General features: G+C 44.4%; 4 protein-coding genes and 1 long non-coding RNA gene across 8 annotated transcripts; 3 read left to right on the top strand and 2 right to left on the bottom strand.

Annotated features, from left to right (window-relative positions):
• Positions 1-2,526: 2,526 nt before the first annotated feature.
• kirrel3l (kirre like nephrin family adhesion molecule 3, like) lies at positions 2,527-38,514 on the top strand. Of its 2 annotated transcripts, none has more exons than XM_037073794.1 (15): positions 2,527-3,210; positions 25,091-25,246; positions 25,879-26,028; positions 27,956-28,113; positions 29,599-29,749; positions 29,943-30,048; positions 30,487-30,635; positions 30,730-30,857; positions 32,106-32,232; positions 33,034-33,134; positions 33,866-34,064; positions 35,399-35,506; positions 35,727-35,836; positions 36,002-36,091; positions 36,209-38,514. In XM_037073794.1, exons 1-15 carry the CDS (start codon positions 3,171-3,173, stop codon positions 36,698-36,700), a joined length of 2,265 nt encoding a protein of 754 aa, XP_036929689.1. In that variant the 5' UTR covers positions 2,527-3,170; the 3' UTR covers positions 36,701-38,514. The 2 variants fall into 2 exon arrangements, with proteins under 2 accessions (XP_036929689.1, XP_036929688.1); XM_037073793.1 differs by having other exon boundaries at positions 35,399-35,518.
• Positions 29,814-30,296, bottom strand: LOC119005851. Its single transcript, XR_005070600.1, has 2 exons — positions 30,160-30,296; positions 29,814-30,029 (listed from the first exon to the last, which is right to left on the bottom strand). It is a non-coding gene; the product is annotated as an uncharacterized LOC119005851 (long non-coding RNA).
• A 454-nt stretch (positions 38,515-38,968) lies between the features above and the next one.
• zmp:0000001114 (suppressor of tumorigenicity 14 protein homolog) lies at positions 38,969-62,872 on the bottom strand. The gene is made up of 19 exons (XM_037073792.1): positions 62,603-62,872; positions 55,100-55,247; positions 54,266-54,426; positions 53,029-53,099; positions 51,702-51,874; positions 50,906-50,941; positions 50,132-50,360; positions 48,684-48,823; positions 48,454-48,557; positions 47,936-48,045; positions 47,184-47,314; positions 46,578-46,682; positions 44,633-44,740; positions 44,162-44,275; positions 43,488-43,607; positions 42,829-43,009; positions 41,720-41,988; positions 40,972-41,108; positions 38,969-40,885 (listed from the first exon to the last, which is right to left on the bottom strand). The coding sequence occupies exons 1-19, from the start codon at positions 62,627-62,629 to the stop codon at positions 40,724-40,726; spliced, it is 2,526 nt and encodes an 841-aa protein (XP_036929687.1). The 5' UTR covers positions 62,630-62,872; the 3' UTR covers positions 38,969-40,723.
• A 2,846-nt stretch (positions 62,873-65,718) lies between these two features.
• aplp1 (amyloid beta (A4) precursor-like protein 1) lies at positions 65,719-102,180 on the top strand. 2 transcript variants are annotated; one of them, XM_037073795.1, is made up of 17 exons: positions 65,719-66,201; positions 88,359-88,538; positions 89,450-89,579; positions 91,341-91,453; positions 91,983-92,176; positions 92,268-92,575; positions 93,819-93,946; positions 95,301-95,375; positions 95,477-95,635; positions 95,747-95,875; positions 97,236-97,335; positions 97,450-97,617; positions 97,736-97,756; positions 97,853-97,920; positions 98,010-98,075; positions 98,168-98,311; positions 99,165-102,180. In XM_037073795.1, the coding sequence occupies exons 1-17, from the start codon at positions 66,136-66,138 to the stop codon at positions 99,264-99,266; spliced, it is 2,151 nt and encodes a 716-aa protein (XP_036929690.1). In that variant the 5' UTR covers positions 65,719-66,135; the 3' UTR covers positions 99,267-102,180. The 2 variants fall into 2 exon arrangements, with proteins under 2 accessions (XP_036929690.1, XP_036929691.1); XM_037073796.1 differs by having other exon boundaries at positions 65,720-66,201; positions 99,168-102,180.
• A 2,664-nt stretch (positions 102,181-104,844) lies between these two features.
• On the top strand, positions 104,845-120,205 carry zbtb32 (zinc finger and BTB domain containing 32). 2 transcript variants are annotated; one of them, XM_037073836.1, is made up of 5 exons: positions 104,845-105,064; positions 111,655-112,696; positions 113,673-113,782; positions 116,370-116,537; positions 118,614-120,205. In XM_037073836.1, exons 2-5 carry the CDS (start codon positions 111,681-111,683, stop codon positions 118,841-118,843), a joined length of 1,524 nt encoding a protein of 507 aa, XP_036929731.1. In that variant the 5' UTR covers positions 104,845-105,064; positions 111,655-111,680; the 3' UTR covers positions 118,844-120,205. The 2 variants fall into 2 exon arrangements, with proteins under 2 accessions (XP_036929731.1, XP_036929730.1); XM_037073835.1 differs by lacking the exon at positions 104,845-105,064 and adding an exon at positions 108,639-108,729.
• Positions 120,206-121,896: the final 1,691 nt, after the last annotated feature.

Raw genomic sequence — 121,896 nt, 5'->3', positions numbered from 1 at the left:
TGCGAATGTAATTTTTAAGGGGCCCGGCGCGCCGTTTCGCTGCGACTGACATCTCTTTTTTTAATTGACCCCGGGTCAAATAGGGACTGGGATAATATTTTGTTAAATTATTCTCATTTCCCCGCGAATCACATTTCCATATATCTCCACTTCATGCCTTATTTATTACCTCCTTACAATTACCATGCAAACGACGTCTTAACTGTCACCCCTTTCTCCCTCTGAACAGTTTAGTAAATATCAAACCATATTCATTATTAATAAACCCACAGCTGAAAAACCCCCTTTTTATTTATAAATTATTCACACGCTCAAAAGCTTGGGGAGTATGGGCGCCCTCCATTTGATGCCACGGAGGCCAGCATAATTAAGACTATTGGCTCAAAACCGACGCTGGTGCATGGATCATCTGTTTGGCCGCTCATCTATCTGTCCATCTGTGTGAGCCATAGGACATCATGCATTTCAATCACAGCCTCGCGCCTGGTGACAGTCTTTGCACAATGGTTGTTGATTTTATTATCACAGCACAACTGGGTGGAGGCACCCCACTGTTTTACTGCTCACCAGAGCCCCCGCCTTGAGTCAGTCATTGATGGTTTCACATGTGCACACACTACGGCCGACAAACACACACACACACACGCTCACACTCAAAGGGAAAAACAAAACGCAGAATCAATTCGCACTACTCTTTATCTCTCACATTCAAGCTCCACGCGGCCCAGATCGCGCCCTGACATATGTAGGAACAACAAACGTCTATTCCTGCACGCCAACACACACACACACACACATTCAGACACGCTCATTTGCCCATGTGCTCACTCACACTAACCTGGGTTGGCTTCCCAGCTGTGCAAGCTGTTTCTTCCATCAACATGTGTTTACTGGCAGGGGACCCTTATGTTTGCATTACAGGGAGGCAATAAACAGGAAGGCCAGCCCCGGGGTTTGAAAACTACTGTTTGGGTGGGGGGTGGGGGGGACCCTCATGGGGAGTGAGCCCTAATCATTGTGTGCTTCAGCCTTTAATTGAATGCAGCGCGAAATGTCAAAAAAAAAAAAAAAAAAATGGTGGATGATGTTTTCTGGAATCCACACACGCTGAAGTCCTCAGTGTCCAGATTTACACACTTTGATGAATTTTTCACAGTCTTATGGAGCGCTAACCACCTGGTTGAGTTGACAGGGCGCATGTGTGCGTGCCTCTCTCTGTTTATATGTGTGTGTGTGTCTGTGTGAAGGGGGAGGGGGTGTGTTAACATTAAATTAAATCGTCGCTTGCTACAATACACATACAAGTGAAAGACTGATTAACCGGATGACTGCAAGGCCTATTATTTTGGTTAATCAATAGATCCTTGAATAACTAATGAGCAACATCAAAGAGCGAGCCTATAAACAGCCACAGGCGAGTGATAGACTGCACTGTTTTCATCTCTCTATAAAAGCCTTCGCTTTTGTTGAAATATGATAATGACTCTGTTCTCTTCTGTTCATTTCAGCGCCCACTGTACGACAGTGAACAATAGGCTCATTTTAGATCAAACCGCACCTGATAAAAGTATGTTTTTAGTCGACTTCAAAGAAAATAATTAGAAAAAAAAAAAAATCTCAACCAGCTTATGAACTTTTCTCTGGGTAAACTACGCAGGTAGGCTTCCTCGTAGTGATTTGTAAACTAACTGTATTCTGATTCAGACTAAACAACATGAGTTGTTTGGGTAAACAGAAGACAACAAGTCGCAACTGTTGATTTATTCTTTCACGAGTGTCGAGGTTTTCTAGAATCAAGTCATCATTTCACCATTTGGCAAAACATCTGGAGCTGATTCGGCTCTAATGTGACTACTTACACATTCATTTGCCTTAATTAGTTTCCAAATCTGTCGGCTAATGGAGGGAAGCGATTGAACCGGATACCAATTCTCAATAGTCAGAATTGCCTTTTTTGGTCAAAAACTGACCCATGGTTGACCAAAAAAAATAAATAAAATCAATGGTTTGGTTCTCAAAACTTCCCTCAGAGAAAGGGAGAGTTTCTGTGTACCAAGACATAATGAGAAGACTGCTATCACTATATTTAGTTTAGTAATTCATGTGTAAAATATTACTTCTTGTTGAGTCTCAGCATGATTAAATCACAGAGCTGTGGCTGTAAAGAGAAATGAAGAGCTTTCGGGTTAAGGTTCAGATAGAATGAAAATGAATGTTTATATGGAGCTACTTTTGCCTTAAGTGGGGTCACGGTGCAGATTTTTTCTAGATTACAACAGAATGTACATTTTCCTACAAATGAGTAGCGTGAATTGATAGGATTCAAGACTCCATGTGGGCTGCTCCACCCCAAAATGTTAAGGCAGTCATTTAACTCAGAATAAATGTCTTAAACACCCTCCCCGTGACGCGCCATCAGCCAATAGCGGGGCCCCTGGGGGCGGGGGCCGCACCCCCCCGGCAAGCATCTGAGGCAGAGGGGCTCCTCCGACTCAGCTCCTGCCAGATTCGGTGTACCCCCCCTACTAGCACCAGATGACTGTCAGTGCGCATTTCCTATTGGCAAGAGGGAGTGAGAAGTAAACAGAGGAGACCGACGGGAGAAGAGTGTGTGTGTGTGTGAGAGAGAGAGAGAGAGAGAGAGAGCGAGAGAGAAGGAGTGAGTGTGTTAGAACAGAGTGAGAGACTCCAGCGGAGGGGGCGAGAGGCAACTTCACCGGGGTTTATCACTGCGCACTGTCGAGGAGGAGAGATCGCTCTCGAGCTCAACATGCCCAGGCAGGTTCAAAAGTGGACTGTGGACGATCGCAGCGACTGAAACGCCAGATCCAACTGATGGACTGTTAGAGAGCGCGGCGACAGGGGAAAGCTGTGCCGGCGCGACGGGGAGCGGACCCTGGGAAAAAGAAGAAGAGGAAGAAGGAGAACCTGACGCAGTGGGAAAAGTTACCAACTATGGAGGTGCATTGTTAACTGAGAGTTTACAAACTGTGCGGACCTTTCAGAGTCACTCCGTTCAACTGGATGCTATACTAAACGAACCCCAGCGCGCCTGGCTCGTCGGTCCGGTGATATTCCGGTGCCGCGGTGGACCATAACCAGCTCCAGTCGCATAGACGGAGCGAGCGAATCCTTTCCACGCAGCACAATCAGCGGCCAGAGCTTCTAAAATGACGGCGTTGTACCTCGTCTTTTGCCTTATGGTCTCAGGTAAGACACGCTTTTTTTGTTTTGCTTTGTTTTCTTATTCTTGTTTTGCCCTCATCCAGCATGCACGGTGGAGACAGGATGGACCGCGCTCCGTTGCTGGCGCGCTGCGTCAAGCCATCCAGTGCGCCGGTAACAGAGGGGCAACTGAGATGCTGCAGTGCTACAGTTCACTGCTGTTAATTGCCGGTAAATGTTTAATTAGTTTTGTAAGAGTGATTACATCGGGAGGATCTCTACTGTGTGCGAGCCGACCCGGAGCACCGGAGGATTGTGGCACTGCGTAAATCTGAGGGCTCTGTTTTCCGCTCTGGTTCATATCTCGGACGCTGCGAGGGAGACGCTGTCTTGTTTTAGTGGACAGGCACGAGTGTGTGGGTGAACGCAAAGTTTAACTTATCGGATTTTGATTTGATTCGATTTTTTTTTTCCACCCGGGGTGGGGAGTCGTCGCTCCGGACTGCGTCCACTCGCAATACATCCTCCTGGATGAGATGCTTCAACTGAAAAGCGCCGAGGAATGAGACGGAGCCGTGCAGAGCTCCGCATCCCTTTTTTTTTTTTTTTTTTTCTCTCCCCCGTGAAGTTAGTCAGTGGTCCCCAGATTGATTTCCATTAAAACACTAAAGCGAGAGCTCTGGCCTGATGGAACGATGTGGAAATTATGTCTCCTACCGGTCTGAAGTTTTTCTCTTTTGAGCCCTAATCGATCGTGGTCTCTGTGAACGGTGCGTAAACAGATAAAAGGGTGCACGGTCGAGCACAGTCTCTCGGGTATGTGCGTTTGTGATGGAGCGAGAGAGAGAGATGGAGGGAGGGAGGGGGAGAGAGAGAATGAGTGTGAGAGAGAGAGAGGCAGGAGAGGAGAGGGGGAGCGTTTGCTTTTCGGGAGACAGGCGGAGAAATAACGCACCTGTCTGCCGCCCCCCCGCTTCTTGTTTGCAGAAGTGAGTCGACTACAGGAGTTTGTTTATGAATCCTTATGACACAGAATGAATAATCACATACTCAGACTTCCCAGGATCAATGTAAACCAGATTGCGAGAGTGTGTTTCATGGAAAAACAAAAACCCCAAAAAGAAGTCACACATTTGAAAAAGGCATTAGTGTTTAAATCCGATGCACGTCAGGCTGGTGGAGGTAGTTTTCACCTCATCTATCTTCTATCTGTCTGATGGGGGGGTAATCGAATTAGCGTGAGATGTGAAAGAGGACAGAAGATCTCTGGTTTTTTTTTGTTGTTTTTTTTTGTCCCAGTATAAATCTAATCTTTATGAACAGACCGGCTCTCTGAGCAGCTGGTGAAATGTACTTCATTAATTTAGTGCTGTAAAAAAAAAAAAAGAGAGAGAGAGAGAGAGAGGCTCTCAGCAATTAACACAGAGCAACTGTTGACTTATCAGCATTTTTCAGAGTTGATAAACTACTGCATGGCATTAACAATTTGCGGGAAAATAATTACATTTAAATGTAAGAGAATGCTCAACAGTATCACGCTGACTCAGATCATCTCTGGGAGGGGAGGGGGGGCGAAACATGGAATAATCCTTTTAGGCTTCATCTTCTTTTTATTTCTCCACGCTGCGTTTGTAGCTAATCACTCGCAGTTTCAGCAGCTCTCCAGATCACAAATGGCAAAGCGTGCTCGGTGGCCATTTGTTGAGCGCAGACGTCTTCACCTTCGGCCCCCCTGGTTCCGCGTGGTTTTGTCATTATTCAGAGCTCGGGGGAGGGACATGACACCAGCAGACCCCTGCTCCCTGACAGACTAGCAACAGCTGGATGAGAAGGGGCGGTAGCCAGACAGTGGCATATTTTCCCTGACCCTAACCCTAACACACACACACACACACACACACACACACACACACACACACACACACACGGACACACAACTCCTCTCTCTCTCTCTCTCTCTCTCTCTCTCTCTCTCTCTCTCTCTCTCTCTCTGTCCCGCTCTTTCCCTCTCACACACACACTCACAAATAATGAAAATGGTAACAGCTGCCCTAATTAGAACCTAAGAGACCCTAGACCTCATTTATTGTGCCAGTCTTCCACAGCATGAAAAATGTGGCCACAGCACATGGCTCCACTTTGAAATGTGCGTATGGCACATAGCATACATCTGTATGTATGTAGTCTCATACAACACTGATAATTTACTCTCTCGGAAAGTCCCCTGGGCTCCCGGAGGAATTGGATTCCACACTGCATCAGTATTCTGAGTAATCTTCAGTGAGCTCTTCTTTGGAACCTTTTGCTTTGGGTCGCTTACGTCTCATCGGGCCAAGTTCAAAGGCTGTGAGCTGAGATTACAAGTTTTCTCTCCCTTCCTCTTAAGTCGCGTTGCCTGTCATGTCCCACTATAGTGTAACGCCGTGGAAATGTTCCACCTTGCCTCCTCTTCTCACGGCTCCTTTGCCTGGTCGCAGGATGTGTGACTGTGGGACAGGAGGACATGAGAGCGTAACCGCCTAATGGGCCGGAGGCGGCCGGCAGACTTTCACCAAAAGGTTGAAAGCCTGCTCACACACACGCACACACACACACACACACACACACACTTCTACAGGGCACGCACGGACACGACTAAGCCGAGAAAGTGATAAGCCCCGGACAGGCTCCCCCCCCTCCTTCCCACCCCGCCATCCTTCCCTTTCCCATTGGCAGAGATTTGTCTTTTCCTCATGCAGTGCAGATGTGTTTGTGGACGCAAGTGGCAAAGTGGCCCAAGAGGTTGGTTTTGGGGAGCTGTGCATATTTTATGAACCGCCGTTCTGCTGCTCTTTGAATTCTTGCGGAGCAGCTCCGGATGGGGAGGCAGAGTTTAAGATGAAGAGGGTGGAGGGAAGGACGGAGGGAGGGAGAGAGGGAGAGAGGGGAGTCTGGTTACAGGAACGAGACTCGCATGTGTCACCAGTCTCTTGATGATTAAGCTGACAAGTAGCAGGGAAACACTGAGGAAGACCGCTGAGCGTCGTTAACCTTTTCTCCATCTTGTTACACTTGTCTCCCTCTCTGTCACACACACACACACGCACACACAAGCTCACACAAACATACTCATGCTCCCAAATCCCTCCTCCTAGTTTTTTTTTTTTTCCTCCCCCATTTCTCTTCTCTCCCTTCTATCTATTTCATTCCTCGTACGCCTCTGATGCAAAGAGATTGAGGGTAAAGTAGGTAAGTGGCAGAAAGTTTGGCGGCAAGAACCCCGGCCAGCCGATGAGGAGAGTTAGATACGCCGTGCACAGTAGTGCCGACGCAGCACAATCCGAGCACAGCCGAGGCCTGAACAGAAGCGTCTTGCATTATTTAGGAGACATAGTCATGGCAAAGATATAGATGAATTTAGGTCCACTTTGATTTCCTGTTTGCCCGGGCCCCGTGTAATGGTTCTGCTGGCAGGGTGTTATATTGAACACTATCTGGATTTTGCAGATTCTCTGGTGGCCGCAAATCAAATGTAAAGATCCACGCGTTTAGCTACACTTTATATCTTTGTATCCGACGAGCATTTCGTCCCCCCTACCGAAACAACTAAAGTTATTGTTTGAAAGTTGTTGTTGGACGCTTGCCTACAGATTTCCAGGTCATGCACACACACAAACAGACAGTAACGAATGATCGAGATCCTAGACCACGTCCTGCTCTTTTCCTCATCCTGAAGACGTGTCATGCAAACATCCCATTGTCTTTCTGCCCCTCTTTATAAACAGACATCCTCCCCCCCCTCCCTCACGCGCACTTGCTACGTGTATGGAAGGAGGAACTGGAAGGTGAAAGGAAACAATGGCGCTTCATAATGTTGCCTTTCTCTAATCAGCTTTGCCATGCGGGTAAACACAGATAAAGAACTTGGCAGTGTGTCCCGAGGCTTTGTTATCAGCTGTTAGCAACTTAACTGGATGTGTACGCCGGCGCAGCGCGGCACAGGCAGCGCAAGTGGCCAGGTAGCAAACCGTGCGTGGCACTTGGCCTCTCCCAGTATTATTTTTACCCCTTTTGCCGCCCATCCTCCTTTTGTCTTGGCTTTTTCTCCTTGTGTCTGTCTCTGCACATCCTCACCTTGTCTTCCTCTGGGGCAGTCGGGGGATCCGGGGAGGAAATGACAAGGAACGGGACAATGGAGGAGGCCGTGTCAGCTTCCTGCCACCGCCTGGAGACATCTTCCCCACTTGGAGCACTTCAGGCTGTATCATCATGTTTACTCTTTAATAATTCCATACAAACATGGTTAACGTTAAGAAGAAAGAAAGGGAGAAACCGGGATTGTGTATGCATGTCATTAAAACAGCCCCCCAAGGGAAAACTTTCACGTTTGTACAGTAGCAGCTATTTTAAGAAAGACTTGGATTGCATTTATCCCCCCCTTAAAATGTAAGTGTCACTTCAGACTAGAGAGATGTATCACCATTTTCAAAAGACCCCAAGCCCAACATGCAACAGAGAACGAATCACAGACACACCAGACCACACATTCATTTTTATTTTCCAATCAATTCCTGCCCTGCAAGACAAGAATTTCATATCTCCAGCCGAGACACAGAAACCAACAGCAAATTGAAATTTATCTTGTGCGTCGCAGCAATATCTGTTCCTGTGTTATCTCCAGCAGCCGTGTTCCTTAACCTTATATTAAAGATAGCTCTGTTGGAGACGGATTCTGGCAGCTGAGAGGGGGCTCAGGAAAGAGAAAAGTTCAGTTAGGAAATACCGGCAGACATCGTTTATTTAACGCGAGAGGCTGATTTATTTTCACTTCTTCCTCATATGAAATGTAATTGTCAGTGGGACTCACTAAACAGGAGACCTGACGTATCTCTCGGGGAGCGCCGGGGCTTATAGCGCGAGTGCATCATCCGGAAGTGACTCATGAGGAGCCCACAGATGCACGCAACACCCTTAACACACACACACATACACACACACACACACACACACACACACACACACACACACATGCACAGAGGTCAAGGGCACACACTGGGGCAGAGGATGATAAGCTGAGATGAGTGTTTGGCATCTTCAGGGCTGTGTGCCCTTTCTGGAGCGATTAGTCAAAGTCCAACTGTCTAATTAATGATGCTCCGGCTCTCAGGACATGTCATCTCCTTCGCCAACTCAGGCTAAAAACACATTCAAGGAAACCAGAAATTGCCTGCCTGCTGCTCACTTTATTAGCAATGGAAACAGTGTATACCCTTTTGGGAGCAAGTGCTCAAACTCCTTGTTCCTTGAAGTCCAGCCCCCCCCCCACCCTCCCCTCCCTCCCTCTCTCATTCTTCTTTTCATCTCCTCTTCCTGTCAGTTCAAACTGCCTGGAACACCAGGGCTAATACTGTGCTAGTGACTCAACCATTAACCAAAATAGTGGGCTCGCTGTGGTCTCTCTTTCCTCCGCACAATGAAAGCCCAGCTCCGTGTTGTCGTAGGAGGCTGGGGGAAGGGGGTCGGAGAGAGTGTAGCGAAAGTCTTTTATTTCCTTTTTTTTTTTTTTTCCAATTTTGGACAGGGCTGAGAGACTCGCCCCTGGGGGTCTGCGAGAGAAGGGGTGGCCAGTTTGCTATCAACTGAGGGGTGTCAGTCAAAGCTTATCGATCGGGCTTTTTAACTGCGGTTCCCTCCGCGGCAAAACATGTTAATGTTATTGAGCCGTGCGGAGACGTGAGGAACAATGTAGCGGTGTGGGTGGCTGAGGTGGACGGTGGGCGGCTGAGCCGGCGGGAGGGCAAGGTGTGTCTCTCTCTCCCGCCGTCTGTTCGGCCGGAGAAAGCCGATGCAGCGGGCCCAGCGTGAGAACAGAGGGGGGGGAGGGAGAGGGAGAGAGAAAAGGAAGAAAAGGAAGGCAGAGGGGTCAAAGGGATTTACTGCCAGGAGCCTTGCATTTCAGGTAATGGATATGCTTGTATTGGTGTAAACCAAACCTGCTGTTTTTCTTCCAGCGTAGCAGAGGTGAAAAAACAACAAAGGTGTAACTGACTGCAAGTCTGAGGGGGATTAATAGAAAGTTGATATTTCAACACCTCGGGCTAAGCATTAGATCTCAGGTGTACACTTGGACACGCAGGAGGCAGCTGTGTGCGTGCATGCGTGCAGGTGTGTATGGGGGTATGCGCGAGGTCGAGGTAAGGGAGGTGTATCGTGGGAGGCTTTTCTGCCTCTGCCACATTCCTGCGAAAGCTGCAGCAGGGAGGGCACGAACACATGGCTAAGTGCTTCCCAAGCTGGCTGAGGTGAACCTAACACCCCTCCTTGGAGGAAGCAGCCCAACCATTGTTCCAGCACATTGCACCCGTCTGACTGAGGCATCCTAGCGCTGTGCGGATCCCAGGGGGCTGGAGGGAGAACGAAGCAGAGGAGGAGAGGGACTGATTGTTCCCTGCTCAGACTATCCACAGATGGGGCTACGGCACAGGATGCCGGGCTGTTTGCTTTAGAAAGTCCCAGGCGTTTGCTTTGCATTCGCGGTGTATAGAATGCTCTGGGGGATGGCGAGGAGAGGAGAGAGTGCCAGTGGAGACAACAGCAGGAGTAGGGGAGGAAAAAAAAAGAGAGCGAAAGAGAGAGAGAGAGAGAGAGTAGAGCAGAGAGAAAGATAGAAAAAGAGACCTTGCCTAATATGATGTCAGTGTGAATATAGTGTCAGTGCCAAGAAGGGAAGACAGATGATACAGCCATACAATGATAGGGTAGTTGGGCGAGAGCGTGCTCAAGTCCTCCCCTGCTTCCAAACAGAGACGTATAGAGCCGGAGATAATGGAGAAGGGAGGGAGAGTAAAGAGAGTAAGCGAGGAAGGGAAAAAAGGAAGGGATGAGATGCAGGGAGCCCGGGCTGCATCCATCATGTGGTTTGGTGCAGAAGCCATTTGTACCTATTGTTCTCCATAATTTGTTTTCTCGGAGCCTGCGACGGGAGGGGTGAAGGGAAGAGACAAAGCCACGGCAGCCATTTATTTTTGCGCTAATTACATAAGTGAGACAGCATAATTAGATGTATAGCTAAATAGACAATAGGCCGGGAGAGAGATGCTCCGAGGCGGATAGACAGGGAGGTGTGGGTGAATCCAAATAGACGAGAGGCACCGGATGGCCCTCTCTATTTCACATTCAAGAGCGTGAGATGGTGGGGGGGGGGGACACGTTAAAAGAAGAAGTAAAGGGGATGGAGAGGGATAAAGGGAGAGGTAAAAGGGAGAGTAGAGGAGACGGGGCGATAGAAGGGATAAAAGATAAGAGGGAAGGGGAGAAAAGCCCTCTTCACAGACTGCACTTTGAGGTGCGGCCCAATGCTGCAGGAATAGTCACCTCATTTAATACACCTGCTCAGCGGGAGCGGAAAAGGGAGATATGAGGAGAAGTCGTAAAAAGAAAGAGGAGGAAAGGGCAAAAGAGAAGAGAGGGAAGAGGAGACAGATCTCATCTCGGCTCCTTCAGATCAAAGGCAGAGAGTGGCTACAGAAAGCTGTTTGTTGTGGCTTGTTTGGGAGGGTCTGTGTCTGCGTGGGGTCACGGTTTGACCTGGCCTGCCTTTTTCTCCTTTTTTGTTCAGCCGATATTACACTTCAGCACAGTCGCGCGCCAGATCCTGGAGGGTATGACAGCCTACAGGGCCCGGGACACATTTTTTTTTTTGTTTTTTTTTTTCACGAGAGAGAAGCGATGATGAGGCAGCCGGGAAAAGCTGACGAGAGGAGACAGAGAGAGAGAGAGAGAGAGAGAGAGAGAGAGAGAGAAAGAGACGGATGTAGAAAAAGACAGAAGGGGAAGTTTGTGAAAATCGGCGCAGTTCAGAACAAAAAAAAGGAGGGTTTTTTTTTTAAACATCTTTTCAACTGGCTGAAAAAGATGTTCGCTCTAGTCGTGCCGTTGTTGCCGAATGTTCCGCGCGCGCTAATGCAGCTGTGCATCTGCTCAGGTTCACGCGGGGGCGGCGCGTGGGCGTGTTGAGCGCGTCACCAGTCTTTCAGGACTGTGATACAGGGGGGAGATAAATAGGCCCTTAATGAAGCCACTCAATCACAAGCCAGTTAAAACAGCTGACCAGAGATTGAAGGGCAGTCAGGCCTGATTGGAGGCCCATTGAAGCCGGCCGGGGGAAGCTCTTGAGCCGTCACACTTTAGATTAGCCATTCACCGCACTATAGACCTCAGCCTAACTACCCTTCTTTCTCTAAACAGTCCTCTGACACACTATAGTAGCTCGAGTCAACTCCCTGATTGTGCTCGGGAGTTCTTTAAAAGCCAATTTAAACTCAGTCCTTTGTTTAACTCCCCAGGAACTCGAGCTGGGACATATTGTATTGGTTGTGTGTCCGTGTCTGTGTGTGTGTGTGTGTGTGTGTGTGTGTGTGTGTGTGTACTCTTTCATTGGGCTGAGTTTGAAGTTGTTTTTTTGTGGGGCGAGCTGTCTTTAAGCATGTGATGTTTTGTTAAAAAAGGACTGGGTGTATCTCAGAACTGGCACTGACTAGTTTTTTTTTGGGGTGGGGGGGTAGAAAGAGAGGGGTGCATGAGAGAAATCAATGGCCCAATTCAACCTATTACTGCCATGACTGTTGCTGTAATGGTGTGGAAATGGGCAGCGGTCATGTGGATCCCTTCTATACCTCCGGGCTCGGATCACAACTGAAGCTCCGATTCATTTCCTCCCAGCTTTGATTAAAAAAAAAGGGGAAAAAAAGTACTCTGAGGATTTCAAAGAGCCTCACATGATGGTGACGAGGGAAGGGATCGGCCTGTTTTTTTTTTTTTTCTTTTTCGTTAAATCGGATGAGACCTCCATTCTGCCAGGTTCGCCGAAGGACAAACATAACACTGGGCTGCAATTTTCCTCGACAAATAATGACCCCTCCAGCCCTGTCTCCTTCCACCCTTCACCTCTTTGATCCCAGGTAATGTGTTAACAAGCAGCGGGTTCGTGGAATACCCATAACATTACGATGTGTATCCGTGCTGAGGTGTGAGAGCGTGCGCGCATGTGTTTCGCCCGTGTGTGGCTGTTTTCACACCAATTAATGAATTGCTTTATATGCCTGCTGAGGTGACGATGGCCTGTCTCTAGCAGGGCATCGCTTTTTTATTTTTTCTGTGTCTTTCTCGAAGCATGATGGTCAGGGTCCTCTTCCTCTCTCTCTCTCTCTCACGCTAACACATTAATGAAACCAGTCTAATTAGTGCTTGTGGTTCCATACAGGGGACCCCAGCGACCACAACGCCATTGTGAGTCGGCCTAATCAGGGGACCCACTCAAAAGACGGAGGGGCCCCGCTGCACCAGTGAGAAAGTTCACACATACAGGCAGACCTGCTTGGTTTCACACTCAAATTAGCGTTCCGGGTTAATTGGCATAGGAGCACAAAAGAAAAAAAAAGAGAGAGGAGAGAGCGAGTTTTATTTTCAGACATGCGACCACCGAGGTCTCAGATCCCGTTTACCCCTCTCTCTCTCTCTCTCTCTCTCTCTCTCTCTCTCTCTCTCTCTCTCCCTCCCTCTGGTCGTGTTCCTCCCGAGGGCGATGCAGAAAAATGATCTCCGCTCTCCTTCATCCCTCTCTCCCCCCCTTCACTCCAGATAATTCAATCTCTTCAATATCAAATAATCTCTCCCAATTTTTCAGCCTATTTTAACCTTATCGCTCAAACGGCTACCTCTGGGGGACAAGCCTCGTTCCACCTTGTTAAAAAAAAAAAAAGAAAAAGAAAAAGAGAGGAGGATGGGTGGGGGGAGTAGAAAAAAGGAGAGGTGGCCCAGGAAAGAGAGAAAGAGGGATAGCAAATAGCTCTCCGAGGAGTGCTTTAAAAGGCTCTGCTTGCCGCTCTCGTGGGCCATATGTGAAGCAGCGAGCAAATAGATTGGAAGAGAGAAGAAAAGCGAGGAGAGGGAGAGCATGGAGGAAGACAGAGGGAGACGGAGACGGTGTGCAGGAGACAGAGGTGATGTGGGGGTGTGGTGCTTAAGGTCTGGGGCTCTAACTTGTGTCCCACAGCACTTAACATGCCCCCAGCCAGCTCTCCTGGCAGTTAATTAGAATCCAATAAGGTTGCCGCCTGTTGGTCATTGTTCCTCCAGTGTGTTTACCCTTTGCAGTGGCTCCATTCGCTGCTTAATCTGCCGAGAAGCTGAATGTCAATAGGTCAGGCCAAGACTCCAGAGCCCTGAGAGCGAGGGAGAGTCAGAGCAAAGGGGGAAAGAGAGAGGATCACGGGGATGAAGGGAAAGGGGTCATCTCTCTCTCTCTCTCTCTCCCTCTCTCTCTCCTCTCAATATTTTTCTCCGGCGTTCCTTTCTGGTTGTTGTTTTTTCTCCCCCCCGCCACCCCTCCCCTCGCGTCTCCTCTTCTCTTCTTTTCTTCTCACTTCTAATCCGTCCTCTTGATTGTTCTAAGCTGCTTTCAGCCAGCCCCTGGGGGGGTGAGGGGGGGTGGGAGTCTGTTTTAATTAAGATTTAAAAGACGACTCCCTCAAGAAGAGGAGATTTAAGTGCAGGATGGACTCAGCAAAGCAAATGAACGGAGGTAAGGACAGATTGTAAGGGGGGGGGATCAGCAAATATCAGAAATCGGTAAAAGGAAGAAAGTTAAAAAGCCATTACTTCACACACGCAGATCGCGTCGCAGACACCCACACATTCACACAGCGCGCAGCCAGACTCCGAGGCGTTCGAGTGGCTAAGCCAAATGGGATTTTTTTTTTTTTTTTTCATTTGTAATCAAGCGGCACAATCTATATAGATCGAGCTCAACTTCCTGTGATTCATACCGTATCCTGCGAGGGTGATATGGGATCAGCGGTAGCCAGCAGGCAAGCTGAGGGAGTTATCTCCACATTCTGTCTAATGATCGATCATCTCACTAGATGGGCTTAAGAGCATGTAACGCTCCACCTGTTTATCAGAGCCCCGGACTGGAGGCCACTCGGTAGATGTGACCTGCAGAGAAAGTCTTGTTTTGCAAACAGACAAATGAAGGAAACACGAGCGATGTGTTCAAGTTTAAAGCAGCGCCTTAACATAAAATGGCCTACATCTATATGTCAGTATTTTGAAATCTCCTCCAAAACACTTTCTAAATGCTGGGACTGGGTGACCAAATCAAATATCAAAATAATTTTGACCAAATATCGCAGTGTTGCAACGATATTATCGGGATGACTGACAAATCATCACCACACTTAGAGACAAAGTGAATAAAGGCAAATGATCAAACAAGTAGAACAGTCCGGTAAGTTAGTCAGTTTACTGTCAGTGTTGTAAAGAGTACCCAAAAGTCATACTTGAGCTGAAGTAAAGTTATCCTGTTATAATGTTTCTTTCTAAGTAAATGCAACTCATACAAGTGGAACTTGAGTAAAAGTCTTAAAGTTTCTGATACAAAATGTACTTAAGTATTAAAAGTACAAGTAAAAGAATAAATTCAACATATATTCACATGTATGTATCAACTGTAGACTTGACGTTGACTTGCCATATCGTTCTCAGCGACAGATCAAATCAATGAATTTAGATTTGTTTTGCTTTGGTGCAGTCTGCAAAAAAAAAAAAAAATGAAATGGAGTTAAAAGTACAATATTTGCCTCCGAATGTAGTGGAGGTGGAAGTGTAAAGTAGCAGAAAACTGAAATGCTCAAGTAAACTGCAAGCACTGTTCACTGAATATTCCAATATAGCGGTATATTCCAATATAACGGCATCAGAAATCGACCAGCCCCAGTCTGAAGTTTGCTCCTGTCGTCTTTGTGCTCTGACCAGACACGAGGACTGAACTCATTTCCCTGTGTGATGTGGCTCTATTCGGGTGGCAGTGTCACCACAGTGGAAGCGCGAGACGTCCCTGTTAGACACTTAATTAACAGTCTTATCGCACCGGGACAAAAGAAAGATTCCTCTGTAGAAGTCTGGCCATCAAAGATACACGTGCTGTTTACTCCCACCGTGCAAACATTGTGTTACAGACAAGTGTGTGTCCATTTGCAAGTGTGTGTGTGTGTGTGTGTGTGCCGGCCTGAGAAAAAGGCGTGTGCTCCGTGTTTGGTAAAACAGTCACATAGCACACATCTGCCCCGACTGTGAACCGCACATTCTTCATCCAGAGTGTAAAAAAAAAAAACTCCTAAAGAAAACACACCCCGAAAAACAGACCGCACAATGAGGTGTTTAAGTTCATCAAGCCGCACGGCCACGCGGTGCAGCCGGTAAGGTGTTAAAGGCCAGGCAGGGGTCAAGAGCCCAACCCACGGCATTCTCTGCCACGATGCATCCCAACACACAGCCACCATATGTCCAGGGTCTCACAGTCAATGAGCCGACCTACCCAGCATGACAAAGACCCATTCACACCCACTTGACTCTGAGGAAATCTGCAATGCCACGCTATGATTAGGAGAGAATGCAGCACTAGTCCAGCCAGTGGCCGTTAGAAAAAAAAATAAAATAAATAACAATGGACCAGAAGACGCAGAGACGTAAAAAAAAAAAAAAAAAAAAGAAAAAAAAAAGGAGTGTAGGGGAAAGGAATACGCAGACAAAGAACTTTACAAAGCACTTTGAGCGGATAAACGTAAGCATGATCTTGCCCTCAGCTCGCTGCAGCTCCATCGCTTGCCTCCATCAAAGCCCCTTGAGATTCCCCCGGCACACTCTGCCTCTGTCACTCACAACTCCGTTAATAAGGCCAGCAGTAAACGCCAGGAAAGATATGCGGGGATGAAAGATCCGTCTCTCATGTTCCTCGCTTTGAGGATGCGTTTCCGGGTGTCGAAGGGAGGTGTTGTGGGGGGGGGATGCATCTTTACAGAGTAATGCCGCATTTTAATAGAAACAATAAACCCATCCGCTTATAAAATAACATTTTGTGTCCCATATCCTGTTGTGTAGCAGCTCTGGGGACTTTCGGCGGAGTTGGGGGAAAAAAGAAAAAAAGAAAGAATGAAAGAAACCGCCCCCCCCAACACACACACACACACACACACACACACACACACTTCCACCAGCACTAAGCTAAAGGTATAGAAGGGAGCAAAAGAATAAAAGTGTGGGGGAGCTCCTGGGGGAGGGATATATCACACATATATTCTTTCACCGCAGCGATTAATATCCGGGAAAAAAAGGTCAAACTTGACTTGAAACGGTCCAGTATATCACAGTTACATTGCGAGCCTGCATTTCATACATCAATCCCTGCTGTGATGTCTCATCAGCCTGGTCACACAGGAGAGACCCACACTGCACATTATCAAAGATTGATGGGGTGTCCTAGTTAAAGACAGGGGGAGGAGAGATGACTGGTTGAGAAGGGAACTTCGGCGTTACTCTTTCCCTCGCAAGAGCTGTTGACTGTGGGTCGCTTGGCCTTTCGCAGCCCCAATGCAAATACCATCGACTGTACTTTGCAAATGTTCTGCCAGGCTTCACTTTCAAGCGACCTGCAAGCCCTGACCCCGGGACGAGGCAGTCTGAGGTCAATTCCCTCGCACAGGGCTTCGGGAAGCTCACGATCAGGGCTGAGCCCGCCGTCCCCGCCCATCAACCCATCAACCCATCCTCTTCCTCGTCTTCCCCTGGAACGGAAGACAAAACAAACTGACAGAACAAACAGGCAGATTATCCTAAATCCTTTTTTTTCTCCAGCACACAACCTAACCATCTCTTATATCCACTGTTCACCGTCATCCTGCCCGCTTTCTTGTTCAGAGTGCTTGCTTAATAATTAATTGATTAATTAGCTCGCTCATTAATCATTTATTCATTAATCATGGCCTGATTTTTCTTGAGGAAGCGGCGCAATCTGAAAAAACCCCTGACTTCACATTTCACTCTAATTATGCTCCTTTACTAATCAACGCTTAAGAAATGGAGTTTCAGGAAATTAGTTTTCCCCTTCCCTTCTTTTTCTCAACACAAAGCAGGATGTATTGAGGTCGGCAGGTAACGTCCCCCCCCCCCCACCCACCCTCCCTTTTCTTGTGTTCTGGAAGCTCTTAGTCATCAGTAATTTTAAAGGAATGATTCAAGTTACAGGCAATCTTGATGAACGGAATAAAAAATGTGATGTTAAATTAAAAACTCGCCTTCTTTTCTCCACCTCCAAATGAAAAGGGAGCGGGAATTCCGGTCACAGACTAACCACAGACAGTGATTAATAAAATGGCAATTTGAAGGCCGTTTTGTAAGAACAGAGCGGCGGCAGCATTGTGAATCACACACTTATTGTTTCCACTGGATCCATGGCTCTCCTGGGAGAGGAGGTAATTTGTTTAACCACCAGGAGTTATGTTCTCCGGACAGAGAGATGGGGCGATAGGATAGTTCTGAAATACCGTCCGTAATGCGGCGCGAACATTGGAAAGAAAGTGAAGAGACGCATTTTAAACAGGTTTAATTAGGAGTGTTTGTGTGCCTTTGTGTTCCTGTTGGATGCAGAGTTCACAACACAGCTCAGCTGCTTTCTCTGAAGGGGCTCTTGTCAGCTGCTGACAAAAAAGAATTATGCATCAAATTAAAGAGAGCTCCAGTGAAATGGAGGCAAGTCGGGCATTAACCTCTAAGCTTTAAAAAGCACACATATTAAGCAACACTAATGAGACTCTCATTGAGCGAGCTCTGTTTTATATTCACACGCGCACACAAAAGCGCAGCTCCGACTTCAGTGTGCCATCGCTGCCTCTGAATGAGGTTGTATCTCTTATTCATCTCACCAGCAGCAAACACTGCAGAAGTGAAACAATGGTGTAGATGGCCCTCTTACTCTAATGAGATGCATGCATTTACAACATTACCACCCTCATTAAAAAATAATAATAATAAAGGGGAAAAAAAATATTAATTATGAAACGCACTACTTCCTATCGTTAAGAGCCAAGGGGGTCTCCACCGGGCTCAATTAGGAAGAGTAGGCCGCAAATCCCTAGACTAAATTAATTGACACTCCAGGGCATTAGGCCCAGAGTCCCAGTACAGAATCTATGTAGAGAATTCCTTTGTTTTCATTTCCACCGCCTTTTAGAAAAAGCAAGAGATGGAGGCAATTTCAACATGATCTCTTCATTGTTTTATGGATTTTGAATCTATTATTTATTTATATATTTATCTGTGTCGTTTACTTGTCACGACTGCGGCGGGGAATGAGAACGTTTTTTGTTTTTTTTTCTTTTAGAACCCGGCTCCCGTCCCATCTTTGAGAAGCCTTTTCTGTCACATGTTGCGTACCATCGCTGTTTTATCCACAGCGTCAGCTGTTGTGCACACACTAAACCAGGGCTTTTGCAAACAGCACAAGAAGTTAATGATTTAAAAGCACGGTAAATTATACTGAAAGCACTTCCATCCAAACACTGGTGGAAGAGAGAGTTGGGGGGGGGCGGTCGGAGTCGGTGAGGTAAACTGGGATACAGACAGAAAAAGCGACAGAGAAAGATAGGGAGTGAAGTGGTGGCGGGGGGGCGGAAGAGGGCTGAAACTGTGACACAGATCCAGCCAGCAGCTGTCTTGCAGTGGAAACACCAGGGGGTAAGCAGGAATGACACGAAATGACAAGACTAGCTCAATCAACATCTTGTCAACACTGCTGGCTGATGGGTACAGACAATTTCATACCGCCACCACTGGCTCCCTCCCCTTTTCTTCCCTTTTTTATATGGCTTTTTATTTCCTGTCCTCCTGCCAGCCAGCAAGCCAGCAAGCCAGCCAGTCACTTGCTATCTGTCTGCGCGGAGTCAGCTCTCAGCTCTTTGGCTCTCGGCTTCAGAGTGGGGGAGCTGTTTTTAAAAGCTGCGCTAGAATTATACTCGGAGGAGATGCTTCTGCCCACTGGAAACCCTAAAGATATGGGGCTGTGACAGTGAGTGTGCATCTGTGTGTGAGGGGACAGTATAAGAATGGGTGTATTTATGGCACATTGCACGGGCACTGCAGCACCATTCACACACACTCTCGCACACACACGCCGACTATTGTCACATCAGCACTCCTGGTGCCCCCTCCTCCTGTTCTCCCTCCCTTCGTCCCCCTCCTCGTATGCATACCACTTTATTACTCTATCCGCTGCATCTGCTGTAGCAGGTACCCAGGGAGAAACTCTGCCACTGCTCTCCCATGTGATCAGCCTCGCTGCTGCCCTGATGTGTGCAGTGCCCTATTCCGACAGAGAAAAAAAAAAAAAACCTTGTGGTGACAGCCTCGGAGACAGACTGATTACAGCGTTCCATCAATCCCCTCTCAGGCCCGGCTCCTTTGCAATCGGAAGCTGACAGGAGCCCACTTTTTCCATTTTTACCTTTCCTCAGTTTTTTTTCCGGTCGTTCTAACATCTAGTGGCTCTTTTCTTTCTTTTTTTTTTTTTTTTTTTTTCTTCTCCCGTTGTTCCCTGTGCCCTGCTTTCTTGAGTGTTGTGTTGACAAGCTGACACAAACCCCTGTGATTTTCACACCGGGGATGCAGAGAGCGAGAGAAAAGGGACAGGGGGATATGGGAGAGAGCAGAGATGGGAGAGAGAAAGTGCAAGGGAGAGAGAGGCTGGCAAGAGATGACAGCTGACACGGAGTCTGGGAAAGTGGAGTGATGGCAGAAAGAGCCATGGAGGAAGCAAATCAACAATTAGTAACACCTTATATAACTCTCCGAGGGGGCCTGCTAGGCATTGATTTCAGGGATCATGGCTCACTGACTGTAGACGTATGAGTGATAAACAGAGGAATGAGAGGATGGATTGTAGAGGGATGCAGGAATGAGAGGGAATGCCCTGGGTGGCAGGGGTATCAGCCGAGCAGCGGGGGGGGGTTGCGGGGGATGAGCGGGTCCACTTTCTAAAAAGGGTCTCGGTCTGAGCCAAGAGTTCCACAATGGAATAAAGGCTGAAAGGGGAGGCTAGGAGGATTAAACTCCAGCAAAACAGCTCTTAAAAAGCTGTTAGACTGCAATTTGGGCACAAAAAAAAAAAAAAAAAAAACGCAGAATGGGAGAAAAGATAGCGAGAGCGGGCGGGTGGGAGTGCAGCTGGAATTGCAATGTGGGAGAAAGAGAGAGAAGGGCCGGGACGCATTTAGGTGAGCGAGCGAGAGGAGGCCATCTGCAGCGGCACAAGCTAGAGCCGTTTCCACGGTCCAAGTCCAAGAAAAACAGAGGTGATCACACACGAAGAGCATGTGTTGGTGCCACGCTGCCACAAGTCGGTGGGTGGTATCTGTCTGGATCCCGTCCCCCCCCCGAAGCCCTCAGAAGTTCTGTAGGAGTCGTGGTAATGAGCTTAGTAGCCAGATCAAACATGAGATGGGTGCAGCGTCCCCTTTGGGACGTACTCCTTGGTTCAGCTACCTCAGCACTACTGTCTCCACTTTGTATATAGACACACACACGGGCACACACACGCACACACAGGAAGGGGGAAGACAAAAGAGCCTGACTCAAAACAAAGGGATAATAATTCCATACAGAGAGAAATGGAGCTTGCATTTTCCAGCCCGATTTAGAAGCCTTATCTAGACAAGGCACAATGGATGGCATTTGGGGAGAGGGGTTGTTTATTCCAAGCTTGACACTTTTTGCCAATTGCCTTGTTTTGTGCAGCATTTTCTTTTTTTTTTTCATCTTTTTTTTTCCCCTCCTCATTTTCTCCTCTCTGGCTCTTATTGTGGAAAACTCACACCAGCTGGGTGCAGGATTCTGCCTCCACTGCCACTGGGGCAAAAAAATAAATAAATAAAAAAAATAAAAATATGCAAGTAGCTATTGGGTGCTATGTTTTTTTTTTATTTTTTATAACATTCTGAATTATTACTGCACAGAGCAAATTGTCCAGTCAAGTTGAGAGCACTTATATTTATAGACCCCACAGGACTGGATGTTGCACTCTCTGCTCTGGACGGGAATGAGGACATGGAATAAAATCAGGACTAAAATAGGGACTCTCTGCGAACGCGGCTCAGAGCCTCTCAGAGTGAATGAACATATGTAGTCGAGTGTCATTGTAAAAACACGGGGAAATGGACAGAGTGCATCGCCTGAGCTGTTGCGAACAAGAGAGTCTGATGTTATTGTATGTTTTATCTGAAGGAGCTGACTTTTTGAACGTGGGGGTTAAACTGAGCTACAGCCTCAAATAGTCTTTGGGGGTTTTTTTTGTTTTTTTTGGGGGGCAGATTACCAAAATGGCATAACAGATTATGACAGTGGCGACTTGGTAGCAAATGCACTGCACAGTGCGCGTTAGATCCACATTTTATCTAAAGGTCATCTGCAGTGCCGTTATCTTTCTCAGTCTTTAGCATCATGGCTGGCGCTTACACATCCGCTGTACACACACACATACAAGCACACACACACACACACGCACACACACACACACAGTGACTGGTTCAATCTAATTCTATCAAGGCAGATGTCCAGCGGTGGACGGATCACTGCTGACATCTGTCCATCTCATCCTGATCCTCCCTGATGTGAGTGTATCCCCATCAGTTCAGATGAAGGAGAGAGAGTGCAGGCAGCGGCGGGGTCGACGCAGAAGCCCTTTAATAGCTCGTGTCCAAGTCGGAGAGAGAGGCTGTTTTGCACTTAACTCCGACCATGTGACAGAAACAGCAAAGTCACTGTGTCGAAGTAACTGCTAAATGTGCCCTCCGGTGCCTGACAAGTTGCTTTGCCTATTAACACTGCCCCACCCACCGCACTCATTCACACACTCACATCCGCACACGCAGACATAAACGTCCATGGCATATTTTTAGACAACACACACACACACACACACACACACACACCGAGCTCACACAGGCGGGCAGAAACACACATACACACACACACACACACACTCACAAACTTAGCCCTATGTGCATCCAGCGGCGTGAAATGATATTCCATTTTGAGAAATCCGGATTTAAATGTATCAGGCCAAATGTGTTTTGACCTTGTTACTGGGGGATGGAAAAGCAAAACGCTCACACGCACGCACACACACACATGCACAATGCACACACGCTCCTACACACACAGCAAAGGTAAGAAATAGAGTAAATGTTGCATTTTTTTGGTGGCGAAGACTTGTCAAATCTAAATTTGAACTGCCTTTAAAGTAACATTTAGCGCACCACGTGCGGTACGACTAATCTGTACATATACACCTGCGTAACGTTCGACGCTGCACGGTGAATAAACCAACATCTTCTGCAGAGATGTTGGGATTTCAAGGGGATTCCAATCTTTCTTTACCTAATTTGATTCAATCGCAGCCAAAAAAGAAAAAACCCAAGCGCCTCATTTTTTTGGAGTGAAGCTGCTGTACGGTTGGCGTTGTGGCGTCTTGTGCGCACATGTACACGCCGCCGCTGCGCGAGAAGAACAAGCTCCTTCACACCCACGGCCTCCTATACTTCTACTGACTGCATCTCCTCCACTGTTTCTTTGTCTGGTTCTGTTCCTCCCTCCCTCTCTCCCCATCAGAAATGTATTCATGTAATTAAGCTGCTAATACACCGTCAAAGAATTGTCTAATTCAGCAAGGAGGAATTAAAGGAATCTGGCATGAGTCATTAGCCAGTCGAGATGTTCTGTTGAGCATTTTCAATAAGGGATCTGGAGAGCAATGAATCACTCATATGGCGTGAAGACATTCGCCACAGCACATACTCTGTGCTCTATATTTGTACGCCGTGGCGTTAATTGCCATATGTGAGCATGAGAAATCGTACGTGGGTGAGGTGAAGAGAAACAATTCAGCGCATGTAATCCATCCGAACAATCAACCAATGCGCTGAATTGTTGCCCCATTGTAAACATTTTGATACTCTGGGCGAGATACTTAAAAATGTTTGTACCGTGTGCGCGTACAAAGACGGAAAATCCCCATCTCCCTCTGCAAGGGGAGGCATATGAAAACGCTCAGCAGCTCATAAAGGCAGAATGCTTGGGACAGGCGGGCAGCATTTTTTGGAAGGTATGATGGGAAAATGCCAGCCCTCGCTAAACGCCTAATAGCCTGAGCTGGGAGACGTTTCACTTCTCATTGACGCTCTTAAATTGGCCTCTTTTGATCCACAGTGCGTGACACACATACAGCCTACCTGTGTGCATCCACAGCTCGATGGGCTTTTCAAACGCATTGGCGAAATGATGCACGGGGAGACATTATTGGCTGAGCAAACATGCATTGTTCTCTGATCTTTCTTCCCTGTTGAACTATCTATTAACTATGTGCTTTGGCCCAGATGAAGAGAGAATGGGTGCATTTGAAAATGGCTTTTTTTTTTTTCTTTAGAGAGGCGAGTCGTTGAGAAAAACCCACAACAGCCTGAGCCGTGGAGAGCTCACGTTCTTGATGAACTCACTGTTTGGCGGCTTTAATTGTGCTGTTGGGAGACGGTGGCAGGAGGGCGCAAAAAAAAAAAAAGGGGGGGAGAGAGGGGAGGCGAGGGGCAAGGGTTCAGTCCACGGTGTACCCCGAGATGAAGTGGATAATTGAGTGCGGAATAAACACTGCCAACAAGCTCTGAAGCCCCCCCCCTCTCAAAAAAGAAAAGAAAAACTGCGGAGAATGGAGCGAGAGAAAGAGGGGGAAGAGACGGGCAAAGAGAAAAGGGGTGAGAGAGAGAGAGAGAGAGAGGGAGAGAGAAAATCCCAGCTACCCTCTGGGGGGAAAAGCTGCTATTGAAAAGCTATTAAACTTGCATTTAGCAGGATTGATTGGAAATGAAGAGGCCTATTAAAAGAGAGGGACAAGGGGACAATAGCGCGTCTCTGGCCGCCGTATGTTGCCCTCCTTTCAGCAGCTTTCTTCGCTGGGAGGGGGGGGCAACCCTGTCTGTTTAAGCGCTCCCACCAAGAGAAGCAGTTTGTGGGGGTGGGGGGGGGGGGCTTAGCACTGCCTGAATAGAACCCTCTTTATCTTCCTCTGTCCCCCTTCCCTTCCATTCTCCACTGAGCAACAAAGAAAGAGAGAAGAAGAATGAGGGAAGGCTTTTTTTTTTTTTTTTTAAAGTCCTCTTCCCCGACTCACACAGACACCCCACTTAGATAACCAACCAACTGCCTCTCCCTCGCCTCCTACCTTCCCCTACGGATTAGTTACCTCTGGAGTGTTGCCATCTTCCCCTGCCAGTAGGGTTTGTAATACTCAATCTTTAGCATAGTGGCACAAACAGTTGGAACGGCGGATCCACATTCACGCTGTGCTCCTGCATGCGTGTGAAGGCAGGCCAGCCAATCCGGTGAGACTGTTTGCCGTACTTAAACACAGCAGCGGAACGGCGGCAGGTGTCTCTGCTGACTTTCAGCAGGCTCAAACGGATGGGTCCCCCGGGAACTTTAATGGAGTTTAGATTGTTTAACATCCATTTTTACAAAAAAAAAGAAGAAAAAAAAGCCCTCTGAAAGAGTGGCAGATTTTTCTTCCCAGAAGTGTGTGTTTGCTTCATGTCAGCGAGCACATAACCATATGGCCTTGGGAAAGAGTTAAATAAGTTATGAGGCGCAGCTGACTCTTCCTCTTAGAACGCACATTTATAGAAGGGAAAAAATAATATTTTCACACATGTCAGCCTTGTCTCAGCAAGTGCCGCGAAAACAAGAGAGTTAGCAGACCAGTTCATGGGAGTCTGTTCTCTTTCACACTTAACTTTTTACACCCCTTACAGTGCAGGTTTAGCTTTCCTCGTGCTGCCTCTCTGCTGGCTCCGCAGAAACCAACTGCCATTTCAGTCTGCTCGCAGTATTCAGCATTCCTATATATATATATATATATATATATATATATATATATATATATATATATATATATATATATATATAATTTTTTTTTGCTATTTTGTGAATTTCAGTCAGAAGTGTCCATCTACCATCATGAAAACCCTAAGAGATGTTATATTCATGCCCTGCTTTCTGTCTTGTCTTCCAGCCGCCACCCAAGCAGCCTACTTCTCCCAGCAGCCTCAGGACCAGGTGGTTGTAGCTGGTCAGTCAGTGACGCTACCCTGCGTCATCGTGGGTTACCGGGGAATGGTACAATGGACCAAAGATGGCCTTGCGCTGGGTGGAGAGAGAGACCTTCCAGGTATTGTCTCTCGCCTCTTCTTTTCTACCTGTCTTCTGTTCTCTGCTGCTTCCCGGGTGTTTATTGCTCTCCCTGGCTCAGTCCGTCTTGCTGCGATCAATGCCAGGTCTCATTAGAAGCCGAGTCTCTCTCTGTCAAACGTTGGAGTTTTACGCAAATGAATGTTTAGAGAACAGTGTGCCGCAGACAGGTCGGCTACCGCTGCACATGGCGAACTTTAATTTGTTGCTTAGCATTTTAAGGGTCTTGTAGGAAGGTAGATAATCAATTGGCTTTTGTCACACGTTGACATTTAAATGTGTGGCGGACTAGAGAGAAGGTGGAAATGCTTCCTCTTGACCTTCGCCACCCCATCTTTATTATGTCTGTGTTTAAAGGACAGACTCCTCACACAGCAGCCCGCTCACGTGTTGCATTTTCCAGCCCTCACGCTGCTCTGCTAACGCAACAGCTCAATTCCTGGCCCAGTGAGGTGCTGCTTGCTTTCATTTGTGTCTTACAGAGCCTTGCCACGTTTCTCTCCCCTTTTGTTCGAGGCACAAGTCTGTTCATTTTATAGTCCTTTCATTATGTGTTTGTTGTTGGTTGGTTTGTTTGTCTCTGACTCTATTCTCTGTGCTGGCTTCACGCAGGCTGGACGCGCTATTCCTTAATGGGCGACCCGCTATCAGGCGAGCACAGCTTGCTGATCGATTCGGCAGAGTTGGCGGATGACGCGGTGTATGAGTGTCAGGCTACACAGGCGGCACTGCGCTCCCACCGTGCCAAGCTCACTGTACTAGGTAAGATACACAGCTCTACGCATGATCCTCACAGCCAGCCTCCGTGCCAAGGCCTGCCGGCTGGCAGCGCTTGGGAACAATCAGGGGGAGTGTCTTCACCACAAAACACTGAAGACAAATAACACATGTGCAGCACACAAAAGATAATCGCTCAAGTTATCATAGACACAAATAAAAAAACACATCAAAACACTCAAAGACCACTCAAAGATTACCCCATTGTAAATTGCTGGTAAAGGATCATGTCAGGAAAAGTATCATTCAGACGAGGCAAGGCTGAGCCAAGAGATCAAGCTAGGGGGAAAAAAAAAAAAAGGAAGCCCCTCTCCTTCAGTTGCGGTAATCAAGACTGTGGACGTCTTGGATAATGTGATTGCTGCAGTCACAAATGACTTGCGTAGCCGCTTGAAAGTCAGGGTCTGCACAGTTAGCACATTTTACAGTGAGCCACAACATTTGTCAACCGCAAGGCGGTTTTTACATTAACATGATGTGAGTGATCTACTTCTTCACACAGACGTTCAGAGGTGGAGGGGGGGTGAGGAGGAGGAGGAGGAGGAGGAGGAGGAGGAGGGCTGGGTCTTGGGGGAATCGGAATCGGCAAAGCACTGCTGTCATCTGGTGGCATGCGAGGGAATATCACTCATTAATTAGTCCTGTCAATTGTCCACACACCTTCGGCTAGTATTGTTCGGGAACTCACAGGGAACGGTGATGCGAACACGATGCTGCAGCTTTCTGCCACAACACAAAACGTTCACTCCAGAGCCTGTTGTCCTTGAATCTGTCCGTCGCCAGTCAGGTGTGCATCCTGAGTTCACTGAGGCAGGGAGGCAAGCAGCACAGAGAACGTTGCCATGGAAAGGCAAGCAGGCTGAGATCACAAGCATAAGAACGTTTCTACTAAATGAGGCAGATTCACAGGAGCTCACCTGTGCCCACCAGCCCACCTTTCTGCACGTCGCTTGTCAAGGCAGCACAAAGCAAGCGTGGTCATCACAGGCCCACACACAGCCATAAAGATGCCCATGTGGAGGCAGCAGAGAAAGTTGGTGAAACTGCCTTCCTACATTAAATGCACTCTGAAGGACCCAGGCGGGGGGTTCATGAACATTATGTGCATTTCATAAACATATAAATGAAATCAGGTGCGTCGCTCAGGAGCGCACAGTTTATGTGTGGACATAAGGAGTGGAAGAGGAAAGAGAGGAGGGGGCTCTTTCTGTGTGCGGGTGTGCACATGGATCTGTGTGTGTGTGTGTGTGTGTAAATCAATGTGGCCAGATGAGACCAAAGCAATCCTGCACAGTCAAAGGAGTCAACGGCGGGAGTGCAGTCAGGGGAATCGGCATGGAAATTAAAATCACCTAGCACTCGGATTCCATTAGTGTCCGTGCCGCGGCAGCGGAAGGACCTCTGACAATTCAGATACACACAGTGAAATTGGTTCGGTGGAGGGAGCGAGAAAGGCCAGCACAAACCCCATGTTTACGCCTTCTCTTATTGGTTGGGGAGATAGACGCCTTCATCAGGGGTGGCACGCTTGGCTTGCCAGTGGTGCGTGCGAAACCATGCAAATAAATGAACAAATAAGCAATTCTGTTGAAACATCACTCTGCAACAGTAAGAGCAAATAGAGTAATAATGCTAGTCCCAAGAAAGGAAATAAATAAGGTTGAGTCTGTTTTTATTTTTTCTAAATGACAACAGTTCTTGGTCTTTCCTCCTGTCTGAAACTGCATCTTGTTAAACAGACACATGGCCATAAGGCGTATCTCCTAATGTTTGCCTCTTTTGCTTGCGCGATACATTGATGCTGAGCGAAGAGCAACAACAAGCTCGGCACCAGTGCGCTTCTTTGTGCTGGCCGGGAGCTGGAATGAGCCTTTCGTGTTGTTTTGAGCGGTATGTTTGTTCTGGTTTACAGTTCCCCCGTCAGACCCCGTGGTGGAGGGCGGCCCCGTTGTACGTCTTAAGGCCCACACACGACACAACCTCACCTGCAGAGCCTCGGGAGCCAAGCCTGCTGCCGAGATCACCTGGTACAGAGACGGCGAGGTCATGGAGTCCGCGGTTTATTCCAAGGTACAGTAAGAAGAGATCCATGACGAACACTATCATTCAATCACCGACACCCACGCGATATTACAAAACATGACAGCGGGCGGAGAATAAATGCAGAGCTATTCAAAACAGAGATGTTTTCTCTGAGGGTATAATATCCCTCTTTTCTTCCAGTTTGTCTCTTTATTTTTCTCATCTTTCTTCCGTGGTCTGGCAGCTTTTTTTCCCTCACTATTGCCACCCTTCTCTCGCTCACTCTCTGCAGTCCCCCTCCCATTTTCACCCAAGCCTGACCCCCCCCTCCCAACCACCCCACCTCCTCTTCCACTGCCCAACCCCCCCCCCCCACCCACCCACCACCACCCCTCGCTCACTAACCCCCTCCACTCCCCCTTTTGCTCGCTAATGCAGCGACACTACAGCATAACTGGAGCATGCCAAAGCTCAGACAGGCATGAGTGTTTCATACAGTAGAGTTTCTGCAGAGAAGAAATCACCCACAACAATGCAGAAACACAATGGGGATGCGCCGGAGCGTAAGCTAGCCACGGCTGGGAAAGTGTCACATTTTTCATGCTCCCTGACCACGCTAAACGACGCTAAACGCCACATTTAAGGAGGCGAGAGCCTGCAGTGAGAAGGGAGGGCGGAGGATTGGAGGAGGGAGGGGGGAGAGGAGAGGAGAGGAGAGGAATACAGGGGGAGAGAGGAATATAGAGTTATCTGGTGAGATAGCTTTGTGAAAAACAGAGAGAATTTTCCAACATTAAGAAGTGAGACGGGGGGGAGGAGAAAGCTTTGTCCGAGCGAGGGGTGGTGACAGGGAGTGATGTGATTTGATCCAGCATAAAAATGCTTTTTGTGTCTCTGGCCGAGGAGGTGAAAGCCTCCGTCCATTGATTTGGCTGCCCAGGGAAAAGGCTTGGCTCGCCCTTGCTCTTTTTCCAAAGATGTGTGACACTTCTTCCTCACTGTCACCACCCAAAAAAAAAAAAAAAAGAAAAAAAGAAACGACACACAGGCACCTTGGCCATCACAGTTTTTTTTCCCCACCAGTGTGTCAGTGTGTGTGTGAGGGAGAAAGTGAGAGAGCTGTGAGCCATATCCTGAGAATCTACACCTTTCCTCACTTAGGCGTATTGATTTCTGTGAGCAGTAAATAGATTTAAAAGATGATGACAAACAAGGAGCGCTGACGGGGAACACTCTCAGAAATGTGGGAACAGCACAATATCCCCCCGCTGCATCATAAAATATATGATTTAACTGCCATGCCAAAGAACGGGATGGCAATTTTAATGCCTCACACATGAAAAAATAAGACCTGCAGTGTCATAGAGATATTCTATGAGTGGTGCGAGCACAAATAACAAGTGACTCGCTTGTGCAACATTGAGCTGATGTTCAGCTCCACTCAGTTGTGATGGAGTCTGTTAAAAAGTTTGTAAACCGCTGCTCAGGACTTTGGGCTGCAATCTAACCGCTGCACTACACCTTGTTGTGCAGACACTGATGGAGGATGGGAAGAGGGAGGCGGCTGTCAGTATGCTTCCAATCACCCCAGAGGACAGCGACACCGGGCGCACCTACACCTGCAGGGTTCTTAACCCAGCTGCCCCTGCTGGTCGCCAGACATCGGTCACCATCAACGTCCAGCGTGAGTGTCCCGGCATCGGCCTCCCCTCAGAGACCGCCAAAATAAAGCACGCCACGCTCAGTAATCTGTCAAAAGACATTTAATCCTGTTGCACCGTTAAAAGGTGGCCGGTGCCAATAAGATTAGTAAATCTGATGAAGAGCCAAGTCATACAGTCGTGTCAGTAACACAAAGGTTTTTTTTCCTTTCACAGACCCTCCCTCGGTGACTCTGTCAGTCCAGCCTCAGACTGTGACGGAGGGAGCAAAGGTTCTCTTCATCTGCTCTGCTTCGGCCAATCCTGAAATCACCGGATACAGGTATCCACCCTTCGCTTTAAATCGTTTGAAATCCTCGAAAGGGTTTGGATTCGGGGGTGGGAAAGACCTTGAGTTATATAAATGCTCTTTATTTTATCATAGTTTCCTTACTTTATGTCAGCATATATCACATTGGGTTTGATGTTTAAGAAGATGTGGGAACCCTGGATCTCAGGTTCTGCCTCTGATCCCAGCAGTCTGAGATGATGACAGTGCAATCGCATGAACTATTTCGCGACATTATATGGGGTGAAAGAGGCAGCGCAAGCATGCAGCAGTGTTTCGTAGATTCATTGGGTTAAATGGGCTGCTTGATTGGCAGCGTTTGATTGTGATTGGCACAAGCTGCGAATCAGCTAATAGCCACTTTGATACGCATGGCCGACTACCTTCCCTGAACTAATGCGACCGCATAATGTGATTATTCATCCATCCCAGGTGGTCGAAAGGAGGAGTCCCCATCTCCGAGGCAAACGGGGACAGCCTTGAGGTGACGGTGGACTACTCTTACTTCACAGACCCCGTCTCCTGCGAGGTGTCCAACTCTGTGGGCAGCACCAATGTCAGCACGCTGGTCGATGTCCAATGTGAGTTTAACTTTGTGGCTGAGCTGTGTGTTTTGAGGTTTTAAAAGCCGCCTTTTATTGATTGTGACTGGCCGTCCGCGTTGCTTCGCCCTAGTTGGCCCCAGACTGCTGTCGGAGCCCAAGCCAATGACGGTGGACATCGGGATGGATGCAGCCTTTACTTGCGCGTGGACTGGAAACCCTCCTCTAACCCTGGCCTGGACGAAGCACGGCTCCAGTGTGGTAAGGCAGCAAACACTAGTCATAGCTTTATCCTGGTGCTATGGTGAAGTTTCAACACCACCCCTCAACACTACCCCTCCAGAGAGAGGTATTCACACATGGCCTTCAGGCATGAATCTCTCCCCCCCCCCCCCCCACACACACTTTCTTTTTCAGGCTGAATCTTCAACACCTCCTCTCTCTACGCTCCCCGAGGGCCAAAGCCTCTGGCAAAAAACTGTCCGTCCGCTGACAGATTCATGCAGCATCGTTACTGTACATGACATGCTGTCATAATTCTAACTCAATCAATCGCTCCATCAATCAGTCAGTCAGCCAGTGAGCAAAGGTGTGGTTGAAACTAACAACATTACCGCGCGTCCTGCAACTTTCAGAGCAGCGCCTGCTTCTTAGACATTAAAAAGGCCCGGCTGCACTTGAGTATCCATTTCCTCAAAGTCAATTTCGTAGGTGGAACAAATGGGACATTTCCACCTTCACTTTACATCATCCCGGTAAAAATCTTTTCGGCGCACGCACACCATCAGCAGGGACATCCCATAGGAGCCTCTCTCCTGGCGACTAATATAATTTCTGAGGCGATGCAGGAGAAAACACCCTCGGTAAAGAATGCCGCAGGAGTGGCGTAAGCGATGCTGTCATCTCAAAGAGTGAGCGCTTTCAGCCCCTCTGAGGGAGGCATTTTTCTAATCCACCCACTGCTACTGTCCCTCACACAGCCAGGAGTAATGGATTAATTGGGTTACTCCATGAGTGTGTTGAAATAAAAAAAAAAAAAAAAAAATTGGAGAGAGTGAGAGGGTGGAGAGGGGGGGAGGACGGAGTGGGGGTAAATGGATTAATCACAGCTTGATGGAATGACAGGATCAATGAGCTAAGGGCTGAGTGAGTGTAGCAGCTCCAAAGGCTAGGGCCCACTCACACCACAGTACGCTCTGATCTGTCCCCACTGTTTAATTACAACAATCTCCCCAGCAGCACGGTCACTCAGCGGTGGCTGGAGTGCTTTAATGCTGTGATTAAAGCTCTTCACAATGAAATTAAACTCAAACCACCAGCATTTGTTACAATGGTCAGCCCACCTCTGCGCTGCCTCCACAACGAGCGGGCCACTGATAAAGGTCCCAGTCTCCTTTTGTCTGTCTTTTTTTTTTTTTTTTTCCCTTCCCTACATCGCCTCGCTCGTTCTTTCTTGCTCATTCTCTTTCTGACACGCTGCTCACTTGTTCCCTCTGGATTTCTCACTAGGTGCTCAGTAATGGTAACACCTTGCAGCTGAAGGCTGTTACCCAGGAGGATGCTGGAACATACACCTGCAAGGCCATCGTGCCCCGGATTGGAGTCGCAGAACGAGATGTCACTCTCACTATAAATGGTGAGTGGCTTTTTTTTTTTTTTTTTCCTTCCAGAGTATAGATATAGATAGGGGAAGCCTCTCCTCTTCCGATGAGCCACCATGGGACCTTATTTCGGAAAAAATATGTACAGTAGTTTATGGCAGGAGACAATTATTTTTTTATCCCATTTTTACTGTGCCCTGAATTATACATGTGACATTTGTCAAGTATAGGCCTGTGAAAATATGTAATTAGAGATACCCAACAGCATACATGGCCACCGATAGTTTTGCTCGTGTCCAGGACAAGATGATCTCCAAAGCATCCAAAGTTATCTTTGGGGTTAGATGGGCCTTGTGGGCCAACTGACCAGGTGTCCCCCCAACCTGTCGACAGCTCTGGTTGTGGAGCCAGCCCTGCATGCTAGACAGCTTCCAGAGGCGACTAACTCCACTTTTGCATCTGTCAACATGACCAAATTTGACCCAACTCTAACCCCCTTGCTAAGGTATTGGCCATGTTGGTGTTGGTCATGTTTATTGCACAAGACAGATGTAGTTCACTGAGCGGTTTCACACAAAACGTAGCCTTGCGTAGGCAGACCAACGCGGGAGAATGGTTTGAATGAGTCTCTTGCTATTTATAACCATGAAACCCAAAGGGGAGGGACTTCTTCTCTCTGTACAGGGTTGCTTGTTGTGTTTTGAGTCATCTGTTGAATGACTAGCATACAAATGTACATCTGATTCTTTGTTTCTGGTCAGTATCTCAAACTACCCTTCTTCTTTTTTCCTATTATCCGCTCTGCTCTCTCCGTCCTCCTTTCTTCTTCACACCAGGCCCTCCTATCATCACAGCGGATGCCACGCAGCATGCTGTCAAGCACTCCAAGGGCAAGCTGGAGTGCCGGGTGGGAAGCAGCCCCCCGCCTGATAAGATTGTAAGTGAGCCTCTTATTTGTGCTGTGTGTCATTCACTTACATTTGAGAGCTTCCATACTCCGTGTTCCTCCTATAGCCACACCCACATGAGAGGGATCACTCAGCGTAGTTTTATCCCTGACCTCACCTTCACACCTTTGCTCCCGCGCATCTCCACCTCGCACTCTAACAAACACGCGCCCGCGCGCACACACACACACGCACATATTCACAACTCTAATTGCACAGACGTTGACTAGAGAGAAAGTGGAGTTGTGGGGAGCTGTGGGAGACCGGCTTCCTGCAGGTTTCAGCCAAACCGCATTCAATTAGCGGCCCAAGAGGCATCACTCGGCTGACCCTGTTGAACTGCCGAAGGTACGCTGGGCTGAGAGAGGATAATTAGGGTGTGAGGAGGAGTGAGAGACAGGTGCCCTGCTGGCCCTGTGCTACAGACAGCAGAGAGGAGCCTTATTTCATAGTGCAGCTACCTAACCCTCCTTAGGCTTCACCTGCAGGGCAGACGTGGGAGGCAGCTTAAACATGAGCCTGTGCGCTGTGTCAGCCACGGAGCACCTCAGAGGTCGGCGGAGAGAAAGCAGAACAGAGAGAGAAACTGGTGTTCAGTCAGTGGCAGGCAGGGATCTAAGGATAAACAGCTGCATAGGCCCCTGCTATGTTCACCGGTGGGGAATTCTTCATAGAAAAGCGACTTACTCCCTGGTGTCCATTCTCTTGCTCCTCTCCGCAGGTGTGGACCTTTGGAGACATGAGCCTGTCCTCCGGTACCTCTGGTCGTTACTCCGTGCAGACGGTAACCAGTGACCACGGGGTCCTCTCTTCTCTGGTGCTGTCCGAGACTCTGGCACAGGATTTCCAGCTGCGCTACAACTGCACTGCCTGGAACCGCTTCGGCACAGGCACAGCCCTGGTCACGCTGAAGGAGCAAGGTACACACTAAGGATGTTGAGTCGATTAGTGACTAAACGTGGCTACCTCCCACTAGTTGGAACCAGGAGTAAAACTTAAAATCACATCGGACAAAATTTGCACTGAAAATAGATTCTGAGATTAGCATGCTAACTAGCTAGCCCTTACTTGCATTATTTTGGAGTACCATTTTGTATGGAATAGAGGGCAATAGTGAGTCACTGTAGCTTTCTGGTCTGCCCAAATATCAACAACATCTGGGTGCTTTTTCTGATGACGACTGCTGAGTGATGCCAAACCCACTCTGCTGATATGCTGCCCCCTTTTTGTCTGGAGTGTAACTTCAACAGGTGGCCAATTATTACATGCTGCACCTTTAACAACACTGGTTAACTGCTGCATCTAGGATCCGATCTACACAATAATTGTAGATCAGATTTAGCTCAGTTCATGGATGGTTTTCTTACTTTTAGACTTGTGGACTAGTCTGGTATCAAACTTCAGTCTAAACTTCAGGTAAATTAGCCATTCGTACGATCCCTCGCACATGCTGACAGGAGTGATAATCCCCCACCAGACCCCGCTGCAGATGTTACAGTGATACTCTCAATCCTAGCTGTGAAAGGGGGCCAGATAAGGTGAAAGCGCTGCCCCTGTCTTGTGCTTATCTTAATTATACTCCCCTAATCGATATGATTTAATCAGCAGATGGTTCCTTTAATGAATACGTTTGCCCAATAACATAGATATTGATTGGGGGACAAAAGTCAATTAGAGGAAGTCACATGTGTTTGCGGTTGGGCTCGCGTTCTCCATCACCGTCTCGGGGCCGAGTCCAGGCTGGAGCCCCTTTCAGCAATCTCAGAATTAGGCAGTAGCACTACCACGCTGATGCCAGTGGAAGCTTTTGTTGCAGCAGACACCAAAAATAAGGTCCTCTCCGGTAATTTACATCAACGTAGCAGAGTGGGGTCTCCAGAGAAATGGGCAGCGGTATCTCCTGGAATCTCTAATTAGATTACTGTCTGTTGCTTCATTGCATGTCAGGCCTTGTTACCCTTCTCTCAGAGAGATTAGAGACAATAGCCAGGCTGTGGGTTTGCCGGATTGCCCGCACGAGTATACGCGGGCTGCGAGCAGGCCGGGGCTTACTGCAGATGAATTTATATAGGCGCTGACGTGTGTGGGATTAGCAAGACAAACGAATGGATCGCTTTCTTTCTTTGCTCTGATCTGAATATTCTCGACACTGACACTTGCGCTCCTCCATCTCTCATTTCATCCCTCTCCTTCCCTTGACAACCTTCTCCCCCCCCCGTGCCACGCTTCCCTTCCATTACTCTTCTTGTTCCAGAAGCCCTGCCTATGTTGATAATTGTCGGCGGAGCAGTAGGCGGAGGCTGTGTCCTGCTCATCTGTGTCATCACCCTGGTCTCCCTGTGCTGCAGGCACACAGGCAAAGGTGAGCTCAACGGTCAGTATGGGCGAGAGGGTCAACAGCCAATTCTCCACATCAAACAGATCCAAGTCTTTTTTTTCTTTTTTCATTTGCGAGCAGTAAAATTGAGCAGCTCCTGTTCGATTTTCGTGCCGTTTCACCCCGCGTTTGAATAGAACTTTTGATGTAAATGTTATGTCTTGTAAATGTCAAGTAAAGCTCCTCTTATCCTCAATTCCCACAGGCAAAAGGTGCACTCGTCTTTCCAAGAGCGACATCAGAGTTCAGATCGTTCACAGCGATCACAACGCTACACGTGGCAACGACGATGAGGAGGATGTCAAAGAGCCCATGGTACATTTCTTTTTTCGCCACCTCTGCGTGCCAGAAATCTCTATTGATGGTTATGCAGTAGTCACATTAATGCCGTAACGCGATACTCCAATTTTGTTTTGTTCTCGTTCAAGTGAGGTCGTGTTCGTCCTAGTAATTCTTCAAAAATGCTTGGTCTTCCCTCAGGCTCCGAACAGCAGCGAGTCTCCAGGGACATCCCGCACAGAACATAGCGACCTCCTGGAAGAGGAGGAGGATGAGAGATCGGACATCAAGGTAAAACTGAAAATACTCGCAGGAACGCGCTCAAAATAACAAGAGTGTATTATTTTCATCTATTACTCTGAACTTTTAAAAGCTCATGGTGTATTTTTTTTTCTCTCCCGCTCAAAGGATCCCACCAATGGATACTACAACGTCCGTGGCCACGAGGACCGCCACATCCGCAGCAGTGGATTCTCCGAATACGTCCCCAACACTCGGCCAGTCTACACGCCATCGCAGCTGCCCTCCCCCAGCCCCATGTATGGTCAGCACGGCACCCAGCCTCGTGTCTATGACTTCTCCCACCGATACGCAACCACCACAGCGGGCAGAACCGCGTACGAACAGCAGCAAGCTGCCCAGCAGCAGCCCGCCCAGTCGGCCAGCATTTATCCCACTGATCCCATCTACAGTGGCTCCGCTTACCTGCCCGCTACCTACGGCCGCGCCTTCACCAGTTACGTCAAGCCCGCTTCCTACGAGAAGGTGGACGCGTATGACCAATCAGACCAGGCCAGCAAGGTGTCGAGCTCGTCTCGTTTCTCTTATGCCTCCTCACAAGTGTCCTCCCAGCAGTCTGACTACGGCCGGCCCTCACAGCGTATGCAGACGCACGTTTGATTGGACAAACAAGTTGGGGAAAAGCAGAGTATAGGAGCAGTGAGTAGATAACCATTGTCAGCTCCACATACGTGGCTGGACTAACATGAACAGAGACTTTCTTTACTCGGACGGTCCTCCAAGGATGTGTCCGGACAGCGTTCGGAGGGAGTCGCGTGATTTAGGTTATGGGATAACCGACCTTTATTTGTTGTGATGGTTTGAGGGATCTGCAACGATGTGAACTGTGGAGCTCCCGAGCTGGAGAACTCAGCAGATTGTGATGTTCAAGTCAGACTTCTGATTACAGTGTGATACCTCACCAGGTTATCTCTACATGATGACCACCCAAAACCTGTGGAGATATTCTGTCGGTGCAAGAGCCAACTAGAAAACGAATCAAATGCATCTCCTGTATTTGGGTGGCCAAAATGACTGGGGTAGCTGTTTACCTGCCTTCCAGAGTTTACTTAGTGTCAACGCTAAATGTCAAACACGACCTCTAAAATATTTCAAAAGACAAGCTAAGGCATATTTGAGGAAAAAAAAAAAACAGATATGATCAACCAACAACAATCGTTGTCTGTCATTTGGTGTTTTGTTGGCATGCGAAAGGAATTCTAAGCACATCTGTGTCTCTATCATCAACAAACGACTGAGCTATCCACAGAGACAGACAAACTATTCTGCACAACAGGCTAGCTCTACTGACCAACAAGTGCTCCAGGCACTGTACTGTATGAAGAGTCTAATCAGCGGCGGAATACTTCTGGCCTGAGCTGTATTCCTGGAGCTTCTTCTGATAATAACCCTAACATGTTGGACTTACTGGTGGATAAAAAGAAGGAGATACGATGAGAATGTGTATTTTAGCCTTCATGGTAATGGGGGACTCTTTGTTAACTGTGTGTTGTACCAAGATGGACAAGGTAAAGGCCATGAAAACCCAAAGATGGTGATAATTTTACGAGGGGGGGCGGGGAACGGGGGGCTGAATACTTCTGTCCAACCCCTGCTACTGTTTTCTGATTGTAAAATCAAGAGTAGGCTATTACCAGAACAATCAAAAGCGGTGATTTGGAACGGTGGCAATCTTGAACTTAAAAATAAACTTGAATGCAAGCGTTGTCAATTTTTTCGGCAGGCTCAGGCGGGGGAAAGTCCTAACACGGACCACACACACACACTCAAGTTTTACAACTCAATCAAATTGTCTCAATATGTTTACAAGAAACAGTACTACCCTGAAACACTAAGTATCTGTACAAATGGCTGAGCCCATACTTTCTCTCTGTTGCATGCAAATGATGTGTCTAGTGAAATCTTCAGCGTTTATCTTCATGTCCATTTCATGTTCGAGACATTGGTTTCTTCACTCGGCCCCGGTTGCGTTCCAACTCCTGGATGTTTCAGTATGGACGCCTGTACTGCCATTTGTCTATGAAGCTGTTCCCAGGCAGCCTGACAAGAGAACAAAAGTCACTCAAAGTGAGGAGGCAAACATCATCGCTTGTCTTTATTTTTATATTTTATATAAGCCTTAATGTACAGCGTGTAAGCTGCTCTATTGTAAAGTATCTTTATATACATATGTATCTATCTTGGTTGATTTAATTGGGTCCACAGATTTTTCTTGTCTATACTCGTTTGTTCATCAATCATTGAATGCAGTTACTATGCTTTTTTTTTTTTTTTTTGGAACACGACTAATTGCCATTTGTTTGTTCATTCTTTTAATAATGTATTAAGAATTTTATTTGCTAAAAATGAGCTACCGTTGCTTGTACCTTTGTACACATATTTATATTTAAATAAAACCATTTCCGATAAACAACTGGCTGGTGTGAATCTTGAGTTCTCAGCCTGGCGAGGGGGGGGGCGGCAATAAACAAAGCGTTCCATGTACCAACAATGATGAATACATAAATTAGCAGCGCTGTCTATGTTGATTTTTCTATTCCCCCAGTGGTGCGCTGCTTTTAATGAAGACAGATGAGATGGTGGAACCCCTACTGTACGTGCATCCACCTCCCGAAGTCGACATGCCCATCTCGTAGGGTAATAGGATAGAGCTGTGACAAAGGTAGGTATTATTTGACGAAATGAGTTCGTCTTGTCACCTCTGTTCCCCAGGTAGGCATGCTGCTCACGACGGGGAGGAGAATACATGCTCATTACTATTCTACTGCGAGAAGGGACAAGGTCTCACAAGACACGCAGTTATTATGCACGACATAACACAAAACGAGACCTCATCAAAAGGCGAATAATGCAGGCGACGCAGTCAGGTACTGAGGAATCAGATGTTTATTGTCGCGACACGTATAAAAACATAGACAAAAACACACACAGAGAAAGGTTATGAGGTTCGTGTACACTGCTCATTAAAATATCTACCATTTAAAAGTTGTGGCCTCCACTTGCATTGTTAATTTCACCTCAAAGACATCAATAACCTCAGGTCAGCTGAGCACATCCTCAAAAGTTTTCTTCTTGAATTTTTTCCCCTTCAACAAATAATACTTAAGCAAATCTTTGGCTCGCTTATCCGGGATACATTCTCTCAAGGATAAGTCAGAGAAAAAAAAAGTGGGGGGGGGGGGGTGAAGTTAAAGAAACCATCCAGTCGAATTTTAGATGTGGTCGTAACCAAAAGATAGGGAAACTCTTATGGGGATCAGAACTCATTGCATCGCTCTGACAACTTGTGAAAAAAAAAAAAGAAAAAAATCCCATTGGCTCACGTTGGCTCTCAGGTGAGTGTGACTGAGGACCCCTAACACCCTGAGCTTTACTTAGAAACCCGTGCAAAAGCCAGCTGGAAATAATCCTCATCCTCTGCTACGAATTTCACACTTTGGCAAATCATCCGCAGAGCAGGCCAGACCAATAAGCATCTGTAAATATGTAAGAGAAATACTGATCTAGGAGCCCCGTTCAGATCAACATCAACTTAAAACAAGCTGAGCACCACTCCAGTCTCACATCAACATTCCTCAGGGATCATGATGGTGGTTCTTTTTTTTTTTTTTTTCCTTTTTATTTTTTTTGCTCGTTTCAGCCCACTGACTACAAATCTGGTATACTTAACATTACTGCTGGCCATTTTCCAAAGCAAACCGTGGGCTTTTAGAGACTGATTAATTCATTTTCTACCTTCCAGGCAGCTTCTGCTTTTCATTCATTTTAGTGGGATATGAAAATGCCCCTGCATAGATAGGAAAGGTCTTTTCCCTCTCTTTCTTTTGTTCCTGGTCTTCTAAACTTGTGTTATCCTCACATGGTAATGCAGATTGTCTCTGCGAGTTGACGTTTACACTCAACTGATAAGAACTGAGACTAATGGCAGCCTGGCAGATAGGTAGATACAATCCTTTAATTAATTTAAGAACCTGGAAGCTTTGGAAGCTGGTCAGCAGTAATCTATGAGTGTTTTGTAGCAAATGTACTAAAAATAGTGTTACTTTAATAAAACCTCAAATTTATAGCTTTCTACAGCATGAGCCCGCTGGCAAAGTGCAACATTCACTGCAGCCCAAGAGGATGAAGGCATCTCACTTATTTAGACTTAAAAACACATCTACCTTTTAATTGCATATGGAAAACACTTGTAAAACTGTAAAATGTAGAAGGGAAGACGATCCCCAGAAATATGCACTGATCACAGAATACGCATTATTTCATTTTGCGTACTCAAGGGAAACATGACATCATTGACGGTGGCAACACATGCTGAGCTGATTCACACATTAAAAAGTATTCAAAATATGACTTGGTGTGTGTGTGTGTGTGTGTGTGTGTGTGTGTGTGTGTGTGTGAGAGAGGAGTGGCAATAGGTGTGTGGGGGGTTGGCAACCAAATAAAGTGCTACAAGTCATTCATGGGAGTAGCCAGGTCCATGCAGCGGTCTCCTCAATCTGCTGCTAAATAACTAAATCTTTGAGAGACTTGTCCCAAGTCGGACTCAAATGTTCCGTCTCCATTATTTTTGGCATGTTGACGTCGTTCCCGAGTCTTCATCCCTTCCCATTCCTTGCAGCGTCGTCAAACCCCGGTCTCCTTCCTGATCCACTCCCTCAGCTTGGTGACCCTGCTGTAGACACCGGGCTTGTTCCGACGAGCGCAGCCCTCGCCCCAGCTCACGATGCCGGCCTGGAACCACTTCCCACTCTCCTCGAAGCACACCAGGGGACCTCCGGAGTCTCCCTGGCGAGGACAGCAAGGGGAGAAAGGTTATTACATCGGGTTCAGATGTGAGAGATGCGGCTCGAGAACGTGTCGCGCGGTCTCACCTGGCAGGCGTCAACTCCTCCGGCCAGGAATCCGCTGCAGAGCATCCTGGAGGTGACTTGGCCCTCCGTCACCACGTTGCACACCGTGTCGTTGATGATTTTTACCGATGCCTTTTGCAGCACCTGCGACTTCTGACCTGCAAGAGCCGGACAAAGGGGTCAGCGCTCCGTCACGTGACCCCTGTGTTCGTCACCAACATCAAAAGGTGTTAATGGGCTGGATTAGTGTTAGCTAATGAAGGTTTAAGAGGCTTCCCAGGAGAGCCGACGTCTGCCTTGATATATGGATATAGAAGAAGGCTTAATGGAATAGAGCAGATTAGAAAAAGATGAGAGAAAAGGGAGGGAGGGCTGAGCGGAAGAGAAGTATGTCATGATGGGAGAGATAAAGAAATGGGTGGGACATTAAAGGAAAGGGAGAAGACAGGACGGAATGAGAGAGATGAAGGGGAGAAGAAGGAAGCAGGCAGGGAAAAGAAGATGAAGGACGGAGATGAATAGCTAATTGTGAGCGGGATGGGGGAGGAGTGGGACGTCTTAATTTTGATGTGAGCTGGATATGCAAAAAGGAACAACACAATCGGAGAGTGGGTCATCGTTAATTGAGGAATAGCGGCAAAATTATTCAAAGAGTATAATAATCAGCGAGAGTGAGAAACAACAACAGATAAAAAAAAAAGAAAGAAAGAAAAAAAAAAAAAAAAAAAGACCACAGCTCCACACAAAATCACCAATTCCTGCATAATACCTCCTTCTCGGAGAGCGCCCCAGCCTGTGACCCAGCAGGACATGCCCGCAGGGAAGATGTGGGAGTGAGAGGGTAGGCAGATGGGTTGGATGGTGTTGGTGAACTCCAGCGGCTCATCGAGCTCCAGCAGTGCAATGTCATAGTCAAAGGTCATCTGACTGTAATCCGGGTGGGAGATGATCCTCTTCAACGGGCGCTGCTGTACACCATCCCGCTTGTACTGGTCCTGCATGCCACTGTAGGTCAGCCAGTTGGATGCAACGTGGTTGCTGTGGTAGCGTGTATAGCATCACAGAGCACAGGTTATGTTTCTGTACCCGCAGGAACAGATCAGGAGACGAGCTAATACAACCAACACCACCCCGCAATGTATACTATATATGTATAGTTACTACATCTACTCAGAACACCTCTCTGACCTTCTTGACACAAACAGACTGCTGTAAGCAGAGGTTGCATTTGACACAACATGTAATGTTCTGCATTCAATTCTCATGATGTTGTTGCCACCCCCCCTTATAAAAACCTGCAAAATAACATCCTATCATCATCATACCAGTCATGGTGGTGTATGACTGTAAAGAAAACACTTGGAGTGGCTTTTTTTTTTTTAAGTATACTGGAGAGTGCTTACAAATTAAATAACGGCACTGATGTGTACAGCAAACATCAACACCAACTGTGAGTCTGCGAGAAGGAACACATTCCCCGCTCAATAACAAAGGAGGGTGGCTCGGGTCGAACAGCATGGTTAGTGCTCCACCTACAGGGCACTCTGATGACTGCAGCTCCATTCTTTCATGGATGAGATGTAAATTTTTTAGCCCCCCCAAGGTTTTTCTGAATTAACTGCATCATCAGGGGCTAATTTTCAGACTTTTGCAATTTGTATATAAATGGCCCTCTGTTGTGCACAGTTCTACTTCTTTTCCAGCAGAATGCGTATTATGAATATTGCATAATGAGATCCAGTAAAATGTTAAATAATGTGAGGAATAATAAAAAATTAAGGGACACAATAACACTAAAATAGATGAGAGCAGGTGTGTTTCACGTCCTGCCCCATACACGTGTGTGTGAGTGCTGTGGGTGTCTGAGCTGTGACTCACTCCGGGTTGCTCGTGACGAAGCAGTGGGAAGCCGAAAGGAGCCACTTGTTAGATATGATCGAGGCACCACAAACGTGCCCTAAGGTCAAGAGGTGAAGGCTGACCTGCCAGGGCCACTCCCCCAGCTCGGCGTTCTGTCCTCCCACGATGCGGTTCAGCTTATAGGGCCTGGTCCCGCAGTCTGGCATTTTACAGAAAGTATAATGTAAGGGGGGGAACAGCGTCGGTTGGTTGAATGCATGACTACGAAGTGAGACTGAATCAGAAAAGCAGATTAAGTTGACTTGAAGCCATCATGACAACGGCCTTGGCTGCGAAATGCAACCACGAGTCTTTGGAATCCTAATAAGGCACAGTGGCATATTAGCCGATCAAAAAAGAAAAAAAGAGAAAGACAAAACACAGACACACCCCGAGGCTTAAATGGAGGAAAAAACTAAAACTTCAGAGATGACAAGAGATGCTTTCAAAGAAGAATGAAATAAATAAAGCAGTCAAGGCCTGAGGCGCTTTTCTAACAGACAGCCCAGCTCGCGGCTCAACCAGCTCTTCTATAATCTATTTGAATGACACTGAAGAGATTAGATCCACTTTCAGCTGTTTCAAAACATTTGAAAAGCCCAGTCTTGTATGGAGGGGGGGAGGAAAACATTTCTCACCACAGCTGGCCTCGTCCGATTGATCGGAGCAGTCGTTGACGCGGTCGCATTCGGCGTTCACCTTGTTGACGCAGTCGCCGTTCTTGCACTTGAAGCTGTAGTCAGAGCAGATACCCGGAGCTACGGTGGGGGTGGAGACAGGTCCCAAAATCAAAACACATAGCATATTTCAATCACAGCGGCGCTAAGTTTAACCAGTAAAATACTGTGCAATCAGCGACACTTCAAAGTGAGACTTGAATGCACAATACGTAGTGATTGAGGAGTAGATTGCATTGATTGGGGGTATTGATTGGGGTTGAGGTCTAATATCGCTCTTTAACCACACAAGTGAAAATCAAAAGGAAATGCAAGAGTGCCCTCTGTGTGTGTGTGCGAATGTGCATGTGTGCATGTGTGTGTGTATGTGTGACCAAGTAACTGAGTGAAAGGGAAATTGATAAAGAGTGAAGCAGAGGGAGGAAATGAGACAAAGAGCTAAAATAATGTGGAGAGTGAAAAATACCTTGCATTAAGAATACAGCATCTAATGTAAAACCCTAAAACACTCCTCAGCTGTGGATGAAGCTTAATTGCTTAATGGTTTGCGCAACATGCTTCTAAATCACTCTGGTGAGGGTTTTTTTTTTTAAATGCATGCCTGGCTGGGAAGAGAATAAAGTGCTGCCACTTACAGGTTTTACAAGAGGCCTCGTCGCTTCCATCTTTGCAGTCCGTCTTCGTGTCACACACAACATCCTGAGGCATACAAGCCCCATCACCGCAGCGCCACTCATTCTCATCACAACCTGGAGGGGATGACACATGGCGATGATGGGGAAATTATCACAAGGTAATGATGAAAACTTGGATAAGGAGATGACAGGAGAAGTGTCAGAGGGACATTAGCAATGCAGCCATGGTGGACATTAGCATCCGTCTCCTTTTTTTTCCTTGCGTGTACTACACGTGATTAAGTGTCTGCTGAGCAAATTGGGCTAGGCTTCAAACAAACTCCATTACTGATTAAATGATGGCTGCGCACGGCCAAGCAGTCGGTGACCGGAACATTAGCAGTGATGTGTCTTTAATGTTAGCACAATTAGCATAGCATTAGATGGGGTCTGTGTCCCCTAATGAGCGCTTTATGAGACGGGAAAACTTACTGCACGTCTTCTCGTCGCTCCCGTCTCCGCAGTCATTGACGCGGTCGCACACCCAGAGTTTCGGCTTGCACAGACCATTCGCGCATGCAAACTGGTCCTTCTCGCACTCTGGGGTGACACAAACGGCATGGATTAGACAAAACAACAGAGGGAGGTGTTCAAATGATGTTCAGTGATTTGGAAAGAAGTTGCAGCCTTAAAGAAGTAGTTAGACTTTTTGGGAGATTTGCTTATTTGCTTTTTTGCAAAGGGTAAGATGACTAAATTGATGCCACTCTCATGTTTGTAGGATATGCTTGTAGCTCCAGCAAACAGCCAGCTAGCTTAGCACAAAGACTGAAAACAGCTAGCGTTGCTGTGTCTGAGGCAGGATTCAAATAACGAGGGGGATTGGGGAGGTGACAAATTTTTATATCCTTCTCACCTGTTAACTTAACATCTGTATTTTCCATTAATAACTCCTGGAAGAATCTTTTGATATAAATTCAGACCACTCTAAACTGAACCACACTTTTTTTCTTAACCTTAGCTAAAAGGAAGAGTAGAATGTATGAACGCCTGCTGAGCTCATGTAATACACTGAATTAGATCATGTCAGGTGTCTATCGATCAATGTATGAAGGCAATGTTTTCCTGGCTGATAGTGAGCACTTAATTTTTAATGCTGGCAAAATAGCTAACTGTGCTATTCTAATTATCTCTGATAAGTATATTTGTTCATATTTTGGTCCAAAGCCTCGTTCTGATTGGCTTGCCCTGGGTAGGCTGCTCGAATGCTGGGATTATACTTGGGTTGTACTTCTGTGTTGTGCGTTGCAAGTTGTACAAGTGCAGAAAATCTGACAATTCATTATCATTTCACCTGAAAGGATGATGGATAGTGAATTTCTCAAGTAAAACAACACATTTGATAACCCACTAGCTAATGTTAGACAACAGCTAACATTAGTATTCCACCACTTCCTAGCTTACATTACTGTTTGTTTACACCTTTTCACTTTCTGGCTTAAATAAATGATCATAGAATGAATACAGACATTACTTATTGTATTGTGTAACACTATCAAACAGTAATGATAGCTAGGAAGGGGTTGAATGCTAACGTTAGTCAATGTTTTACCTTGAATCATGGCCTGTTGTCCCCACAGATTTTCACTATCCATCATCCCTTCAGCTGCTGTCAATCGGGAAATGGTAAAATGATAACAATTCAGATTCAGATAACAGTCAGATTCCCCATGTTTACAGGAATCTAAGGGTCCCACCCTGAGAGTGATGTCAGAGGCAAATGGCCGCCATGTGAGTATGGCCTATCGGGGTGTCTGTTCTTTCTGCTCTCTCTCTACTTTTGTTTAAACTCTATTTTCATTGTAGAATTTGTGCTCTGGTCTGAAGGTAGCAAAATCTGTCTTCCAACAACTCTAGAACTTAATAAGTAACACATAGTATCTATTTCACTCCATTCGTACAAGAAATAGTAAAAATGTCAAGTTGTGGCTTTATGGGGGGGTTGTGTGCGAGACTGTTTCTTGGCCGTGGGCAGTCAGTAACTTTCTGGAGCGTGGCAACCTTATGATGAAGATAAGACTCCAGGAAATGACTGCTCCCAGCCAAGAAGGACTCACGTACATCACCCCCCATAAAAACCACAACTCTTCTTTTTTTACTCTTCATGGTTTGTTACCTTCGAGCCAGGATAGCCTGAATCCCCCCCACTCCACCCCTGTTTCCAGTCTTAATACTAAGCTAACTGGCTTCTGGCTGTAGCCTTGTATTTAACGGGCAGTTATGAGAGTGGTATCGATCTTCGCATCCACCTCTTGGCAAGAAGGAAGGATGTTTGCCAAAATGTCAAACGAGAGGAGCAGAGTGGAGCATATAGGAGGCGGGATAAAAAAAAACCAAAAATAAAAATGGTGTAGTTGGGCTCCTGGGGGGAACTTACGGCACTTCATCTCGTCGCTCATGTCCCCGCAGTCGTTCCAGCCATCACACTTCAGCTCTTTGTTGATGCAGATGCCACTGGAACAGGCAAACTTGTCGGGACATGCTGTTCACCAAACCAGAGGAAAGAGAGAGGGAGCAGAGAGACAGAGAAAAAAAAAAAAAGACATATACAGCGATGACAAATTGAGCGAGAGGGAGTGACAGTGTATGTTCGTGACATCCATCATGTTGCCAATGCTTGTCCCTGCTGATCAGAGCAATTATAAATCCATTTCGGTCAAACTGGGAGACAACATAAAGAGCGGAGAGTATTGAAAGTGGAGTGTGCCTGACTGACAGTGGCAAATAAAATGGACCCAATAAACAAGCTCTCTGGTGATTAGTCTAGCTCTTGAGTTTTACTGCCACAGTTTCTAAGCCTCTATCACTAAACAGCTCTCTTTGACTGTCAGTCAGCCGCCGTCTCGTAGTCTCTCAGACTGCAGTTACTCCCGGTGTCTTGCTCTGTAATGGCAGGCTATGAGTGTCACTGTCACGTCGCCACATTTCAGCCATCCCGCCAAATGTTGTGCAAATGTGGTAGCGAGAGTGACTGTCGACTCACGGTTTTCAGGATCGTAGGCGCTGTACTCTGCGCTGAAGCCTTTGTCCGTGTAGGACTCGTCGGAGTGGAAGGTCACCTCCATGGTATTGGCGGTGCTGGTCAGAGCCAAGGTGGACATTTCTCCACAATATCTGGAACCCGAGGAAAATTCTGAATTATAACAAACTTCAGCAGGTTTTATTTTAGACGCTCGAATGGTAATGACGACAGTGTGCTGTGTCTGAAAGGTCCAGTGAGAAGAATTTAGTGGCAAATTGCGTGAGGTTGCATGTTATGCACTGGGGCCATGTCTATAGGGGTACAGGTAATTTTATACACAGGAAGTCAAGCTTTTCCAGTTTCGTGTGCCACTGAGCAGCCTTCACATGAACAAACAGGTCGCTATTCCCAGTGTTGAACCCAGATTTTAATTGTTCAATCATGTGGGCTAAAAAAAAAACGGCTCATTGGAAGGTAACAAAAACACAAAGTAATAGGTGATTATACACTGGTGAAAACATAATGATGACTATTATGGTCCATTTCTACCCTAAAACACTTCTAAATCACCTAAAATACACTGGAAAATCATCTAAAAAGGGAAACAAATGTTGAAAGGTTCTGAAATTGAGAGAACCTTAATTGTATGTTAAGTGCACAGGAAAACTGTAAAAAGATACAAAGGGTCAAAGTCTAAATGTAAAAGTGAGTAAATGGTTGATGTTTGGTGATGGATGTCTAGGGTACCATTTAAATTCAAACTCAAGTCTTACTTGGTGCCCATAACCTCCACGTAGTCTTTGTGACACACACGGATGTCCACCCCGGGCTCCTTCATGCGGAACATGTTGAACTTCAGCCGCACCTTCTTCCCAGCAGCGACCTGCAGCACAGAGGAAGAGGTGATTGGTTCATAACAACCTTGTTTGCCATGCGTGTCACTCCTCCACCTACACACAAAGACATGCATCTGTATCCCATGTAAATGCAGGCGGACAAGCTGTAACACGCCTAAACAGGCTGTGCGTACACACACACACACACACACAAACAAACATGCACACACAACAGCATACACACCAGCAAACAAAACCAACACACAAAACACTGCAGCTCAGCTAGAGCTGCGGCAGCAACAGCAGTCTGACAGATGAAGATAGAAGAGGTACTGAACAGCTTGGCTTCTATAGTGCTGCCTCAGCATTCCTCTCATGGCAGGCTGAGGAGGAGGAGGAAGTGTGCAGAGGGGTTTCAGGTAGGGGGGGCAGTGAGGGGAAGCAGTGTTGCAAACCTTGATGGTCCACTTGCAGTCGACGGCAGGAGGGTAAAAGCTGGGGTGGAGAGGGGAGGTGAGGGCTCCATTGCTTTCAGAGAGGATGCCACCACAGGTTGTAGCTGAAAAAAGGATTGTCATTTGTCTTTTGAGTACAATCAGAGATAAACAAATCTGTGCGAGCCGTTGTAGAGCATAGTACAGTATGCAGAATGGATGATGTTATGGGTCGTGAAATGTTTCATTACCTTTAGACTTGGGAAGAGACCTATACTCTGCTTCAAATCCAGGCCTCTGGACATCAGTGTCAGTAATCAGGTTAAGCAGCATGATGTTACCAGACGACACCACCTCCAGAGGGTTGGAGGGCGGCCTCTGACCACACTTCCTGTGAGAGAGACAGTCAGCAAATCATGTAAAATCTCCCCCCCCCAAACAAAAAATCTGCAGCCATGAGGCACGAGATGAATGTCTCCTGGATTAACTGAATGAAGTTTTGCCTTTTTACTATAGGATGTGCAACACTTGGGGAGCTCAAATAAAGCTGTAATTCTTTCTAGTCAAAAGCACTAAAACATCAATTCAGCAAACAAGTTTAAAATGCTTCAAGAAAAAAATAATTTGAAAAGAAATCAATAGATAAGCAGAGAGAGATAGAGAAAGAGATAAAATAAGGAGAGATGTGCCAGCGCTAGATAGAAATTGCCTAGGCGGACTTTCAAAGTCAAACATTAGGTACATTAGCAAAAAGTTTCAGCACTGCTGGCGGCAGAGTAACAGAGGTGTGAATGACGCTGCAAGAGCAGCAATACATCTACCTCCAGTAGAATAACGTCATTATAGAGTATTATATTATGGCTCTCATAAACCCCATGTCACCTTGGATAAAGCTGATCGCTCAATAGCTTTATAAAAAAATTTATGCATCACTTGGTAACGCATATTTGTTTGGCAATGGTTTCTGAGTTTGAAATTGCCTGCAGCTACAACTGATGTTGCACTGAGGAGCCTGTAGTTTCAGAATCAGAGCCCTCCCCCGTAGAAAAAGTGCAATTACGCACAGTGGTGTAGCAGGATTCTGGTTGGCACCCATCACAGATTTGAAAGGAGAGGTCTTTTTGAGCCAACTCAATCTCACTGAGGTCTCAAAAGTTAACAATAAAATGGGACATGCAGCGCTAAAGGCTTCAGGGCCAGAAAAAAAAAAAAAAAAGAGAGAGAGAGAAAGTTGTAATCACAAATCCAGTGAAAGGAATGGAGTGGAAAATGTTTTCCACCCACATCAAAAACAGCTTTTAGTCCTAAATCCCTCTGCAACATTTCACTCAAATACAAAGTGATTCCTAGTGCCTGTCCTCTGGGAATCATGTACAGCTGTGTTTCCCCTCTCTCTGATCGTAAAAGCTAAATAAATGAGACAAATGTTGGTTGAGCCCTGTCAAACAAACCCTGCGAGCCAAGGTTCAAGGCAAAATGAGAATGTGATTTCTGTCACAATTCCTACTTTAGGAGCAGAAATGAGTCAATTTACAGGTTTCCTTTGAAATAAAATACTTTTCTAGGGGGAAGCATTAGTGTGGGGAATCCTGAAAGTAAATAATATCCATCCAAACAGACTTACATTTAAAAATGCATCAATATGACCTTGCGCAAGGTTTTCCAAACCCTCCAGACATTCACATCTCTTTCGACTTACTCTGTGATGGCTTGAGAATCATCCGGACTCAGAGAGTCATAGATGGCGACAAAGTCATCTGAGCAGTCATCCTCGATGTGGAAGAAGGGGAACTTGACGGATATAACATTGCTCTCTTCAGCTCGGATTTGCCACTGACACCGAGACCTGGGAGGGTAGCCTGTGGGGTAACCTGGTGACGAAAATCTCTTTGCCGTTCCTTCAGCCTCAAGACGGAAGAAACACTCGTCTGGAAATAGAAAGATTGGTTATATCATGGGAATGTGAGCATGGGAATGTAACCTGGCAACAGTATTTTAGCCTGTAAATTAAAATCAGATCATCATCATCATATTCTGTAGCCTCTGCTCGTTTTCTAAAAACAAAACATTGACAGTGATGATTCTATCCGCCTTGGTAAACATTTTTGAAATTGCGCAAAGCAATGACTTTGCGTTAATAATGACACATGTATGTCCCCCCCATCCTTTACGATAGAGATGTATAAGCACAGATTAATGTAAGGATAGCACAGCTACTATGGTAATTTAATGTCATGTAATGTAGTCTAATCATCCCGAGGTTATAAATCACTAGAGAGTGTCAAAGGAAAGTGTCAGGTGCAGTGAGGGACTCGCTCCGGCCTGATACGGGGCTCTCAATCTCTGACTAGAGCAGCACGTGTACAGTAGTGGCCGGGCCAGCCATTCGTTACAGACTGGCAGGAGGGGTGAGCATCTAGCCAGCTGGAAAATTACAACTGCGAGTGATTGAAATGGGACACGCTGTACTCACTGGCTGTGGGGTTCCTGGCCATGCGAGGATCTGTGACTGGAGACAGAGAGACAGGAGAGAGAGGGAAAGATAGAGAGAGAGAGAGAGAGAGAGAGAGAGAGAGATTGGCAGAGACACAAGAGGAAAAGGTAAGAATGGGCCGCTAAGGTTCGGGGCCTGATAGAATGTGATGCATGAGCCTAAAATATTTGGGCTGCACATTTTCTGTTCCATTTCCCTGCGGTTAGAGGAACTGGTGATGGCGTGTAGCTCTTTCTGCTCCATCTCACCTTGCCCTACAGCAGCAGCCCCATACATCTCTGTCTAACTATCTGGGACAGCAACATCAAATCATACCCACAGAAATCATTTTAAAGTGGACCAAAAACCACTGAGTCACAGGGCCGGCGCTTTGGCTGGTGGCCAGGATGTGGACAAATGCAACGTGAATGCTGAGAGGACAGAAGGAAGAAAAATGGCTGTCTCAAGCCAGGCCAGGGCCCAGCTAATAACATTAGAGGATCCAAACAGCATAAAATGTGCAATCTCAGATGCAGCACAAGCAGAGAGGTCTGGCTTATCTGTTATCATCTTATCAGCACGACTCAGAGCGAGCTGCTATTACACAAATAGAAAACATACAAAATACCAGCGCTGATAGGAGATGACAACAAGCTTTTTCAGATCTGTATTCATGGTGCTTTATCTTCACCGATTGTTAAATGTCATAATCTGGAGCCAGCTGCAGCAAACCCCTATTTGTCCTTATCTCTCCGCCTCCTGGTGTGACCCCCAACCTGACCCTGGAGGTACCTACCCGCGGCAGTGATTTCACTGATTTGGACATCCTGGCGGCTCGCCATTGCACGCATCGACTTAATGCCGTCCTCTAGCGTCTCCAGCACCCGCTCCTCTGAGAACTCCGGCACCATCGACAGGTCTTCCACTGGCACGTCAAACTGGGACCAGTAGTAGGCTATCACGCCCTCACTGGTGCACGCAGAAACGAGACAGCGATGGAGAAGATGAAGAGACCATTCTTTGGCAAGCTTCAGTACTCAAGCAACATGTAAAATGTATATCATAAACCTTACTTAAAGGGTAACGTCACCATTTCTACACATTAAAGTGTGTTTACAGGTCTGTGGGAGTAGTGGGTAATGTAGGCACCAGGTTGCGACACTGTTGGACTTTTCAAAGCTTGGCATTACCCACAATGCCACCCTAGCCACTGAGTGACATCACTGGAGGCCTTTTTTATCAGATTACATGCCACTTCCTAAGTCCACTAATGCCAACATAAACTAACGACCAGCTTCTAGCACAACCCAGAAAGTTCCACGGAGCCCCTTTTAAATATGAAACACAAACCTGAAATTAATGTTCCCTATCAGTCTTTCACTGTTGTGTTTTTGGATTAATATCACTGATGTATTAATGAGCATATTTGATTTTTACCACTGTAGGTGTTTAAGGTTGAGCTCATTTAACTACCTCGCGTGCTGTTGAGTGGTTTATTCTAAAGCAACGCATCGCACTCTAGTGGGTCATCAAGAGAACCATGTCTCTCTAAACTCTATCCAGCTTTGTGACAATTCACTTTCTAGCCAAGCCAAGCGTGTTTTTTTAGCTCAAGAAGTTGGAGAATTCTCATAAAAAAGGGGCATTTTGTTCCTCAGTTCATCAGATAAACTAAAATTTTAAAAATCACTAGATTTAGAGTCACTGTCACAGTACAATGTTTGGCTCAGAGATGTAGAAGTACAAGAAAATGTCGATACAAGACAGATTTGTATTTAGGTACAGTTCTTGAGTAACTGTACTTAGTTACATCCCACCACTGTAAGTTACAAAAGTTAAATCTAACAGTAGCTCCATGTTCTGTCCAAGTTCGCCCCCACACAGGCAGTGAACTGCTGTGTTTTACTGCTGCTGTTAGCACAGAACTTCACACACATAACTCAGAGCGGTCAAAAGTCAACAGATCACATCTAACTTTGATTTTGCTCGTTCTAAGAAATGCAACACAGTTGAAACTCTGAATCCACAGAGGTCAGTGCAACAAAACTTTCCTCATGCAACATTTAGTTTTCACAGTCTGTTCAGTGGCATAAAAAAAAAATTAGAGGCGCTCTCGATGGTACCTGAACGCCGTGACCACTGACTTGGTGTAGTACTTTGCCAGGAAGGGATCTCTCTTTAGGTTTTCCCCCAGCTGTGAAGAGAAAATGAATTTTTTAAGCGAAAAAGAACAGGAACAAGATTTCTGCTTGTCTGCCTAGAGACACAGAAGTGCAAATGAGCATGTTAACACAAGAACGGTCTTCCATGAAAAGCACACTACAGCAGGATTCTCAATTAACAGTCTTGCCTTCAGCTGCAGGGGGCTGCGAATTACGTCAGATGAGGCCGCTGTCACGCTTGACGTCATACATGCAAGTCAGCGCTCATATCTTATGCATGTGCAGTGTTACCCAACTTGAGAGCGACAGCTGTTGTGTAAAGGTTAACACCAACAATGGATGTAGGATGTATAAAGCAGAAAATGACATGGTGGGTGCAGGTAAGTGGTCGGTTATCCTAAAATAAAACATAAAGAGCGGCTTGCAAATGGCTGAGTCGGCAATGGCAAATACGAACTCATTGGCATTTTACTTAACCCATCTAGCAGACATGGAGGAAGGTTAAAAAAAAAAAAAAAAAAACTAGACTCCACAGACAGGTGGTGCTGGAGTGGCAACCGCTTAGTCAAGAAGCCTCCGTCTCCAGCCCCGTTGACTGCACTCCACCCGTCAGGTAAACACTAATCTAGATCAAACCCTTTTCCTCGAAAGTGGTCCTTTTTGTCATATGCAAGTGCCGACAGAGTGCATCGTGTAATCTCACCCCACCAAATCATCCAGTCGTCTAATATTCCAGTCGACCACTTCCACCCTCGTCCCCCACCCAACGCCCTCACTCCTGTAGCTTTTCACTGAGAAAGCGTGTGCTCCAAGAGGTCTGAGCGGGGCTTTTTTGTGCCATCAACGCGCTGTTAAGTGGTGCTACAAACATATCTCCACTGTATCCAATCATAAGAGATGTGCTGTTGAGGGAATTACTAAGGGAATTGTACAGCATTTTATTCTGCCCACGCTAATGTGCCTTCAGCAGTTTCTGTTCATTGGGAGGGGCTTTTTTTTCTTTTTTCTTTTTTTTTTAATATAATAAGAAGCGTTTCAACGATGCCAAACAACATCCATAGCTAATCTTTAGTGAAAGAAGGGACTGGAGTGTAATACTCTGCTCAAAAAAGCTCACACTTCACAATGTAGATGAGAGAAAAGGAGAAAAAAAAAAAAAGGAAGGGGAAAAATCATCTTCTTTGGGTCTCAAACTCACAGTTGCCTCCAGTTTGGTTGCCAGATCTGTGAACTCACGGCTGTCCGTGTCCTCCAGCTTCTGGTCGTACTGCTCGCCGACCAACTTCATATGCCCGCTGAAGACGACTGCTGACGGCCTTTCCTGCTTACTGAGGGTGCTTTTTGAATCGGCATCTTTAACTAGGAGGAGAGAGGCAGATGAGAGTTTAGTGTTTGATCAACAAAATGATATAAGATGGCTGCCTTTGATGAAAGAGGAGACTCAGGGTTCTGAACAGGCCTTGAAGCGCTATTTTAAAAAGTTGTACGGTGTGATCTCTTCCCGAGAAGACAGTTTGGTTCTCAGAGCAATTAAAACAGCCAGTTGAATCAAGAGGCTGTTTATCAAGACTTCAGAGGCCTTTTTATCAGACGCATGTGTAAATGACAAGGAAGCTGTGGCGTGGACTCTGTGACATTTTTCTCCTTTGCATTATTAAAAAGGAGAAAGTCAGAGCTGTCAAATAGGCCAACACTAATGGGAAATTACAAAGTCCAAACAAGCCACTCTTACACTCTTCTATCAAAGAGTTGTGCCTCAACAGCAAGTGGAAATGATCCACTTTATAGTTTCTGACGCCCCGCCTGTCTTGGCAGTTACTGACGTCGGGAATGTAAATACACACAATTTTTCATTTAATTCTGTCAAGAGGAAGCCTAATTTATGTACAGAAACATCCGGAGCATGTCCAGCATCTCCTGATGTTCTTCGACTTTAATTTATCCAAAACATCTAAAAAATAAAAAAATAAAATAAAAGCAGGCTTCTCTACTCTGCGTCATATTGTAGAGGAAAGCTTTCAGCTCTACTCACAGACAAACAGCCAAATGAGGAACGCTGCGACGGCTGCGAGGATGAGAAGCGCCACGAGAACCCCGATCACGGCGCCGACCTTCCGCTTTGATGACGTCTTCTCTTTGCTGGTTAGGAAGTCGATCCGCTCGTGGCGGCCGTTGCGGCCCTGATGCAGAAAAAGAGCACAACATAGTTATGACGTGGTTTATATTGGTGGAAACAGAATAGAAAGCGTCATTGTGCTGGGGCCCTACTCCTGACCAGTGCAGGATCGGAAGACACAATTATAAATATCAAGATACTTTTAGAGTCACAGCTATAGCTGAATATTAGTTATATAGGAATTGTAGAATAAAGCTAGTTAATATTTAGCTTGATTTACTACGAACAACAGGGAGATGCGTGTTCCTTCAGTGTGTATTCATTAAGATGAACACCAATTACAGAAGAAAATACTGGAATTTAAAATAGATTACCAAATTATCCTGCAAGGATTAGGTCATTAACAACAGTTTCTGACCGAACGGGTGACATTTTCTCCTCAGCTCAGGCAGAATGAGGGGGATAATGAAGGGTTGTTAGAAGAGTTGCGACTAACGATTATTTTCATTAGTCTGCTTATTATTTTCATGATAAATCATTTAGTATATTTTTTTTAAAAATGTGAAAATGCTCATCACAGCTCCCCAGAGAATAAAATGACATCTTCAAATTGTTATTTTGTCCAACCAGAACCCAAAGACGCTTTATTTAGTATCATAAATGACACAGGAAATGAGCAAATCTTTGCATTCAAGAAGCTGCAACCAGCTAAGGTTGAATGATTGAAATGATTCATCTTCCTTTGTGTGATTAATCAATTAACCGACTAATCATTGCAGCTTCACATGCAAAAGAGATGTCTCCATAGATGTACATAGGAGATTTTCCATAACTGCAATCTAAGAAAACAACACTGTAAACATCCTGATGACGTAAAAAGAAATTAGAAATGTGCCGCCTCAGAATCTAACCAATGTATAGACACTATTAAAACATTTGTGAGCAAACATCTTCATGGCGTGACACGCTGCCACGAGGAGGCACGGTGTAATCTAGGAAATGGCTGCAATCGAGGCACAGATTCTGTTGTTCACGCCTCACTTCTCAGTATCCAGGTGCACAATAAGCTGCCATCCCATGACACATAAACGAGACAGAGAGAGACAAACAAAAAGCGATGTGAAACGCCTCAAAACTGCTGGCAAGTTCAAACAGGTGACGGCTGCATCTCTGCAGAACTGGCGAAACCGGTTTGGTACGTGTGTCAGAGCTCCCACACTCAAACCTCCATGTGCACATACATGCATTAAGAAATTGCATGATATGTGAGGGATAGAGATTATGGGCACAGTGCTTTAGGCTGTGTGTGTGTGTGTGTGTGTGTGTGTGTCTGTCGATACTCTATGTGTGTCTGTTGTTGAGCTCTCTCAAGTGGGCGGACTGAGACAAAAGGTTTCAGGCCGGTTAGTAATCAACACACAATGAATTCAGTGCCTGTAGCCCGTGAGTGAAGAAGCCCGAGTGCCATTAGGGATGGAGAATCACTTTGGTATTAAATCAATTTGTCAGATGTGCTGCCCCTTAAGATGGGGGCTCAATTACATGAGTCTAGATGATAACTCATGGCAATTAAGGCCTATTCTTACCCAGCTCGGGCTTCCACACATGCTTTCTAATTGGAATCTCTAACAGCAATCATGGGCCAGAACGAGGGGAATCATTAGAGATGGGGTCAGCAAGTGCTCCAGGGTCTCCGTCACCCTGATCACAGCCTAATAAAACCATTACACGCTCTTCATCATATCCCATTCTTCACTCCTAGAAAGAAATACTATCCCATTTTTTAACTATGTGTAGCTTTTTTTTATCATAAATACCAGCTCAGTGTGCTGTGCCGTTATTAAACGGGAGGTAGTGCGGGCGCGCTTTCAACACTTGAAAATGCCACAACATGATGATTCATGCCAAGTGGAAAGAAGTGTAAATATTCGCCAAGAAAACAATCTGCGTTGCACATAGAGTTCATAGAGAGTGAGGGATGAATTCTGTAGACTGCTGCTTGCAACACAGTATTCCGAACTACTCTAACCAGTCTGACAAGTGGGAGACAAGTCGACACTGCTGTGAGGTGTGGTTTAAGAGAAAAAAAAAAAAGAAAAGCAGATTACCCTCCAGCAGAGCCGCCGCTATGTAATTTTAAAAATGGGTTATTAACACTAATCAAATTCCATCAATTCAGATCTATCAGTGCATAAAGCACAACATGAAGGTATTAATGTAATGTCCCATGCTTCACTGGACCTTTAAGCCACACGAGTGTCATTGGTGAAAATGATGCCTTTAAAAATCTGTTTGGGATCTTTTGGCTTCCAGAGATTGGGAACTTTTTCTCTAGGTTGTTTGTTTACGTGTTTTTAAAAACTCTGCTTTAGCTGTTATGGAGAATGCTGCGACGCTGTTTTGTTTAGTCTCTCTATCACAAAATTTTCATTTTTGGGTTATCCTTGTTTGGGTTAGTCATACTTGAGTGCTTATCCTTATTTGGCAAATGTGTTATTGTATGTTCCAAACATTATTTGAGTTTATACTGCCGTTGAAGTATACTTTGTACAGCAGACTATGCTAAGACTATGTCACTATGTTTCTATGTCTATCATTCTGTTTGAAAATGTTTGAATACCATTTTATTGTTCTAGTTGAGCAGAAAGGCTTGGAACTAAAAGTCGCTAATCAGATGCTGACAAATGAGCAGATGTGTGGATTGATACAAGTTTTTGATGGGTATGATATGAGTAGACACCTTTAGTGTGAATAGAGCGTCAACTCGGTAAAGGAAACAAATGCTCATTCTAGTTTCCCTGTCTCCTTGACTCAGGAGTTCATTGGGTTTTCACATTAAGGTTGAATATAACTCAGCGGTTCAAAGTCAAAACGATATACTCGGCAGACTAAGAGGCTGAAGAATTTTGAGCAGCCACACCACCATTGTCTCTCCAATCCCTGTTATACCGCACACATTTTGTACCGCTTAAAGAAGAATATCGATTGATGTCATGGACGCTGCTAAGACATTCAACAGCAGCTCGAACAATTACAAAATGTTCAAGGAGAACGAGTGCTGTACTATCTTTAATCCAGTTAGTTCCAGTGTGTTGGTCAGGGCTGCACCTGCTCGAGTAGTTCTTCAACATACTTTGAACATTCTCCAGTAGCGGAGCAGTAAACACGCGAGGCTGTCTGAGCTTTAGAGAGCGCCCCGCCTATTTAACACTGCACCCCTGTAACACTGTCAGACTCACGACGGACCAGAGAAAACATCTCCTTTATTTCAGACTTCTTCATCTTCTTTCTCAAAGCCTGGCACCTACATTACCCAGAATGCAACTCAGTCAGTATGCTAGCAGCAGCTATTGCAGCCTCGCGACGCTAGCCTCAAGCAGAGATGAAGCAAGAGGTCTGGGACACCGACATCTTTCGAAAACCCGACTTTTCCAGTTTTGTTTGACTTCAAACTTCCAGTCAACTGACGCCGCCTCGAGCGACACCACTCGAGGCGGTTTGTCAGATTTCGTGCACCTCCCTCCAGAGCAACAGAAGGCTTTATACAACTTTTTTCGCAGACACAGAAGTACTCCCCAGGTCCTGTAAACAGACTTTGATGTGGAATGTCTGCGGAGTTGCCCTTTAACAAAGCTCTCGCGTGTTCTCCCTGCACATTTCCAACGTTGACCCGTCCTGTCGGCACAAACCACGCCGGTCAAACACCACAGCCAATCAAAGCAATTTAGGCTTCAGCGCCCTCATATTTACTTTTAGTGAGCAAACACCTACACACATCTCTTACCTGACAGTAGCCCTGAGCAGACATTTAGCAGTTAGTCAGCAGCAGGCGGCTGTGTGTAAAAGCAGCGCTACAGCCTTGTGGCATACCACCGCCTCGCTGATAAATGGCAAACAAAAGCTGTGCGAAGCCAAACACAACCGAACATAGTTAGACATTATTAAAGATTGAACCTGTCCGCCGGTTCGCCAGCTGTTCTTTTCAGTGCACCATTCAGTTAGGTCAAGATGTGTGACACCAACATCACATTCACTTCACTCCAGCTGCTCACTTTCAGCGTGGCTGCCCTCAGAATGTGGCTCGGAAACGCGGCAGAAAAGCAGCACGGCCTTGCACCAAGAATCATTTACTCAACTCGGCTGAGTCACCACAAAAACAGGCAACAAAGACTATATTAATCAGAGTATTCCCATCTCATCCAGTATCTATGACCAACCTCATTGTCTGTGAGTGATCAAATATTAACAAAAGGAAGAAACTGTTCATTTACCAACTGCGACACAATCTCTGCCAACACTCAGGACCCAAGGGGCGGAGGTGTGGCATGACAAATCTGGTGCTTAATCTCGATTTGTATTAAAAGTGTGCTTCATTTGGTAAGTGGTTTGAGAGTTATTAACTTACATTTAAATGTTGGGGATTTTTTTTTTGCGTCTTTTTCTCCCCCAGAGTTTAACGTAATAATATATCCACCCACATCCTGTTAGGTCAGGTACTTCATTGTCTGTCTACCACAGAAAGAAAAAAAAATAATCTAAAAAGGGAAGTTAACTTTTGTAGCATATTAAATAGAAATAGAGAGCGCCTTAGTGCCGCTGCAAATCCAGATTTTTATACTTTCAGCTCTCAGCCCATCTTAGTGACGATGTACAGTACAGATATGATATTTTGAACCTGAAACACTTGTAATGTATATCTACCATGTCAGTTTTATGAAATATAGGCATACTATTAGAGCTTCTACGATAGTCGTTAGTGGATTAATTAATCCTGGTCCCGGCTTCTTAAACGTAAAAGGATTTGCTGCTCATCTGTCATTTACGGTTTTGGATCTTTGGCTGGACATAAGAAGCAATTTTGAGGACATCATTTCAGGCTCAGGGAAAACTGTAATGAGCATTTTTCACAGCTTTTTCTTTGGGCCATTTTCCAGACTAAACAATTTATCTAAAAAAATGATCAGCAGATTCATCAATAATGAAAATAATAGACAGTTACAGCACTACACACTACATGCCAAGACCCACTGGACAATATATTCACGTGCCTGCATGCATATATGTCTTTACCACCTGCAACACTTTCACCAGATCTTAATTCATGCCAGTATGCCAGCTCTTCATTTCCCAGCCAAAATCTCAAACTGCTTGCCTCGCTGGTTTGCGCGTCTGTATTTGTTTTTTTTAGGAGCACTGGGGGTCCAGTCAGGGCGATGCCAGGCAATTCAGTTGTGTCAAATACCTCAAGCTGTGGGCATCCCCTCACCTCTGACACTTTGATAACAGTCTGTATCGACGTCACATTACATTACGAAAGAAAGGGTTTATTTTGCCCGAATCCTGTTACTGTTTGCTCACATTCTTAGCTCACGTACACACTCCGGTGCAGTGCAGTGTGTATTTCCCCGGGGGGGGGGGTTAGGACTGTTTTCATGAAGCTGTCAAATAAAGGTGGAAGAGAGCTGGTGGATTTCAGCAGCACTGACCGAAAGTCTTGTAACCATTAATGAGTCTCTTTGCAAGAGTGAAGTTCAACCTTTGGCCGCCTGACACTATTTTCTGCCCACATCCTCTGCTGGTGTTTCACTCGTCTCAAACAAGACGGAATTATGTGGTAACAAGAAGTATGATGGGTATTTACATAATGTATGCATGCTCCAGGAGAATTTGACCTATAGGTTAGGAAACATAAGCTTTCGAGAGCTTTTGCATCCTATTATCATTTAAAAACACAAGTCTGCTTAAATATGAAAAGACAAAAAGCACTGTTTTATTGTGCTTTTAAAGCAGAGAAGAGGCTGCCGTGGTTCATCTAAAATAATGTAAATCACAATGTTGACTTGTTAATGGCCTTCAAAGAACAAACAATTGTTATTCAGTCAGTCATGATTCAATGCATTTCCAAAACATATGCCAGCAGATGTTGTTGAGACACACAATAACTACAGCCAGTGGGATTTAAAGGGTAACTCCACCAATTTTACATGTCGGAATGCATTAACAGGTCTTGAGGAGCGCTACTGCATACATGAAAAGGTAGTGTAAAGCCTTCTGTGGCTCCAAATATGCAGGTAATATGATAAATATCCTCCAGTGATGTTACTCTGTGGATTCGTTGCATTGTGGGTAATGTATGAGCCAAGTTTTGAAAAGCAGGCAGCTGGTTCTAAATTGCACTCCTGTCACACTGTTGGACAGATGATCCCCTTTTTAATTCCATGTTCTTCTTTTTCAAAACCTGGCTCCAACATTACCCACAATGCAATTTAGCCGCTGGAGGCAATTTACTAGATTACATGCAGCTTAATCTGGAGCCACAAAGGGCTTTATACTATGTTTTGTGTTTTACATATGCAGTAGTACTTCCCAAGACCTGTAAACATACTTTAATGTACAAAATTGGTGGCGCCGCCCTTTAAACGAGGCACCACTGTAGCAGCTACACAAGCAGATCCTCAGAAACTAATCAGTTTGAGCGTGACTCAGTCGACTGAAGGTACCTCAGTTTGAGAAACTTTTCACTTAATATTTCAGAATTAACCAAAGTAAATGTCACTTTAATTTTAAAATTCAAAAAGCGAAATGTAAACACAACCAGTCATGTAAATACCAACTATTATTAGTGACACACTCCGTCTGCCTGAGGTTTTCAAGGCCTCTGTGCTTCCTTCCTTTGCACCGGAGAACAAGGATCATCTCATCAGTATCTAACCAGGTCACAGGCTGTGAGATGATGAGCAGCAGGCTGTGAAAACAGCCCACACAGATTTAAGATTTTTTTTTTCTCTGTGTGTGAATAAATCCAACTTGAAACTGACAGTTATCTTTTAAAAAGATATACGTCAATGTGAAGTCAGCAAATGGCACCAGAGTCTGATGATGTCTTTGGACTGCCTTTGTGACTGAGAGAAATTAGTTTGTTTTGTGACGATTGAGGCATGTAAAATTTGGAAATACAGGGTGAAAATAAACATTGTGCAGCGTGGAAACATTGAATCAGCCCCATTTAAGACAAACACCTCGCGTTCCAGTGTATGAAATCCATCATTGACTGAAATATCCATTTCCTCTCTGATGGCAGTGGGTGCAAACAAACACTGTGTCAGCATGAAAACTCATTTTACCACTAATGGTCCTAGATTGATATTCCATTCAAACATGTTAATATGAGTGTCAGGGCGAGATGAGGGAGGGAGGCCCAGACACACACGCTGATGATCTGATACAGAAACCCTGTCAGAGGTCGAAGGTATGAACGTTTGAAGTGTGTGTTCGTGTAAGGCCTGCCCGTGTAAACACGCCGAACTCGTAAAGAACACAGGCTGTCAGCTGATCCAGGCCCGAAGCCAACACACTTTGAATATGCAGTAAGCAAAACAACACACAATGTTAACAGAAGTGACATTTGCCCAAACTTACGTCGTATTCATATCTGGCAGAATGCATCCTCCAAAACGCTCCAAAGGAAGTCCAAAGGACAGGTCCGTTTTACTTGTGTACTCTTCCTGTCGCAAATTTAAAAAAAAATAAAAATAAAAATAAAAATAAAATAAAATCCTGAATGTTCAGAGACAGTTGCTTAAAAAAAAAAAAAAAAAAGTATTTCAGAAGTCGTCAAAAGTTCAGTCCAAGTGTCTGTTGCTCTTCCTGGAGAGGCCGAAACACACCCGAGACGACCTCTTCCTCACACACCTTTGCTTTAAGCCACGCCCCAAATACCTGCCGAGGCTGAAGTGAAGGGTTCAGTGTGCAAAGGCCCGCCTTTCCTCTTCATCAGATCCTCCTCTTTACCCGCCGTCTTTCAGTGACGTGTCAGACCACGACCACTAGCTGCCCCCCTGACAGGTGGGAGGCTCGGGGTGATCGTTTCATTCAGCCACCTGCCGCAGCTCAGTCAGCTGAAGGGCTCTGGGAGGAAGTTGTGTTTATTTTTACACCATGTGTTCCCCCTGCTGACGGTTTGTGGATGTTGCTGCCAATAAAAAAAAAAAAAAAAAATGAAAAAAATCAAAACACACTTCCTATTCATGTCATGCGTTGTGTTTGAGAGGGTGGCATTTAGGCAGCGTTTAAGGGAAGTGTTTGAGATAAAACCTATTTTTACTTGTGTAAAGAAATGTATATTTGAATTGTAAATATGTCCAAAATAAAGACTACACAGTAGATTACTTTCTGAAAACAACACATCTTAATCAACTCAAGGGTTTTACATCACAAAGTAATGAAGTGAATCTCCTGATGCTTTATAACACATTTACAGAGACGCTTTGCAGAGTTATGGCATCTCATATTAGTATTGATTGATTGAGTTGTATTCACTTGTTTCTGAGTGCTCTTATAAAGGCATATATAGTCATATTATGTTCACTGTCAGATTCATCATTTTATTTTGGGTTACCACTAGAATAGGTTTACATGCTTTACTTACAAAAAAGAAAAAAAAAACATATACTCATTCCATCCAGTGCTGCAGCGCTGACGTAAGACAATACCCAGTCTGCTCTGATTGGTCAGCTCACGCAAACCTGAGCTAGCACCACGCAAAACAACAGAGCAGCTGTGGTACATTACATCGTATGTGCCAAACTAGCCGCTGGGCAAACATTATGCAAATGTGAAGGAGAAGAAAAACATGATATGATATGACATAATAGGCCTCCACAAAATGAGTCAGCACTATTTGATACATCATAAAGGTTGTTTTGAATAACGGGCTGCTCCGTCAAAATGCAGAACAAGATTTTATATATTTACATATTTACATATTATCCTGTTATTTACTCTTGAAACAACGCTTGTGAGATTTTTTTCCCACATGTTTCTATTTATTTTCCTTTTCTCTTACTTATTGATGTTTCTTGATGTTTTAGTCTTCAGTTTTATTCAATTTCTTTACTTTGGTTAAATGTCACTGTTGTGTTTACACATTCCTGGAAAAGGAGAACAAGTGTTGCTATTTTTCACTGACTATAAATGTATTTGTTTACTTGCTGTCCCAGTGGTTTTCAAAATGTTTTGGCTTGGGAGATCCAGCTTCCATCCTCTTGGAGCTCCTCATCACAGATTTTAGATTTCTTCATGTGGACATGAGTTGTGAGCACTTTAACTCAAATCTTAGAACTTTCCTTCTGTGACTGTTTAATTTGAAAGATTTTAAATAAGTCTGAAGTAACACAGGAAGGGAACAAAATGGAGAGAAAGATTTCAAAAAGGAATAAAAGAATAAATGCACATAAAAGTAATAAAGTCTCCTCTAACAACCCTGCAACTCCTACCTTCATAAATGTTTCAGTGTTGATTGAACTTTTCACACTTTTTCTCTCTGCTCTGCTCCCATGTGAGTTTACCATTTGTACACAAGTACACAGATCTAGTGCCCATCTTAAAAAGCAACAACTAAGTCACTCGGGATGAGTTCCATTTTTGTATTATCTTTTATTATTCATTAAGAAAATAAAGAATAAAAACAAGATGAAAACAAGAAATGCAGACGTGCATCCAGCCAATAGCCCACTACCCCACCCAGCTGGCCTCTTTTGGCCCCCTATAGGCAATGCAGATGTATTTGATCAGCACCTTTTGAATGCAAGGCAACTAAAAGTGCTTTAACATTTACAAGACAAACAATAACAATGAGGAACAGATGATTAAAACAATAATACCAAAACTAGACGGCATAAGCAATGACAGCAAGCAAGCGGCCAAAATGACACAGAACAAAAACAATAAAGCAAGGCACACAGAGTAGAGGCAATAAAACTAACAAATGAACGTGATTTAGGGGAAAATTAATTAAGAGCACTGTAAATCAGCTCGCGCTTTAGCTTGGACCTAAAGTAGACAGCAGAGTCTCCGGCCCCAGCTCAGCTGGCTAACAGCAGCTTCACCGTGTTTGGTTTGGACTCTGGGAACAGCCAGTAATCCAGAACCAGCCGGCCCGAGAGGTCCGGAGGGTTTGCACTGAGTCAGGAGATCTGACAAGTCTTTTGGACATGCCCCGTTCTTTGATTTATGGACGAGCAAGCACATTCTGATGGTGATTCTGTGAGAATGTGGTAGCCAATGCAGTGATCCGAGAACTAGAGTAATGTGCTGAGTTATTTTTTGGTTTTTGTTTTTTTTTGTTTTTTTCTGGTCCTGGTTATCAACCTGGCAGCAGCCCTCTGGATCAGCTGAGGCTGTCTCCGATTGCTGATTCGGACGGACGTGTAAACGCAGTGATCCATCATCGGTCATCTGTCTCGCACTGAAGAATCCACCTCTCAGGATCATCTGACAGCCAGCAGTTAAACTTTCAGACATTTGAGCACTAATAACTTCTGGATTGTTCCACTGGTGTGAAAGAATGGGTGTACTTTCTAGAATACAGCTCTATATAACAAAAACATTCATCAAAAGAGGGCATTTTATACATCTTTAACAGTGTGATTCTCTGTGGTGGAGCCCCAGGTTTCCCTTCCATCCCCTAGACGACAAACACTACACACAGTCGTTCAACTTTGGGGACCATTCCTATTTTTAAAGGGGCCATGTGTTATTTTCTCTGGACCCTCCCTTCAAACTGTCGCAGGAAAACTCAACAAGCGAGCCCCGCCGTGCACTCTCAGCGCGCCGCCACCAGAGGTCTCTCCTCACCAGGCCACGGCGAGCGCACGCCGTGAGCAAAGTCTGTGATGAACACCCGCAGAAACAGGGCTTGGTTCTGTCAGACTTCATCCACCATAAAATCCCAGGCTGCCATTGGAGAGCCCGTCGGCAAAGAGCGAGCCAGGACGCAGACGCAGGAGATATCGCAGGAAGGCTCCGACGGACGCAGTGTCCATCACCTCAGCTGATGTAACCAGACAGAGAGCGTTGGAGGAGTCAACTCATTTTTTTTTTTTTAAAAAAACAACAGCAACTTCGACACGCAACACACTCAAAAGAAGAGGGAGACAAAAGGAGGCGAGAAAATGGGACATACCGCAATACCTATATTGATGGCTGTGTTGTCCTGCTGCGTGTGGGAAAACGTCGAGGTAAGAGCGACGCGATCCGGATCATCCGGAGCGATGGCGCATTGTGATTTATTTATCTTTCCCTGTGTTTCCTCGCGAATATCGGGACGAAACGCTGTGGGTTTTTTTTTTTTTTTTTTTTTTTTAATCTAGTTTGACTTCGTGACGACATTATCACACACACACACAGTCGCCTCTATCTCAATATCTGCTGACACGCATCCCCCCCCCCCCCCCTTTTTTTTTTTTTTTTAATCTGGGCCAGGTTTTCATTTGCTAAAACGCATCCTGGAGCACCGTCCCGTGTCAACAAGAGTGATGACACACCGCGTCCGCACACTTGAAAACGCAGCGATGAGGGGAGAGAGAGGGGATTTTGAAAATGCAAATGCGGCGATGGTCAGATGGACGCTCACGAAAACAAGAGAGGGAGAGAGAGAGACAGAGAGGGAGAGAGAGAGAGAGAGAGAGAGAGAGAGAGAGAGAGAAAGAGAGGCTCCGGTGGAGATGTGGTCTCGGCTCGCTGCGTCAAGTCTGGGCCTGGAAAAAAGAGAGAGAGAGAGAGAGAGAGAGAGAGAGAGAGAGAGAGAGCGAGAGAGAGAAGGTTCTGCAGGCCCCTTCTGCTCTCGCATCAAATCCCCATCTCGTTGCATCCCATCTGGCCTTGTCAGAGAGGGAAGTCAGCTTCCATCCATCCTTTTTCTTTTTTTGTTTTTCTTTTAGAGGAGTGGTGCAGCTCTTAAGCAGGGGATGGGGGGGGGGGGGGAATCCATGCATATTCAATGTGGCACATTTGGTCTCCATGAAGGACCACTGTACAGATTATGAAATAACCAGACAGACTCACTGCCATTGTCAGATCTCACACACAGAGAGAGTCTATTTCGAAAAACGCCGAGGCCTTGGAGACGCTCGTGATGAGGAAGCTGGTTCGCCCAGGAGGGCACGACTTTGATCTATCATTGGACGAGCGGCGCAGCGAGCATGATACAGAGTGTTCTAATGAGAGGTACGGGGGTCACCTCTCATTGGCATGTGTCTCCATCAATAGGTGAGAGAGGAGACAGCGGGAGCCCCCCCCCCCCTTTCTCACAGAGAGCGACGGATCAATGGGCCACCAGCTGCTCTCCACCTTCCAGCCTCCAGCAGCTGACTCGCAGTTTGATGGACTCGACCTTTAGTTCTCGATTCCTTTTTTTAGTCATCCATCATCTGTGATAGAACCGAGGCAGGTCGGAGCGGAGCGGAGTGGTGGTGGTGGAGGTGGAGGTGGAGGTGCGTGTGAATGAGGAAGAGGAGGAGGAGGAGGTGGGGGATGGGGGGGATGAGTCATGATGTCCCAGGTGGAGCCGTGGCTCAGGTCAAACGTCCTTTCGCGTCTCCACCTGGAAAAGCGGTGAGGGACTCTGGTAGGGTATCTGCGCTCTAGGGTGCCCCCCCCCCCTTCTCTCCCGGAGCTCCTAAGGGGATTTGGGAGATGCTTATTTATTAGCCATCTTCCACACAGCGAGTCTCGAGCAGTCACATAAAGCCTCCTCCTTTCATTGTGAAATAATTTTCACTTCTCTAAGAGCCTTAGCGGGATTACTGCTGTGCTGAGGAGCGGGCTTTAGCTCCACACAAGCAGACCTGCCCGTGAAGGTTTAGGTTGAAGATTACGCCGTTCAGAGGGTTGGCTGGCTGGATTACACTGTGGTATTAGTCTTAATAAAACTGTCAGCTTCCCTTAATTTACCCAACATCCATTCAGCCAAGATGTGCGAGTTGGACGAATTTGTTTTGATCCCATCCCCCCCCCCCCCCTTTTGTGGCAGAATATTGAAATTTGTTAGTGCATCGGACTGTAATCAGAGTCGTAAATTTAATATCCGAACACTATTCGTGGATTAGCGAGGCCTCAGTGGTTTCTCTTTATGTCTTGGTTTTTGTTTTTTTGGGGGGGTGAAATACAAAGTCAGCATCATCCCGTGTGTGTTGCTGCGATTGGACGGACACATTGATGCCAGGTTGTCACGTATGTCAGGCAGAGTAAACAGCTGCCCAGGTGTCTTGTTGTACACTTACAACAACAGGTCTGACACTCGTGGACTAAAACTATGATTCTTCATATACTGTGAGATTTGTCTGCTGTTGAAGATTTTGACGCACAGTTTAGACTGAATCGGCGATCCAGTGAACATATTTGTCCCTTGTAGGTCAGCCACAGACATTCCCAACTGGTGATTTTATGCATTAATATTTTGTTAACTGCTCTACTTGGAAAAAAAAAAAATGAGGAAACCGTTTACCTCAAAATAACCAAGTAAATCAGTATAAATAACAACTAAGTTGTTAGAACTTTTTAGCATGTACAACTCACATGTTATAGTCTCTAAGTCCAGACTTCTGAAGTGGAGTCAACTTTTAAAATGAACAGTGTGCTGAACTAATCTGTTTTCTTACATCATGGACCGTAAGGTACTGTAGGTCAGGGCGTCTCTGCAGCACTTCAGTATTTCATTGTAATGTTGTTTTGTCACAGGTTTGACCTTTTATAAGAAGAATGTGCAACTGCTTCCAGTGTCGCGCTTGCACTGAGCAGTTTTGACCATTTTGTGACTAAATGTGCAACCTTACACAACATACTTGTACAATAGTAGTGCTGTCACGCAACAGGATCAATACAATACCTTTAGATATACATTTTCGATTACATGGGGTGAAAGTGAAAGGACAATTAGGGCATAAGAGTTTTTTAATTGTATGAAGCCATTAAGACCTCGGGCAGCTGAGCTGAGGTGCATTCTAAAACCTACAGCATTGTTTGAGAACACCTCCTCAAACCTGAGGGGGTTTTCTGAAAGACCTGTTGGCGTTCACTAAAACCTTTATTTCCCAGCCTCCAATTGGACATGATTGCCCTTTGCTGTAATATTAATTCCCAAATGACAACACATCAGTACATCGATGTTTATTAACACTGCGGTAGATATTCTAATGAAGGCTGTCAAGTTTCTCTATCATTTATTTTGATTGTTAATATTTGACCACTGTTTTCTCGATTTGTTGTTCATAAAGCGTCAGGACGTTGCAGATAAATGCAGAATTTCCTACAGCTGAAGTTGACTACTTTAACTTTCAAGTTTACTAACAAGAAAAAATAGTAAGAACACTACCATATATTCACATTGTAGAAAGAACAACCAGTGAAAATACTTCAATGACTGTTTGGTTATCAAAATGTTACTGTTCAGTTCTCTTTCAATCAACTAACTGCTCAACCAACCAACTGTTACGAGTAATAAGAGCATATATATTGAATTATAGAGGGTTTTTTGATCTGTGTTGTGTAGCCATGATGATGATGATCATGATGTACAGTTGTTTATTATTTTCAGCGCATGAGCAGCACAATCTCACATCACCCTGTGGTGTATTGCCGTGCTCTGTAAGGTCACAGAGATATCTGAATACTGACTCACATGAAGCCAGGCTACAGCCGTAAGCTCTGTGTTTGCCCTAACAAAACCCGTGGGAAAATCTGATACTAGGAGAGCAACCACATGATTATTGTGGGTAGTGTGCAGCCATATTTGATAAAAGGATGACGAGGGACAACAGGTATACTCAGCTTCAGTCAGCCAGGTCTGTATTTATAAAGACAAATGACTGCAGCAATGACTGAGCCCTGTATTCCCCCCCCCAAAAAAAAAAAGCTGCAGGAGAACAGAAGCGGCACACCCAGAAACCAACGTTCTCTATCCACAGGTTTCAGGAAGTGCTGGATGTCTGGGCAGGCACGAAGCATGAAGGGAGGAACCGGGTAGGGAGAGCATGGGGGAGGGAGGGAGGGAGGGAGGGAGGGAGGGAGGAGAGAGTAGAAAGCACATTTTAGTACGGCTGAAGATTAAATGAAAATGGTGAGTCACAAAGTCGCTGCGTAACCCCCACCCGCCTCCTCCGCCGCCCCACCCCTCCACCTCCTCCTCCTCCACCTCCTCCACCACCACCACCACTGACAGCAATTTCAGGCCTCATGCTGGAACACAGCCATACAGATCCATGCACCTCCCACCCCCATCTGCCTTTCGGTGCAGTAAAACACAAGAGGATTTGCTTAAAAAAAAAAAACAAGAAAAAAAAGATAAGGACAACCAGATCTCTCTCTCTCTCTCTCTCTCTCTTTCTCTCTCTCTCTCACACACACACACACACACACACAAACACACAAACACAAACACGTGCATGTACGCATACACTGCCCCACACTCACTTAATTAATTTTAGAGCCGAGAGATAATCGGGTTCTCTAATGGATTCCTGTGTGCTCGCTATTCTCTGCTATATCCGTGTGCCAGTGGGCATAAAACGCACCGTTTTATTGTATCACATGTTTCCCCCCCGTTCTCTGTATCTCGCTTCCTTTCCAGGGTTTTCAAGTGCAGCACACACACACACACACACACAAACACACAGGACGTGGATTAAATCCTGCAGAGTCATTGTGAAATGAGAGCTGTACCGGGGGGGGCAGTGCTGTAAACGCACCTGAGCGATCGAGCTAGAGGTGACAAGCTAATAAGTGATAATCATGCACCCTTTCGGCCATTCTGCACCCCCCGTGCCCCGCGTTGTTGTGTGTTTCGCTGGGGTTATTGAGTCGGGTTTCATTTCCTCTCTCCGCCGCTGGTCGTGTTTGAGTGTCTGGAGTGGAAATGAAGAGAGTATACATTTGTGTTTGTGTCTCCAGCGGGCATGGCGTCCGTCCAGATCTGTTGAAAATGAATCTACATTAATTGCACATTTGGGCGGCGGCGTCCTCCCCCATAGGTTCAGGGAATGCTCTGTCAAAACGCTGGTTTAGGATGCTTCAATCTTGTCTTCTGGCCTTGCTGAAACTGTTTAAATGATGCGTCCCAGCTGGAAGGAAGAGTAATTCCCACATCGGAGTTTAATAATGTGTGCTTGCGAGGCTCATCACTTCATGTCCTCTCTATAGCCCGTCACGCATACCCCCAGTGCGCTACATCTGATGAGTTCATTTCTTCGACTTCCCAGGTGGCTGCTTATAAGGAGTGACGTTCATCATTTAGTGAATTTCACCTTTCATCATGCGCTCGCTCGAATGTCAGACACAACGTGTATATAGGTTCATGGAGCGCTTGCAGACAAAATGTGATTGCTTGCACCCGCTTGTAAAAAAAAAAAGGCCCAGGGAGGACTGTGTGGCACGCGTCTCCAGTGTGTGTTTGCACGTGTCACGAGCGTGTCCGGCGTCACCTAGAGGGGCTCTCGTGGTACCAGCATAGTCGTCCTGATCGCATCCAGCTGTGGGTTCCTCTCCAGAGTCTTGCAGGCCAGAGATATCAGTAAGCCTAATGGGCTGGATATCTGCGGGGAAAAGTTGAAGCATGATGTTTGGTCCTGCTGCAGCTGGTGGGAGGATTCAGAGGAGCCCCCCTCTTGGAAAAAAAAAAAAAAAAAAAAAACGTCTGCAGTGTGGTGATAACACTTGTCGTCCATGTTCGGGAGGGGAAAGAGAGAGAAAACAGATTGCTAGTGGAGGGAGAGAGAGAGAGAGAGAGAGAGAGCGGGGGATTGCCCTGGCGCGGCGGACAGTTCGAGAACAGGCGAAGGAGGAGGAGAGAGAGAGTGTAAGTGATGTAGAGCATGTAGGATGTTATGTGGGTTGCAGGGTGGAGTGCATGCTAATGGAGGGACCCAGCCCTGTTGCCACTCAGCCCGAGCAGCTAGGAGAGCGCAGAGATCCATCTCTGTCGCGTACACGTATTTACAGGTGGCCTGGAGATGAGACGAGGGAAAGGGGGCGAGCAGAGGCAAAGAGAAGCCCCGTGGCCAGAGCGGAGCGCTGACTTGTATGAAAGCGGGACTGCAAAATCTAATTTCCTTAACGGCCTTGGCTGCAGGGGTTTTTTTTGTTTTTTTTTTTGAGAGTGCGGGGTTGTCGGGTCCGCTGAGACTGATCAGGCCCGCATTAACATTCTGCTGAAGAACACAGGGAGCCATAATGGAGAGAAACGGATGTTGTTTTTGGCACCTCGCAGCTCTGTCAGGGGGACTAAAAGCTTATCTCTAACACTTTAATCTAAAGGTGCAGCAGTAAGGGTGGACGGATGGAAGTCACTCACAAACGCACAATTAGGTCACATGCTTATGTTTGTAGATAACTCAGAAGTCCACACACACACACACACACACACACGTGCGCAGGCGCACAGCGCAGACTTGCTGCTTTATAAAGATGGCACGCTGCAGAGGTTGCATCAATTATTGAAGGCCGTGGAAAGGTCTGGGCTCTCACTTGTCGACAGGGCTTTGGCACTTGTCACGCACCCCTCTCAACGCTCCGCCGCCAGTCCTCTCTCTCTTCATGCTACCTGGTTTTTATGGTAGCCCCCAACTCCTCCCTCCCCGCCCCTCCAGGTCCACTCCACAGCCTCCCTCTTCAGAGCACAAAAGAAAATCCCCACGCCCGTCTCCTCCTCGCCTCGGCCTCCTTCGTCCCTCCTCTCTGTCTCGGCCCCATCCTCCTCTGCCCCCCCCCCCCGCCTCATCCCAGAGGCACTCATTACCCCTCCCCTGCCCGCTCTCCCAGACGCCACTCTTCCATCTGCTTCTGCTGCTTTCGGTGGCCAGTGACATCTTTTCACTTTCCATGCAATTGTACCTGAATAATTCATGCTCTAAACTCAACCTTCATTGTGTTATTTTTTTTTATGGACTTTTTCTCCGAAGCAAATGAAACATAGCAGACATAAACACGTGGGTCAAGGTTAAAAAAAGCTACTTCTTGAGTTTGTGCGAGGACGGCGTGAGCAAAGACAATAGGAAATAATCTGTTTATCTGATTATTAATCGTCATTACAAATACAGGGTGTCAGTAGCTAGAGGTCACATAGTGAGAAGAAATAACCATTCATAGAAACAAAAAAATAGACTACATCTATAAAACATTTTACGATCTCATGAGGCTCGTGTTGTGTAATTTGTCTGCTGGTTGTAGCCATTTTATCTTAATGGATGCCATCAAATGATCTTTCAGTGATTTCCTACATTTCCCAGAATGCTTTTTGACAATCCCCAGACAGATGGTGGGATCCTGCTGCATTCAGCTGTTTGTGTGCGTGGCAAAGCTATTTGACATTGAGCAAGTGCTCTTTTTAAAACATTTAATACATTGTTTGGCATGTTGGCATGACAAGGAAAAGCAGCAAGTCCTGCGATGCTCTTGTTAAAAGAATACTGAAATTGATGAATCGATTATTAAAATAGTAGGCAATTAATTCTCTCCCAAGCATTTCAGGATAGTATGTTGTATACTGAATGTGCAGTTGCAGCAGAGGAGCCTCCAACATACTGTGTCCTCCCTTCCCCTGAGACATCATGTTCCCACAGCATCTGACTTGATGCTCTGTATTCAGCAACCCCAGCATAAAGGCTGCAAAGGCTGTATGCTATTGAGCCAGCTTCCATTTCATACAGTGTACGTTGTTGGTGTGCCCACTGTAAACAACCAGGTTGGTGGAACGAACAGCTATAGATAACAAATGAACTCAGGCACACTGCGACCACTGTTAATCACCAACAGTAAGATTCAGCGGGTGACGGCGAGAAACAAATAGCGCTTCATTCTTTTCTCATCTTAGGCTCACTGTGCTCACCAAGACCGGGCTGTGCTGGTTAACAGCCAATACACAACCAAGCTCGGCTGACAAATGGGGTACTTCGCGTGAGTCCAGCGGTGGCTTGGAAAAGGAGCATAATAAGAGCACAAAGCATAAATGGAGGTCCCAGGCCCCGGTGAGGGGGTCTTTTGCACAGATTGTCTCAATGATTAAACCATTTTCCCTTCAGTTGGACAGTCTGTGGAGACTTTATGGCCTGAGGAAATGAGATAACGCTAATATTTAATCTACTGAGTGATTCTGCAGCACAGACTGGCAGCCTGCACAGCCAGCACACATTATCTCAGCAGAGTGGCCCGGTCTAGAATAACACTGAGACGGCTAAAGCAAGACAGGACATGTTAGCCTGACCCGATTGCAGTTATTATTTTCTCTCTCTGGGTTGGCGGAAGTGTAAGTGCGTTTTCTAGCGTTGCCGGAAATGCAAAGGGATTGCGTTGAATCTGATGCATACAGACACAGGGGCTTCTGGATGCAAAGGAGTTATCAGTTATCAGAAATAACTTAAGATTGTTCAAACAAAATGTTGCTGTGCCTTTAAGATCCGCTTAGTCTCACCACCTTGTTACCCGAGTTAGCGCGAGGTGAGGTTATTTATCATGTACTCCTCGACCAACAAACAGATTACTCCGATTTGTACACATCCCCCTTTTGTAACCGTGCTTATGAGAGCACTTGAAGGAAGTGTTGGAATGACTGTTGAAGTAGATTTATAGCAAAACGGAAAGATAATCAGTTGTGTTGTAACATGCAGGCTGTTTGGCCCTGAAGCAGACGACTCAGTGGGACATGTGACGAATCGTTAAGTCAGCCACTGATTCACCACACTGAGATTTACCAAGGGCGGCTTGTGAGCAGGAGTGGGATCATTAAAAAGAAACAACATAATACTGTCGCTTACAGTGTGGTAATCGATTATATTAACTGTGAATATATATATATATATTTTGTTAATACTAATTATGTTTGATGTATTTTTGCTGTTACTAGCAACCATTTTCCCTTTTTTTGCAAGTAATTTAGCAGTTGTTTGACGAGTGGAATAATCTAGAAGAGATAAATGTATGTCACATTTTCTCAGACCCTGAACACTTTCAATTGTGCGACCATTTAAATCTGTGTAATCATACTTTTGTCGGTCATGTCTGTCCGTCCTGGGAGAGGGATTCTTCTCTGTGGCTCTTCCTCAGGCTTCTTCCACCTCTTCCCCTTTGTTCCTGGGGAGTTTTAACTTACTCAAATCAAGGCTCTTCTTACAGACTGTAAAGCCCACTGAGGCAATAAGATTGTAGGCTTTTAGGCTTCATGAATAAAATCGACGTGACTTGACCAGCAGTGCAAGCTAAAGATATTTGATTCTTAAGAAACATAGTAAAAAAACAACAAGCATTTTTTTGCAGGCATTCTGTTTTTTTTATTTTGCCATTGCTCTTCATATTCAGATAATTATTATATGTAATTGTTGTAAAATGTCTTCAGTATAATGAGGGACATGTTTAAGTGATTGTCCAACTCAGCAGGGCCCGATAAAGCATCAGTGATTTAGCAAACTTTGAGATTTTTGGCTATTTGGCTTTCATAACATGTCTTCTTTCAGACTAGTGAAAAGAAAACGTCCAAAATACACATTTAAGTGTTTATTTTATTTGTGCAAATTGGCACATATTTAATGGGAGCGATCAGCAGAGAAGTTTCATGGAGATGAGTTTCTATTTCAGTTATTTTCAGTGGGCTTTTCTTGCCCTTTTCACCTGTAGTGTCTTGCATCCAACAGGCTGTGCGGAGGAAAGCTAACCAACCATTAAGCCGGCGATCGGCAACTTGCCGGGGACAGAAAGTCGAACGAACATGTGGGGACGCTTTCATGTGAGAGAGAGAGAGAGAGAGAGAGAGAGAGAGAGACTGAGTGACACGCTTGAAATTCTGTGGGGAACCAGTTGCTACGGAAACAGGGAAGGTAGCTGGCTCCTGTGGGTGGTGTTACCATGGCAACCACCCCTCGGTGGCCAAGTGATGCTGAGAGGGAGATCGTGGAGGAGAGGGCCTTTAAAGGAAAAAAAAATGTGTATTTACGGGTTGGATGGGAGGAAGTGAGGCGGATGAAGAGGACGGCGAGCGAGCGGAAGCTGATGTTAAATGTGAGAGCGCGACGCCAGCTGTGCGGCGCACTGTCTCAGGCAGTCTCCTGTCTCCTCCAGTGTGTCCGTGGCCAAACTTCAGGTTTTTGTGTTTGCTCTGTATGAGCGGCAGGCTGGCCCCAGTGGTCCTCCCAGCGTTAGCTGTTTATCCCGCCGTTCATTAACGCAGCACCTCATTAACATGAACAGTAGGCCAAAGATGCTGTGCAGGGCACGGTGAGGAACCTGGGAAGAGGTCGTCCCCACAATATGTCTTTGCAGCTTGTTGGGCTGAAACTGTCCATGCTGGGCACTTTTATCAGCGGTGGTGTACACTCTGACCTCTCACTGGGAGTTAAAGAGCAGCCTGCTCACACTGCGGTGACGCCACATGGCTCTGAATTAAACATGTTGTGAAGTTAACTGTCATATACCTCCCCTTACACACTCAGTGTGGTGTGTAATGTAGCTGGTACAGATCCGCCACTAATAAAAACATCAATTATTGCTTTCAGCTTTCTGGTTACGCCCCCGCCTCAACAAAAATATAATAATAGTAATAATGCACAACCGCACAGCACTCAGCCCCTGCCTCATATTCTCCCAACATATGCATATATAACCTCAAAAGCCTCATTTCCATAAGATGCATCTGCTAGACAAGCTCCCAGGAGGGCTGGCACAATGTGATCAGAATTGTATATGTGCATAAATAAGAGACAGGAGGAAAGAGATATATGAATCTTTTAACCCGCATCCCCCTCCACTGCTTGATTCATCGCTCGGCCGCTGCACGTGCGTATTCAGTTCAGCGAGGTTTTATTTATCTTGTGTCAGTCACAAAAAAACAAGACAGCAGAAACAAGACAGAGGACGTCATTAGTTTATCAGTTGTCTATTTACATATTTGTGCTATTAAAGCGCAGAAAGCACCAGAGATCATACGTCATGTGGATGAAGTGCATCCCTGCCCCCAAAGGGCTCGTCATTTCCCGTCGAGAATATTAATTTGACAGATGATTTTAAAATTTTACATTGTTTTCAGTTTCGAGCGGTTCGGGATGCTGTTTGCTTCAACAAAAGCACTGCAGACAAATCCGTTGAGGATTCCCGTACCAACTCTCTGCAATATTCAAAAAGTGCACAAAGTGACAGGAAAGCGAAAACCAGAGCTGGGGAGGAGAACGATGACACGGGGATCCAAAAGAGAAAAGACTTCAGGGCAGATCGACTGGCGAAGACAAAGGCAGCGCGAGGGTCTGGAGAGGCAGCAGCGGCCCAGGGTGTGAGATGTGAAGGAAGCGAGAGGAAGTGTCAGATCTTATTGACGCCGTCTGCCTGCTGTTTGTTGGCGGAGACCATAGAGAGACGGTCTGTCCTTAACTGGATCAATTATTACAGTCTTTTAACCTATACATGCTCTCATTTAGGCCTTGAGATTGCCTTTATCTATTTACAACATGCTCAAGGACATCACGTTGTTGCCTTGAGACTTCAAGTCTCGGCTCGGCTCGTCTCTCCCACTGTAATACAAAGCCATCACCTGTGTACGTGTCTGAAATTGAAAAATCTTGTTACTTCCTAATCTCCCTAACCTGCAGGATTCAGGATTCGTTCTCAGGGTGCATTGACAGTTTTTAAAGCTCAATTTGGACAAGGATTGCTTTATTCATAACACACACATAGAGTACTGCCCGTAACTTATTGTGGTCTCAGAGTGATTATGATTTAATTGCGCATTTTCATTTCATTTCACTGAAATAAGCCGTGCAACTCATTATACCCAAGAGGTTTTGACCTATGTGGGAGGAAAAGGCAACAGCAGCCTGCAGAAAATGATCCTTAGTAGTGACGGTGCACAAAAAACACACTAGCTGATAGAAATTTGAACCTTGGAGTGGCAGATACGACACCAGCCGTTTTGGATGTATTAACCATACAAATACAGACTTGGAGAGCTTGTTTGCGTCGTGTCAATCACAATCTGCCTGCAGAAAATCCCCGATTCAGTGGCAATTGTGTTGACATTAGGATGTTTCAGACGGACCTGCGGTACTCAAATCTCCGCTAAGCTTTTGATTCCTTCAATCCCCAGAGGTGGCTCTTCAGCCTGAAATCATATCTGCAGGCGCCCAGAGTTTGGCATTAAGATGTTGGCATTCCCATGTTGTGTTGCTTAACAGTCAAGGAGGTTGAGCAGTGTTGCATAACAGGATGAATTCATCAACAGCGCGACCAGAGAGACCAAAAATCACCTCGGTTTGAACACAGAAGAAGAAACTGAAACGAGCAGCAGTCTGATGTTTTCAGACTGTGTGTTTTTCCGGCTGGTTTTGTGAAACGTTATTACGCAGCTGTTTGTTTCCCACACGTCTGCAGGAGGCGGCGGCGAGGAGCGGAGTGGATTGTGAAAATGACCAACCGCGCTTTGTGTTTTTGTCTTTTCTTGACAGAGAACGTCATCGTGGTGCGTGAGTCAGATGAAGCATTTGTTGAAATGGGGGTGGAACAGAGAGGCAATGTTCAGCCTACTCTGTGCAGCTCAAGTATCACAATCACTCGTCTCATTCCGAATATTGCCTAATACTGCCTTTCCATTGAACTGGGAACACTACGTTGAAATCTGTTTTACGTCCGTGGGAGTTTCCTGTTTTGTTCTCGTGATTGTGTTGGACAGGTTTTTTTTTTTTACCACGGATGCTGCTGAAAGGCAGGATGTTTAAAGAAAGAAGAACAACAAAGAAAAGCTGACAGGAAACATGGCTGTAACAATATTGCCAGCACACTGGAAGTTAAAAATTCAGGTGTGTGCATTATTGAGTGTAATACAAAGAGAGAAGCAGGGTATGTGTGAACATGATATTGATAAGGAGTCATGGGAGAGGTGGAGACTCTCTTCCTGTCGCTTCTGTTGAGTCTAGGCCTGCAACTTATTGCTTACATTCTCGATTAATCTGCCTTAGTTTCTTAATCAGTTGATTAAGCCTATAAAATGCTGAATGAGGAAAAAGTACATCTTCAAATTGCTTCTTTCAGCCAACCTTCAGTATAAATCCCAGAGCCTTTTCATTTATTATCATAAATGACAAAGAAAAACAACAAATAATCACATATCAGAAGCTGGAAGAGGCAAATATTTGACGTTTTTTGCTTGAAAAATGACTGAAATGATTATCGGTTTTCAAAATAGCTGGCGATTCATTTTCTCTTCGAATGACTACTTGATTAATCTGCTAAGCGTGGCAGCTCTGCTTGAGTCTCATGGTGCTATCCTAAATTAGGGAAATCTGTTTGCAGCTAAGGTTATGCGATCCCGGGAGGAGCCGGTGACCTTTCAGGAAGAGAGAAATCACTCGATTTCCTATTCCCCGTCAGCTTCTTTTCAGAAGAGGCTAAAACCTTAAGAAAGGATATGCCACTCTGGTCTTCTACACACAGACCCCGGTTGGCACAGCTCTGACTGATGCTCCGAAATTACCACAATCGTGAAATGGTTGGCACGGTCGCCCTCCAGATCTATGGAGTCTCTCGCAGTGATGCCATCTGACATGCTCTGTATTTTAAGCTATACTTGAAATCAAATCAAATATTGGGAGCTGGTTTTGGCTGCTGTTGCAGACCTAGATGAACCCTGGTGATTATGGGGCCATCTGCTCCCAGTGTGCCCAGCTGGAGGCTGGACCGCTGTAATCTGGACTGATGAGAGAGCCCGACTTAGAGAAGGTCGTGACGTTTGCAAATGCACAGCCAAAAGCCTCTGCCATGATGGCTGTCGAGCTCGTATTGAAACGAGGCATCGGGTTTAATATTCAATAAGTAACCCTATATGTGGTTTACAGTAGGAAGCTATGGAACAATACATTAAACACAATGCAGCATTTTCCGCTCTGCCCATCAGTCCCTGCTCAATCGAAAATTAATGGCTTCAATTAGCTGCTAGTCAGAGATGTATAATAATGAGTGTCAGCGTGCAGCGCTAACCTGCTCTATCCTCCTTTTGTCCCCTCTGCATCACGAGAGCCTGGCAGACTAATGTTGCTACTCTCTAATAAGTACATGCCACACCAGGAAGAGGCCTGATGGAGCCTATGAATAATTAACCGACATGATTACAATGATGAATGCCCCCGAATCTATCTGGCCATTTAGCACTGGCCTAGGGAGGGAGGCCAAACAGCAGAGTGTCGGGTATTGTGTGAAAGCTGTTAGGGAGGAAGAGGGAGACAACAACGCGAGGGATATCGAGGATGGGGTGGCTGGCTCGGGGTGGATGGAGCTCAGCCTTGAGAGAAGGTGGAGGGAGGGGCCCCCGAGAGCAGGAAAGACTCCCACCATTCAGCCATCTGTGCTGCAGAGAGGCACAAAGACAGGAACGCCTGTGTGTGTGTGTGTGTGTTTGTGTTTCGAACATGCATGGATTGTGCATCGGCGAGACCTATTTGTACGTGGGTGTGTTCTCTACATGAGTGATGGAAATTTGCCACTCCGCAATGTTAGAGCGGTCCTACTTAACCATGCAGGCTTTTCACACCAGACGTGACAAAGCTTGTTGTTTGCACAGGATAGCGCTAGCTGCAGATAGCTTTATTGCATGAATCACCAACGTAACCTCATAGGAATTCTTGGGTGTTTAATGACTTGATGTCTGTAAACTCTTGCAACCCTTGTGGTATTGTGGGATAGCCACCATACATTGTCCTAGAATAGAAAATAGAAATTCAAGATCATTTCATGCCACTGATATAATGATAGAATAACTGCATAATCGTGTAGGTGTATCGTGTCACTGAGCACTGAATTCTTAAAGGAGCAATATGTGAGAAATATTCAAAACAAATTGGTGGAAGCATATCCAGAATGTGCTGCTGCTAACTGTAGCTATCATTAGCTTGATATCTTTCTTAGCCATGCATCTGCCAGTCCAGGCTGGGAGCACGTATTATCAGGCATGCGTTTGTGTCCTAGCACAGGAGTCGGGGGCTAGCTGGTTAGCAGGCCAACATTTGGTAGATATGTCTGCAACAGGATTCACAGACGTCGTGATTTCTTCATATTATGTCAACAATGTTGGTTAATATTTAATGTTTTCAAACAAAAATGATCACATATTGCACCTTTTAATATTGAAAGCCCAACTGGTTTTTAAAATGTTAAACACACATGTAAACAGACAATGGAAAAACATGTTTGAGGTCATGTACATGCTCAGGGTTGAAGGTATCTATATTATCCCAAAAGGGAAATTTGTTGGACAGCCAACAGTAATCACATTACAATCCCGCAACGATAACTAAAACACAAAAAGAAAAAAAAAACAACAATAAATACAGAGAAAACATAATCATTAAATCGTATCACAACATATTAAGAAGGACATTTAAAAGGCCAATGGCAGCACGGACAAATGAGTTCTCAAGTCTATTGGTCCAGCATCTTGGCCAAATGTATCTGTGGCCAGATGGAAGCCGTTGGACAGTGGGTGGCTGAGATCAGCCAAGGCTGACTTGGCCTTCTTCAAAGTCCTCACCTTTTACCCTGCAGTCTTTATCTGTTTTCGAGGGTAAGTGATCTGCACCACCAGAAAAGAGAGAATATGAGTATGGATGTGATGAAACAAGGATGATAGATTTTCATAAGCATACCGTCGACATTACAACTCCGAGCCTTAGTGAATAAACATACGCTGATGTTCTTTCTCGTACGCAGCGTCAACAGGAACCTCGAGCCTGCTCGCTTGTCATCAGTTACTTTGGCAAGATATTTGTACTGTTGCCCAAACAGCCTGCTCTACAGACTGAACATGAATCATGAGCGATGTATCCTAAAGATGGTGACATAAGATATGTGTGATGAACTGATTATTTTATGTCGCATGCTAACTTGTCCATACACCATGCAGAAGAAAGGAAATGTGCCTGCTGCAATTTAATAATTCCTATTATCTGGCATATGTTATTTAAAATGTCGTCAAGCCTCAGTATGATAGACAAAATTGGGATAAATCATGAAATTTTACAAGTTGTTTTGTGTTTGTGATGTATGGTTCAATCAGATCGTCACTACATTGGTCTACTTTGGTTAGATGGGATATCCCACATCCCTGTTGCTAAGAGGGTATTAGCTCCACAGGGATCTGTTGTCTCGAGTTGATCATCAGGTGTCAAGCAAGCTGTATATAATAAACCTCTGACCAGACAGCCTGTGTTTACGTTGTAGGCAGTGTATTTGCAAGTTTAAAGGTGCAATATGTAAGTAAGTTTCAGAAAATTAACTATATTATACTAGGTATCTACAGAAGTTAGCATGCTAGCCTGCTAGCCCTGGCCTATCATTGCATATCCAGCGCCTGTGTTAGTAGTGTGAACAGTAACACTCCCCAAGTGCTCCAAGCTCCCTGTCCAGTCTGCTAGCTAGACAGTTAAAAGCTAACTGAGCAAACTAGCTAATGCCAGCTACAGAATTTGACAGGTGGGCATCTGCTACATACATCTCCTACATATTGCACCTATAAGTTTATTTATAGAGCGCAGCAACATATGTACCAAAGGGCATCATACAACATATTCGCAGATATACCTATAAATACAAACGCATACATACACAACTATAGAATAGTTTCCATGGAGAAATATGAAATGCTAAAAAAACAAACAAAAAAAAAAAAAACTGCAATCAAAAGCCCCTGTGTGACTGTTCATACATAACATGACATGTTGCTCCCTGCAGCATCTAATGCGTTTTATGGCCTGGCTCTCCACTGTTCGCTCTGGCAGCTACTTGTAAAAGGTAACAAATGATGGGTGGGCTCCGCCTCTTCTGCTCTGGCTTGCCTGCCAGGACCGGGAGATTGCATCATTACAGAGGATGAAGTCATCCTGCAACATAAGGGTGGAACAGGTGCTAAAAATTTAATTAGGACAGGGCTGAAGCTGCCGGTTGAACATGTAAATGTACTGCCCCTGCCCAAACTCAGCCCGACTGACAGAAGTATTTATGCAGCAAGATCATATCTGTTGCCGGCACTTATTTCGAGTGCTCCACTCTGCAGCATAATTTCCTCTACCAGACGGATATCTGTGAAAATATAATTAACCATCATTATATCTGCATCAGCTGTTCCACAACTTCTGCTCCAGTGCACATTGTGCTCTTGTCTCTGTGGGATCACTTAGTTTCCTCGTGGTGCTCTCTGTAATGGTGACTCTGGAGGTGCGCGCGTGATCGCGGAGAGACGCAGCACAGTCCGCATGCAGCGGATACGGAGAACTTAGCAGTGCAAAGAAAAACGGGATGTCAGGGGAGCAAACGGAGGCAAAGAACCTGGTGAAGAAGGCAGAAAGCCAATCGATGCTTAATATCACCAGGTCGTTATTAATGATGCAGCGCTCTCTGCAGTGGGCAGCTGCCAGGCTTCTGGGCTGTCTGCCTGTTCAGCCTCATCAGCACTAGGACATGATATGTGGGACTCAGGATGGTTGAGCGGCACCAGCTTACTCCCCCTCCCCCCTTCCCCCCTCCCTGCCCCCTCAGTGTACTGTACAGAGATGCTTCAGTACACTACGGCATTTCCTCTCTGAGGCATTGGTGGACGGCAGATCTGCAGCCTCTTTCCTTTACTGGAGAAGAAGCATAATTGTTGACAGATTGTGAAGTCTTACTGTGAAGCCAACTGGACCAGTGATGGGCCTCAGCTCCTGATGGAGACTGGGAATGTTCAGAGAGACTTTCACCTCCGTGCTCACACCGCAGCAGTTTTTTTTTTGTTTGTTTTTTTTTTAAACACTCTGGACAACAAGTCCAATTGGCGTCAAACTGGAAAATTGCGCAACACAGAGACACTGAAAAGCTTTGACCACATGTTTTTTAGTCCGAGGAGAGGCACAGCTATAAATTGTATGAACAAAACATGGGCAAAACAGCTTAATCAAGGCATAAGAATGCGTCTCATTCACTGTAGCAGAAGCTATTCTTAGCTGTCAATGAGAGCCTAATTTTTCCCCACAGAGGACTATTGTCTATTTAATCTGTATCTAGCGAATACAGCCATGTGTTTATGAAAGACGTCAGAGCATTGGGAACGGAGCATGTTTTACCATTGAATTTTTTCCTTTTGTAAACATGACCTGTCGTGGAATGATAATTCTATACTTACAGGTAAAAAGGTTTACCGTGTTCAGCCTTTTTATTTATGTGTGTTGTATTGGGCGCGAATCATAGACCTTACATTACAATACGCTGCTCGTGATAACGATAATATCACGATACAGCAGTTCTGTGATAATCCGCACATCGCAGGACAGTCATCTTATGATACGCGAGAAAGGGCAAAATGCAGTAATTATGTATTTTTTTCACTGCACCGTGGTGTCAGTTTCACAGGATTTGACTGGAAATGGGATGAAACAATGTAAAGAAGACTGACTGTTCCTTGTCCATGTTCTTGTGTGCCATCATTCCAATATTAAATCAGCCATAAACTGCACTAAATTCTTTTTTATCATGTGTAAATTAAGTTTACAGAGGTTTACACCAAAAGGAGTTAAGAAGTAGGAACTATGACTAAAATATTTGGAACCGGTGTATCAGTAATTGCATCACATATAGCTGCATCGATAATTTGTCCCAACCACGGTGTATTAGCGTCCACTTAACATGAGTTTTGGACAGGCAGAAGCTTTTGGCCTGAGGTGCGTCGTGGTGGCCTCGAGGTGAAGTTTAGGTGTGTGCCGACATGTCTTGTTATTGTAAACAACTCCAAGCCCAGCAAACACATTATCCTCTCTGCTCTGTTTTCCTCGCTCTTGTGCCCTCTGCAGACCTTCTTTCCTTTAATTGACTGCTGTTATCAGGTAGATTCTGCTCCTGGTCAACCGACCAATTTGATTAGCAGCTTGGCAGATCCTCTCCACCGTCCTGTTGCACAGACAGCCGCACGCGGCGCATAAATATTTGCTGTGCAGCAGTCGTGTCCTTGCTGGGCTTGAAGTCGGATGTTGAAGCTGATTTGACAGAAATAGCACTGACATGTGATCTGGGGCCTAAGAATAATAGGCATAATGCAATTGGCTCTTCATCGTAAAAGCTATATATTTTAGTGTAATACGGTTACTTATGTTGTGATTGAACATGATCGAATAAACGAAGCAAAAGGAGGCGGTGCGTTCTTGCAACAAGTACAGTCAACAGCGACATTCACTTGACTGAAATCCAGCTTCTATTGTCATGCCTGAGTTCAAGCACGGTCTTGCCAGATGTTTCCCAACTCCTGAGTATTGCATCCACTGACTTGCCAAGTCGGTTTATATTTTTTTTATGAAAAACAGGTCGACATAACGCACTTTGTAAATAAACACCACAGAATGCGTTTCTATCCATCAACCGATGCTTCCTAAAAAGGATTCTCACCATTTTTGGGGTAAGAATGAAAAGGACTGACGCATGCTGGCAACCGTTTCTGTTATTGCTGTGAGCGTACAATGAAACGCCTACAAAGACACAGAGTGGCATCCACACACCAGAGCAGCGTGGATCCTTCTGACGTCAGCCTCTGACGAATGTTCATATGAAGTCCATGTGAGGAATCACACTCCAAACTGGGTCAAAATCATGCAGGTGTCGTGCTGCCGTGAAGGAGCAAACCAACCCGACTGCACATCGTAAAAACTGTATTTCTCTGTAAGGGGTTATCACTGAGGCGAGATCTAATCTGGTCCCAGATCAGCTTGGCCTTGCTGTGCTGGAGGTCAGGGCCTCAGGCTCCTGATGGACTACTATTGATTGGGGGGAACGTGGCGATACAGTTGCAGTCGCTCAGCATTGATTTTCTGCAAGTGCAGTAGTGGAGAGCAGGCAGAAAGAGAGAGCCGGACCAGGGGGAGCTGCCAGGTTATCTTCTCAAATATCCGGAAGTTTTTTTTTTTTTCTTCCTTCTTTTTTTTTTTTCTTCATGGCACTGACCTTCCCCGAGTCAAAGAGATATATCTATTTAGACATTAGCTCAGCAGCCGCACTAGACAGACTGTTTCAGCAGCTTCAGCAGGGTTTCCTTGTGCTTATCCAACAACACACTTAACCAATAAAAAGCTCAGGTTCAGCACGGTCAATAACTAACACGGACATTCAGTTCAGGAGCGGAACATTTCTTACTTATTGCGATATGACTCAAGAGTAGGGGTTATTTTTCCACTAATAAAATCGTGATGATGTGACATTTGTTGGAATCTGTAAAGAAAACAAACATGTTTTCTTACATCCGGAGAACAACCTCTGTAGTCTAAGCAGTCTTTACAGCACTACAGTTTCTTTAGTGTAATGCTGTTTTATCACACATTTTACCCCCCAGCAGCCTCAGCAAATTGGATAATGCACTTTGCATTTTGATAATATTTTTGATTCATTGTGCAACCCCACTTACCACAGATTGTAAATCAATGGTAAATCAAAGCATAATGGAGTTATTTTTGGTCATCATCATTCTATTTTTGAAAACGTTTTCCATACCTGCTGAGCAGCCATGGCCTCTATTTATCTGCCGGGTCGATCATTAACTTGCAGGGACTTGAAACTTTGCCTGAGATGAGTTATACATCATGGCAGAGATGTCAGCAAGTGATGACAGCAGAAACTTGCTGCAAAACAGCAACGTGTTGGAGAGCAACTTTGTTAGGAAAGAAAAACGCCAGAGAGAAACAGTGAGAAGATAGGCACCTCAAGGAAGGGGGGTAAAAAATAAATTTTGAAACATTTACGAAAGAAACTGTGTTAAAAGGAGACTTTTTTCATGTATATCAGAAAAGTACACATGAGAAGTTTGACTGCAGCTCATGTCTCCAAGAGTTCACTGCGAGGATCACCTCTCTAAAGCTGCTGTTTTAAGCCTCTGCTAGCTGATATTCAGACATTATTGATATGATCTGGAAAACGCTGCCGCCTATGAAGGCATAAAAACGCATTCATAAATCTTAAAAACACAGCTCTGCTTTGGGGAATGGTCAGCAGTAATGAAAAGTACGTGCGTAATTTGTAAGAAATCTGCTAGGACACGCAGAAACACAAACTCCTCTTAACATAATTATAATGCACAGACTGCTCGGGGCTTATTATATTTATTGTACGTTTACTCAAAGGGGTTTTATATATTTATTTTATTCAGTATGAATTTTAATTAGGGACTTCAAACACTCCAGCTCTGGTCGGCCGAAGCAGGGCTTCCCTTTGATCAGGCGTCACTCTCTCAGTTTTTTTTTTCTTCTCCTCCGTTCCTTCCCTTTGGGCAACTTCCGCCTAATTGGCTCAGCGTGGCTCGTCTTGTCTGTCGTCAGTGGGTCCGTCTCTCTGGCTGTCAGCGCAGATGAAAGGATAGGAGCCATACGTAGGTGGCTCCGGGGGTTCGGGGGTGCCTTTTTGATGAGTTTTGGGGCTGGCCGGTGCACATCACTGCACGTTCTGTACCATGAATGTTGCTGTCGCGTGACGCTCTCAGATGCTCATCTTTTCGCTCGAACAAAGCGAGTCTGCCGGAGTAAACAAGTCGCTGTTGCACCAGGGATGACTCAGACATCCAGTGGAACATGGAATACTTTGGCACTTGGTCACGTTGTTTTTGTTTGTCTGAAAAAAAAATCTGTGGATGAAGTCCTCCTCTGTGCTGTTTATAGAGCTTTCTAACCCCCCTCCTTTATTCCTCCCTGGGCTCTCTCTCTCTGTGTGTGTCTCTCTCTCTCTCTCTGCCTCTGTGCTGTGTGTTAATGTAGTGAAGTGGCCCATCGGTCAATGAGCTTGTATTAACACCTGACTCCGAGCCCTAGCTGCTGTTTGTTCCTCTGTTGTGGGGTCCCCTGGGCCCTCCCCAAGGCAGAGGCAACATATCCCGAGATCAATAACAACATCCTAGAAGGCCGCTGGAGTGGGGGAAGAGGGGGCCAGTCTTTTTTACATACTCTTGCATATCTTTCCTGTTCACCTTTCTCCTCATCCACCATCGGTCCTTTCAGTTGTCAGCCGTCAGTGCTGTCAGCCTGCACGGAGCATAGGCCGCCAGTCGATAAGTCAGCCTTTTCATCGGCTCTTCTCCGGGTTATTTCAACCGCCGATATTCTCTCAAGGCTCACAGTTGGCACTCGAATCTCCTGTGCATTAGCTTCCTCTTCCCTTCCTCGACAGTCTTCTGTTTTCAATCTTTCTCGAACTCTCAGCCCACCGCCCTGCCTTGCGCTCTCGGTCTGATGTCAGAGAGTACATTTAGGAATTACCTCTGGTCTACCTGCCCCTGGTTCGGCTTCAAACGCAAAATGATGTCCCAGTGTGTTTGTATCAACTCCTCCTCACCGCTCATGTCTCTCTCTCTCTTTCTCTCTCTCTCTCTCTCTCCCCCTAGGCCCTGTCCATGACCGAGGTGAACGGGCCCGGCCCCCAGGTGGCGGAGCCTCAGATCGCCATGTTCTGCGGCCGTCAGCTCCTGCACATGAACCTACAGACGGGCCAGTGGGAGCCGGATCCCCAGGGCCGCCAGGGCTGCTTCAAAGAACCCAGCGAAATCCTGTCCTACTGTCAGGAGGTAGGGTCCCGAGCCTAACAGACAGATGATGAACACTAGTCTGGATCTATTAAAATTAAGAATTAAGCTTAATGACAATGCAGTCCAGAGCTAATTTAATGAAGTATGATACTCTTGTCTTTAATCTGGTTTGTCCAACACCTGTCCTATATGCATCTATATATTTAACCATATATAGTGACGCGATGGAGGCCTGCTGGAATATCGCCATATTTCATTTGTGCCTCCATCCACTTTTCCTCCTCGTTGTTACCTGATATGTGTACTTGATAACATTTACTGTAAGGTAATCAATGGTACACATACTCTCCACACACTCCTCCTTCAGGAATAATCATGTGAAGTAAAAGGCAACCAAGCGCCATCTGGAGGTCAAACTAGACACAGAGAGCAGCGGCAGCAGCAGCAGCCATGAGCCATGAACAGACTGTAATGCGATTAGCTGACAGTAGTATGTCTGTTATACAAAAGCCTTCTTTTTTTTTTTGCTTTGACATTTGTGAAGAAAGCCCTTCAGTGTGAATTCAGACGCTACATTTCGGTCCACATTATGTGTTTGTGCTTGAAATTGCCGGCCAAGATTTTCAATTCAAGTAATCAGATGGGAAAGTAGAAACATTAAAAGACAAGAATGTTCATTGAAATGAAAGAATGAACCTTCAGTTCGCCGTGTCAAATGTCTGACACGGCTCTGTGTAAGTAGCTGGAGAATATGCTGCATGACTCTTTCCCCTCGTTAGTCTTCTCCAGACTGACTGTGCTCTTCCCCGACCCTAACCCATCCTCCGACCCCCTCTCCGACCAATCGTCCCCCGTCTGCCGCTCCTCTCGTCTCCAATCCCCTTCTGTTCTGCCCATCCATCTTCCTGTTTCTGTGTCCCTGTCGTCTCTGCATGTACCCGTACGTCCAGATGTACCCAGCACTTCCGATCTCACACATAGAGGAGTCGAAAAGACCCGTCACCATCCACGCCTGGTGCAAGAAAGGCTGGGGCCGCTGCCAGACACACCCCTTCATAGTGCTGCCCTACCGCTGTCTAGGTAAGAAAAACACACCATGACCATGAGGTCAGTTACACCACCAAGAACACACAGGTTTATATTTCTGGTGTCCCTTCATGTTGTAGTTTCTAGATTTACTGTATACTCCATCGAGTGGAGGGGAATGTGGGGAGAGAGACAGTGGGATGAAGTGCACCCTAAATGTCTTGCGTTCTCGCTGAGAATAATATGAAAAGATTAATACGATCCTATTGTCTAATTTCTGTTAAATACTGTCTGTTAAACATGAAGCTTCAGCTAGCAGCCAGTTAGCTTAGCTTAACACAATGAGCAACTGCAGAACAGGAGGAAAGTTTCCTAAAATGGTGACAAAATCTATCTACCAGCATCTCTGCAACTCAGTGATTAAAACGAATAAAAAACAAAACTGTCAAATAGTCTGTTTTATTTTCCAGTATTTGGACAAGTAAACATTTTAAACAGTGACATAAACCATGATTCTGTCTTAGAACAGAAAACACATTAATATGTCTTAACAAAAGCATAAGCTAACAAGATCTTCATATTGATTGCATACTTTTATTTACTTATTTTTTTGTTCAAGCAATATATTTTTAAGGCATAGAAAACTTACCAGAGATTTAAAATGTAAGGTGTGTAATGTTCAAAGTAGTACAGCATAGTAAAACTGAAGTCTATTGATAATGAACTGCAAAGTGTCCTCTCTTAGTAAATATATTAAAGTATAACTGTGCACGCCATTACCACATTTATTCATGATGTGTCACTTGTATATCTGCCAGACATTCACAACACATTTGCATGTGCTTGTAATACAAATAAGTGAACTAATCAAGTACGTATATTAGTACATACACAGCAACATACAGCACTTAATTCCAAGTGTACAAAGTATACGTTAAGCTGTTCCACTTTAGCACATAAAAGCACTCAAAAATACATTTCAGACTGTGCTTTTCTACTTTTTAATTACAGCCATAATAGACTCGGTGCAAAAAGAGTTGATCAAAAATAGCAATTTTAACTTAACTCGTGATTAACATAGTTGAAGTGTACTGATGATTAGTCTAGATTTAATGTGCAAAACTCTTTTTGCAGCTTTCTACTTGTGTCGCTGTTAAACCTGCAGACGGGCTCGGATACAAATGCGGGATGTGCAGTCTAACAGGCTCAGGGCAGCGTGAACGCCTCTGCAGCGTTACAGAGAGGCCATGTCTGCTGTAGGCCACTAGGGGGGCAGATAGGCTAACAGTGAATGAATGAATGAATGAGTAATGAGCAGTGACTCACCTTTTGAGTCATGGAGCATTATTATTTTGCACGCCGCTGAAGAAGAACTGGCTCGAGCTTGTTGGATTTCTACTGTACTGTCTGTTGTGTGGGTGTATGAGTTGCGAAAGAACAGTGTGTAATAACAGCAGTGTATGAAGAACAGGTCTGGAATGATTACTACATGTACTGTTTTATTTGCGTACTATAAAGCCTCCTTTCCATTTCATGTATGGTTTCTTGTGTATTTCGATGTCCTTGACAGTAGCTGCAGTTTGTCTGCACAAAGTGCTCGCACATTACACATTTATGTTTTCCGTCAGTCTTAATACATGCAGCCCACCCGCATTCCAACCCCTCTAGTTTCATGTGTTTTATGTACGGTGCAGCTTTTATTCTCTTTTCTTCCTTATTAAAAGCACATTCACATTTAATCTCAAGGTTCAAACGCAGCACTGAGTTCACAAGTTTGACTCTCAAAATGACGCCTCTTGTTCCGTCCTGCTGCAGAGGGCGAGTACGTGAGCGAGGCCCTGCTGGTGCCCGACCGATGCCGTTTCCTCCACCAGGAGCAGATGGATGCTTGTGAGAGCTACGTGTACTGGCACAACATTGCTAAGGAGGTAAGAAGGGCAGATACATGGCGTAGGTACAATTTTCAGACCTTTTAATATTGTTTAATGAAGCCCAGCGATTAAGGAAACACAGGCTTACAGGCACGGAAAAGCAGAAGGTTGATTTTTTTTTTCCCTCTTTTATGGAACTTTCCGCTGATACACTTTGTAAATGTTTAACTTATCATGCGCCCAATAAACTTTCCGATGTGAATTTCAAACCGCTTTTGTTGCCAGGACTAACAGAAAATACCAGGTTGGGTCGGACAGGTCTGCACACTGGTGCTCTGTGCGCACATCACACTTTCTCAGTACCTAAGGTGTTACTTCCATAATAAAAAGGTGTTGAAAGTTCAAGCTAAAGTTCATCACTCCTTCATATCAGCAGTCACTCATTATTCAAAAAGTCAAGTGGAAGCTCTCAAGTTATATTTAGAATTTACAGTATTTTGTGCAAATTTTTACACAAGAATATTAAATTGCAACCTGATTAGCAATGTGTTTTTAAACTTTGCGGCTCTGATTACCTCCCTCGCAGGAATGTGCTGCGGAAAATCTGGAGCTCCACAGCTATGGGATGCTGTTGCCATGTGGAGACCATTTCCGAGGTGTCGAGTATGTGTGCTGCCCGGGCAGGGGGGGCTCCAGCGGGAAAGGCGAGACGGAGGAGAGAGACGTCCCCGCCGGCCCTCAGACGCTCTCATCGCAGACCAGTGGAAAACTTAATTCTGTGTAAGATGCTTCAGCTTGGCCAGACGTTGGAGGACAGTACGTTGCATGCTACGTAGACATCAGAGCAATGACCTTTACCGCTTTTCCACAGAACCAAAGTGACGGCCCCCACGCCAAGCCCCTCCCCTGACACCGACTTGGAAGAGGCCGACATGGAGGAGGAGGATGACGAGGTGGTGGAGGAAGAGGACGAGGAGGAGGAGGAAGAAGAGGAGGAAGTTGATGAGGAGGAGGCGGAAGAAGAGGAGGAAGAGGAGGCCATAGCTGTGAAAGATCCAGATGAGTACGAGTACCCGATTGACTCAGGTCCCTACCAGACGTCAGACTACCTGGACTCCCTCTACTACCCGAAGAGCCACAAGCCCACCACCTCTACACCTCTGATCAAGGGAGACAGCTGTGAGTGTCCTTCTATGATGTGAAATAAGTGCCTTCACACTTAATGTTCGCACCCGCCCATGCACCTTGTATATGCATTCGTCTGACATGATGTCAGAAGTGCCTATTCCTATATGGGGGCTGTATCTTGTGTTCACAGTAACCTCCAGGCCTCAGCAGAGTTTATTCTGGTGTGCACACAAAAACAGAACAGTCGACCACTTTACTTAATTTAACTAAGAACAAAACCATGATGGTAAACCATGAGGGAGCTCTCTGTCTGCGGGATCATTAGTAGGTTAGGAGAGTGATGACCAGTATTTGGAACAGATAGAAATCCATCCATCCACTGTCTGTAACCACTTTATCCCTTTTATGGGGTCGCGGTGTCAAATCTCAGTGTCAAAATTTAGAATAACCAGTGATGGAATGTAACTAACTACAGTTTACTTGAGTATTTCACTATCGTACAGTTCGGAGGAACTTAAGATAATTGAGTTAATCCATTCTGCTGTTTCCACTCCTCTACATTTATTTGATATATTTAGTTTCTAGCAGCGATGGATTGTAACTAAGGACATATACTCAAGTACTATGCTTAATTACAGTTTGGAGGCATTTGTACTTTACTTGAGTATTTTTTTTTCAAGATTTTCTGATACTTTGTACTTCCACTCCACTACATTTTGGGGTTATGAATAGTCAAAAATCATACTTGTTACTCGACTGCATTTACTTCATAACTTTAGTTACTAGTTACTTTGCTGATTACATGCTTCTTCAGAGACAGGGTGGCACATTTTCAAGTTAATTCATTTCATTGGCATTAGGATAAAACAAACCTAGGTACTGATAATCATACACATGTAAACATGCTTGTACTTTTAATAGAGTACATTTATAATCAGATACTTTAGGACCTTTACTCAAGTAGTATTCGTGTGTAATGTAATCGATAGTAATGATTAAATGTGTGTGTTACACAAAATGATGTTCTTTTCTCTGGTAGTTCATCAAGAATTATCATCACTTTCCACCTAAATTCTCTCCAGAACGAAGCAGATGCAGTTGTCCATGGTCCTTTTTAAAATTTTCTTCACATTCCCCCAGTCGATGTGTAAAAAGACCTTCCGTCTGTCTTCCTATTTCCTCCATGCACACCCTGAGACACACTTTGACCAGGGCTGTACATTTAATTAGGGTATAATTGCTCTCTGGCTCCTGCGACGGTAATAACCTCTGTTTTCTGTCTCTTCCCATCCAGTGACTACGCCTCGGCCCACAGATGGCGTCGATGTTTATTTTGAGAAGCCGGTGGATGACACCGAGCATGCCAACTTCCTGCGTGCCAAAACGGACCTGGAGGAGCGCAGAATGAAGAGCATCAATGAGGTGACTTTCACAGGGTTCAGAACAGGCTAATAGTTTTTTGGCTGTCGGGTCGGACAGTTGTTTCATTAATGCGGGATGAGGCTCCTGAGTCTAATTCTCAGAACAACAGGGGCGCCGGCCTCTGCATGTTTTACCTGCATTCAGGGAAGCAGGAATCAGATAGAAATTTCACACTTGCCCTGAAAGAAGTGAACTGACACACCTCAAATGGTGTCAGTATGATTGTTTATATTCACACATATAATTAACCCGCGCCATAATTCAAACAGAATATAATTTCAGTGCTTATTTCAAGGGCTTTAAGTTATTTCTAATAATCTAGCAGTGTACTTTGCAGTGGTTGTGGAGGCCATGTTTCATACATGAGTTTATCACACATCACATCTGTCTCTTACTCTGTGTGTTTGTATCTTTGTTCACAATCTGAAAAAACAGCTTCTGTAAAAGAAAAAACAGCCCCTCTCTGAGCTTCGGCTGTGGTTTCACACACCACAATTACTGTGTTTTCATCACTGCCATCAAACCTTCTTGCTCAACAGTTTCGATGGTCACCATGTTGTTACAGATTCACAGTCACGATATGTTTAATGTTCTTTCAAAACTAGCCAGACAATGTCTTGGGCTTTCTTTTTATACCATACATTGCTCATAACTGCTTTTTTATTATTATTATTTTTTATTATTTTATTATTATTATTTTATTATTATTTATATCTGTGCTGTCGTCACTGTGATGTGGCCCTTCGACCAACAGAGACCCCAGAGAGTCGCTTCACGAAGCGTTCTTTGCATTTCAGTTCATTTCATTTCATGCTTATTTGAATTGCACAACAATCATCTAGCGCACCGTATCACAGTGTTAACAGCTACTGCTAATGTCCACAGCCTATCCTTTAAAGGGCCTTTAAAGTCTCAACATGCAATCTCTATTTTTATTGTTCACATTTTGTACAGATATAGCATGTTGATTATGAGATTCAGAAGTGACGAAGAGCAGATTGTGGTCCCTTCAGACGGCGCCAGGCAATTGTTGATCTGAGCTGAGTGGGACCGTATCAAACGTTTCATCTAGCTTTCAGCATAACAGCAAATAACTGAAATATACTAAAATGTCAAACCTTTGTTTGAAGTCAAACGTCCCAGTTTTTAAAAGCCAAACAATGTAGGAATTTTGGATGACAGCGCACCAGTTGATATGTAAAAACAAATATACACATATTCTATAGTTTTAAGAAATTGCACAGTCATATCATGTTGATGCCTCTGTCAGTGTGCAGTTCAGACAGGTTGCACAGGTGGACCCTGTTTTATATCGTGTAGGATAAACTGTAATCATGTCTCTTTATTTCCTTAGATCATGAAGGAATGGGCAGAGGCAGACAACCAGTCAAAGAATCTGCCAAGGTCAGAGCGACAGGCCCTGAATGAGGTAAGCAGACGTTTGTCAGCCTTGGCTTTAATTCTGTAGTTTGCATTCTCCCGCGGCGATGTTGCACCATCTTCACTCGTCCCTCGTCTCTCCACGTCCAGCACTTCCAATCCGTGCTGCAGACGCTGGAGGAGCAGGTTGCAGGAGAGAGGCAGAGGCTGGTGGAGACCCATCTCGCCAGAGTGGAGGCCATTCTCAACAACAACCGCCGCCTGGCCCTGGAGAACTACCTGACTGCAGTGCAGTCCGATCCCCCTCAGGTAAGTCCATCACGGAGCGCAGAGGAGAGGGGGGGGAAGCGACATAAAAAGGAAGTTCAAACGTCTTTTATCTCACCGACTCCGGCCTCTCTCTTTAACTTCCTCTTCCAGCCGGAGCGCGTGCTGCAGGCTCTGAAGCGGTACATGGCCGCAGAGCAGAAGGACCGCAGACACACACTCAGGCATTACCAGCACATCGTGGCTGTCGACCCGCAGAAGGCTGAGCAGATGAAATTCCAGGTGTGTGAGATTTCTGCTACTCGAAATGCTTTCCGCGCACGCCTGTGCTTTTGATACGCGAGGGCTCCTTTTTCTGCTGACCGAGAAACGTACGGAACATTGTGTGCTGAAGAGCTGGGACTGAACTCACAGAGGTGAAGCAGCTCCCAATCTTCTTTTCATTACACAGAGATCAAAGCCGGGCTCTGCAGACTTCAAAAGCTGCCTTTCGACACATGAATCCATGAAAAATATCTATCTGGACTTTCATTTTTCATTCATTTAAGGAACCAATTCACCGCTTCTCTTCTCGCGACCAAGACCACTTCAACACACACTCTGTTCGACATTGTTTGAACTGCAAAAAAGACCAGAACTCAAGACGTTATGATTGGATAGTTGAGTTGATATGCCCAATATAAGGTCAAATATGGATTTAATACAGGATATTTATTATACGAAGATATTGGATACATCTTATTTTTGTCATGTATGAGGCCCAAATGTGACCTGATTCTCCGAACATGAGGTCTTTGATTCTCGTGATCGGAGAGTGTCATTATGGATACCGTCATACTCGGGTCACATCTTGGAATAATCAGACAATAATAACCTGGATTCTTGAGGTTTTTCTTCGGTCAATCTTTATCACAGCCCAATATCACAATACATACGTTAAAACAGAATATTTGTCACATACAATATATGCATTGTAAACAGTAATGAGCAGTGTGAGCAAATTATAGAAAAATGTGGAGAAGTAAGGCAACAGATAGATGAAAACACAATTATATAGTGTTGTTAAAAACATCCAAAAGTCACACATTGGTTAAAAAAAAAGTATATAAAGTTATCTGGTAATAAATGTATTGGGTTAGGGTTAGGGTTAGGGTTAGGGTTAGAGTATCAAGAGTCAACAAGTGAATTAAACGCATCTTTACATGAATGTATATACTGTATTCTATCATTGGTCAGGCTGACTATCAGATCTGACGATAAGAATTTTTCTGATTGTTGGAGTGAGTGTTGTTTTCATCCAAACGCCAATAAAATGCATGACTTCGACTCCAATGCAGGAAGAAACTAGTAACTAAAGTTATCAAATAAATGTCGTAGCATAAAAAAAAGTGCAATATTATCCTCTAAAATGTAGTGGAAGTAAAGGGTAGCAGAAAATAGAAAAACACAGTGCATATACGTAACCATGTGCACATAGAGTGAGTATAACTTGGGTAACGGTAGTTTTTTAGGGCAGACTATGTGCGCTTGAAGGCTGATGTGTTTTGCGAAGATGACTCCAGTGAAGAAGGCCTTCAGATGTTTTATTTACTGTGTTTTTTGGAGCCTGGCGTGGCTAGAAATGGATGTTTGTGATTTGCAGGTGTACACACATCTCCATGTAATCGAGGAGAGGATGAACCAGAGTCTCGCACTGCTTTACAAGGATCCTTCCCTGGCCGAAGAGCTGCACAGTGATATCCGTAAGCTCAGCTGCTGTCACTCATCGTATTATCAGCTGTCAAATCCGCAGACCGCTCATGCTGACCTCTTTTTTTATTATTATTATTATTATTTATTTTGTTTGTCACCTGCAGAGGAGCTTGTCAAGGCAGAGAGGGGAGACATCAGCGAGCTCATGACCACCTCCTTCTCTGAGACCCGCACCACTGAGGAGCTCCTGCCGGCAGAGAGCGAGGAGGAAAAGGATGATGAAGAGGAAGAGGAGCGAGCCTTCCAGAACAGGCCTTATCCTCCCCGCATTGGTATACATCCACATCCTACTCAAACACACACACGCACACACATTCAGCATCCATAAGCCTGTCCTGATTGTGTAAGTGGCTGCTGTTAATGACACTTTTCCCTCTTTTTTGCCAAAAGAGCTGCAGTCTAATAAGAAAGGTGAGCTGCCGTTTTCATGTTTACGATGATTTCAGAGTTTTGTTTTGCCTGTTTTTGCCCGCAGCTTCATGTTTAATTCCGTGTCTCCATCTTTAGTGCCCGCAGTTGATGAATATGATTATACTACATCTGAGAGAGGCCCAACTTATGAATACGAGGAAAAGGTAAAATGACGATCGTGTAATAAGGCTGGTCATACTTCAGACCCTGTGTCCCTCTAGTTCCCTGTCACACTCTCCGTCCGTTCTCATAGATCAACACCTCCGTGGAGCTCAAGCAGGTCGTCAACAAGCTTCCTGAGATCGAGAGAGATGAGCTGGTAAGAAATTCTTTCAAATTCAGATGGCCTGTTTCATTGTGCCCCAAAGTGTCCACCCCGTCTAGCGTCTCACCGCACAATTCTGTCCACAGCAACCTGATGCACTGGAGACGTTTAACCGCGGCGCCATGGTGGGGCTGCTGGTGGTGGCTGTGGCCATCGCCATGGTGATGGTAATCAGCCTGCTGCTGGTGCGCAGGAAGCCGTACGGCACTATCAGCCATGGAATCGTAGAGGTACGACCCCACACGGGCCTTTTGTTTTAGCCAGTCTTGTCTTAAAGGACCACAGCAGTGGTATTGCACTTCATTGTTTAACTAAGAAACAGCATTCTGTGTATATGTGCAAGATTTAGTTGTTGTTTAGTTGTCATTTTTTTTATGTACTCACATACATTAAAAAAGGGCTCTCCCTCCCAACCCAAAGCAGTTTAATAGAAAAAGAAAAAAAGAGATGCATGTAAAAAAAAAAAAAAGATGTGCACTTTGTATGTGCTAAATATGTAAAAATAAATAAATAAATAAACAACAGCTAATTAGTTAGCGGAGGTTTAGCATAAAGACTGGGAATATAGGGAAAACGGCTAGCCTGACTCTGTCCCAAGGCTAAAAACATATATCCAGCTAGCAGCATCAGGAGCAAGCAAACAAGATATAAGATTAGAGGTTAGTTAGCTTGAATGGTGCTGGGAGGCAGATTTTGTTACCTGTAGACCAAACCATGCCAGCTGTTCGCACATGTCTCAAGTCTTTATGCTAAGCTAAGCTAACAGTCTGCTGGGCCCTGATACAACAAAAACATCAGAATGTAGTCTATCTTTTCTTCTAACTTCAAGCTGACATATGGCCATGAATGTTTTCCTGCCTTTCATGCTTGTTTGATCTTGTTTCAAGCATTATTTATCCCTGATTATTGGATCGACAGACCGCCCCAAACAGAAAAAATTCTCTAGTTACGTGTCTAACTCGCCTCCTAAGGAAACCCTATACCCTCAACAAAGTCATGATTGGATGGGCGGTTATGACGGCGCTGTCCTTGCACGTGAACCCTGTCTTTAGTGTGTAATAATCCAAGCTCTTTGTCTCGCAGCAGGTCGACCCCATGCTGACACCAGAGGAACGACAGCTCAACAAAATGCAGAACCACGGCTATGAAAACCCCACCTACAAATTCTTTGAACAGATGAACTGAGGTACCGGGGCTGCCAACAAGTCATGCCTGACCACTTGTTTTGTCCCCCCCCTCCCCACACTCTTCCTAACAGTGGTGTCCCAGCTACACTCCCTATGACGGATTTAAGATGTGTTGCAAACATAAAGTAACTGAATAAGTACAGGGTGCGTCCCAAACCCATTGTAAATGACCGACGACAACCCATTCATCATTACCAGAATGTGAATATTGAGATATGATTACGAGCTCACATCACCTATTGTAACCTAATACTCCTCCTCTGGGTTTAGAGTCCGAGCATTGTTCTTTCCATTAGCGTTGCCACAGCGTTTCATGATCCTGAGGAAAAAAAACCTTCACGTCATAGACAGGAGAACCATCCCAGTGGCATGACTTGACCTACCGCCCCCCACTAGAAAGCTGAACGGTGCATAACGCTTTATAGGATTTATTTTTCAGTAGTAGTCTCTTTGTTCAAAATTGTACCACAGTTAGATATAATGTATCTGTGTAGATGAGTGCGAGTGACAGCCTAGTTATGGTGTAACAATTCTCAATTTTAAAACCCACTCAGTGATGAAAGGACAATTGAGCTAACTGTCGAAAGCTAAACACTTACCTCCAGGAGCTACGGTAACATTGGGCAATACCTCTAATATTACAGCACGGACATTAAGTGAGGATGCGGAGGTGTTTACGTTGAATGCGTGAGACTTTAATTTAACACACGGAAGGCCAAAAAGACCACACTAGTTGATACAGAACTACTGTAAAGAAAAGAAAATCATGTTTTTGACTTCTGAGGATCAAATTATTTGGCGAAAGCATACCAAATATTCCACTGAGCTAATTTAGTCGGTGAATGAGTTTATTTCTGTTTGAACTGCTACCTGAAGAACTGTAAAAAAAATTTAAAAAACAAAAAAAAAAACAGAATAATCAGAAGTCCGTTCCTTTTTAATGAAAGCATGACAACTTGGTGTATGATGCTGCTGTACTTCTTTGTGTTGTTCTCGTCATTGCTTTTGAAAAAGTCGGAAATGTCACCGTTCAAACTGGACACTGTAAATAACGTAAGAAATACATGCTACTACTAGATGTAGACATTTCTATGATTAATTTGCATTGATGTAAACGGAATAATACATAAAAATAGTACGTTGTGCTGTTACGAGAGGGAGAAACATTTTTCCTAACATGGCTGATTGAAAACGGACTGTTGTAAAAACCAGCACAAGACAACGACACAGTAAACTTCTTTCTGAATGTATTTAAGGTAGACGTTGAGATTCCATCTTCTTTTCAGTAGAAACCCCATCATTCCCCTAGTAGACCAAGTAGTGACGTGTTCGACACATCCGACAAGGCACACTACACGCCTGATGCCCCTCTCATCACTTCCTGTAGCAGCCTGTTCATTTTCACAGTTGGCAGGTGTGTGTCAGAGTGGAGGAACTTAAAGCGTATTATACTTTACAGAGGAGGCCGCAGCTATAGTTATGTTAAGTATCGGTGCGTGTGTATTAAAAACAGACCACACTTGGGCATGATAATAGTAAAAAAAAAACATGCTGTATGTCTTTAAATCTGCCAGTTTGACAAATTTGAACTCAACAACGTTGAATGTTAGCACTCTATGCTATATTTAAGTTACTCTCTTCATAAAAAGCCTGTCACCGAATGACTCATTGTAGTTTGTCATATTTATGATCAACCTAATGGCCCCGTACAAGTAGTTAAAAAAAGGGGATTGCCCCTTTTTTTCTGGCTGTTAACTGTCAGGGTTGATTTCCATTACTTAATTGTATCAGGCCATCTCGGTTGCGGAAGGTCACATAGTGGGATGTTGCTTTTTAATCATGGGTCTTTACCTATATGCTATAGTATAGATAAGTCATACCAAAATCAGTTCATATTTTATTTATTTCTTTACTGGTGGAAGTTTTCCCCTAAAAACCTGCAAAATGTCCATTCAGAGAAAAAAGGTCCTTGTTTATAATTTCTTTTTCTTTCTTTTTTTTGTTCGACTATCTGAATTACGATTTAAAGATTAATCTTCAGTTTCTCTCGTTAGGCAGGTTAATTGCAGGTTGCGGTTGAGTTATGACGGGCGAAGAGAAGTCATAGCCCTTGTATAATTTGTACAGCTACGTTAGTGAATGAAAAACGTTGTATGTTCACAGTTTAAGTCAGTTGATCTTGTAATGATACTACTGAAACAATAGATGAGAATAAGCTTGCCTGTGTTTTCCCAAACCACTGAAGGTTTCCTACCAGCATTTAGCAGACTTAGAATGGTGTATACTGTAGTTACTCCAATCACATTTGTACGTACGTCCTCCGTCAAATTCTAGACTTCTTTGTTGGTCTGTCCCCCTTACTTCCCAACGAAAAATATAAACAATGTTATTGAGATTTTAATTGCTGCATTATTGCCTTTTACAATGCTGTGTTTTGGATGTAATTATTCTGTATTTTTTATTTATATGTAATAATCAGTTGGATCAAGGGTCATGCTTTTCACCTGTAATGTAATTTTAGAGGCTTGTGTGAGACAAACATTGACAAGTTTATTACTGAAATGTGAAACAGAGGTAGACACGAGGCCTCTCTGCCTAATTGACAAGGAGTGGCACTAAGCACAAGTAGAACCAAATGACTCGATTTGTGTATTTGTGAGACACTGATTCTGTCTGCCTGATTTTCAATTATACCGCATTGATTCTAGGGATGTCGATAGCGTCATCGAGAGAGCTGTTCTTCATTTTCATTCAGACCTTTGACCAAAGACATGCTCCACAAATAAGCAGACAGATATTTCAATTTGGCTACAATGTTCTCTGTTGTGTAACTGTACTTGCGAAGCAATCTGAGAAATTAAAACTGGTCAAGCTAATTAATAGTGTAATAAAAATGAATGACCCATAAAACACTCTGTCTTTGCTTTCTTGAACCACTTCTACACATGCAGATTTTCACTCCCTGAGACACCATGCTGACATCACTGGGAAACATAATTCAGTCATCTCACATGCAGAAAGCTGAAGATTGACCATGATGTATTCTGTGTAATGAGCCCTATGATGTCAAAGCCACAGAGGGGAAAAAAACTTCTGCCTTACTCACACTGGAAAATTAGTTGTTTTAACCTTTTCCTGCATCCACACAGTTGCATTTCTTTGGAAAAAGAAACCTAAAGTATACTCAGAAAAAAACAGTAGTTTTTTGCTAGATTACAACATAATTGACAGTTGGGTTCCTCAAGTCAGATGCCACATAAGTTTACCGACTCGAGCCGTGAAAAAAAAAAAAAAAAAACATGCTCATCCTGGTGTCAAACATTGACGTAATATATAGTTGATAGTAAAACTTTCTACAAGATAAAAATCTTAACCAACATTTACATACAGTGTCAGATAAGGTTTCCTCTCAGTTCTCAGTATGGAGTTTCAGTGACTCCTTCACCCACAGTGCGTGTGATGCCAAAATATGCAGGTTACTTCCTTTGTCAGGAAAAGCAACATGCGATTCAAATCACCTCATTAACCTCAAAGAAACTGAAGACGCACAGTACACAGCTCAATGAATTACAGGATACGGCCACCAATTTTGCACATCAAAGTGTGTTCACAGGTCTTGGGGAGTATTCCTGCATATGCAAAAAACTCAGTATAAAGCCTTTTGTGGCTCCAGGGGAAGCTGCATTCAATCTGATAAATTTTGCCTCTAGTGATGTAACTCAGTGGATAAGCTGCATTGTGGGAAATGTAGGCACAAGGCTTTGAAAAGAAAGAACAATAAAGGTGATATCGCTGCTTCAGCAGTTCAGCGGTGTTGTAGGAGTGTGATGCCAGACCCGTGGACTGTTTCTGGAAGTTCACTGAAATAGCTGCATAGTTGCATCTATTAGGTCTGTTAGGCACTGATGGAGAGAAAACCGACCACCACCAGAGACAGTGCAGCACTCCTAATTACCCATGATGATCTCTGAATCATTGTAACATTGTTCGTAACTGATTAATGTTTACCTTTCAACTTGTAGGGCGATGAGTAATGATTGTATCAACTAAACAAATGACTGCTCTAATCAAATCCTGTATTTGATGTTGTGATGAGCACTGATAATTATTATTCATCAGACCCTCTCTAAAACAAACTGATAAAAACATCTTGACATGGTTCCCAAGCATCAATTCACAATCATTTGCGTGGGCAGGCTTCACACTTCCTTCACCCACAAATTACAAAGAAGTGTCGAGCCCCAGCCCCTCACTCTGCACAGGTTTACTTCCAAACCACAACCCTAACGGGTAGTCCTAACCCAGATTACTGTGAAAAGGCTCTGTGGCTGTACAGTGACAGTTTGTCATTGATGCCTCCAGCGCGCATCAGTCATTTTGTTAGCGGTTCCTCTGAAGTCGACTGCTCACATATCGCCACTGTGGTAACGTAAGACGACTCATATTAACCCAGACTTCTATCACTTCGCAATCTGAGTGTGCATTTTGTTTAGTTCGGTAACACTTTGATTCATTCAACAAAACAACAATATGAAACCCCTTAGTATGCAGGAATTAAACTCCCTCGTAGGTGGATCAAAGGTCTCATCACATGTGTGTGCTTGCCTAAAGAATTAAAAGATCATTGCGAACATCATTCGAGATGTGTGGGCGCTGAAGGTCACACTAATGTAGAATGTGCATTGACGAGCACACACCTCAAATACCCCACACAGTTAGACACCTCAGTGAGTCAGCACTGATGCTGGGTAGGGTGTCGGAGGGTGTTTGCAAAACTGACAATCAGGGGGATAGCAGGTGGTGAGGAGTGTGTTGTGGGGGGACTGACAGTCTTGATATTACTGGAAGGTGAAGCCCTGTGCATCACATTGGGTTGTCTCCTTCCCATGTAGCATACGATGACATTTAAGTGCTGGTATAATGTTAAGTTCTCTGAGAAGAACAGATGACATCAGACTGTCCAGTGGTGTGAGCAATAATTGACGATAACTGTTTGCACAGACGAAGTAGCCCTAAATGTCAGTTTCAACCTCAGCACGTACCCGCCCGCACACACCACACACACAGATCATGGATGGTCAGCTGTACATTAAAAGACGTTTGTATAGCTCGTGGGAAAAGAAACTGACACGTTCACCAAAGATCACTTTAAGCGAAGAATGTCACTGTTGCCTCCCTGCTAATGCAGCAAAATGACCAACCTTTGATCATAGCAATTACATGGGAAACCACATTGTGTTTAACACTATATTAATGTCCTATGACTATATAGGTGTCAAACAGTGGTGGAAAATCTACTGACAACTTTTACCTTGTAAAAGTAGCAATACCACAGTGTGAAAACAAAAGTCCTCCATTTAAACTCTTAGTAAAACACAAAAAAGTTTAAGCACAACAAAGTGCTAAAAGAATACTCACTGATGTGTGTATCACTTTAAAAGTTGGGGTTAAGTTGATAAGTTATATACTGCTGGTTAGTTTGAAGGTAAAACTTGGAAAATAGTCTATTGTTGAGTCTTATTCTTTATTTGTAACACTTTGGGTTTCCAGTCTTGTAAGTTAGCCCAGTTAGCCATGCAGTTTCCTGACCCTGCACGGACTGGATAGGGAGTTGTTCAGACGGCTAGCACAGGAGCTCTGTACCAGAACAAGTGAGCCTGGCAGGCATGATGCTACAGACGTGGACACTTCGTGACCATCATGATGTGAAGAGGAAGTGAGGAGAAGCAGGATGGGAAAACTTGGATGGTGGGATAATATCATGCTGCCATGTTCCAGGTTGCAAGTTACATAAAGGTAAATATTCCAAAAAAAATGTCATTTTACAGATCTCCAGTTGATCAGCAACTGCAAATATGATAGATTATGGAAATCTAGACGCACATTCACCCATATTTCAAGGTAAAACAACATATTTCATAACTCATTAGCTGATGTTAGCATTCAACAAATTCCTATTTAACAGTACTGTTTGATTGCATGTGTTTTTACAGGTTGCAGGTTTAGACAAATGTCTCCAAGATGTGTTGATATTTCTGAATTAATTTTTCCTTTCCTAATGGCATCATATCAAAAGAGTATTGTATAAAACTGTCATTTTAGCTGGAATATGGTTGAATGCTAACATTAGCTGTTGTCTATAATGGAAGTTAATTAGTAATCAAACCTGTTGTTTGACCTCGAAATATGGTCGGACGTCTATCCATTGTCTTTACAGTTGCTTATCAGTCAGGCAGCTGTGAAATTATAATGATTTGTAGCCAAATAGACATAAAGCAGTGCTTCAAATCACAATGTTTTGCTAAACCTCACGAAGCATTTTAGTGCCTGGCCAAACCAGACAACAAGTGTACAACAAAGGTCTGGTAGGTGTGTCACTGTTATGCTGGAACCATCATGTTGTTTTGGGAACCCGACTCGTATAATTTTGGGAGATGTTGATAATCGACCTATTCAGTCGTTAAGATATGAGATGTGTTTGTCGTACCAATAATTTTTCACATACAGTCCCTCCAGAGAACTGCTGGTAAATTATCCAGTGACCCAAATAGACATAATTTAAATAACCAAACCACATCTGACTGCTGTATACAATACAGAGTTATTATTTATTGTTTAACTTGAGTCTAATATCAAAGACAAGGTTAATATTCAATTTAATTGACAGTTTAAATCAAATGGGGAATTCAAAAGCATCAACTGAAATAAATCAATAATAAATAAAAAATGTATTTTAACAATGAAATATGACATTTTTCAGCAGAAACACTACCCTATCTTCCGTCTGCTGTGCCCCAATTCATGCCAGATGTGACTTCAAAGGGCTTTTGCCATGTGATATGAGATGGGCTTAAACTCTCTCGTATTAATCAGATTTCATTGCATCAGAAAACACTGCCATCTGCTCTCTGACTGCAATTTACCAGCAACAATCTATTCCAGCTGTTGAAAAGGAAAGTGCAGAGAGTAGTTTTGGCGAACTCTGCTTGTTGTTTAGTTTTTCTTTCAGTTTTAAACATTGTTTTTTCTCTCGACACTCACAGCTTGTATAATGTGCTGAACACTATCTCTCTTTATAGGCTCTTCCCATGTTTTGTTTGATTGTTTTTCCCTATCCTATGGGGTTTGTACACTGCCTTTCCCCCTCGTTGTTTCATAGTCGCAGAAGAACTTGACAACAACCTGCATTACACAGACTCTGGGTAACATTTGCAAAGCTTGCACACACAGCAAAAATAAAACTGACTTGGAGTTGTGTGTCTGGCAACATGATGAATATTAGTCCAACATTCAATCTCCTTTCTGCTCCGTTTTGGTCTCCACCAACTCCTGGGATGAATATCTGGCTCTATAGCTGCCAAACACTCCTTCATGTTCATGTACTTATTAATTTTACCTGTCAGCTGGATTAAACACTTCTAAGTTCTACTTTTTTGTATCAGTATTTACATATTATATCAAACCATGTTTTATGAATAACATTTTTGAGAATTGCATATTACAAACAATATTTTTCCTTGAGAGTAAACATAGATTTTTCTGGTGCACAGGGGTTAAGTTGTCCACCAATAAACCGACCTGAGAGACATGGTTCATTTCCTGGTGGTGGTGCTTCAGACCTGACTTGAACATACTGTAGTGAACCACAGTTCAGTTGTAGGGCTGGCAGTACACAGCAAATTATGCATTTATAAGAACGGGGAAATATAGCAAATAAAGATAGAATGTAATAGCATGAACAAAAAACAACAACAAAAAAAAACCCAGAGACCAGGATGTTTGTCAATTTAAAAGATAATTTTTCAACTTCAGAAAGTTGCAATTTGCCATAAAGCACTTAAATATGCCACTATGAAACTACATAACAAGAAAGACGCACAGTCAACAGATTGTGATTTTCAGGTGATGGCAATGTCATTGTTAGGGACGTATTTTGAGAAAACTGACTGGTTCCAAACAAAAATTGTCTTTAAAATTGATAAACATCATTTCTGTGATTCATGGTGTAATTCAATAAGCATCAGAAATGTATTTGTCACTCACCATTGTCTTTTGTACACTTAGTACACTGTACCTATTTTTTTCAAAATTAGGTGGAAGAGACGAGAGTTCGGCTCTCTATCGGCGTATGGTGCAATAGAGCATTTGACATAAGAGAAGTGAGGAAACAGGTGAACTGTGGCAGGTTTATTCAACTTTAAACCTGTATTAGTTTTGACATACACTGTAAAATCAGGCAAAGTGGGACGAGTAGACTAACAGTAATAAGTTGTTAAAACTGTTTAGCTCATACGACTTAGATATAACTGTGAGGTAATCGGTTTCCGGACTATTTTAGAGTCGACTTTTAAAATTCACAGTGTATTCATGTAATTTGCTGTTTGTTTGATGCAAAAACTGTACAACATTAAACATGCTAAAGTTCACCTGTTTCCGCCCCCGCCCCCCCCAGAAAACTGTGAACATAAGGCAGAGTTTCAGAGTGCATCAGTAGTTCTACAGCTAGTTTAAAAATATGTAGTTCTCACTGCTTGATAATGAATCATCGAGTGGCTGGAAAAAGCTTTCACGGCAGACAAAGGAATCACAATGTACTCAACCATCGGGGTCGGCTAAACTGACCAGCGCTCTACAGTTGGCCTATTTTTTTTTTTTTTTTCTTTTTACGTCTTTTCACACTGAGGTCTGACATATCGAAAGGGCGAAGCAGATATTTCTATTTCAAGGGAGCGGGTTTCAGTGAAGCCCAGCCCTACATATCGGTACCACCATCCTTTTGTTTGTATGCTTCCTGTCACAGATCAGTCTTTGAGGTGGTTTTTGTTTCAGCACGGAACAGCCTATTAATGTAGTGACCAGTAAGTGATGCTGGAGGGGAGGAAATCATGTACAAGTACACAGCATCAGTGTGGCACGCATACATCCCTCTAACCACTGTCCCCGTTTCTCTCCCTCTCTTTCTCAATCACACACACAAACACACCCACACAAGTACTGTATGCACAAATACTTCATTTGGTCAAAGTGAACCTCTCTTGGTTTCAGAAAATGCGTTTCTGTGTATATGTATTTTCTGTTTAGCATGTGATTTTTAATGCAACATACAATCTTAGTTACCTGCACTGCGCGTTCAACAGTAGGAGGCTGTTAAATAGCATCAAACAGCCTCAATGCTTTAAGCAAAAAAATAAATAAACAAAACAAAAATACTGAAACAATAACTGCTCTCCGTGAAGTAGAAAAGTCACTATTTTATCACAAAAAACAAAACTTTTAGAACCATAATCAATGGACCAATGAGGGCTGAGCTGCAGAGGAGGGACTGTGAAGACAAAAGAGGAAACCACCGTGTCCCTCACCAAAACCTGTACCCAGACAGACATGTCACTTCACAAGACACCTCACAGTCATGACGCGAGGTAGCTCATCATTCTCCAGGGAGAATATTCAGTGAACACCAGGTAAGTGTCTCGCTCACACAGCCTGCTGCTTCTTAAGTTTCCGAGACTTGAAACCACGAACAGATACCCTTTACATTGCTCATCTTTGGTCTTTTTAGCTGTGTTTTCTGTCAAACGACTGTGAACCAACCCAACTAGCGTGCTGCTATTGATCCTCTGTTGCCCATGGGGACTTTAAGTGCAGGCTTCTCTCTTGTGACTCCAATCCTTTACATGTCAGCTGTGGGGAGGCAGGCTGTAAGTTCATGTCCTGTCAAAGGATGTGTAAGTCTGACATACGCATGCATGGTTTTCCCCCAGTGTAAGTATTGAGATAGCACCGCGACTGCAAGGAGCTCAAAGACCTGCTAACTATGTCACATCTCTGCAAGAGTGCATTGTAGATTTGAGCGGCATCTGGGGGAATTTGATTGTTGCACAAGCCAGTGTGTTACAAAAAGAAATATTTTCTAAAAATATAAAAGATAAGGACAGGCTTGGGACTTACAGTGTAATAGTGCAGAACACAAGGCGATAGAAGTATTGATTCGTAGGCCAGCAGTTTAAGGAGAGCACCCCTGTATGCTACAAAACTATACAGCAGACATGACAGGTGCCTCACATTAATGTGAGTAGCAATACCGAAAGTACGATCTAACAAACAGTCATCAACTAAAGGTCATGGATTGGCTCCACTCACCAGTGACAGACGGCATCATTTCTGAACAGTCTCTATAAGTGAATAGATAACAATCCCATGACAAAGGCTTGTATATAAAACAACAACACGTCGCACAACCTTTCACGATTCTGCAAAATCTTCTTACTGAGAAATTAAAGGTGCACCACGCAGTTTTGAGAGAAAGTCCAATCAAAGGTGAAAGATCTTCATCTATTCATTTTCTTTTATGCGCAAACAAACTAAATAAACTCTCTTTGTTTTCATGACTGAATAAACAAACAAACAAAAAACTGACCTTAAAGGACAACACAGCTTCATACTGTTTTTCTTTATGTATGCGTGGCGGACCCTGCCATCTCTCTAGCTTCAACCAGTATTCTGGTGACCTAATTTTCCTCTGAGAACAGCTCGTTTATTTTATTACGGAAAAGATACATATTTCTGAGTTTGTATTATTACGCCATTAATATGCAAATATTAAAATTCTGAGTTTGAATTTCTTCTCCAGAACTACGTAGTTTCATTTTATCATGTTGTTAAATTAACTTTGAATTCATCTCTTATAAAATGCATTGCAGAGCGCTACATGAATCCACCCGCTAAAATGACTATGGCCATAGGGACATTACTACTGTCACACGATTACACCAACTATATATTAATAACAGCTCAATAAAAATAATTATAATAACTATTATTATTATAGTTATTTTGTTATACAATTGAAAAACGCATACCATGCACAATGCATTATTGTATATTGCACAGAACTCATTTTAAGAGGACTTTTTTATACTCCCTGCATTTGTGACACTGGCATAAATTGTGTGATAAAGCATAATAAATAGTTTTTTATATATATGTAATCATTTTAATCAGGCAGCTCATGGTTTTTGACTGCGGAAATTGTTCTAGTGACAAAAATGGTCAACGTACATGAACGATAGGCCTCACTGTACTTATGCATGCATGATTTGCATGATCATTTCCTTGCATGCTCTCAGCATCGTGTGCTCAACATTACACATTTTGTAATGCGGATGTAATGCAATGCGATTTTAAAGAAATCAGAAAGAGACCTTCAGCTTGCTGTCTGACCCTTCAAAGTGTAAGTGACCTTCTGATTCCTGAGCTGCTCTGCTGCGGCTTTCATTCTACGCTTTTACGCCTAAAATCGATGGATACAATTATTTTGAGTTTCTACACCTTTCCGTTAATATGACTGAGCTGAACACATTTACTTGGCAACACACAGAGAGAGGGAGGTGTGGGGAGCGTGCAAATAAGCGTGCACATTTAAAGCAAATTCCAGTAACAAGACAACTAAATGTCATCTCGTTTCACATTTACTTTCCATTTACAGTCACCATCAGAGGACCGAATGGGGTTGCGATTGTGCAAAAAAAAAAAAAAAAAAATTGCAGTACTTGTGACCTCTGCTGCAGAAACCAACCACACACTGTATAATCATAAAACTTCATTATAGACTTCAGACTGTGTGAAGATGACAACGTCTCAGGCATCCGGTAGTTTCGACAGACAGCCGCAGCGTTTTCATCCATGTATTTTCAATTTTAGTTGTGAAATTCCAAATATGTCTGTAACACTCGTACATACTTACATATTCCACCTCTGCGCACTCTTGCATTTGATGTTTATTGTGTCCAGATACAGTCTTATTGTTGTCGATGTTCGAACTTTACTCCTGTTTACTCGTGTGTACAGTCATTAGTCATGGTTTCATATACTGGTAGGGCTTTGTGGCTTTAGAGTGTGTATGAGAGCGACGAATATCAAAGCTTTCACAAAACTGAGCACATTTCCACACATCGAGCAGACATTCAGACACGATATCGGGCACAGTTGTGATTGAGGAAAAGTGTTTTTGTGTATTTGAGAGTCTACAAAAAAAGCAATGCATGGGACTTTTGTGAAGCTATGAATACGACTGCTTTAAAACGAAAATATTTTCATAAGGCACACGCACTCGACACAATATAAACAAACGATGAAATCGCCTCGGATACATTCGGCCCCCTCAACTCTCGGTACAGGTAATGCTGTCTGGAAAGGGTGGAAAAAAAACTGTACAAAAACCACACAGGACATATTATCTGTTAATCAGAAACTGATCCCTGTTGTTGATTTGCACAGTGTTTTTCCTACTTACTGTTTAGCATTTCTAGAAATGTCACATGTCAGGTAACGACCTGATGGGATCTCTCTTTCTTTTTTTCTTCGTTCGTCTGACTTTCTCTTCTCAGGCTTTTCATTTCTACAAACTTCAGAAATGGTCCGAATCAACAACACCCAGTACTTCAACTTCCTGGAGCAGGCAGATGCCTTACGTCGTTCAGGGTCACTCTGTGATGCCATAATCTCAGTAAAGAGCCAAACTTTCAGAGCTCATCGGCTGGTACTGGCTTGTGCTAGCAGAAGACTAGCAGAGCAGCTAGCTCTAGGAGATATAGACAGCCCGGTCCAGTGCACGCTAGAGTACTTCTCACCCCGCACCTTCCAGCAAGTTCTGGAGTTCACGTACACACAGACTCTGGAGGTGTCGGTGGACGACCTGCACCTGCTGCTGAAAGCTGCCCAGCTGTTAGAGATGCAGTTGCTGGAGGACCAGTGCCGGAGGCAGCTGGACAACCTCCGGAGCGGAGCCGGAGAAGAGGACGCGAGAAGAGAAATGACGGGGGTCAAAGAAGAAAAAGATAGTGCAGAGCAGATAGGCCAGAGGCAAAAAGGAAGTCCTATTCGAGAGGTGAAGTTCAGAGAGACTTCTCCCTTAGTGGATGAGGCAAATGATAGCATTGTCTCGGAAAACGTTTCACCCTCTGATCCTGCTAAGACCCACAATAGTCCGCCGTCCCCGAGAAAGAAGGCCCGGCTGCTCCCTGCGGCGACACCACCCTACAACAGAGAAAGTGTTATCACCAGGCCTGCCAACAGCAGCTCCTCTTTCTCCTCTCCCTGGACTTTCCCTCCACAAATGTGGAACTCTGTGAACGCCCTGAGGCGGATAGCGGCGGACTATTCAAACTTAGTTGCAGCTTGCCCCCTCCAGCCCACGAACCAGTCGCCCGTAGCCTACCCGTTTTCCCTCGCCTCTCCACACGTGTTCCCCCTATTTGGCTCCCACTTGCAAAGCTCAGTAATGGGCTACTCAGGCTTTCATCCACGTCACACACAAAACCTGTATGCTGGATCCGCGGGGATGGGAGGCATAATCAAGCAAGGCCTGCTAAAGAGAAAAAAACCCAGCCAGAGAGCGTTTACCGGGGCCACTCAAACCAACGAGCCGAGGTAAGTCAACCCCTCGGACCTGATTTTGGAAACTTCTGTTTTCTTTTCAGTCACTGTCTCCCTGTTTTTCCTCTCGCAGACTCATTTAGAATCCCCTAATTTGCTCAGTTGTTCCCTTGCGACAGCTACAGCTACCTGACTCACTGCTGCTTGGGTAGATGCGTGTGATCGAGCCTCCTGCACTTTCCAACTAGAGCAGTTTCACCTGTTAACCCTTCCCTGTCAGCCCTGCTCAGTCAAACTCTTCTGTTTTTCTTTTTGTCTGACAAATCACAGTCCTAGGATTCAGAACAATCACAACAGAGCAAAGAACACACCAGTCAATCATTTTCACAGTTAATTTAAATATTGAAGTTTTAACTATTATCAGATTAAAACAACAAATCATGCTTTGCTCTAATTCTGAATAAATATTCCACTGTTGTGATAAAAGACTTTAGACTTTATTTTTTGGGGTGATTTACCTCTTTTTTTCTTCTTATCTATGCATATTGTACAGTGTTCCACACCGTCTAACCAAAGAGTGCATAAAGGGGAGCCCCCTACATTTCTCCCCTCCATTGCAGAATTCAAGATTTTCCACCCACTGAAATGCAGTTTCAGTGTTTAGACTGGCCTCGCCTGTACCGCAAAAAAAATTGTTCAAACACGTTTAAATGTATCTGTGTAGGAAAACAAGATACTCTTCATTGTCCCGTTCCTTTAACTCTCACATTATATGGGAGTTAAATGCGCTTTAACGCTGAGCAAGCACTGTAAATACCTTGCGGTTGGGGATAAAGAGGAAGGAAAGGGTGTTCAGGATGTAATCTGTGATAACACATAATATATGCAGACATGTGAGACTTTTACTTGCTATATATTTCTCCAGTATAGTACCTCTTCGGAGCACAAATTATTATTCATTGCTGTTAAAGGTACAATTTGTGTTTGGTTTTTTTGCAACAGTTGTATCAGAAAATGTATTTTTCCCCAGTTACAATGAAGAACCCAAAGCCAGCACAGAAAGAGTTAAAGGCTGCCAACACTGCGGCAGAGGCCTCCTTGGTGATCTAGCGCTGCGGGAGTCAGCCTCCACACCGTCAGGTAAAGTGATGGCTTTAAAAATGAAGCAGAAACTGTACACGGTTACAGCAACTATTTGTTTTTTGTTTGTTTTTTTACTATACAGTGAGATTAAGGCTGTAGCAGTGGATATCCTGTGTGGAACTGATCAATTTCACATGATAGTAAGAGAGTTCTTGTCGTGACCCCTAACCTCGGCAGGCTCCAGCTACGTAGCTACGCAATGGAAAGTGATTAAGAGAGTTGTGGTTTTGAAAGCATGGTGCAGCAGGAGCAGTGGTGTGGTTACTAGATACAGCTCGATTCACGCAGTACAGTATGTTCTGCATGTAACGGTGGTTTTTGGCCTATTTCCAAAAAAAAAACCAAAAAACATTATTACATATTATGTAAAATATAATGTAAATGTGTAGAATGAATGTAAGCCACTGTAGTAATACAAACTGAGATAAAACCACAGTGAGTGTGTGTGTGTGTGGTATTTCACCTTCTACAATCAAGCTGATAAACACGGATTATCTGATGTCTAATGTCTCTGCCCAGTGGAACATGAAGTTCTGGTTTTTAAAAGATTAGCCTCTCATGAAAGTACACTGCTGACTTCATTGAAAGCAGTGTAACAACTTAGGCAATGTACTGTTACATGTACAGTACAGAATAATACTACTCACACACCTATTGAAAGTCTCTCTCTCTCTCTCTCTCTCTAGTACATAATTAAATAAAATGTGTAACAGCACAGTACACACCGCAGTGTCTTACTCTTGCCTTTTACTGAAATAAAGGCACTGAAAATAAAGACATCATGTATGTAAGAGGGTCTTTTAAAGTGAGGAGTGAAGAAAAATAATGGACAGGAAGCATCGCTAATGACAACCGGTCTCAGTAGGTCGTGTTTAGAGTGGTGAGTGTTCAATTGTTGTGGTTTATTCTCATTCTCTTGATTTCCCCTACTACAGTCCGCCCCCCTCCTCAAACACCTCTTATTTCGGCATCCTGTCTATACTATGAGGCTACACGGTTTTCACTTCAGAAACCCTAAAAAACACACGCTACTGAAAGGCTTCACGTGTGCTACCTTAACCTCAAAATCACACCTTTCAAATTTTTAAAAGAATCACCAAGATGTGAAGCTGCAGACAAGAGACATGTGCAAAGTGACAGGAAAGTAAGCCTGTAGAAAGAGTTTAACTGAGTTTTAGAAACAGGATGCAGAACAAAAATAGACTTGTGCCTCAGACAGGCGAATAAAGTCAGGTATATCTGATGTGCGCGTGCTGTGAATTGTGATTACTGGTGTTGTGTCAAGTGTTAGAATCCTTGTTGTGACTGCCCTGTATGATATTCTCGATTGATCTGCTGATTAGTTCCTGATTGATATGAAGTGGTAAGAAAAATGCAGAGATCATGGTGACAGATGTCCTTTTTAATCTAACAGACAACAGTCCAACAATTGAGACCCAAAAATATTTAACTTTTACCGATCTAAATCTGAAAACCACACAAGCGTCACATTAAAGAGAGGAATTTAATTATTAAAGGAGACACTTTAAGCTTTGTTTCCTTCCCTCAGGCTGCCATAAAGGTTCCTGTGCATGTCAAAGGTCTTGAAAGTAAAACTGGTCCCACCAATACATATATTCACGGCAGAGGTGAAGCTAAGTGGGGGCTTAGAACGTGAACAGAGCTGTCCATAGACACAGTGAGTGGTGTTGGCTCAGGCATGTGTGAGCTGACCAATCAGAGCAGAGGAGGGACACGGTGCTGCATTAAAGCATGTAAACCTATTCTAGTATTAACCAAAATAGATTTATGGACCTGAAAATTAGCATAATACATCTCCTTTAATCACTTTTCAGATAATTTGCCTGTTGGTGTTCTGTTGACCGCTCAACAAAATTATCTTAATCCTACAAATGGAGAGAAACCGTTCCACAACACTTAAGTATCCTGTCAATTCTACCTTTTACTGTACTCTTCTCATGACAGACTTTGTGACATCATGACGATGGCTTACATATAAGTTATACCGTATAAGCGCAAAGTCTGGCAGCTTTTCTTATGACAGCTCTAAATGTAATTCACTGAAAGTAAATGCAGGCGGTCTGTAGATCTCATGGCTCTTTAAAGCAGCATCATGTAGGAATCATCAACTTTTGCAATTCGTCGATCCCCAAAGTTTCTGAATGCGACACCTCTGTCGTAAACACAAATCCCAGGTGTGTCACAATTCGTCCGATGTAATGTAGGTGAAAACTGCAAACAAAACTCATTACGTCATAACGTTGTTGAAAACTTGTACCATCAACATGATTTTGAAGCTGTTGCTTTGAGGTGAAGAGTTACACATGGTTGCTTTAATGTGTTTGTCTATAAGGAATTAAGTATGAAAGTAAACATACCAAAAAAATGTGATACAACGTGAGCGAAAAACCGGCAGAGAACAATGAACGAACACGTGGGGCTCTATATTCTTCTGGTTGTGACATGATTTGAACTGCGGTACGTTTAAATTGTAAAAAATAATGATGTTCTGAGCAGTCGGGCCCCTCTGCCCACCGCAAATTCACACCTTCCCCTGTTTTCCACGTCTTGTTTTTCTGCGCAGGTGAGACTTGTGCAAGGTGTCTGTTCTGTGGAAGAGGAGCCGTTTCACAGCATGAACCACAATCCCATCGACAAGAACACCGCGGGGAAAAACCCTACCAGTGCCAACATTGTCCCAAGAAGTTCAGTCTGAAACACCAACTGGATACGCACCACCGAGTTCACACCGGTAGGAAGAACATTTCATCGGCAGTCTATTCACTCCGCTTGTACATAGTTTGTCATGAATAATTTGAATTTTCGTTATGTATTTTATCATCTGTTTGAGACGTGGCCATTTATTGATTGGTTGGACGTCACACGATCTGAGACACAATTGTGGCTCATAATTGTAGTTTTAGAGCACAAAAAAACCCCCCAAATAATCAGGCGTTTTTCATCGTCAAAAATGTGAATACTTTCGTCGTAAATTCAGTCACATGGTGAATCAGATAAACTCGACTATCAGGTAAAAAAAGAGCCAGATAAGAACAAAGCATTTTTAAAAAGGCAACATTAAACTGGGGAAAAGTCACAGAAGTGAATAGCAGAATTGGTTGGAGGTGCACTTGTCTCAAAAGCCAGACAGGTGTGAGCATTATATAACAAAGGAAGTGAATTATGACTAATTTTCATTTTACCATTTACTAGGAAGCACATGCTTGCATCACTGTCGAACATTTCCAAAGCAGACTGTTGTGTTTTCGTCTTATGAGCATCTTCCAGGCAGGTGATGGTGCACACTCATTGTAATACTATGAACCTCACCTTACAGAAACTGGAAACCTGCACACTTGAAACTTCCGTGAGATAGAAACAGCTTTAACTGCTTGTAAAGCTACATTATTTCTGCAGAGTAATGCAATGCAGAGTGTGCCATGACGACCGTGTTGCCATGCATCAGTAACACGGAGCAAAATGTTTACTGGAACGGCCTGTCGAGCAGTTGTCTCTGCAGATTGGATGTTACAGCATGTGTCATAAAAACACAAATAATTGGCAGCAACATAAATCATACAAGACAATTTGTAGAAAATTGGTTAAAAACATGCAAAGTCAGAGTAAATTTCAAAACACAGACCTTCAAAATAGAGTTGTTAAGACAGAAGGCACCGTCTAACATGATATCTCATCCTAAAACTATATTTTTAAGATGTTGCATGTGATTTAAAACTTAGACTAAATATGAATATGATAAGTAAATTAAATAAATTAGATAAATAAATTCATCATGAATCTTGAGTCTTATTTAGCTTTTCAAACTTTCTCTCACTGAAAGATTTCCAAAAGCTGCTGTATTAAACAATTAACAATTGAGTTTTAACGTCTATATTTAGTGTTTAATGTGTATGTTTGTTTTTCAACACTGGGGAGGACTAATATGAAGCAGGGAGCCTGGGGGGCGTCCCTGTGGGGCTTGTGAGCCTCACACATTTTATTTCTTGCATTCTTGTGAATTTTTATGCAACAATTTGTTCCTTTTCCCACATCAATTCTTAGCAGAAATATTTGTTCAATTTAAAGGAAAACACAAAATTGTAACATAATAAAATACATTGGAATATAATGCAACAAGGCTTTCAAACATTTATTCTCCTGTGGGCCAACTTTTCAAATTTAATGTTATCTCTGATGACTTAACACACATGTAGGCATGCTGTACTGTCCCACCCTCTTTCGTAGCTTTTGTTTCGAGAGGGAACCTCTTTAATAGTGCCGCCTATTCAATGACGATGAATTATTTTAATTAATCTATAAATCCCCCCAATTAGACCTTAATGACTTATATGTGTTTCAGCAAGATTTCCACTCACGTCTGAAACTTTCTGCACACCCAAAACACATATCTGTGATTGAGAATGACTTTCAAGAAATGCAAATCTCAATTATGTGATTGAAGCTGACTGAAAACAAGAAAAGGTTGTCGTCGTTAACGTTAATCAAAAAATATTAGAGAACGAAACCCTTTTTAAAGCCTCTAATGCGTCTGACAAATTCTCGAAAACAACAACCATTGGCTTCACACAAGCCATGACCTACTTTACCAGCGTTATGTTTATGAGTTGTTCTCAGGCGGTTTATCAGAATGGTCCTCTGCTTCCTCCTATGCCTATGATTTATCAAAGTAATGAATGTTCTTGCTGACATACAGGACAGACATGTGACTGTATGAAGAGAGATCTGGTTGATTTAAGTATGTGACCCTTTCTCGAACCTCCTTCTCCTCCTCCTCCCTTGTCTTCCTTCCTATTCTCTCTACTTGAAGGAGAGAAACCCTTCGAGTGTCGTCTCTGTGGTCAGCGCTCCCGGGACTACTCGGCCATGATCAAGCACCTGCGGACTCACAGCGGGGCAGCGCCTTACCAGTGCACGCTGTGCCTGGAGTTCTGCAACAGCCTGGTCGCCATGCAGAGACACATTAAGAGCCACCCAGTGCAGGACTTCCCCCCTAACTGGACCATCAACAGCACCTACCTGTACACCTCACACATCTGAGCCAGCCCTCGGACAGCTCTGTCCACACAAAGTTCTCACAGCCGTTGGTTTGTGCCTCTCGCGTGTTATCATTGAGTGACAAAGGAAAAGCACCTGTTCTTTCCGAAGAGCAAATTGCAGATGGTATTTGATAAACAGCTGGCTTGTGGAGTCACGTTTATACACGAGAGGCACAAGCTGGGGCTGTATGTTGCTGTATAACTTACAAGTGCTCTGTGTTCACATTCAAAAACTATGGAACAGCACTAATTTCTAAAGAAATATGAGAAATGTGCACATTTGGTCATATAGGTGCATTAAAGCCACAAAAGCAGCTCATCCTCATCGAATGACGCAGGTATCTTCCCTCTCACTTTCACAATTATCGGACCACTTGTGTAAACTTTGTAAGTTTGACCTAGGTTAATAGCGCCCTCATGAGGGCAACCACTGTAACAATTATTTCTTCTTTCCTGCAGCGGCGCTCACAAATGTGATGTGATGTGATGTTGATGCAGCTGAACACAAGTGGATTTTTTAAGTGCTGGAGCACATAAACAGTCTATATTTATTGATCGAGATGGAAACAATTCTTTATCTGTGTATCTGTGGCATCCTTTACAGAGTGATCCTCTGTTTTTTTTTTTTTTTTGTTTTTTTTTCCAAAACCAAAAGCAGGAGCAGACGAGTGGGAGAGTTTTTCTCCAGTTTGTACAAAGGCACCCTTGAGTCTCGGTACTGCTTGTGAGATAAAAGGCAGCCAAATCCGATATGGTAACCTCGAAAAAAGTTGAAGGAGGACTGTATTTACTTTACACTGAAAATAACGAATGTCATGGGCGTCTCATTAACTTGATCCAAGCTCAGAGAGAGCTTTTTGCAGGCAGCTAAGGGACAAACAACACTCCTTTGTGTTCTCACATATTTTATTCCTCCATTAATGGATTTTATTGCACTGTAAGTCACTGAGGCCGGGCTGCCTAACTCACTGTCTGAAGTTCATCGGCATGCTTATACTGAATAAATGTTGCCAGAAAGTAAACACCGTGTAACATCTACAGCAACTGCCATACCTCTCTAAAAGCACCACGCAAAATTTATAAAACTGTGAAGTCATCGTATGTATGTATGTCTGCTATATGCAACCACTGTTTCCCAGATGGAGCCCTCAGACCTTTTACACTGAAAGCTCTTTTGTTGATTTGTACAGCATTATATTAATATCAACAGCATGGAAATAAATGTTGTGCTCATTTTTCATTTATAGGCTTTAACAGATAACTATATGCAATGTTTGAGACAACTCATGCATCAAATAAACAAGCTTACATAACTACAGCCATCTTGGACATTCTTTTGTAATTTGTTAAATGTTAAAGGAAGTGCTGGAGGAATGGGGGGGAAGCTGACCAAACTTTATAATAATGTAATTTAATAATCATTTAATATAGTTAAACACTTTCGGTCATCACTTTCAAAACTATTAGCTTTAGCTTAACTTCAAACAGAACATCTTTGAGACAGATGCAGTGATTTCTGACTTCTTTTATATACTTTCCAAATGTGCCAGTGACTATACACAATCCTATCAATCCTCATAAAATAACTATAGACTCATAAACTTCTGAGTTTAATCTTGTACGATCACTTACAGCACGACGCTTCGTTGTTTTTCCGTGAGTTGACTGGAAGCAGTGTCTGGAATTTTTACAGTGTAAAGTAATATGCTGGCCAATGTAGACAGTGACTAGTGAATGGCTCGTGTGTGTGTGTGTGTGTGTGTGTGTGTGTGTGTGTGTGTGTGTGTGTGTGTGTGTGTGTGTGTGTGTGTGCACTAAAATAATATAACTGCCACTTCAGCCAATAGAGCTGTATACCTTATTGATGACAACGTGAAGCAGATAAGATGCTAATGTATTTTGCATTTTGTGCTTAATATTTCTTTCTTTCTTTCTTTCTTTCTTTCTTTCTTTCTTTCTTTCTTTCTTTCTTTCTTTCTTTTCTTGGGTTACTGGCCTAGCAGCACATGCAACACTGTCAAAACATACAGCGTGGTCCTCATGTCAACACATATATAATACATGACATCTCACAGACAGTGATAATCCACTTCGACAGATGATCCATTTAGTCAGTGAGGCGGCAGCTTTGATGATTTGATGGATCTGTCTCACATCAGACACAGTTAGCCACTAATGATGGCTCTGTGCCATGTTTCACTGTGCACAAATACCAGAGCTCTGAAACTAAAGCAGCCAAACAACATTTAACATAGGTGTCAGCCCTCACTGGAAAAGTGGTTGTCCAGTCATAGCTCAGCAACCTTTCTGTCTGTCAGTGGGAGGTTTCAGATTCCTCCACATGCTCAAAAAGTGTTTGTGGTATTTTGGTGAGAGCACACAAAAACACTTTGTGGGCCTTTCCACAACCAAAATACACGAAAGCAAAAGTGTAAGGAATGGGTTTAACAGTGTGTTTATCTTAGCGACCTAAAGAAAATGTGTGTAATTACTATTAACTAACTACATTAATTGGTGGATTAACAAAAAATGAATAAATAAACACCATTCATGACTCATGACACCACACCTCCATTGATTATATTTCTTGACTGTGTTGAAGCTGGTATTGGATGCTAACTTTAGCAGCTTGGCGCTTCATTCCAATATCACCTGAAATAATGCTCGGCTTGGCAAACTCATTGGTTAGCCCTCATTGTTACAACCATTTCTCTAGTGCCATTTAAAGTGAAAACACACTGAATATAATATAAATAGCATAAACATAACAAGGATGTAATATTTATCCAAGCAGCTAAACAGGGTTAATAACCTGTATTTGAATTAAAGGTGAGGGATCTTACATTTTTCCTCACCTACAGTAAAATATGAGGACTGTGTAGCACTACGCTGCACAACAAGAGCAATTCTGACTCTTTATTCTTATTTGTAGGCCACCAGGATGCTAACTTTTCACCCAGGCCATGCAGCTTCAGCCCCAGTAAGTAAATTTCCTTTAAACATGATTCCAATTATAGAAACAGCTTTCTGGAAAAATGAAAAACATTCAGTAGG

This window comes from Acanthopagrus latus, chromosome 17 (genome assembly GCF_904848185.1).
Source record: "Acanthopagrus latus isolate v.2019 chromosome 17, fAcaLat1.1, whole genome shotgun sequence".
NCBI classification, from domain to species: Eukaryota; Metazoa; Chordata; class Actinopteri; order Spariformes; family Sparidae; genus Acanthopagrus; species Acanthopagrus latus.
This window is presented reverse-complemented; position numbering and strand designations above follow the sequence as displayed.

Bases quoted from the DNA above. Each gene is read 5' to 3' on its own strand.
- kirrel3l (XM_037073793.1), top strand. From the start codon at position 3,171: ATGACGGCGTTGTACCTCGTCTTTTGCCTTATGGTCTCAG. The intron at 33,135-33,865 runs GTAAGTGAGCCT...TCCTCTCCGCAG, and splicing joins GCCCCCCGCCTGATAAGATT to GTGTGGACCTTTGGAGACAT. The intron at 34,065-35,398 runs GTACACACTAAG...TTCTTGTTCCAG, and splicing joins GGTCACGCTGAAGGAGCAAG to AAGCCCTGCCTATGTTGATA.
- zmp:0000001114 (XM_037073792.1), bottom strand. From the start codon at position 62,629: ATGCATTCTGCCAGATATGAATACGAC. The intron at 50,361-50,905 runs GTGAGTACAGCG...TTCTATTTCCAG, and splicing joins GGCCAGGAACCCCACAGCCA to ACGAGTGTTTCTTCCGTCTT. The intron at 43,608-44,161 runs GTAAGTGGCAGC...CCCCCACCGTAG, and splicing joins CGAGGCCTCTTGTAAAACCT to CTCCGGGTATCTGCTCTGAC.
- aplp1 (XM_037073795.1), top strand. From the start codon at position 66,136: ATGGGACATACCGCAATACCTATATTGATGGCTGTGTTGTCCTGCTGC. The intron at 97,336-97,449 runs GTAAGCTCAGCT...TGTCACCTGCAG, and splicing joins AGAGCTGCACAGTGATATCC to AGGAGCTTGTCAAGGCAGAG. The intron at 97,618-97,735 runs GTATACATCCAC...TTTTGCCAAAAG, and splicing joins GCCTTATCCTCCCCGCATTG to AGCTGCAGTCTAATAAGAAA.
- zbtb32 (XM_037073836.1), top strand. From the start codon at position 111,681: ATGGTCCGAATCAACAACACCCAGTACTTCAACTTCCTGGAGCAGGCA. The intron at 112,697-113,672 runs GTAAGTCAACCC...ATTTTTCCCCAG, and splicing joins ACTCAAACCAACGAGCCGAG to TTACAATGAAGAACCCAAAG. The intron at 113,783-116,369 runs GTAAAGTGATGG...TTTTCTGCGCAG, and splicing joins GTCAGCCTCCACACCGTCAG to GTGAGACTTGTGCAAGGTGT.